At 37.9% G+C, this 111,370-nt stretch overlaps 11 protein-coding genes across 18 annotated transcripts; 5 read left to right on the plus strand and 6 right to left on the minus strand.

The window, feature by feature from the left end:
• The first annotated feature begins 19,319 nt into the window (after nucleotides 1-19,319).
• Nucleotides 19,320-23,370, plus strand: rcvrn2 (recoverin 2). The gene is made up of 3 exons (XM_059567556.1): nucleotides 19,320-19,994; nucleotides 22,314-22,425; nucleotides 22,697-23,370. The coding sequence occupies exons 1-3, from the start codon at nucleotides 19,614-19,616 to the stop codon at nucleotides 22,780-22,782; spliced, it is 579 nt and encodes a 192-aa protein (XP_059423539.1). The 5' UTR covers nucleotides 19,320-19,613; the 3' UTR covers nucleotides 22,783-23,370.
• Nucleotides 23,371-24,752: 1,382 nt separating this feature from the next.
• si:ch211-149k23.9 (germ cell-specific gene 1-like protein) lies at nucleotides 24,753-30,583 on the minus strand. Of its 2 annotated transcripts, XM_059567025.1 has the most exons (6): nucleotides 28,376-30,583; nucleotides 27,196-27,384; nucleotides 26,176-26,223; nucleotides 25,860-26,012; nucleotides 25,653-25,764; nucleotides 24,753-25,503 (listed from the first exon to the last, which is right to left on the minus strand). In XM_059567025.1, the coding sequence occupies exons 1-6, from the start codon at nucleotides 28,569-28,571 to the stop codon at nucleotides 25,131-25,133; spliced, it is 1,071 nt and encodes a 356-aa protein (XP_059423008.1). In that variant the 5' UTR covers nucleotides 28,572-30,583; the 3' UTR covers nucleotides 24,753-25,130. The 2 variants fall into 2 exon arrangements, with proteins under 2 accessions (XP_059423008.1, XP_059423009.1); XM_059567026.1 differs by lacking the exon at nucleotides 25,860-26,012.
• Nucleotides 30,584-31,403: 820 nt separating this feature from the next.
• Nucleotides 31,404-34,209, minus strand: atg12 (ATG12 autophagy related 12 homolog (S. cerevisiae)). Its single transcript, XM_059567027.1, has 4 exons — nucleotides 34,058-34,209; nucleotides 33,092-33,228; nucleotides 31,992-32,054; nucleotides 31,404-31,626 (listed from the first exon to the last, which is right to left on the minus strand). Exons 1-4 carry the CDS (start codon nucleotides 34,158-34,160, stop codon nucleotides 31,567-31,569), a joined length of 363 nt encoding a protein of 120 aa, XP_059423010.1. The 5' UTR covers nucleotides 34,161-34,209; the 3' UTR covers nucleotides 31,404-31,566.
• A 2,845-nt stretch (nucleotides 34,210-37,054) lies between these two features.
• LOC132158231 (uncharacterized) lies at nucleotides 37,055-40,532 on the plus strand. 2 transcript variants are annotated; one of them, XM_059567558.1, is made up of 3 exons: nucleotides 37,055-37,212; nucleotides 37,363-37,429; nucleotides 38,484-40,532. In XM_059567558.1, the coding sequence occupies exon 3, from the start codon at nucleotides 38,493-38,495 to the stop codon at nucleotides 39,399-39,401; it is 909 nt and encodes a 302-aa protein (XP_059423541.1). In that variant the 5' UTR covers nucleotides 37,055-37,212; nucleotides 37,363-37,429; nucleotides 38,484-38,492; the 3' UTR covers nucleotides 39,402-40,532. The 2 variants fall into 2 exon arrangements, with proteins under 2 accessions (XP_059423541.1, XP_059423540.1); XM_059567557.1 differs by having other exon boundaries at nucleotides 37,056-37,212; nucleotides 38,471-40,532.
• A 668-nt stretch (nucleotides 40,533-41,200) lies between these two features.
• LOC132158257 (glutamate-rich WD repeat-containing protein 1-like) lies at nucleotides 41,201-46,704 on the minus strand. 2 transcript variants are annotated; one of them, XM_059567595.1, is made up of 8 exons: nucleotides 46,428-46,704; nucleotides 45,266-45,383; nucleotides 44,992-45,151; nucleotides 44,652-44,862; nucleotides 44,135-44,277; nucleotides 43,864-44,055; nucleotides 41,782-42,134; nucleotides 41,201-41,709 (listed from the first exon to the last, which is right to left on the minus strand). In XM_059567595.1, the coding sequence occupies exons 1-7, from the start codon at nucleotides 46,687-46,689 to the stop codon at nucleotides 41,826-41,828; spliced, it is 1,395 nt and encodes a 464-aa protein (XP_059423578.1). In that variant the 5' UTR covers nucleotides 46,690-46,704; the 3' UTR covers nucleotides 41,201-41,709; nucleotides 41,782-41,825. The 2 variants fall into 2 exon arrangements, with proteins under 2 accessions (XP_059423578.1, XP_059423577.1); XM_059567594.1 differs by having other exon boundaries at nucleotides 41,778-42,134.
• An 819-nt stretch (nucleotides 46,705-47,523) lies between these two features.
• Nucleotides 47,524-52,620, minus strand: LOC132158232 (uncharacterized). Its single transcript, XM_059567559.1, has 5 exons — nucleotides 52,003-52,620; nucleotides 51,725-51,837; nucleotides 51,466-51,534; nucleotides 48,898-49,029; nucleotides 47,524-48,583 (listed from the first exon to the last, which is right to left on the minus strand). Exons 1-5 carry the CDS (start codon nucleotides 52,013-52,015, stop codon nucleotides 48,224-48,226), a joined length of 687 nt encoding a protein of 228 aa, XP_059423542.1. The 5' UTR covers nucleotides 52,016-52,620; the 3' UTR covers nucleotides 47,524-48,223.
• A 1,145-nt stretch (nucleotides 52,621-53,765) lies between these two features.
• flcn (folliculin) lies at nucleotides 53,766-60,310 on the minus strand. Of its 2 annotated transcripts, XM_059567561.1 has the most exons (12): nucleotides 59,905-60,216; nucleotides 58,980-59,189; nucleotides 58,724-58,870; nucleotides 58,418-58,639; nucleotides 58,137-58,303; nucleotides 57,721-57,812; nucleotides 57,105-57,268; nucleotides 56,906-57,019; nucleotides 56,134-56,257; nucleotides 55,479-55,604; nucleotides 55,237-55,339; nucleotides 53,766-54,481 (listed from the first exon to the last, which is right to left on the minus strand). In XM_059567561.1, exons 2-12 carry the CDS (start codon nucleotides 59,187-59,189, stop codon nucleotides 54,274-54,276), a joined length of 1,677 nt encoding a protein of 558 aa, XP_059423544.1. In that variant the 5' UTR covers nucleotides 59,905-60,216; the 3' UTR covers nucleotides 53,766-54,273. The 2 variants fall into 2 exon arrangements, with proteins under 2 accessions (XP_059423544.1, XP_059423543.1); XM_059567560.1 differs by having other exon boundaries at nucleotides 58,418-58,870; nucleotides 59,905-60,310.
• Nucleotides 60,311-60,543: 233 nt separating this feature from the next.
• Nucleotides 60,544-70,998, plus strand: leng9 (leukocyte receptor cluster (LRC) member 9). Of its 2 annotated transcripts, none has more exons than XM_059567562.1 (7): nucleotides 60,544-60,728; nucleotides 61,141-61,227; nucleotides 67,786-67,876; nucleotides 68,074-68,204; nucleotides 68,292-68,449; nucleotides 68,528-68,696; nucleotides 69,230-70,998. In XM_059567562.1, exons 2-7 carry the CDS (start codon nucleotides 61,161-61,163, stop codon nucleotides 70,198-70,200), a joined length of 1,587 nt encoding a protein of 528 aa, XP_059423545.1. In that variant the 5' UTR covers nucleotides 60,544-60,728; nucleotides 61,141-61,160; the 3' UTR covers nucleotides 70,201-70,998. The 2 variants fall into 2 exon arrangements, with proteins under 2 accessions (XP_059423545.1, XP_059423546.1); XM_059567563.1 differs by lacking the exon at nucleotides 60,544-60,728 and adding an exon at nucleotides 60,735-60,995.
• Nucleotides 70,999-71,763: 765 nt separating this feature from the next.
• LOC132158254 (protein tweety homolog 1-like) lies at nucleotides 71,764-95,693 on the plus strand. Of its 3 annotated transcripts, none has more exons than XM_059567586.1 (15): nucleotides 71,764-72,468; nucleotides 75,333-75,502; nucleotides 80,298-80,527; nucleotides 82,036-82,147; nucleotides 82,631-82,971; nucleotides 84,407-84,502; nucleotides 84,742-84,814; nucleotides 86,646-86,721; nucleotides 87,523-87,578; nucleotides 88,617-88,709; nucleotides 88,840-88,932; nucleotides 89,530-89,669; nucleotides 91,342-91,509; nucleotides 93,186-93,264; nucleotides 94,733-95,693. In XM_059567586.1, exons 2-15 carry the CDS (start codon nucleotides 75,368-75,370, stop codon nucleotides 94,814-94,816), a joined length of 1,776 nt encoding a protein of 591 aa, XP_059423569.1. In that variant the 5' UTR covers nucleotides 71,764-72,468; nucleotides 75,333-75,367; the 3' UTR covers nucleotides 94,817-95,693. The 3 variants fall into 3 exon arrangements, with proteins under 3 accessions (XP_059423569.1, XP_059423571.1, XP_059423570.1); XM_059567588.1 differs by having other exon boundaries at nucleotides 91,342-91,402; XM_059567587.1 differs by lacking the exon at nucleotides 93,186-93,264.
• An 833-nt stretch (nucleotides 95,694-96,526) lies between these two features.
• LOC132158236 (josephin-2-like) lies at nucleotides 96,527-99,678 on the minus strand. The gene is made up of 5 exons (XM_059567564.1): nucleotides 99,453-99,678; nucleotides 99,182-99,310; nucleotides 98,933-99,058; nucleotides 98,645-98,839; nucleotides 96,527-97,525 (listed from the first exon to the last, which is right to left on the minus strand). The coding sequence occupies exons 2-5, from the start codon at nucleotides 99,301-99,303 to the stop codon at nucleotides 97,414-97,416; spliced, it is 555 nt and encodes a 184-aa protein (XP_059423547.1). The 5' UTR covers nucleotides 99,304-99,310; nucleotides 99,453-99,678; the 3' UTR covers nucleotides 96,527-97,413.
• A 4,449-nt stretch (nucleotides 99,679-104,127) lies between these two features.
• On the plus strand, nucleotides 104,128-110,852 carry LOC132158237 (ubiquitin-conjugating enzyme E2 S). The gene is made up of 5 exons (XM_059567565.1): nucleotides 104,128-104,342; nucleotides 104,425-104,551; nucleotides 105,056-105,203; nucleotides 105,283-105,473; nucleotides 110,459-110,852. The coding sequence occupies exons 2-5, from the start codon at nucleotides 104,549-104,551 to the stop codon at nucleotides 110,792-110,794; spliced, it is 678 nt and encodes a 225-aa protein (XP_059423548.1). The 5' UTR covers nucleotides 104,128-104,342; nucleotides 104,425-104,548; the 3' UTR covers nucleotides 110,795-110,852.
• The last annotated feature ends 518 nt before the right edge of the window (nucleotides 110,853-111,370 follow it).

A 111,370-nucleotide genomic window follows, 5' to 3' on the forward strand; every position in this document is an offset into this window, starting at 1 on the left:
GACAACTCTCCGCTCTTGCTCCGTCGTGGATATGCGGATGCCACCCAGCTGCATGGCCTCGGGTTCTGAGGAGGAGAGTGGAAGGGGATCGGCGGGTGGTGAAGCCAGTAGAGCAGACTCCAGACTTCAAGCGCGTCGGCGGAGGTCGAAACGCTTCTCGATGCGTAATGCAAGATCAATTAGTGAGTCCAGACGAGTAGGGACCTCCCTGGACAATATCTCATCCCTTACTTCACCGTTGAGCCCCTCCAAAAAGCGAGCGAGCAGCGCCAGCTCATTCCAGCCACAGGAGGTTGCCAATGTGCGGAACTCGATAGAAAAGTCTGTAACAGCGCTTACTCTGACGAAGAGAAGACAAGAGGCGGGAGGCCTCCTCCCCGTAGACAGACCAATCGAAGACACGGATCATCTCCTCCTTGAAGAGAGAAAAGCGCTCTGTGCACACCGCCTTGGCCTCCCAGACTGCCGTCCCCCACTGGCGAGCTCGTCCGGAGAGAAGAGAGATAATATAGGCGATCCTTGCCAGGTCTCCTGAATAGGTTGACGGCTGGAGGGAAAACACAACCTCGCATTGGGTTAAAAAGGAACGGCACTGGGTGGGCTCACAGGAATAACACGGCGGGTTATTAATTCAAGGCTCCTTGGAGTGAATAAATCCGGACAAGGCTGGCGGATTGAGACAACACTGGTGGAGCTGCTTGGCGAGATCCGTCACCTGTGCGGCCAGGGTCTCCACGTGCTTGCCCAGCATAGCCCCTTGGATCTCGACGGCCGTCTGGATCGGATTCTCTCTTGCTGGGTCCATAGTTGGCCAGATTATTCTGTTGTGAAGAATGAGGACCAGAGAGAGCAATTCGCGGAGCAGATACAGTCTTTAATAACAAAACACAGGAGCTTGACAGAGTTCTAGTAGAAACGAAAAAAAAACCTCCCAAAGGGAAAAAACTGGAACCAAAAACTTTCACTAGTTCAAAAATAGAAAAGCAAAAAACCACCGAACACCCAGGCGGTATCAGTACGGTGGATAGCTCCGCAGCAATACCGTAGAGAGAAACAGGCAGATCCCTTGACAAGCAGTGGCAATACTTCTAGACTCTCACTCCTCTCTTGACCACGCCGTAGGGACACGGGCACAGACAGCTCCCGAGAGGTAAGTGCACTGGACACAGGCAGACACAATGGTAAATGCAGGACAGACAACCAGCGATGCAGCAATCCCCAACCAGACAGGACTAGGACTAAGACACGACAGGGAAGAAGACATTCAACGTTAGCGAGAATAGAGGAATAATCTGGCAAGGCAGGTAGGGAGGAGAGGGAAAGAAGTAGGAGTGCTAATCAAGGGAGAAGGGGGAACAGGTGCGAGAAGCCAAACACAAAGAGTAAGAAGAGTGGTCATTGAGGAGCAGCTGAAGGAGATTAACAGAGCAGAGGAAAGACAGTGTGAAATAGGAGAGGAAGAGGGAATGAATCTGAGTGAAAAGGGAGGAAGGAAGAAAAAGCCAGGATCATGACAGCTTCATGCTAGGGCTGTCAAAATTGCTCAAAAATGACGTTCGAATATTCCCTCTAAAATAAACACGAATATTCGAACATCTGGTTGCGCATGTTGTCAATGACGCGCATTACGTCAATAACAGGACAAAATAATACAAAGAGACATAACTACTTGTATAGGTAGTATATTTAAGTTTAAACATATTTGACAATGTATTACCTACACAAAAACAAGGAAATCAACTAATGTCCAAGACTGCAGACTTCACACTCTCTCACCCTCACGTTCTCTGCGCATAACGGTTTAAATGAACAAACACATTTTGAGTGCTGATCAAGAGTTTTGTGCAAGCAATTTAAGGTCGCGACTGGTGTCCCAAATATAGCAGGCTTTATTCAGTGATTGAAACAAATATTATTAATATTAATTGAAGTTTTACAGCATATAGAACTGACATTGAATGCTCCGAGTGAGCTGTGCTGTGGTAAACATGGAACTTTTCCTTGACATGAAACGATAAATAATCAAACCTCGGTTCCATTGCTTGACAGAACTCCCCGAAGCCTGCTCCATCCGCGATACTGATTGGTCTCATGTCCTTACAAATGAACGAAATTTATTTATCCATTATGGACTCTTGTCGTGTTGCAGACAAAGAGCTTGTGGCGGGCTATGCAAAGTAAAGTTAAGTGTCAAGACGTGACTGTTTAGCTGGAGTTCCACACATTATGCCATGCTCATTTGGGTGCACATTTTTGAGATGTGACCTCATGTTGCTAGTGGTCGAATGGTATGCTAACTGTATCTTAAATAGCTTGCATACAACTTTATCTCGCGGGTCAACAATTTTACCTCACTTTCTCTGCTGCGGTCGAGTTGGGCTCTGCACTTGCTGCCATCTTCCATGAAGACGCGTCAACTTCCAGCATTGATGCTGTGCCAGACAGTGCGACTCCTGTGACCTGTCCCTGAGCCCTCAGGCGCGCTAGCACGCCCACGCGCAAAGCAGACAGCCACGCCTCTACTACCGCGGACATTTTTTTTCACTTTTTTTTTTTATTCGAATATTATTTTCACCTTCGAAATTCGTTTTTTAAAAACTATTCGAATATATATTCGAATTTACCTTGACAGCCCTACTTCATGCCCAGAAAGAGCACAACAGATGCAATTTTTGCTCTGAGAATTTTGATGGAGAAGTATAGGAATGGTCAGAAGGAGTTGCACTGTGTGTTTGTAGTCTTGGAGAAAGCATATGACAGGGTGCCAAGAGAAGAGCTGTGGTACTGTATGAGGAAGTCAGGAGTAGCAGAGAAGTTTGTCAGAGTGGTGCAGGACATGTATGAGAGGAGCAGGACAGTAGTGAAATGTGCTGTAGGTCAGACAGAGGAGTTCAAAGTGGAGGTGGGACTGCATCAGGGATCGGCTCTGAGCCCCTTCCTGTTTGCTATAGTGATGGACCAGTTGTCAGTGGAGGTCAGACAGGAGTCTCCTTGGACAATGATTTTTGCAGATGACATTGTGATCTGTAGTGAGAGCAGGGAGCAGGTGGAGGAAAACCTGGAGAGGTGGAGGTTTGCGCTGGAGAGAAGAAGAATGAAAGTCAGTCGTAGTAAGACTGAGTACATGTGTGTGAATGAAAGGGAGGGAAGTGAAACAGTAAGGTTACAGGGTGAAGAGGTGAAGAAGGTACAGGAATTAAAGTACTTGGGATCAACAGTCCAGAGTAGTGTTGTCAAAAGACCCGGTACTTCGGTACCAAGTCGGTACTAAAAAAACTTAAATGTGACGGTACCAGGTTTCTTTAAGTACCGGTAGTACCGAGGTCCAGTTCAAACCCGGTTCAGTGCTATGATTTCCCCGAAGCAGAAAATGAGGATGGAATCTCAAAATCCAGTCATGAAAATGAAACTTACATTTTAATATGGACAGTCATGGAATTTGTCAAAGTTAGCATAAATTAATCAAATCAAATCTCCATATGGACCAGTATCTGTAAATGTTAAGCCGCAAGAGTTGTTTGAAATATGAATCCGTGTTCTGCGCGTCTCGGTGTGAATTAATGAATGGCAGAGACGTGTGGGTTTGTTTACTACATAGACTGAAGCGCATGACGCTTGCATTAATTTCAGCATCTGAGCTTCAGAGTTCTCTCTCCATCAAGCGATCTGAACTTTTCAGTTCATCTCAATGGACGCACAGCGCACCTGTATTTGATGCTCTGTAAACTCTTTGTGAAGGCGCACGACTCACCGTCGCTTTACTGATAGTGCTGTTTCTCACACATGCAAAGAGAGAGAGAGCGAGAGTCTTACCGCGCTGAATCGACACGCTATATGTAAACTATTCTTTGTTGTCTTCTCCTGTCAAAATAATGGAGTTCATTTAGAATTATTCATATTAATTTTAGAACAAGAAGAAGACATACCGGTTTCTCCGGTAGTGGGCGGAGCTAATGCGCAAATGGCAATTTCATTGGCTGGCGCTGATCTAGTACCGTCCCTGTTTTGATTTCAGCAAATCAGTTTGACCGAACGCAGACAACGTGATTAATATTCATGAACCCAGCAGCTCATCAATTCATAGTACATTGTATATACAGTCATGGCCAAAAGTTAGAGAATTACATAAATATTGGAAATTGGAAAAGTCGCTGCTTAAGTTTTTATAATAGCAATTTGCATATACTCCAGAATGTTATGAAGAGTGATCAGATGAATTGCATAGTCCTTCTTTGCCATGAAAATAAACTTAATCCCAAAAAAACCAAAAACCAAAAAAAACATTCGTTAAATTATAGCCTTGAACCACACTGAGACCAAAGCGCACACGAGACATAGGCCTATAAATTAATATAAATATGTAAAAATCTATAATATATATAAATATTATTTATATTATATATTTTTACATATTTATATTAACTCAGCCTATATCTCGTGTGCGCTTTGGTCTCAGTGTGGTTCAAGGCTATAATTTAACGAATGCTATTTAATTTAACAAAGTGTCGCTGCTCACAATACCGTCATTGTTTTTTTAACTTATAAACATTATTTATATTTATCTTATTTATAAATATTATTTATATTTATCTTATTTATAAGTAAAAAACAACCACAATATTGTGAGCAGCGACACTTTGTTAAATTAAATAGCATTCGTTAAATTATAGCCTTGAACCACACTGAGACCAAAGCACACACGAGATATAGGCTAAATAAATATAAATATGTAAAAATATATAATATAAATAATATTTATATATATTATAGATTTTTAAATATTTATATTAATTTAGCCTATATGTCTACATATTTATATTACTCTATATGCCTTCGTTAAATAGCCTTCATTAACCACTGAGACAAAAAGCTCACACGTAATATCTATATAAATATTAATATAGCTAAACATGTACAAATATGTAATATAAAATATAAATCATATTAAATATAATTCATATATTATATAATATAAGTAATATAAAAATATGTAAATTTAAATAATGTTAAAGCAAAGTCTATCCTAAATGTGTTTTAATTTGTTCACAGGATTGCCCCACCAGGTGGGGAACAAAGCAAAAAATGATTGCGCGCATTCTTGAACAAGGCCCTGCCATTTGGAGGGTTTTGGATGACCGGCGCACACAACACCTAATTCCAACGTGGCAGGACATGGAAGTCATGGAATCGGTGAATGCAGCCCTGAAAAATGTTGCTGATTTCACGGATGCACGGTCTTCTGAGCAAGCAGTGACTGCATCCTCTTTGAAACCGGTGCTGCAGCTAGTCACCGAGGATCTGCTGGTCCCCGCTGAGGAGGACACCCAATTGACGCGCAACCTGAAAGAAAAAATGTCTGCTGTTTTGATGGAAAAATACAGTGCACCCTCAACTCAACAGCTATTGGCAAAGACCGCGTTTGTCGACCCTAGGTATAAGGACATTGACATTTCTGACAAGGTGAAGGATGAGCTCATGGAGGAGTTGATGAATGTCCCTGAAGAGCAGCGTGATGACGGTGATGGAAAGGGAGCAAGTGCACCCAACCCTCCCAAAAAAACGAATCTGGCTGACTTACTTGGGAAAAAAAAGAAAAAACATCTACTCCGACCCCCAAGAGAATTCGTGTAGACACAGAGATCAGAAGGTATTTGCAGGAGGAAGCCCTGGATTCCCACGCAGACCCTCTTGTCTGGTGGCGGGACAATAGTGTCCGATTCCCTCTGCTTTCCAAAGTAGTCCGAAAATATATGACCATTTGCACTACAAGCATTCCCTCAGAACGTGTGTTCAGTGCTGCAGGTAACGTCGTTACGTCTTTCAGGGCCTCCCTTAAACCTGACAAAGTGAACATGCTAGTTTTTGTAGCAAAAAATTTGAAGGCTGGGATGTAAACCATAGCGTATGTTTCGTTTTGCCAGCACTTTTTTTTCAGACATAATTTTTGTTCTAAATGTTCTTATTCTAAATGTGAAATAATAAATGTTAAATAAACGTGTTCCTTATGCTCAATTGCCTTAGCCTCTGTGTGCGCAAAAGTCGTTATAGTTTAAGTGATTGTTGAACATGGTAATGTTTGCCCCTCTCTGTCCTGGCACATCAACTGTGGCCCTTTCCCAATTACATTTCGTCCACGTCGATGCCTTTTTGCCAGATTGAATCCTGCCTCATCTATGTATATGAATTCATGAGGGGCCTGGTTGGCCTCCAATTCCATAACTCTCTGAAACAAAGTTTATATAAATCATGTCATTACTATATACCATATTGTACTGTAACCTATTACTGTAAAGGTTACCTACTTGCAAAGTGCAAAGCTTATAGAACTGGACATTGAATTGAATATACACTATACCTGGACATATTGTTGTCGTATCTCCTTGACTCTCTCACTGTTCCTCTCAAAGGGAACAGTGTAGAGCTGCTTCATCCGCATTCTGTGTTTGGACAATGTCCGCGTAATCGTTGTGAGGCTGATGCTATCGATATTGTCAAATATCTCATGGTCCTCTACAATTCTAGTTTGAATTTCATGCAGTTTTATTGCATTATTTGCAACAACCATTTCTACAATGACAAGCTCTTGATCATTATTTAGGAGCTTTCCTCTTCCCCTAGAGGGTGGAAGACGTTGCATTCTTGGGGGACGAAAAAATTCGACATATGCATTACTGTACAGAACAGAAACAATCCATGTAAAATGCAATACTTACCTCTTGGTTTGTTGAAAGATGCGTATAATGGAGGCAACCATTGACCGCCTCAAATTGGGCTGCACTCTTTCAACAGCCTCTCTTAGTGAAAGACCATGGTTGATTACATGGTTAATGATAGTGGCACGAATTTCATCACTGACTAATGTTCTTGCAGCCCTTGGAATGCCACCACCACGCATTCTTACACCTCTACCTTGCCCTCTCCTTGGCCCTGCTCCTCTCACTGCTCCTGCACCTCTCACTGCTCCTGCACCTGCACCTTTCACTGCTCCTGCACCTCTCACTGCTCCTGCACCTCTCCCTGCACCTCACCCTGCACCTCTCCCTGCACCTGTCACTGCTCCTGCACCTGCACCTTTCACTGCTCCTGCACCTCTCACTGCTCCTGCACCTCTCCCTGCACCTGTCACTGCTCCTGCACCTGCACCTCTCACTGCTCTTGCACCTGCACCTCTCACTGCTCCTGCACCTCTCCCTACACCTCTCACTGCTCCTGCACCTCTCCCTGCACCTCACCCTGCACCTCTCCCTGCACCTGTCACTGCTCCTGCACCTGCACCTTTCACTGCTCCTGCACCTCTCACTGCTCCTGCACCTCTCCCTGCACCTGTCACTGCTCCTGCACCTGCACCTCTCACTGCTCTTGCACCTGCACCTCTCACTGCTCCTGCACCTCTCCCTGCACCTCTCACTGCTCCTGCACCTCTCACTGGGCCTGCTCTTCTCCCTGCACCTCTCACTGCTCCTGCACCTGCACCTCTCCCTGCACCTCTCACAGCTCCTGCACCTGCACCTCTCACTGCTCCTGCACCTCTCCCTGCACCTCTCACTGCTCCTGCACCTCTCACTGCACCTGTCACTGCTCCTGCACCTCTCCCTGCACCTCTCACTGCTCCTGCACCTCTCACTGCACCTCTCACTGGGCCTGCTCTTCTCCCTGCACCTCTCACTGCTCCTGCACCTGCACCTCTCCCTGCACCTCTCACTGCTCCTGCACCTCTCCCTGCACCTCTCACTGCTCCTGCACCTCTCACTGCACCTGTCACTGCTCCTGCACCTCTCACTGCACCTCTCACTGGGCCTGCTCTTCTCCCTGCACTTCTCACTGCTCCTGCACCTGCACCTCTTACTGCTCCTGCACCTCTCCCTGCACCTCTCACTGGGCCTGCTCTTCTCCCTGCACCTCTCACTGCTCCTGCACCTGCACCTCTCCCTGCACCTCTCCCTGCACCTCTCACTGCTCCTGCACCTCTCCCTGCACCTCTCACTGCTCCTGCACCTCTCACACCATCTCTCACTGGGCCTGCTCTTCTCCCTGGGCACCTTGTTCTTACTCTTCCTCGTCCAGACATTACAGTGTTTGTCTTTTTCTGTTTCTGTTTCCAAAAACATCACTCCTCAAAGTCCTCCTTTTATTGTATAAGTGTCCATATAATAGAAAAGAAAATAACCCCTGCCACTGAGTCTAAGCCAGACTGGAATCAGCTGTGGTTGGCCCAATTTACACAACATAAATCAGCTGTGTGTCAATTAATCAATTGTTTGTTTATTATCAGCTAAGATATATTGTTTTTGAACTGATATCATTGCAGAAGCAGAGGTTTTTATACTGTATCTAAGGTTTGGAATATTGTTTTTGCTATTGTGGGATGTTGTGTGTTAACATTCGTAAATACTACAAAAACAATCCATAATTTTGTTGGGAGGTATAGTTTGTCTGTTAAGAAAATGTAAGCATTGTGGAAATGTGTTCAATGACTCCATATTGTGTGAAAACGACATGAAATGTGTGAATGGTATGGCCACAATAGACCGATGTTGTGCTAATTGTGTTTAGAGTTTTGAAAATGTGACAACTGCTTGGACAAATGCTTGTTAGTGACTGAAAAAAACTGTAATATGTGACATGAATGTAAACATGCCAGAATTGACAAATTTTCAACAATGCTAACTGGATTTTAGCAAAAATGTGTTGAGATGTTTTGTTGAGTCAATCACAATTACTAATTACTTTTATTTTATTCAGGATCTTCACAAAACTCACAGAGAAAGTGGTCTACAGAGGAGATTGAGGCTGTGGAGAAGACTCTGATGGACTGCATCAGGTCAGGAAAGGTTCCTGGGAAAGCTCAGTGCATGGAGTGCATTGAAAGCTCCCCAGCAGCACTTCAAGGGAGAATTTGGGAGGGGGTGAAATTTTATGTTAAGAATCGTATTGGTTCCTTAAAGCAAAAAATGTAAAAGCAGAGGTGGAAGGGCATTTACCTCAATGTTTTTTCCTGTTTGTTAAAGGCAACATGTTCAAAATGTGTTTGCTTACAAAACTAATTTCAGTACGTTAATAGATCTTTCAAATTAACACTGACAAGTTAAATAAGTATTTAATTGAATTAAGAAGTCAGTTTTGTGTTGAGTTTTTGGATTCACAAAGATGTGAAATCCTTAATGTGTTAATGTGAAAAATTGCTGAAGCTGAAATTGTACATTTTTATTTATATGCAGCCTGTTGCATATTTTGCAAGTAATATTGAATATTGAATAAAAAAAAGTGATGCATTTGATCTATTTCTCTACTCCAGAGTTTTGTGTAGTGTAACAAACTTAATATTTATAGAAATATATAGCAGTATGAATGTCAGGCATGTGGTGTTTTAATTCAGAGTGGATTCCAGTATACACAGATCATTATTATTTAGACCATGATACCCATGGTGTCAAAGCTCCCAGAACATCTCTTGCTTGTCATACAACGTAACTTGTCTTGGTTATTATTTGGACCTTTTCAGATTCTCAAAACTGAAGAAAATTAGATGTGTTAAACAGGAAGTGAGGTAAGGCTCGTTTTCACTGTTTACATCCCCAGAAATGGTCTATTCAAATACAGTTGAAGGGAACTAGTGGAAGGCAAGATAAAATAAAAATTCAGTAAAAATATAAATACAGACAGAATTTATCCCTTTTCAACAACTCTTTAATGATTGTCCAAACTTAAACTTTGTTGTTAATAATGGCTTATAATTCTTATGAAATAGATCAGATAATTCATAGTAGTGACACCCGATGGTGGTTTGTGGTAAGACACAATAGCGACGTTAATAAAAAGTAAATATGGGGAAATGTGGTATTATTTGTAGTTTGGTCATTTGTAGTTTGTCCATTAAGTGCTGCACATTACATGAGTAGGTGACAGACTGTTTTTAAATGTGCTTTTGTAATGTTGATGTAACTGTAAGTTGGGCTTTGTCTGCAGCAACCATAATTAAGCTGACAATCTTTGTCTAGTTTTTAAAAGCGTGTAATTTCTGACTTTAACCTAAATACGCACAAGTGGCTGATTTGAACGTGAACATGACAATGAGTGCTAGAAAAAGTCAATAAAAAAGCAGTGTGCAAGATTATGCATGAGCACAAAAAAAAAGAATAACAGATTTAACATATTTAATCATTATGTAATTATTATATTCAGAATATAATTATTAGTATTAGTAAAACAATAATTTCGTGATTTCTTTTCAAGTAAATGTTATTTTCATGACAGGCAGAGTAACGTTTTACCAAGTCACTTACGTAGAGTAATTAATGTGACCAGCAGATGGAGACAGATATTACCATTTTTACACAGAACCATTAATAATAATAAAAAAATCAGTAGGTGATGTTTTAGCATTCAATGTAAGTTTAACCAGTGTTACAGTTAAATAATTTTAAATAGCACACTGTACAGTCGTGGCCAAAAGTTTTGAGAATTACATAAATATTAGTTTTCAAAAAGTTTGCTGCTAAACTGCTTTTAGATCTTTGTTTCAGTTGTTTCTGTGATGTACTGAAATATAATTACAAGCACTAAATACGTTTCAAAGGCTTTTATCGTAGGCTTTTACATGACATTTATGCAAAGAGTCAGTATTTGCAGTGTTGGCCCTTCTTTTTCAGGACCTCTGCAATTCGACTGGGCATGCTCTCAATCAACTTGTGGGCCAAATCCTGACTGATAGCAACCCATTCTTTCATAATCACTTCTTGGAGTTTGTCAGAATTAGTGGGTTTTTGTTTGTCCACCCGCCTCTTGAGGATTGACCACAAGTTCTCAATGGGATTAAGATCTGGGGAGTTTCCAGGCCATGGACCCAAAATTTCAACATTCTGGTCCCTGAGCCACTTGGTTATCACTTTTGCCTTATGGCACGGTGCTCCATCATGCTGGAAAATGCATTGTTCTTCACCAAACTGTTGTTGGATTGTTGGAAGAAGTTGCTGTTGGAGGATGTTTTGGTACCATTCTTTATTCATGGCTGTGTTTTTGGGCAGAATTGTGAGTGAGCCCACTCCCTTGGATGAGAAGCAACCCCACACATGGATGGTGTCAGGATGCTTTACTGTTGGCATGACACAGGACTGATGGTAGCGCCCACCTTTTCTTCTCCGGACAAGCCTTTTTCCAGATGCCCCAAACAATCGGAAAGGGGCTTCATCGGAGAATATGACTTTGCCCCAGTCCTCAGCAGTCCATTCACTATACTTTCTGCAGAAGATCGATCTGTCCCTGATGTTTTTTTTTTTTGGAGAGAAGTGGCTTCTTTGCTGCCCTTCTTGACACCAGGCCATCTTCCAAAAGTCTTGGCCTCACTGTGCGTGCAGATGCGCTCACACCTGCCTACTGCCATTCCTGAGCAAGCTCTGCACTGGTGGCACTCCGATCCCGCAGCTGAATCCTCTTTAGGAGACGATCCTGGCGCTTGCTGGACTTTCTTGGACGCCCTGAAGCCTTCTTTACAAGAATTGAACCTCTTTCCTTGAAGTTCTTGATGATCCTATAAATTGTTGATTTAGGTGCAATCGTAGTAGCCACAATATCCTTGCCCGTGAAGCCATTTTTATGCAACGCAATGATGGCTGCACGCGTTTCTTTGCAGGTCACCATGGTTAACAATGGAAGAACAATGATTTCAAGCATCACCCTCCTTTTAACATGTCAAGTCTGCCATTCTAACCCAATCAGCCTGACATATTGATCTCCAGCCTTGTGCTCGTCAACATTCTCACCTGAGTTAACAAGACGATTACTAAAATGATCTCAGTGGGTCCTTTAATGACAGCAATGAAATGCAGTGGAAAGGTTTTTTTGGGATTAAGTTTATTTTCATGGCAAAGAAGGACTATGCAACTCATCTGATCACTCTTCATAACATTCTGGAGTATATGCAAATTGCCATTATAAAAACTTAAGCAGCAACTTTTCCAATTTCTAATATTTATGTAATTCTCAAAACTTTTGGCCACGACTGTACTATACATGTAAAATGTATTTGTACATTGGGTTTGGATCATCATTTAGGAAACCCACCTTGGGTGAACTGTGTGCAGAGGTATGCAGATACAGTTGACAGGCATGTAGGAAAGCTATTTAAAATGCTCGGACCCAGTGTTTATTTTGGATGTACATTTCTTGGTCCTTTGCCTTTTATGCCTATGCCTTTTATATGCACCTTTAATAATGTCCTTAGTTTTACGATCAGTTCAAGCCCAAAAGGGGAACAGACTCGTGTAACAGACAGTGATGAAGCTTGTATGTGTTTGCAGCACACAAGCCACAGTTAAAACAGCTGATTCCACTGTGTGACCGTCTCTCTCTCTCACACACACACACACACAATGTGCAAAACTAGCATTTGAACAATCAATAGCAAATACTTAAACTAATAACAAAACATACTTACACAGTAGCTGATTCAGAAGCACCAGATTGTCGTAGCAAAGTCAGAATTACCTCCTCTCCTAGGTTCACGAAACGCTCATCCATAAAATGCATTGCTGTTCTGTTTTAACTTGTAAGTAATCTTAAACAATCCTAAATGCATCTACTTTCAGAAGGCCAATAAAGTGCTTTTGCTTTCGACTAGATACACACAGCTCCCTAACATGGCTGCTTCAACACTGTGTCAGAGTCTTAACTCTTTTTTACACAGAATATCTCTTTGGATTTGAGACTTAAGTCTTTGCAACTTTACAGATCTTCTTTATGCACAAAGAGCTTGTCACACTACGAAGAGAAACTGAAATTGCATCATATGACCCCTTTCCTTTAAAAGAGGTTTGAAAACTTTTGAAAGGCAGACAGTTTGTTTTTTCTTTTGAAAGAAATGTCATCTTTGGTCTCCCCTGCCCTAAAGTTTAATTTCTTGATCAGTGAAATCTGTTCTTGTTCAGGAATTCCCAAAAATCTTCTCATTCAAAGCACAAGTTGATCTGTTCAACCCTGAATGGCATAAGATATCCAGCACACATTTGAAAACATCATGGCGTCAGTAAACACTTGCATAAGAGGGTGTTTCCTTCCAAATCTTGTGACATGCTTGTTGTGTCAAATGTCACGAATCAACCTGTTTGATGTTATCCATCTTTATAAAAAGGAATAAAGTAGTCTTGACAAATTGTGTATTAAGTTGTCACTTGCAATTTTTCCAGATTTACTCCACTGACATAAAACCACCACCACAACAACTAGGTTAAATCTCTACGCTAGTCCCAGCAATCCTTGTACACCACATGTCACAATTTGCTCTCAGTGTGGGCACATTGTAATTAGCTCTGACAGGTAATCCATTAGATGTGCTCTTGGAATTCCTTGAATAGCACAGAGAAAATCCCTGTGCTAAAAGAGGGAAGGGTGAGGTATGTCTGGTGTTTCCAAGGGAGTTAAATAAATCCAGGGCGATTAAAGGTAGGGCAGACCTGTATCTAGTGAATGTTTTGGAAAGTTTCAAATGCAGCTTAGAATCTAAATGTGTGACCTGATAAGAAGAAATTGATAGGGAAAGGGAAAAGTCCAGACAAAATGTGAAAGGTTGTCTATTTTTATTTTTCTACTAAATAGATGATAAGTTCTGTCAGCATTTTAATTTAAATAATGTAAATGTTAAAAACTAGTTCCATATATTAAACTTGAATTTTGACTGTTGTGTGGTTAATTTTCTAACTTATGTTAATTTTATTAACATAAATTCAAAGGATAGGCTAAATGTTTTGGCACTCTTGAATGTACTGACAGCACAGAGTAGGCCTAGTTAATAAATACAAATACACATTACAAGATATTTTAAAAGGTGCATAGCAACTTTACTGAACAACATAATGTTATTTCTCATAAATTGAGAAATGGCAGATGGCAACAAATCATTGTGCGGTGCAGGTGGTTACGTTTTTTTTTTTTTTTTGTACACAATATCTGTAATTTGGCCATTCAGAAACAAAGCTTGCATCTGTCCGACTATCATTGTGTGTATGTATAATAAATATGTATAACTGCATAGGCAGTGTACTGAAAAAAGTAACACTTTATTATGATAGGCCTATATAACTTTGCAGGTCCATGTGAACTAGCATTATAACAGACTATCTGCTTAATATCTCCTAACACTTTATTTTGACGTCCCCCATCAGACATCAACTGCACTGACTATAATGAACTATCGACTTATTTTTAAAAAGTACATATTAACTTATATTACTAATCCTAACCCAACTCTACTCTTATGAGAATTAGTTGACATGTAGCTGCAAATTAATGAGAGTTATGATGTTGCAAACAGTGATTAAAGTAGACTATCAAAATAAAGTGTAAGCAACAAAGATTAAACAGACTTTAAACACTTTAAAATCTTTAAAATCTCGTAGGAGAAAGAGTGGAAAATTCCCGCTCTGCTCTACACTTGAATGCCAGTGTAAATCCACTGTAACAGTGGAAAAAGCAATCTGGCAGGTAATGTTAATTGGTACATGGTTTTCATGGAAATAGAGAAGGAGACCTAAGTACACTGTATATGGAATAACTATAATACAATGATATTTACAAATGAACCTAAGCACAGTTGCTACTCGTAACTGCCATTCGTCACCTAATGAATTTATTAGTACCCACAACAGTTTATGTGTAAGCAACAAACTGAGACTTAAAACCTGGTTATTATGCCAACCCATTATGGGCAACGTCCAAAATCAGTGAAGAGGATAAAGTCATGTTGCTTAAGTTTAATGCTGTACTGAAAAAGATATAATACAATATATTAGTAAACATGCACCAGAGAGAGGGCAATAGACCTAATAATTGACAGGTGGCATGAAAAGTTGTAGAGAGGTAAGAAGTACAAGAATAAGATTAAAAAAGGGAAGCTTCCTGGAAAAGAGGGTACGGCAGATGTCAGGTCCAGGCTTACCATCCCCTGACTACCACGTGCAATTAAAATAAAATCAAACAAAAAACAATGGTGTCTTGAATGAACCTCAATGAACTTGATACAGACATCATCAAGAGCTGCTGTCACTTAATTCACACTACTCAGTGAAAGTGATGACAGTTTGTGAGATGAATTCAACAGAAGATAAAACAAATAAAGCCATTCATACAACCTAACTGATGTTTCTATTTATACACCTTAGTATGAAACAACATGTCAAGATGAGGAAAAATAGTTCTCTACAACAAGGCCAATATCTGTGCCAAAATGATCTGATGTCTCAATAAGAGGACTAAGACTGTCAGTTGAGTACATGACTATATGATAAGGACTTATTGTTATTGACTTTAGTGCACTTTTCATACATTTAAGCCTGTTAATAATCCCTTATAATAACTGCTGAAATCAGTCAGCTGTGTGATCCAAGTAAAAAATTTGGGAAAGCTGTTCTCTCAAACAGAGGATCTCTGGCGTTCAGCTAAAAGGTCATTCATTCATTCATTCATTCATTCAATCATTGGGAAAACCACTATCACATGTTTATATGATAAATAAATTGATCCTTTATTAAAATGCTACTTGTAACAATTACTTTACTACTATGTAACTTCATGCAATATATAAATTCATAAACACACTTTTTGCTGGAAAAAACAATGGTTTGAGGTGCAAAACCATACTGATTTGTGCAATGCTTTCTTGATCATCTCAAGTCCATTTGGCATTTCAACAAAACCTCAAATATTAAATAAATGATACTTAGCTAGATACAGTAATTGTCACAGTGTCTGGGTTGTGTCCCTGGGTTTCCACTAGATGTCCCCCTTTCTCACGGTGTCTGTCACCTTATCACTTCCTGTTCCCTTATTTGGTCACCTTCCTCCTTGTTAGTAATTGATTGTTCCCCACCTGTCTCCTGTTCCCTCATTATCCTTCTGTGTATTTATACCCGGTCTGTCTGAGTCTGTGTTACGGAGTCCTTGTTTAATGTCCTATAGTTATTCATGTCCGTCGCTTCTTGCCTTGCTTTGCCTTGTCTTCGTGTCTTGTTTATGTTCGATATTCTGGTTTTGACCCTGCCTGGACTGTTTACCCCTTTGGTTTACCCTTTAATAAATGACTTACCTGCAATTGGTTCTATCTCCGTGCCTCATTGGATCCCTGCCGTGACAGAAGGACTCCGTCACACTAGGAACCAGCGGTATGTCATTTTTCCGTTCCCCAGCCAAGATGGCGGAGCGGCGAACCAAGTACCTTCGGTTGATCGCCCTCCGCCAAGAGGGCAATGAAGTGGGTGCCCTGGCTCAGGTGTTCTGGTCCCTGGCCGAGGGCATGGGCTACAACGATGCGGCCCTCAAGGACTATTTCAATGGCGGGCTGGATGATCCAGTGTCTCATGAGGAGATGGCGCAGTTAGAGACACTGGAATTCTGGGAATTCGTGCGCTACCTGCAGCATCGGCTTCGGTGGGATGCCCCAGCCACTTCGGTCTCTTCCGGCGGGGTGGTCGTCAGCCCAGCACCACTGCCCAGGATGGCAACCAGCCAAGCGCCACAACCCAAGATGGCCACCAGTCCAGCACCACTGCCCATGATGGCTAACAGCCAAGCCCCACAGCACAAGATGGCCGCTAAACCATCGCCAATGCCCAAATTGGCCACTTTTCCAGCGCCACAGCCCAAGATGGCCGCCAGCCCAGCGCCAATGCCCAAATTGGCCACCGGTTCAGCGCCACAGCCCAAATTGTCCACCGGTCCAGCACCACAGCACAAGGTGGCCGCTAACCCAGCGCCAATGCCCAAATTGGCCACCGTTCCAGCACCACAGCCCAAGATGGCCGCCAGCCCAGCGCCAATGCCCAAATTGGCCACCGGTTCAGCTCCACAACCCAAGATGGCCGTCAGCCTAGCGCCACAGCACAAGATGGCCGTCAGCCAAGCGCCATGGCACAAGATGGCCGCTAACCCAGCGCCAATGCCCAGATTGGCCACCGGTCCAGCGCCACAGTACAGGATGGCCGCCAGCCCAGCGCCAATGCCCAAATTGGCCACCGGTTCAGCGCCACAGTACAAGATGGCCGCCAGCCCAGCACCACAGTACAAGAGTGCCGCCTGTCCAGAGTCATGGCCCAAGATGGCTGCTTGCCCAGCGCCGTTGCACAGGATGAGAGTCTCAGTTGACCCTCCGGAGTCTAGTCAGGTTCCAGTTGACCCTCCGGAGTCGAGTCAGGTACCAGTTGTCCCTCCGGAGTCGAGTCAGGTGCCAGTTGACCCTCCGGAATCGAGTCAGGTGCCAGTGAACTCTCCAGAGTCGAGTCAGGTGCCAGTGAACTCTCCAGAGTCGAGTCAGGTGCCAGTGAACTCTCCAGAGTCGAGTCAGGTGCCAGTGAACTCTCCAGAGTCGAGTCAGGTGCCAGTGAACTCTCCAGAGTCAGGGCTAGTCACCGCTGATCCTCCAGAGTCAGGGCTAGTCACCGCTGATCCTCCAGAGTCAGGGCTAGTCACCGCTGATCCTCCAGAGTCAGGGCTAGTCACCGCTGATCCTCCAGAGTCAGGGCTAGTCACCGCTGATCCTCCAGAGTCAGGGCTAGTCACCGCTGATCCTCCAGAGTCAGGGCTAGTCACCGCTGATCCTCCAGAGTCAGGGCTAGTCACCGCTGATCCTCCAGAGTCGGGGCTAGTCACCGCTGATCCTCCAGAGTCGGGGCTAGTCACCGCTGATCCTCCAGAGTCGGGGCTAGTCACCGCGGATCCTCCAGAGACTAGGCTGGTCACCGTTGACCTCTCAGAGTCAAGTCAAGTCACCGGTGGTCTTCAAGGACTGAGTCAAGTCACCGGTGGTCTTCAAGGACTGAGTCAAGTCACCGGTGGTCTTCAAGGACTGAGTCAAGTCACCGGTGGTCTTCAAGGACTGAGTCAAGTCACCAGTGGTCTTCAAGGACTGAGTCAAGTCACCTCTGATCTTCATGAGCAGTGTCAGGCCAGCACCAATCTTCTGGAGTCCAGTAAGGACACCAGGGGATTACCAGAGTTTTGTTGTCCCATTGATCCAGCCGCACGGAGGTCTGCTCCGCCTTGGGGGGCTCTGGTCCTGACCACATGGCTGTGGTGGTCTTCTGCTCCGCCCTGGGGGCCTTCCGCCCTGACCACACGGTTGTGGGGGTCTTCCGCTCCGCCCTGGAGGACTCTGGCTTCGTCCACAAGGATGTGGTGGTCTTCTGCTCCACCCTGGGGGGCTTCCGTCCTGACCACACGGTTGAGGTGGTCTTCTGCTCCGCCCTGGGAGGCTTCCGCCCTGACCACACGGTTGTGGTGGTCCTCTGCTCCGCCCTGGGGGACTCCAGTCTCCACCACATGGACGGTGTGGTCTTCTGCCCCGCCCTGGAGGGGCTTCATGTTGTTTTTTGTTTTTGTGTTCACTCCTGTCCCTGTTCCTCTCTGTGAGCCTGGCCCTCCGTCCCTCCCCCTGAACCTCCTCCGGTCCTCCTCCCTCCTGGTCTCTCTGTTTTGTGTCTACACTTCTGGTATCTGTTCCCCATGATTTTTTTTTTCTGGCCCTCCGTCCCTCCCCCTGAGCCTCCACCTGTCCGCCTCCCTCCTGGTCTCTGTTTTGTGTCTGTCGTGGAGCGTCTGGGAGCCGCTCCGTAGAGGGGGGGTACTGTCACAGTGTCTGGGTTGTGTCCCTGGGTTTCCACTAGATGTCCCCCTTTCTCACGGTGTCTGTCACCTTATCACTTCCTGTTCCCTTATTTGGTCACCTTCCTCCTTGTTAGTAATTGATTGTTCCCCACCTGTCTCCTGTTCCCTCATTATCCTTCTGTGTATTTATACCCGGTCTGTCTGAGTCTGTGTTACGGAGTCCTTGTTTAATGTCCTATAGTTATTCATGTCCGTCGCTTCTTGCCTTGCTTTGCCTTGTCTTCGTGTCTTGTTTATGTTCGATATTCTGGTTTTGACCCTGCCTGGACTGTTTACCCCTTTGGTTTACCCTTTAATAAATGACTTACCTGCAATTGGTTCTATCTCCGTGCCTCATTGGATCCCTGCCGTGACAGTAATGTTGTAATTATAACATATTTAAGCTAGCAAAACTCTAAATAATTCTTGATACGTCACCCAAACTAAATGTTTCAGGTCATTAAACATAACATATGATCAACAAGCTTAAGATATAGTGACAACTGGGTATTTGCCTAGTAATCATTATTAATGTAATCATTTATGAAAGGGGACAGTCCCAAGCTGTTGTTTTGGGGCTCAGAGGCTCAGCCATGTCAAATCCCTCTTTAACGACTTAAACCTGCATTCAGAGGTAACATCCTAAATTCACCTGCCCCACCCACCCTCACTCACTAACCCACCAATCAACAGCCAACGTCATCGATCAGCACTCATTCTTCCCTTTACATTTGAGAGCTTCATTACCACAGGCGCTGTTCTTCCTCTGTTAACACTTGGGTGTGACATCTATCAATCTATCCAATCCATCATTTCTCACAAGGAGCACCAAGGTTTAATCTGACATTAATTACAGCACCCAAGAAAAGAGAGATTCCCTGGGAACATCTCAGCAAGAGCAGCTACATAATATAGTGTATCTCTGGTCAGAAAGGACAAACAACGCTTCCTGAACCCCTGCCTGTGCTCTCCATCAGCAGCCAAAAATGGGGAATGCCAAAAGCAGCGCTATGTCCAAGGAGATCCTGGAGGATCTCAAACTCAACACCAAATTCTCAGAGAACGAACTGTCACAGTGGTACGAGAACTTCCAGAAACAGTGTCCGTCTGGCCGTATCACACCAGAAGAGTTTAAAAAGATCTACGAGCGCTTTTTCCCAGACAGTGATGCTGCAGCATACGCCCAGCACGTCTTCCGCTCCTTTGACACGAATGATGATGGAACGCTGGATTTCAAGGAATACATTATTGCTCTACACATGACATCAACTGGAAAGACGGAACGAAAGCTGGAGTGGGCCTTTTCACTTTTTGATGTCGATAAGAACGGCTACATCACCAAGTCAGAAGTGGCTGAAATCTGTCAGGTAGGTCAAATGTTGGTGAACATCTTCATAATTCTTCATTTGTGTAACTGTTGTGTGGCTTCCTTTCGAAACTATACCATAAATGAGTGAGTTTGCTATTTATGTCACGAGACTGGCATACTAGTTGACAGTTTTGCAGAAAAAAAAGACTAAAAAAGGGCCACATGCCCCTATATGCAGGATATGCAGTCAAATTATAACCTGTCATTGATTGAACAGCCAATAACGATGAAATGTAACTAAAACAAATGACAAATAAATGACAAAAAAAAATTCAAGTGTGCTACATATAATTAGTATATTTCTATTAAACTTAAAATACATTAGGTAAGTTTACTTTCAGTCTTTTTATGTACTTTGTTGTTTTATGTTCTTTTGTTAAAGTCTACTGTTAAATCTAGGACTAGGTGTGTGAAAGAAAACACAGGGTCTGGGAAATGTTAAAAGTATTCCTAAAAGTATACTTTATAAACTAAAAAGTGGGCCAATTTAGTCCCAAGTACATTTACATTTTGTCATTTAGCAGACGCTTTTATCCAAAGTGACTTACAAATGAGGACAGTGGAAGCAATCAAAAGAGAGCAATAATATACAAGTGCTTCAACAAGTCTCAGTTAGCTTAACGCAGTATTGAAATACTGAAATAGAACTTATATACTTCAAATTTACACAAATATACTTCTAGTACATCCATATTAGTCTAATATTTCTCTTGATGATGCATCACATATATAATCACAGAATGTATAATACAATTTTCTCTCTATTCTCTCTGTGGGTTTTGTTCAGTCAGCAATACTGAACAAACGCAAGGCTTCAGTAAAAAGAAAAAAGCCAAATGTCTTATGAGCTTTGACTTAACAAGCCGTTGCCTCGGAGCATGGCTAATGCAGTCGGTCAAATCCCAGAATAATTTATCCGATAAATGGTTTAGCTTGAACAATAAACGTAGACAGAAGCTTTTTCAAACGCAGACAGCCATTAGCACAGAGACAGGTGGGTGGGACGATTACGATGTAAGATGCTTTCTTTAGAAAGATGCTTGATAAGTGGGTTGTAGAAGTCACAGTAAACAGTGGGAACATGCGGCTTAAATTACACAGTATATATCCAGCTAGACAAAAAAAAAAAGTTTCTTCTATGTTTTTATTTATTTCTTTATTAAACAGGAAAAAATTCATACATTCATACAGCAGAACTGTATAGAATCAAGGAATACAGTTGTGTTTTCAGTGCATTGTTTACTATAAGCATTTATGGATGTATCGAATGTTATCCTAACACAGCTACACACCATGAGGTCAGATCAGCATTTGACCTCATACTCAGGCTTTGTGATCACTAGTTTGGTGATTTATAAGTATAAATGTCACTGTCATCGTGCCAGGGACTGAATGCAAAAGAGCATTAAAGACTGAGCTGTGCTGAGGCACTGCCTCTAATCTGTATTATTCTTATGTGTCTGAGATAAACATCTCCTCGGATCCAGGTCAGCAGTGGTCAGGAAAAACTAAAGTCTATGTAGATGACCCTTGGCATTAGTGGTCCTAATCTATGATGATTACCTCCAGACAAGCATCATCAGAAGAGCAGATGGTCATTGACTTGACACTTCAGTAAACTAATGGATGTGTCTGTCACAGGGATTTCCACTGTCAACTACATTTTGTCTGAAAATTAATAATGTTTGGGTAAATACAGGAATTAGGTCTGTATTGAGATGTTTAGTTTTGGTGTGTTTTGGGGTTAAATGCTGTAAGAATTGGAAATGGAGGCTAGACTATATTATTAATATAAAATAATCACACAGACACACACTGGTTTTCATGTTTTATGGGGACATTCCATAGACATAATGGCTTTTATATTATACAAACAGTTTTCTTTTCCCTTACTCTAACCCTACCCCTCACATAAAACGTTCTGCTATTTTAGATTTTCAAAAAACATCATTGATTTATAATCTGTTTTTCTCATGGGGAACAAAAACTTCAAAAATGACTGGTATTACTATTCTTGCAGGGACATTTGGTCCCCATAGTACAGGAAAATAATTTACAGCATTTAATTTAATATTATAAAACTATATTATAATATATGATATATTACATTTAAGTAGAATATTTTATTATATTATAACATCATTAATTTAATTAAAGTTGTCATTATGAAATGCTTCATTTTGGCTGGAGTTTCAAGCCTAGAATGTAAAAGATAGAGAACGAGGTTTTAGAAATTATTGAACATTTTTGTTACAATTAGTCTGTTATTTCTTTCTTCCCTCCTCACCTCCTTTTCTTCCATCTTGTCGATCCTCAGGCTATCTTTAAGCTGATCCCTAAAGAAGAGCAGGAAAATCTTCCAGCAGATGAGAACACTCCTGAGAAGAGAGCGGACAAACTGTGGTCGTTCTTCGATAAAAAAGATAATGGTAATGTTGTGTTTTTATGTTAATGTGTTTTGACATAAAGTTTTCATATAACCCTTTACTGTTCATATATTTCATATATTTTCTAATATCTGTTATCCATGGACACATGATAAAAGATTCAAGAGTACTATTTGAATTTTTGTTTCCATTTCCTGCATTTATTACACAGTAAAATGGTGCCATAGTAAAGTAATGTCAAAATGCTGCTGTTAAAATACTGAAGTTTGTCCAGTGACAATGAGTGTTTTTTTCTTTTTCTTGTTCTTTTCAGAGCGATTGGCCGAGGGTGAGTTTATTCAAGGCATTCTTGACAATGAAGGCGCGATCCACCTTATTCAGTATGAGCCCCACAAATAATAATAAAACCAGAACAATAACTGTATTTTTCCTGTCATATAATTTCCTTTGGTCAAGTGTTTCCCCCCCTGATTTCTTTTTTCCCCATGTTGTTTGTTTTTAACTTTTAATCTGGGCATGTCTGTCCTGTTTCTTGTATTAGTGCAACATGAGTCATTCTGTAAATATTTCAAAGCCCATTAACCTCAATATGTTTTGAGTGAGTCCTGATAGACAGAATGATGCTAGACTGAAGTAATAGGAAACTGTCAAATCTGGGAACAAATGTTGAAATGTGTGAAATTCTGTATGAAGACTTAAGAAGAGTTTCTGGCAGATGAAATGATGATACTGAAAGCAAATATTATTTTTCTTTATGAATCAAAGTGAGAACAGGCTCATTCATGTTTTTCTTGTAAAATGTAGTAAAATACAGATATATCAATGAAGCCAATAAAGCCACTAGACTGTGTGGAAAAATAACAAAACATAATTTGATCCAGACTTATCGTCCAGCATGTTAATACATCAACCTTTGCCATTAACAGTATGCAAATCAGTTTTTTTGATGTCAACTGCTGTGGAATAAACCTGAAACTGTAAGAGCTACTATAAGATTATCTCTGTTCTGTGTCTGTATGTGTGAATTTGTGTGTAAATAATTAGGTGAGGTGAAGAGTTCAAGTGATCTGCTGGAATGGGCATGAACAATAATCAGTCTGCTAGCAGAGGTTTAAAATGCCATGACAATATTCACTTGTTATCCTGGATTATCTTTGTGTGTTGTCAATGCATGGCAAAGTTTGACCAGATATATACTTTGGCACACAGGTAAATGTGAGTCTGTATATGAGAGGGTTTGCAATATTTTGTTGGAGAGAAAAGCTCTTAATGACACCGTCAATTCCCTCACTGTCTTAGTCTAAGTTAGGATAACTGACATAATCGCCTGTCCAACATTCCAAAAAAGACTTTAAAATCTCCAACTTCCTAGTGCAGCCTCTCTCTCTCCATTTCTCATTTTGGATTTCTTTAATATATCATCTTTTTCTCTGTTTTGCCATATTAAATATTTGTCATAATTAACTTAAATTTAAGACAACTGATGCAAATACAAGGGGCACTAGGAATAAGTAAGTATACAGTGGTTAAATGGTGTATGTTAAAAACGTGCAAAATACTTACATTATCATATAGTTCTGCTCTCAGAAGTGTGAAAAAACATAACTCAAATAATCTCACCATTTGATGGCTGCAACAATTCAACACTTAGTAGATATTTCAAGCAACGCTTTAGAATTTTTACATTAACATTTACATCATTTTATTTATTTGTTATGTATTTATTTATTTTGTATTATTTGTCATGGCTTGGGTGTCAATTCTAAAACCAAATAAAAGAAACAATACAATAGTGTATTAAAGAAAATTACAGTCATTGTACTATAAAAACATCCAAGTTTCAGAACTCAGAACTTTATAGTTAGTCTAAAAACAGCTTATATTGAAGCCAGTCTGCCAAAAATGACAGCTTGTGGAATGTGCCACTCTATGATGTAATAGTGTGACTAAACTCCACCTCCGCAGAAGAAGACTGTTTAGCCCCGCCCATCGATTCCTGCATGTTATGAGAGAGGTGAACACATAGATCTTGGTTGGTTTAGGAGTAGCTGTGAGGGAGGGTTTAGGATTAGGGGAGGAGTTAGGATTAGGCAATCAGGTAGCGACTTCAACGAGGGGGTGCATAATCTGGCAGGGGTGCAGAATTCGGCACAACACCGGCTATGCTGGATCCGACAGTAATGTCACAACACAAGTGTGTGTTTTCATTATGTGGTCACTATTGTTTTGTCTGTTAAACAGATCGTGTGATATGAGTATTTATGCATTTTAAACCTAAATCACTGCAGTGTATATCTGTGAAGGACGTAGACTGTCAGACATACACAACTGTTAGCCAATCATAGTAGCAGGTGTTTACTTCGGAGTCTACAATCCGCCAGAGCAATTCAAATAGAGCGTTCTGATGAGGAGGGTTAAAACAGGACAGAAAATAGCCTATCACTTCTAAATTATGATGTTTTTTAATGTGAAAATCTTGATTACATTATAAGGTGACCTCAGAGAACAGTACAAAATAATAAAAAGGCAGTTCATCACCCTTTAAAAAAAAAAAAAAAATCTATCAACTGGGCATCAGTGGTATATAAAAAAAATGTTTTAAATCTGTTTGATTACTACCATTCTTCAAGTTATTTTCTTCTGTGTTCCACAGACAAAAGAAGGCCATATATGTTTGAAATGACATGATGGGGACTAAATAATAACACATTTGAGTGAACTAGCTCCTCAACTCACATCATCAACAATTAACAAGGAGAATATATTCCATTGATGGCCTCCTTCATCTCATCCATCTCTCTCTCACAGTCCTCACACGAATCTTGTCCGCATCCTCCAACCAGTACCAGGGTGGGCACATCCCTCTCTTGCACCAGTCCCATGCTCCCATTGGATGCCCACATAGAGTCTATCACCCCATTTGGGCACTGCAATAGGCCGCTGACGGAGTACAGCCCTCCACCTGGGACCACCTCATTGTAGGACGGAGCATGGCTTGTAGCACGGGTCTCCTCTAATCGAAGCCTCTGGCGGTGACGTAGCTCAATGACTGTTTTTGTGTAAGAATTAAGGGTCATGACTGCAGCCCCCATGCAGCAGCTGAAAGACACCCATGCAAGCCTTGGAGTCGAGAAGTGAGTGAGAGGACCATGCAAAAGAAAGAGGAAAATTTGTAAACATCTATTAAGTTGTTCACTTCAATCAAATCACAATCAAGCCGAACTTCACTATACATTAACTGGGTGAAAATATTTTGCAGGTGTACTCACGCAAATGACCAGCCATAGTCCCATGTCTGAGGTCTCCAGTCTTTGGGACCCACGATCACAGTTAGCTGAAATACAGTGGTGTACATCATATGAGCCACCATCCCTAACAGTCCTGAAAAAAAGTAGGGGGAAATCAAAATAATATACATTAACAATAATACAATACTAAAATTGACCACAAGAGGGAACCAAGGACCACTATATTACCTGAGAGCACTGTACATATGGCTGCGAAAGCGTTGATTTTGAGTGCATGCATTTCTTTACGAGCACACAACACTTCTACCCACAAGAGCAGAAAGCCCATGCCCAACAAACTGATGTACATGAACTCAGCAATCATTGACAGCCACAGAACACCTGCAGCAGGCAGAGAGAAGCACATGCACTTATATGAACAAATACTGTACAAATAGGTTACAGAAAGCCTTGCAGGCACAGTTACACCTACATACATTATTGGTTATATCATGCAGAGATCATTTCATACACACACACTCACTCAAACACACTGCTATCTTACCATGAGTCTCTCCAGGAGTAAGATCCAAGAACCGGCGGCACCGTTCTCCTGTAATGTAGCAAAATGAACAAGAATACCAATGAAATACAAAGTCTGACACACTCATGTTTTTGATAAATCAATGGTATATAATTCATCTTAAATAGATGTGTAATTTTGATTTTTTAAATTACCTCTTTATTTTTACAATTACTTAAGATATGAATATATCAAGATATGATTGTACAATGCTTTGTTTTTTGACATGCAAAAAAAATAAAGTAAATTGTGTGCACAATTTACTAATTTACTAATTAGAACGAAATAGTTAATTGTGCACACGATTTAGACTACCATTTTTTTTCCTGTGTGCCATGTGTGGTGCCCCATAGGACAGTATGTGTTACAAGTAATGATTTTTATTTATTTATTTTTAATTACATATATTTTCTCAAATTGGAGCCAAATGATTGTAAAAACTGTAATTTAATGAAAATGACAGGAACAGTTTTCTCTGATATGAAATATGTTATTTACCATCATGGTTCAAACTCTTCTGACTTTCTTTTGTTCCATGAAATACAAAAGGAGAAATTTGACAGAACTTATATGCAGCTCTTTTCCATGAATTAACAGTGAACAGTGAGTAGAGAGTGTCAATTAAAATGACAAAAGCACCATAAATGTGATTCATACTATTGTGCTCTATATACCAACTCCTCTGAAGGCTACATTTGATAAATTTGTGAAGGGAAAAGACTAATCAAAGTCTTCGGGGTAACTAGAAAGATACAGGCAGGTGAGTTTGATCAAGGTTAAAGTTAAACTTTGCAGGAAACTGGACTTGGACAACTTTCAGTTTCATTATATGAGGAAGAACAGCATAAAAAAAATCCAGCCTAACATCTCCTTTTGTGGTCCATGGATAAAAAGAACATGATAGGTCAGAAACAACATGAGGTGAGTAGATACCTCAGGATGACACTTTTCATTTTTGGGTGAACTATAACTTTGTTGTCTTTTGATGAGCGGTTTTCCTACCATCAGCATGTTTTTCACAGGACTCCCAAAATCCTGTGTGGAAATATCTGAAGGTATACTTGTCTTCTCCTGTCTCCCAAATGTAGTGCACTGCATTGGCCAATTGTCTTTGTCGAATCTTGGCTAGTTCCTCCCTTCGCTTTGGTGATAATGTTGGTAGTGGGTTCCGTGGATCTGGGGTGGGGCTTTCTGAGGAGAAAAGAGGGCAACCAATGACCCCTGACAGTAACCTGAATGAGTGGATGTTACAGTCAGTGTTTGCATCAGTAACATTAGTAGTGGGGATTTTTCTTTGAATCTTTTCGCAGGCTCCTTTATTACACCAGTAGATGGCAACCATCTTTATGAATGAACCAATATGGTCAAAACATGGATTGGACAAGAAACAACACCATTGCTGTTTAGATATGTGCAATTGTTAACTGTGCTTTCCTTTAGAAAGCATTATAAAATATAAGATACTCACCCAAAAAATTAAGATTTGCTCAAAACCCACTCAGCCTTATTTAGCCTTACATCACTTGCTCACCAATGGATCCTGTGCAGTGAATGGGTGCCGTCAGAATGAGAGTCCAAACAGCTGATGAAAACATTACAATAATCCACAAGTAATCCACATGACTCCAGTCCATCAATTAATTTATTATGAAGTAAAAATATGCACGTAAGAAACAAAACCATTATTAAGATGTTTTAACTTTAAACTGTTTTTTCTAGCAAAAAAAAAAAAAAAAAGAAGTCCATAAACTGATAACATTTCCTCCAACATGCAGTATTTCTTTAGGACTGTTTTTACTTGTAATCAGTGCTTGATCTTGTGCACATTTCTCTCATGTTTTTATCATTGGAGAAATATTTAAAAAAGAAAGGTACATTTGTTTATTACAATCACAGCTTTTTGCTGAGTTGTGTGGATTACTTGTGATGTTTTTATCAGCTGTTTGGACTCTCATTCTGATGGCACCCATTCACATCAGAGGATCCATTGGGGAGCAAGTAATCCAATGCTTAATTTCTCCAAATCTTTTCTAATGAAGAACCAAACTCATCTACATCTTGGATGGCAACAAGGGTGAGTAAATTTTCAGCTAATTGTAATTATTGGGTGAACTATCCCTTTAATGCCATACTTAAATTGTGATGTTGGTCTGAATATCAGCATGAATGTGATTTGTCACACCTGTAGTGTAAGGTTCACTGTTGTTCTGGCCACAGTTCTTCATCTTGACAGGTGACAAGCAGAGAGGTTTGACCACCTTGTGCGTTCCTTCACACCAGTAAGATGTACAGAAAGCCAGCACAGATAACGCGAGGGCAAGGGAGGTCAGGAAAAGAGAGAGCAGGGAGCGAGAACGCCTGGACATGTGCTCCAACATGCTACCCAAAGTGAAGGCAGAGTTGGTTTATAAAGGGCAAACAAGGATCAGTAACCAAGAACAAGAAATCTTTTGAGATGACAATGAATTTGAGAAAATTATATAAAGCAGAAATTAGTAAGAGAGCCCTGTGACAGATGGTGGGATAAATGAAGATGTGGATTTATTAAAGGAGAGGGTCAGATCAGGGAAGAACCTTAGTAAGAGAGGAAAGAACAACATATGTCACAGGCTTATATGTTACACTAAGTTCTGGACAGATGTCTTTTATCCAAAGACACAAAGAAAATCAAAATGTCCTTGAAGAGTTTTAAAAAGACATATTACAGGTACATCCCAGCACTGGACTTTTTGTGTTAATACTTTCTGGCACTTGTATATCATTACACCGATTATTATTTAATTTTAATGTTTTTTATTTATTTTTTTGTTTTATATATTTTTAATTGATGTCACTTACTTATGCTGTAACAGAAATCATTACTTAATCACATTAAACTGCTTTATTAGATATTATCTGAGTAGCCCTTTATAGGCCCTAATTGTGATTTGTTATGTAGCTTTGCAAACTATAGGCAAATCAGAGGTTAATAAATTGCCCAAACTTCCTTTAATTTCAATCTGATTAAAGGAGCCTTATGATTATTACCATTGCTTCTTCTAATATCAATCATATTCAGTTCCACTCACTAGTACACATGCCCTTGCTGAATATTCAAGATTTTAAGAATTTTAACCAAAAAAAAGAGGGATCATTATATCTTAATAATATGTGCTGTTACCTGGATCATCAATGATTGTTTGTTATGTTATGAGAAAGTTGTTAATGAGTCCCTTGTTTGTCTGAAGCGGTTCAACTGCCTGCAGAACATCAGAAAAATCCTTCAGGCCCTGCACATTCTTTGCATAATATTCTAGCATCTTCTGCATATTATAACCATTTCCAACAATGACTGTACGATTTTGAGATCCATCTTTTTACAATGTATATATTTTTAACTGTTCTCATTGTAAAAGGATGGATCTCAAAATCATAGTCATTACAACTACTTCAAAAGGTGAAAACAATCACAGATGCTCTAGAAGGAAATACAATGCATCAAGAGCTGGGGATATGCAATTGTTTCTTGTTTTGTTTTAAAGATCTTATTTTTAGCACTATATTCAGTATTCAGTGCATATTTGGTACTGTCCTTTAAAGGCTACTTAAGATTTGTATGTTTCCCAGAATACAAAATATGTTCATCCCCAATCATCCAATTCAAAAAGATTACCACATTTATATATCCAAAAATGTTTACATCTAAAAATCACACAGTCGCTGTTGGAATGAGTTCAGTTATGCAGAAAAACCATAGAATGTGCAGGACCTGCAGAATTTTTCTCAACCCAGGACAAACATTTGTTATGTTAAACTGCTTATTTGGGATAGTACTAAAATACAAAAATATACATGCAATTTTTATGATCCCTTATTTTATTAAAATGATTAATATCTTGCATATTCTGCAAGGGGTATGTAAATTTATGAGCAAAACTGTATAATCCAGAGATAAAACATGTTTAAGTAATGCTCAATAAATGATGTGAAACTATTATTTATTTTCAGTGCAGCTCTGAATGGGATTAAAAATGAGAAAAGGGAAAAAGAGGGAATTCGAAAGGATTACGTTTGAAGTTACGCGATGAAATTATTAGTTAAGCTCTTGCATTAAGTCTAACTTTACTTGTAATCCTCTAATAATCTGTTTTAATCTGTTCAGGTTTTGAAGGTGTGCATGTTTCTTTTTTTACTCTTTTAAGGATACCTATATTTTTTTTTTTACATAATATATGGAGTTTATAAACATTTGATTTTAAAATACATTACTGTGGGTTACATTAACCAGATTCAATTTCAAGGGTTAGATCAACTGGAAATAGCTTTTTAAGGCAACAACTGAACATTTCCACATTTTACAGTTTATTACAGGAATGTAGAGCCTACATTTAAAATCATTTGAATGTGTTTGTTAGTGATATGAAAGACAAAATGTCTGCTAAACACAAATGTTTGATCAAATATTTATTTAAGAGTACAACCGAATGGTTTTCCTTTAAACTGCATCATGATCTGAAAGCAATAACTTTTATGCATTACATTACTACATATGCAGAATTCAGAATTAAATAGAGTGGTTTTACAAGAAAATCAACAATTATTCTGCATTATAAAAGCAGATTTTTACCTGTGCACATTAATCTTCTTACATCACGTCCATCGTAATAATAACTCCCTATTTCGATCCATTAATTTGTATTTTATTCCACCTTCTGTGCATCTGTTAAACACAGAAGGTCCTCGTCTCTTTGGTTCAGCATGCAGTTTCCCTCCTTATCCTTTTGCGATTATTTCTGCTTTTCCCCCTTTTGGTACAATCCTGCCCAAATCTCCTCCTTTTCCTGCCTTTCCTTGAAAATTGGTGTCACTCTCTACCAAGAGCATCCATAATCCCTCTTCAGTCCATCTGTTAGCACCGTCTCCATCTTTCAAGCCTGTCTTCTTTTACATTGCTCCACCGTGCCTTTTTAAACATCCCTCTGTCCCACCTATTCTTCACACCCCTGTACATCTCTACCACCCCTTACATGTGACCTGTTCTGTCCTGGGACATTACCCACCCCTCCTGTGAAAAGTAATCACTCTGTACTACTGAGAATCACATATTTCCCTTGTCCTTTTAAATCACTTCAACATGAGCTTAAACATGAAAAACATGCATCAGAATTTGTTGCTAAAAGTATTTGGTGTTCTTATGATTTCCAACTTAAAAAGTCCCATGAGACATTGCATTGTTTGACTATGTTATTTACATTTTATTATTTACAAAAAATAACACATGGAAAATCAATAAGTTTTAAAAACAGTCATGATGTGTGAGTGATGTTTTTGATGCTGTATGTGTGCAGGTGTATAAATGAAATGGAGAAACAGGGAGAAAAATAAGTCGCACAATCATCCCCAGGCCTGTGACTTGCAGTAATGGAGAACTAGTTTACCATCACTTCCAAAACACTGTAAAACAGAGCAAAACAACAAGGTTTACCAAGTCTATTAGCAAAACACACTGTCTCTTCATAGAAATTAAGGAAACTAAAATTGCATTATTATGGCATACCTATTTTTATCATTAATAAATTATAAGTTAAAACAGAAACTTGTGCAGACGTATTGTTGGATTATTATTATTTTTGTGGAGCTTTGATTTTACTTAAATAGTCAGAAAATAAGCAGGTCTTTAAACATTTTTTTAGATGAATACTTGATGTTCAGCATTTGTCAGCAGTGGCTGCACTACTGTGAAAATGGCAATGTGAAAATTTCAGTCTACATACTATTTTCTTACTAAGCCAGATGTGCAACAAAAAATAAAATCATACCTCGAAAAGCACACCCACTTCTTGGTCTGGTGATGGAGCAAATGACTGATTGACATAAATGAACTGGTAGAGGAGCAGAAAGATAAGAAAATAAGAAAAAAAATTCCTGTTTGATTTCATGAGCGATTTGACATTGATTGGATTCATCCACATATTTATGAAAACATGACATACATTTTATATATATATATATATATATTTACATTACATTTACATTTATTCATTTAGCTGACGCTTTTATCCAAAGCGACTAACAATTGCTATATATGTCAGAGGTCACATGCCTCTGGAGCAACTAGGGGTTAAGTGTCTTGCTCAGGGACACATTGGTGTCTCACAGTGGATTCGAACCCAGGTCTCTCACACCAAAGGCATGTGTCTTATCCACTGCGCCAACCCCACCCCATATATATATATATATATATATATATGAATATATTAAATTTATGTTATAATTATTTTATGTAACAATTATTTAAAATGTATGGGTCAGAAGACAAAAAGGTGATTTTTTCCCCCCCATACATTATTAGAATATTTCCTGTTAAATTTTATCATACATTACTATTACATACATACATACCATTTTTACCATAATTTATAGGAATCTTCGTTAGAATCTTGTTAGGCATATTTAGATCAAGATATTGGGTGACATGAAAAGACTCTCTTTTAATGAAAGGGCGTCTCTTAAAATCTAATTGTAGTTTTAAATATTTAGCTATCTTTGCCACTATCCTTTAAACCACTACATTTTACCACTCATTTGTCAGCAATTCAAATTATATAATGAAATGTAGAATGATTAACTTTTCTTTATATATTTTAATAAGTACAGGTCAGATTAAGTATGTTGTTTCATTTTTAAATCAGTATGTGTTGCAATGAATGACAAAAGTTATTTGACACAAATATAAACTTTACTTGCATTTAACACATGTACATGTTCTATGTACATAAAATCACTTTTTTTATTTAATTTGATGCAGACACCAAAACAGATTTCAAATCTTTTAACCCTATAAAGTATATATATATATATGTGTATGTGTGTGTGTGTGTGTGTAATGAGGTGTTCGTGGTGGGGGTGAATCACATACCAGTTGTTCACTAGCCTCCAGTTTGAGAAAGCGTGAGATAAACTGAGCCAGTGACTGTACTGTCCTCCCTCTTTCCACGGACCATTTTTTGGTCTTCATGATAGGCGCATCACCTACTGCTTTCAACAGCACATCAACTGAAATATAAAATGAGAATAACATCATATACAACATAATTAGACAATGTGTGGGACATATTTATTAAAGGGATAGTTCATCCAAATGTAAAAATGATGTTGTTATTTACTCATCCTCATTCCAAACCTGTAAGAGTTTCTTTCTTCCATACTATACAAGTCACTGGCTACCGTCAACTGTTCAGACACCCACATTATCTAAAGTATCTTCTTTTGTGTTCAGCAGAAGAAAAGAAACTCCCAAAGGTTTGAATCGTTTATTTAATTAATATCATAGTATCTCTATGTTTAAAAGTACACTACAAATGCACATTCAGAACAATTAAGTAAACTTTTCACAAGGGTCTGCTAAAAATGTACAGGAATATGACTCTGTACATCAACAGAAGTGATAAAGGCTTTTCAATAAAAGCACTACATTAATTAATATGGTTCAAAGTCGCCCTGAGTTCCACGAAGGGGTTCATACCAACGCAATTTAATGTGAAATATTACTCGGTAATGTCTATTGTTGCATATCTGATAAAATATCACCTAAACGAATGGTCCCACTATAAGAATGGTTTAGGCCATAAAGTGAATTAACGTTTAGCATTAACTTTCTTTAAAACCTTAAAAAAACACCACTCTTGCAATCCCTGTCAAAGTAAAAAAGCACGTGCCTGCTTGGCCAGACATTGGCTGCCTGTAAACAAACGGCAACCTCATTGGCTGGCAGAGCAGTCAATCTCCGCGAAATCACGGAAGTAGCATAATAAACACAGCAGCAGCGTTTAGAAATTAATGTATAACCGTTTCTCTGGTCGTGAATATAACACCAAAAACATACTCTTTTTCTTCTCATCCGACGCTCCAGTTTGTTCAGTGGCAGCATGCTGTATCGAAGGATCATCTTTTTGAGTTTCTGTAGGAGATTCTGCGTTATCAGACATCCTCCAACACACAACAGACAGCAACACTAGACGGAAGAGACGTGCTGACGCTTTTCAAATTAAAAGTCGCTGTTGCGGTTTTTTTTAACAGGTTACCATAAAAAGACAAAAAAGAGATAAATTTATTTTATATTAATTTATAGTTTTGTTTACATTTTATGTATAGCCTATATTAGTTTTATTAAAAATTTTATTATCTTGATTTTTTCAACTGGAAATAAATAAAACTATATATATATATATATATATATAATTTTAACTCAGTTTATTGAATTAAATTAAGGACCTAAAGATTTTAAGCATACACCACTGGGTGGCAACATTTTCATCAGAATGGTTACTTAAGATAAAAACAACTAACAACAACTTCGAAAGCTTGTGGTATGATTGTCTGACGTGTTAAACAGATATTTATGTTTTCTGGTACTAATCATAGACTGTATAGTATTAATGAGATCTACTGTATTGCTTTTATTGCACCTCAAATGTAAGTAGCCTACACTGTTTACTTCAGGGGCATTCCCTCCAAGGGGGCAAGGGAGGCAATGTCTTTGGAAATTGGATGACAAAATTAGTAATGTCGATATTACTAACATAAATCGCAAATATTACTAAATATGGCATTAAAGGTATAAAAGTCACTCCGATTTTATAAGTAACACTGTCAAACAGCAACACCCGCAGGTAAAGTTACAGTGGAGGCTTGCCTCCCTTCAGCCCATAGACTTTCAGCAGAGACCCTTAGCACGCCATGACTGTTCTGTGGGAGAGTCGCGTGAGAGGAGGTTCTGGTTGAATGTGATTGGTTCGTGCGATAAATCCCGCGTCTTGTTTTCGTCCAAGCTCTAGGCTTGAATGAAGAAAATAATGGCATTATTGACTAATAATAAAGTAAGTAAACAGTTCTCCCGCTTAGATACCACTAGTTTGTCACATCAAAATAAAAATTGAAATGGTCTGAAAACGTGATGACTGCGTCAGTTTTATTAAGCATTCAGCTTGATGACGTGAAATATAAATCTTCCTGTCTGTGACTGTTTACAGAGCTTTTATGACGATGAGCCGGAAATAAGTTGACTATTAAAAAGAACAGCTTAATATCAGTTCGCAAATAAAAAATATAAATATTGTTAACATTTTACAATAAGGTGTCTTTTAATGTGTTAACTAAAATGAACAAACAATGAACATTTATTACAGTAGAGCTATTTATTCAGCTTTGTTTACATTAGTCTGTACAGTTGTTCAGTGTTAGTTCAAAGTGCATAAACTAATGTTAACAATCAACTTTTTATTTTAATAGTGCATTCGTAAATGTTAAATTTATCATTAACTAAGTTTAATAAATGCTGTAGAAGTAGGCTATTGTTCATTCTTAGTTCATGTTAACTAAAGTAGTTAACTAATGTTAACTTCTGAAGTCTTATTGTAAATTGTTCCCAATATATTGTTCTAATTGTTACTGCCTTTAGTTATTATTTTGGGAATAAATATAAAAATGCATAAAAACAATGAGATTTATAATTAGTGTTAAAAATATTAAATAAAACAAAACATAATATTAATAAATTATAAAATAGCATTATATTTGTTCTATTTTTTATGTAATATTTATTTAACCAGGAAGATGTGACAACATTAAGTGTAGGGGCATTCTAAAGAATTTGCAGGAGATCAAAAACAAATCCATGTTTATTTTATTATTTTAGCATTGTAAAAGTAAAAGATTGATTTTGTGTTCATTTATGTAAAAGGATTCTCTAATCCAGTAAACCACTCAGTAATGCTGGGCATTATGTGTGATCTCGCACACCGGCAATACTTCCAGGCATTCATCATTGTATTAGTAACCCCATAGATAGTGTATTTTAGTGTGACGTAAGCTGTGCTAAGAAAGAGGAAGTGATGTGATGTGATTCATGGTTCAGCTGCAGCATCCTTGAATTCTCTTCCCAGGCAGGAAATCTTGGCCACCAAAGGAGAAAGACTCTCAATTGTAGCCTTTAGTTTATAATTAATTTTAACTCTATAAAGACTGCTTTGTGTTTGATACATTCATTTTTAAGGTCGATAAATATATTTATGTATACATTCATTTTTAAGGTTGATGTATATATATATATATATTATTTTTTCACTGAAAAATCTGTTATGCACGGTCTTCGCTTACTCTGATTGATAGTTTACATTTGAGTATATTTAAGTATAGCAGTGTGTGTGTGTGTGTGTATGATTAGACACATCATGTTAAATGTATTAGCCTATATTTAAATATACAATAAAAAATATAGAGCTTTTATTATAAGACAATAAGATTAATCAGTGATATAAAGATAAACTGATATAAGATTTAAAAAAAAAATCTATTACTATTCTATTAGTTTTCTTTCTTTCTTTCTTTCTTTTTTCCCCTTACTATTCTTTTGCATGTTGTGCTTTACAGGGTCAACTTTGAACTTAAAAAAGTCTTTAGCTTTATCATCCTGGCCTTTGCACTTCTAATATTGATAGTGAAAGTCATTTACATGGAGATACAAAAACAAAATACAAACAGAGCTTTAGAACAGGTTGATTCGATAAGCTCTGCTTGAAATGTTGACAGACGGGATTCCACAACGTGTTTCATTGTGTTTCATCCATGGCAATAAACTAAACACAATCTACAAATAGTCCTATATAAAACCCTATATGCTTTGTTCATCTTAAACCCTGCTACTCCTGAATTACTCCTGATTCTACACTTGAGTGAGGTTGGACCACATCCACACATTATTAAGACGAAAATCCGTGTGAAATAATTTTATTCTGACAGGGAAAATACACAGGCTGCGTCAGTCAGTCCTTTCATTCAGTAACACAGCTGTAGCCAGCTCCCATACAAAACTCACGTCACTTCCTCGCCCATCCCTAAAGGGAAAAAAAGAAATATCGGAGAGAAGAGCGACGCCAGTAAAGTCAGTAAAATAGGGAAAGCGAAAGATATTTAAAGAAACATTTGGTTATAAGAAGAACAAATTCGCGCAACCTCACTGATAAGCACGCGGTGATCAAAGTAAGTTTCATTCCGTCGTTTTAAAGGAATCTGATTCGATAACTCAGTTGGGCGCGTAACTTTTGCACTTTTGGAGACTTTGCACTTTAGGAGACCTTCATTGAATTAAGCTGGAATATTTAATAACACATTGATTTTTGCTTTATACAGCTTCATTGGACAGGAGGAAGCATTCCTAGACAAGGCAGGTCTTCTGCTTAAGATTATAAGACCACTGGTAAGAGTTAACTTACTTGGCTCCAATTAAACTGTTTCGTTATTATAATGTGTATTAAATGTGCATAAAAGTTGTTTTATAGTATTCATCAGCTGAACTAGCCTCAGAATAATGTGATTGTATGCATGTAATCAATAGACCTGTTAAAGGCGTCAAACTGATTCGCTTTCCAGCTGTTGCAGTTGTTTATGAATAGTTCAGGACACACAAATGGCGATTTTACGCATTTCTTCGTATAAAAACGATTGTCAAATGATCCCAAAATGGATTTTTAACAACAATAAACAACAAACGCGCTAATTATAAAACTAATTATAAAATGTTTTGTCGAAGCAATTAAATATAGTTTTATTATAATAAACTATCCCTGAGAAAGGAAAAGAGTTTCCTTCAGAGCTTCAGAAAACAGTCTCTTCATAAATCTAAATAGTAGATATCTAATCAAATAACGTGTTAAAAAGATGAAACCTTGGGCACGTTCATAATGTTTCTCTTAGTGTCTCGACCTCGCCTCGCGAGAAAGCTCGAGTGAAGAATGCACTTAAGCACGCGCTGCACATACAAGTCCGAGCTTGGCTTCAGCGTCTGTCAGCTCCTCTTTTTCACAGCCTTTACGCAATCATACCGCTTTTTTTTTTTTTTTTTTTTTTTTTGCGACCTATTGATTTCATATCTGACTGTGAATAAAATATGGAATTTATCGGGTATTATAACCACGTGTCTAACATCTCCCTTAAAAATCAGAGTACCACTGAATAAAAACTTGGATAAGGAAAGATATTTTAAAATGTGAGTAGCATAAAATAACCATTAAATATAATAAAATGTGAATATTTATATTATTTTAATTTTGAATATAGGAGATTTAGGAATGTCACTAAAAATCTACATTTAAATTGAATAATACATTCAAAACAAATGTATACATACAAGGACCAATATTATATATATATATATTAAATAAAATCTAATGGTTAATTATAAAGAATTGTATTGCACTTTAAATGTTTATTCCACCTTTTCCTTCATCTGACTTTGCAGTTTCATTCCTCAGTTTGCTACCATGCCTCTCCACAAATCATCTTCTCGAACCCCGCGGCTGGACCCCACCATGATCTCCGCTCCACTGGGTGATTTCCGTCACACCATGCACATTGGTCGAGGTGGAGATGCTTTTGGTGACACCTCCTTCCTGTCCAGCCATGGCCCCTCTAGTCCTAATCCCACGTCTGTGCAACAACCAGCCATGGGAGCCACTGTAGAGACCACAGACAATCAGATGAACCATAACAATGAAATTGAATATGCAGAAGATAGTGGTCCAAATGAGCTCCGGCACTCCGATTCAGTTTCTTCCTTTGACCTCGACTTGGATTTAGGGCCTTCGATTTTAGGAGATGTCCTGGGAGTGATGGACGGAATGACGATGAGTTCTCACAAAGACAATGAAGACGTGTTTAGTCCCAGCAGGAGCTCGAGGGATGTGATGATGTCACCAGGGAATGCTGCCAATGAGTTGAATGAGAGGATAAGGATGGAAAGTATGACCACAGAGGGGAGCCATCCAGATGAGCAGTTGAATGAGGCGAACGGTGTGAAATCAAAAGGGCTCAGGCCCAAAGTGCGATTCAGCAACAAACAAGATGAGATCATCGGTCGACAGGAAGTAATCGAGGGGCTAGATGTGGAAGTAGAAGAAGAAATGGGCTTGAGACCAAATAAGGGGATGCAAGAGATTAGTGGGAGAACGGCTCATGACAAAGACCCAAGACAAGCAGTGGTGGTTAATCAGAAAGAGGACAACTCTCCAAGCCTCTCTTCCTCAGTGAGCTCAGAGTATGAGGGAGTTTCACTGCTGGACCGGAGGAGAGAAGACCAGCATCTTTCAGAAACAGATTCAGAGGAGGAAGGTGCCAACGGACAACAAGGATACACTTTTGAGGATGAATTTGATGATGAGATTGGCCTATAAAAGGACATAGTGAGCGATTTGAGGACCAAAAATAAGTCATTGGCATTTGGATCATGACATACGAACAGAATTATTCTTAAAAAAAAAAAAAAATCCATAGAGAGAGAGTTAATGAAAATATCTTCTCGAGGTAAAAACTGGACAATCTGGAACTTTCCTTTCCAGGTTTACAATGGTGTTTGCTCATTTTGGAACTATTTCATGAAAGTAAGACAATGTTGCGGTTTTGTTTTATTGGATTTACTACAAATTTTGAAAGTCTCCCATGGACAGTGTGATGTCTTACAAAGAATTGCCTATGAACAAATCTATTCATACATTTCCCATGGTCTCAGCTATATAAAATTGAGCAGTAGATGTTCAGTTTTTCCAGTTCGTAACTCCGTTATAGGGCACTTTACCTTCTTCAGGTAACTGAACACAGCTTTAATCTCAATGGAGAGTGAATACCTGCAGTTCAACCTGAATGGAACAAAAAGGTGATGCTTTGAATGACAGCTGACTTTTTAAAGCCAAACACAACATACTAAGTTAACTAAATTATTGTTTATATTATGGTTATCTATAGTGCCTTACACGACAATGTTTTTCAACTTTGACTTGCTTAGTTTCACTGAAAAGTCAACAATGAAACGTTTCTTTTTGTGGGAAGATGCAAGGTTGCTGGATGCATTCACAAATGCTGGAATTTTCTCCTGGGAGTTTTCATCATTACATATGCATTCATATCTTAAAATGCAATAAGCAATCACATTGTGTATTGTTTTTGGAGATGTACTCGTTTAAGAAGTGTAAAAATGAAATGCACATAATAGTTACACACTACAAAGTAGTCTTAAAGCTGAACAGCTGCAAAATGCATATAGCTTTTAAACTGTGAATGAAAACATTCTGGTTGATTATTTGACTAGTTCTCGACTAGATCCATAAAAATAAGCATGAAAAGCTTTAATAGGTTGAGTTTCATTTTTAAAAGCAGTTGCTTTTGTCTTGCTTTCACAGTTGTTTGATTTGAATGCTGAAGAATATATAACAGACAATCAGTGATTATTTTACACTCCAAACCACTCTGCCAATTGAAAAAATGTTGGGCTAGACCAAAGTGTGTAATTAAAGTTTTATTCAACTTTTTGTGGCATTTTGCATTCTTTGAATGTGTTGAAGGGAGGCAAATGCATTTCTGTAAGCATGCTATTTTTATTGATTTTTTATTTTTATTTTAAAGGCAAGTAAATAAATGAATACTATCTTTAACTCCCTCCTATTTTATTTTAATTTCATCAGCGTGGGATCATCTAGCCTTAAGATAGCTTCAGGAAGGTTGGATGGATTGACAGATCTGTGGATGGAATGATAAATAAATAGAAATAAGATAGTTTAGTTCAAGACCTCAAAATAATTATAAATGTTATACATTATGGAATTGCTGTATATGGTGTTGATGATTTACAAATGCCACATACATGACCACAAGTTCAGAGTTCAAAGTTTATAAGGTAACAATTGCTGGAAGTGGAGTTAAGCATTTACAAAAAGGTCTACAAAAATGTAAAGCAGTCCTTTCTTCGTACTTACACTGGAGGGTATCCTTCAATATTTAAACCATTTCAAAACCTCTTTCTAGCAAGGGTCGATCAACTTATCTCAGTCTTGAAAGAAAATGCAGAGCACTCATTGTGTGTATAATTTTTTTGTTTTTGAATATAACATGATTTTGTCCATCTTTTGCATATTATCTAGGATTAGCACATTTCCTTTAGTTCAAGATGTTAACTGAAAAAAAGACAAAATGCAAAATGAACTGTTTAGTTGGCATTTATTTTTCATGAAGAAATAACAAAAAGAATTCTGTTTATTATAATATGTGTGAAGGCTACTATGGTTAGAACCATAAAACCAGCAGTCTGCCTGAATAATTAAAATCCACAGTCTGCCTTTAGCAGCTTTAGACTGAAAGACTAAAATATCTTTCTCTGTTTTGTCCATTATGAGAAAAGAAGTCTTTTTTTAAACTGAATGGATACCCAAGGAAAAGTAAATATTCGGTAAATATACTGGTGTTATAACTAATGAATAAAGTTAATACACAAACAACAAACTGGTAGATGATTCAGAACGGAGTTTTAATGAGTACTTAATGAGTAATAAGTATTTCTGCCTCAAGAAGTTGACAAATTGGTTCCAGAAGGTGTAGAAAAATGAAAGAAATGCAAACCTAGATGTACCATTCATCCGCTTATGTACATTTCAAATGATACACGTGTATATTCTTTCTGCCTGGAACTGTACACTCTCTCTCTCTGTCTGTCTCTCTTCTCACTCACTCACTCACTCACTCACACACACACACACACACACACACACACACACACACACACACACACACACACACACACACACACACACACACACACACACACACAGTTAAACAGAAATAGTTCTGAAGATGTTGAATCCCGACAGCGCAGTGGAAATGAGAACTCCAGGAATCTGTGGGTGCCAGTGGAGCTCCTTCACTTCTTTCTGGCCCTGGTGAAGGAACAGTAGCTGAGGTGGTAGCTGTTTTAAGCCCTCTGCCTGTTCTCCAATGTCACATGACTCCACGGATAGATCCCATTGGCTGACAACATCATCAGCTCCAGAAGCGGCAAACACACTGGAGTCAACAGGGTTCCACTCCACTGACGTCACGGGAGCACTGTGCTGCTTAAAACTGGCCACTGGACATTCAGACTGAAAGAAAGAAACACCAATGTGATCTCACTAAACAATATACAAAAAATAAATAAAAGATTTATTATTTTAAAAGTTTTGTTTATTTATACTTTTATTCAGACAGAAACAACAAATTTATCATCAAAAAAAGTGACAGTAAAAACATTTAGAATGTTATAAAAGATCAGTTTAAAAAATGCTGCTCTTTTTAACTTTCTTTTCAAATAATCACAATAATATATAAAAATATATAGTAAGCAGCACATTAATAATAAGAAAACAATGTTTCTTAAGCACCAAAACAGCATTATCAGAATGATTTCTGAAAGACTGGAGTAATGCCTGATGAAAATTCAGCGTGGCCATCAGAGGAAAATGTACATTTTAAAGTTCCCATGACATGGATTATTTCCTTTTCTTTAAATGCTTTTTAATGTTTCCTTAGGTGTACTTATATTGTTAGTATGATTTTTACATTTAAAATTTAGAAATAAAAAGCATTTTTATATCCTGATATTAGCCCTCTGGCTTGAATGCTCTGTTTGAAGGGGCGTGTCTGCTGTGAGACTCAGAGTAAACGACAACTGTTGTGATTGGCTGACATCTTTGCATTCGAAATGCGTATTACATGTGGAACCCCTCTCAAATTTACATTTTTATATATATATATATATTTACTATTACAGCTGTCGAGATTAACGAATCCTGGAAGTGTTGATTATATAATTATTTTTCGAATCTTGTCCCATCACATGAAAGGCTGCAGTGATGAGCAGCATTGAATAGACAGAGTCTGTTTATCGCGTGAATGCAGTGATCTCGTCATTATTGCAACACGTTTTCTCTCACAAAATGCTTTCACCACAACTAACAGCAAACACATGAATACAGTAAAAGCTCTGTTGTGCAGCATAACAGCGTCATTCATTGTAACGGCAGTTTAGGCAAGTGTGCAGATATACTCACGATGTGTGACAGCTCCGAAAAAAAAGGGAGCGTTCTTTGTTCGCTCTCTGTAGTTAAATCACAATTTAAATAACAGATTTGTTTCATGCTACTAAGAGAAACAACGTGAAGTTGATCGTTTCGTCACTGGCTTGATTCACTGATGCATAAACAGTATTAAACGATTTAGAAAAAGTCTGTGTGAACTTGAATAATTAGCTACACATCAGTAATCACTGATCACAGATCAGGCATTAATGAACACTGTTACTCACTGTTTGTGCCGGTGCTGTCGAATCCATATCATAAAAGTCTGTTTGTAACGCCTGTGCTGACATTGCGACTGAATTATATGTAAATATTTGGGCGGGCAAAGCAGAGAAAGGGGATGTAACATTTCTCCTTATAACGTCACCAGGAGATTCAAGATCAGCCCGTTTGAGCTTCCATCTTCTCAAAGGCAGAGAAAGATAGCAAAATCTCTATTTACACCGATTAGAATTTCTAGAAACTTGGGGACTATATACAGGTATATACAAATATAATTAATTTGACTATATACAAATTAATTTATTAATAAAACTACATCCTCATTTTAAAGCACAATTTCACAGTAGTGGTTTGCAAGTACGTTTTTGGAAACACCCTAGAATGGTACACCCTATTACGATACACCTAACAAACAGGCATGAAATGCTTCTTCAGGAGATTCCAGATAGACTTGTTTCTTTAAATGATTTAATTGGTATCGCTTTAGCTGAAAAATAAACATAAATATAAGTTTCCTCTTGTTCATGCTCACCTGGAACTGCCTTAAATCCCAGACTTTGAGGAGGCCGTCGTCTCCTCCAGACAAAATAAAAGGTTCAGTCCGGTTCCAGCTGATAACATTGATGTCTGAAGAATGAGCCTCATTGGCAGAGAGCATGGAATTAGGTGGTGCCCTTATGTCCCAAATGCGAATGGACTGATCCACTGAACAGGACGCAAAAACCTGGAGGTGCGGGAGAAGCAATAATTAACCATTACATCCACTTTCATTATACAATATTTGAATATAATCATTCTCATACTGTGGCTTCAGTAGGTGACCACTGCAGGTCCTCAACAGACTTGCTGTGTGAGCTGAAAGGCCGTTGGTCAACTTTCCAAGTCCCGCCCTCCTGTGGCTCCCAGACATGAATGTTCTTCTTGCAGTCGCCACTTACCAGGCGTCCTGAGGCAAGGAAACATGACATGACTTGAGTCTTAGCCAGTAGTCCCATTAATCTAGACATCTGTTTGTAAGGAGGACGTAAGACCCTGTTTTCTCTGTTACATCCACCTTTTGATGTGGCAATTTGTAACTTAAATGTGCAAGGCTTTCTGTGTCATCTGCTTCTAGCATGAATGTTGCTTGATACTGCACACTGGTATTTGTTATCATATTTTAATGTCATAATCAAACATATTTATTGGTTTCTAACAAAACTACTTTTTACTGTCTACTGTTGTGGCAAATCATTAACAACTTTCACACATTTCCAGAAAATAGCTTACGTTCGCTTTGAAAAATAAGTTTGATATAATATTACAATCCAAATTACACACCTGGTACTTTGGGCGACCAATCGATGGCAAATCCTTCTGACATGTGACCAGAAAAACTGAAAAGAGGCGTGGCTTCCTTCTGCTGCTTGATGAAGGCCGACATCGCTGCCGAACTGTGCACCGCCTCAAGCTGAGGTCGGAGGTCAAAAATCTCCACCTGTCCTTTCTCTGACCAGAGCGCAGCAAATGTCTGTTCGCCTCGCTGGGTCACCTATTAAAGTAAAAAAAGATCATAACTTTAGATGATGAGTGAGAAAATTAAACTGGTTGGACTGGAAAAAGCTGCAAGACTTTAATTCTCCAGAGTTATAAAAACATTAATGAGAGTAACTAGACTTACTCGGACTCTGTTGATCCCACCATAATGTGGCATCATGGCCAGTTCCAACTGTGGTTTCTTCTCCTCGTCCTCATCTTCATCACTTTCTTCGTCACTGCTTTCATTTTCATCTTTATCTTTGTCAGTTTCATAAAGACTGTGCATGCGCATCACAATAAGCCTGGAAAGAGATGAAAATGTCATCATCTTTGGAAGCCAAACATAACCAAAGTATTAGATGATTCTTGCAGAACAATAAAAGTAGCAAGCTCTGACAGCAGTCATGTCAGTGTACCTGTTGCTTAAGGCAGTGTCCGCCTGTGTACCAGCACACAGAATCATAGAGAGAGGAAACTGCTCACGCCCTTCTCCTTCATCATCACGCACCACATCAAAACTCAGACATGGGGCACCTGCAGGGCAAAGACAAGTCTGCTTGTTAGAAATTAAATTTCAGAAGACAGAAGGTATTGGAACAAAAACATCTGGTTATTGATAACATTGTCCGGTTATGATTCCCACCGATAACCACCCCCATCTCTCTCCCACTTCTGATCTGTCCTGTCATAATAAAATACCAAATATAAAAAAAATAAAAAAAGTCCTGGTCATATTTCACTAATTTAAAAAAAATAAAATAAAAACTGAATAAAAAAATAAAAAATAAAATTGTGCACAAAAAAATATGATGTTGGGTGAAGAACTTCTTAATCTTAGTTTTGGACATTTTATTTTATTTGTTTTAGTATGTATGTATGGATGCATGCATGTATGTATTTATTGTTCTATTTTCATTGAGCACAACAATTCATGCTCATTAATTTGTGGAAAAAACTGTGTGTGACAATACTGTTTGTTTTACTGCCTTTTATGTTCACCGTTTATCAGTACTGTTATTTTACTTTGCAACATTTGAATTGTACTACATTTACATTTAGTCATTTAGTAGACTCTTTTATCCAAAGTAACTACTGTATTACAGCAATGAGAATCATCATTAAAATAACAGAAAAAGTAAAAATGTTTAAATTACTGTAAAGAGAACTGGTAAACTGCCCTTAAAAATGGCACAACATGTAATAATAATACTAATAATAATTTCGTATTATTGTAATTTACTAATATTATTATTGCAATGCAAATATGTAGCCTACATTGAAGATCTATAGGATTTTGTGTCAATTATTTTCCTAACACTTAAATAAATAACTATTTCTAAATACTGTAACCTATCCTGACATTTTAATTTTAGATAATGGCACATTTTTATATGTTGCCTGCTCATATATATAGTAATTCAAACACTATGATTACATTGTTACACTGCACATAAAAAAAAAAGAAAAAGAAAACATGTTATAGTATGGTACTTTATTTTGTCGGTAGACCCATGTTAACCGCAGCTAACCATATCTCGCTCGTGCATGTTTCTGTTTAGTGATGTTGAGCACACTGACCGGTCTGGCACTCGTGATACATGCGGTAAGCGGAGCGGTCCATCTCCAGCTCTTCTCCCGGCTGAAGCGGCTGCAGACCAGGGACATAGACCTTCCCCTCTCCGTCCCCCTTCTGTCCTTCTCCCTCCATATCATCCTCGTCGCTTCCACTCGCCTCCATGTCCTCAAACTCATCGTCCTCCTGAGGCAACGTGTCTTCACCGGCCGCCGACATTTTGAGAGCGGAGGACTTCCGCTTCAGGTCACGTGGTTTAAAGCGCATCCTGAACCCTGTACAGAGTTGGACAGCACGCGGGAACTGTTGTCTCAGAGAGATCTTTTACAGAAATCCTTCTCACCTTTTGTCTTTTTTATGGACCAGACTGTAAAAATCTGTACATGAGATTTGACTGAGATATAATTACCAGTCTTGACACTTTACAATGGATCCATAGTTAACTAGATTAGTTAACATGAACTAGCAATACGTCTAAGGCATATATTAATCTTAGTTCATGTTAAGTTGCTGAATTTACTAATATTAAAATCAAAGCAGTATATGTAAGTATTTAATGGACCTGAGCTAAAAAACTAACAATGAACAGTTGGCATTATGAACAAACTTGAATAAAGATTAATAAATATTGTAACAGAAGCTCATTTGCTCGTTGTTGGTTAATGCAACATTGCCTAGCAGGACCTTACTGTAAATGATGGACCAGCAAATCAGTTTAGGCTTGTTTAAGCTGATTTTTCTCAACAGAGTGGGCCTGTGCTAGTCTGCATGTGGTTTGGCTCAGTTGTGCTGATCCAATCAAACCCATTTCTGACATTTAACAGGGTCAAATCCTGCATCATTATGAACACTATCCATAAGCAATATATAGCTACAATGTTATTTATTGCGTGTTGACTGTGTGATTGTGTTTTATGTGTGTTTTTGAGATGTGCCAGCCACCAGCTGTAGGCTAAATTGTGGTAGAGCAGCAACATTGTGTGAACAAAAGGTCTCTGTGGTGGCCTGTTGTTTGTGCCATCATCTGCAAGTCTCTCCATCCAGCTGATACAAGAGAAAGACCTCATACACACACTCTGACAAACAAAAGAGTATAGTTGATTCATGCAAACTCTGGCTTTTTCTCAAGATTTTATTTATATATAAAAATCTACACTTAAAAACAGACAACACTTATACCAAAACAGACAGATTGTTAAATTCCTTTGAGTAAAACATTGCTTGTAGTAACCTTCTCTAAGGCAAGACAACAATACTTGTAAACATGACTTATGTAACCCTTTTGCAAATGTCTTTTCAGAAAGTAGCTTGCTTAAGCTGGTTGCTATGCTACAGTATTATTTAATATGGCTTGGATTTACTGTAGTACATGAGTGTAGATTTTTTCCTCTTGAACACCGAGGGATAAGCGGAGACTTTTGGCTTCATGTATTCTTTACTTTTTTACTACAATCAATGTTAAAACATTCAGTCGGCAGGTTTAACCTGAATTATCATGGAGGACACATAATTCACTGTATATGACAGGAAACTGGATAAGTGATAGAAACAATCAGTGCAAAGACATGATGCAGAAAAAAAACATCGTACACGTACATGAAAGAGAACGTCATATTGGCCATGTGTCTGTTTCCAAAACATCCCTTTTCTCCAACATGCATCTAGAAATCATGAGCCGTATTCAGAGAGCAACTTCTCTGAAATCTCAACAACAACAAAAAAAAAACAGCAGCTGCCTATTCAAAGTGAAGCCTCCTTTTGGCCAAGTTTTGTGACATATTTAAAACAGATTTCTCACCTTTTACCAAATCAGACTTATTGTTATCCATAGAAAAGAAAAAGTCCAGTAAGAGAAACCTGGGAAAAGTGACTCACTATAGCTGTTAGTTGGACCCTGGTGGAACTGCCTTTTACCAGTCTCTCCTTCTATCACAGGCTGCTGCTCATCCACATGTCCATGGTTCTCCACATTCTCTTCCTCATCTGATCGTGAATTTTCTTGATCCTCTTCACTTGGGGTAGGGAAGATGCAGTGATGCTCTTTAAAAGCACAATCCAGATTGAGCCATCGTGTGAAGAGGGATGAGGTGATGGAGAGAAGACCTTCAGGCGATGACTGAACAGATGGGAAAGCAGAGATATCTGGACGATCTGGAATTTTCTGTTTACGAAAAGATAGAAAAAACACTAACCACAAGAGATCTACAATCAGTCAGACATACAATCAAGAAAGAAAGACGTGTTGATACAACATCTGGAAAAATAGTACAGTGGCAAGAAGTATGGTATGAACAAAGTGTGGATATACACTTTTAGAAAAAAGATACAAAAGCTGTCACTGGGATAGTATTTTTTTTTTAAGGAACAAATATGTACCATTTAGGTACTGATATGTAGATTTGAGTGTAACTTTTGACAGGCTCCCACCCCAGTGACAGCTTTTGTACCTTTTTCTCTGAGTATATGACAATATACCTCTTTTGCTATGTTGTCCAATGTGAGAACCAGCTCGCTGATGAATCTGTATTTGAGATGAACTCTACTGAGATGCTGGAGGAGCTGAATCCAGGAATTAGACAGGAACGCAGCAGCACTGAACACACAGCACTAAACACACACACACAGAGAGAGAGAAAGAGAGAGAGAGAGAGACAGGTGTTGTTCTAAGTTTAGCTACTAGGAGCAAAATTAGCAGCTACACCTTTTATATTTGGTTCAATAACAAATAAGTATGGATGATAAAAGCAGAAGAAAATCTAGGTTTATTACATGTTCAGTTATAATAACAAGCTCTTAGTAATGTAATCTACTTATTCTTGTTGCTTTCATCTTGGAATAAATGTTTATAGCATATTCAACATACCGTGACTCAAAATGGTTAAAAATGTCATTTGGTGTAACCATCAGTTCCAACCATAGAATAGTTAAATACTTTGCACCATGAATTCAAAAGAGTGTACATAATTAAATCACTATTGTCAAACATCAGAGTTACAATTAAAGGTGATTTATAAAAAAAAATAATAATAATAATCAAGGGGTCCAAAATCTGTACGTTTGGTTACAGGCTGACTTTTATTCCGCAGACAATATTACAAACAATTTAAAACAATATAACTTGCAGTTGTTGTTTTTTTCAAGAAAATATAATTTCATGCTACTTATGTCAACATTACTTTTTTTCAAAAATGTAATTTATTTACTGACTCATCCATTCATTCATTTACAATCACGCAATATTACAACCCGAATTCCGGAAAAGTTGGGACGTTTTTTAAATTTTTATAAAATGAAAACTAAAGGAATTTCAAATCACATGAGCCAATATTTTATTCACAATAGAACATAGATAACGTAGCAAATGTTTAAACTGAGAAATTTTACACTTTTATCCACTTAATAAGCTCATTTAAAATTTAATGCCTGCTACAGGTCTCAAAAAAGTTGGCACGGGGGCAACAAATGGCTAAAAAAGCAAGCAGTTTTGAAAAGATTCAGCTGGGAGAACATCTAGTGATTAATTAAGTTAATTGATATCAGGTCTGTAACATGATTAGCTATAAAAGCTTTGTCTTAGAGAAGCAGAGTCTCTCAGAAGTAAAGATGGGCAGAGGCTCTCCAATCTGTGAAAGACTGCGTAAAAAAATTGTGGAAAACTTTAAAAACAATGTTCCTCAACGTCAAATTGCAAAGGCTTTGCAAATCTCATCATCTACAGTGCTTAACATCATCAAAAGATACAGAGACACTGGAGAAATCTCTGTGCGTAAGGGACAAGGCCGGAGACCTTTATTGGATGCCCGTGGTCTTCGGGCTCTCAGACGACACTGGATCACTCATCGGCATGATTGTGTCAATGACATTACTAAATGGGCCCAGGAATACTTTCAGAAACCACTGTCGGTAAACACAATCCGCCGTGCCATCAGCAGATGCCAACTAAAGCTCTATCATGCAAAAAGGAAGCCATATGTGAACATGGTCCAGAAGCGCCGTCGTGTCCTGTGGGCCAAGGCTCATTTAAAATGGACTATTTCAAAGTGGAATAGTGTTTTATGGTCAGACGAGTCCAAATTTGACATTCTTGTTGGAAATCACGGACGCCGTGTCCTCCGGGCTAAAGAGGAGGGAGACCTTCCAGCATGTTATCAGCGTTCAGTTCAAAAGCCAGCATCTCTGATGGTATGGGGGTGCATAAGTGCATACGGTATGGGCAGCTTGCATGTTTTGGAAGGCTCTGTGAATGCTGAAAGGTATATAAAGGTTTTAGAGCAACATATGCTTCCCTCCAAACAACGTCTATTTCAGGGAAGGCCTTGTTTATTTCAGCAGGACAATGCAAAACCACATACTGCAGCTATAACAACAGCATGGCTTCGTCGTAGAAGAGTCCGGGTGCTAACCTGGCCTGCCTGCAGTCCAGATCTTTCACCTATAGAGAACATTTGGCGCATCATTAAACGAAAAATACGTCAAAGACGACCACGAACTCTTCAGCAGCTGGAAATCTATATAAGGCAAGAATGGGACCAAATTCCAACAGCAAAACTCCAGAAACTCATAGCCTCAATGCCCAGATGTCTTCAAACTGTTTTGAAAAGAAAAGGAGATGCTTCACCATGGTAAACATGCCCCGTCCCAACTATTTTGAGACCTGTAGTAGAAATCAAAATTGAAATGAGCTCATTTTGTGCATAAAATTGTAAACTTTCTCAGTTTAAACATTTGCTATGTTATCTATGTTCTATTGTGAATAAAATATTGGCTCATGTGATTTGAAAGTCTTTTAGTTTTCATTTTATTAAAATTTAAAAAACGTCCCAACTTTTCCGGAATTCGGGTTGTACACCATCTGGACTTTTCTGATAGTAGGCCCCATAAAACATCAAAATCCTATTTAATATAGAAACCCAAAACACGTTCATTAAGTTTATTATATTTACCGTTTGTGACCGCGCTGCACGTATACTGTATTTTTGAATTACTTGAATTGAATCATAAAAAGAGCATCACACCCCTGACCCTTTGAACTGTCAGTCTTACCGGCTCATTGCACAGCGCGCTGTCGTTGAAATAGTGAGACACGACGTAGTTCTTTGGAAACACTTGTGGCTGCAATAGATATATATTACAAGGTCAGTTTTTAAAGCCTTTAATAAAGACGAACTATTGATTTAAGATTGCACGGGTTTCTCAGATGTCACCAAAACCACAAATCAACAATAATAAGGTCAGTACAAAAACCACACGGGACAGATTGCGAATTGTCTAGTGAAAAGAGTTCTTGAACATCGAAACTCACGAATCCGGACGTTTCTTCAATGTGTATAGAGTCTTGAAGATTTCTGATCGTCGTCTTCATAAAATCATCGCACCCACTTCCTTGAACAGTCAATATTGATAGAAGTAACAGCACTGAAAGGCAAAGGTAATCAGAGCATTAAATGTCTTAACATTTTCTAAACACCAACTCGTTTTCTTCTCTTAATGTCGCAAACACCAACGCACTTTCTGCCACAACCATTTAATCCGCGCAGCAACGGATTGATCTTTGTCAGTGCTGCACGCGTTTCACATTACCTGTTGGTGACATGCTTCTACCGGCCAATGTGGGCCATATTCCCCATGTTCTTCTTAACCAAGTAGTTTTGCACGACAGATTGCTGCAGAAAGGTTATGGAAGAATCTCGGTCTCAGTGGCTTTCCTCCTCTTTCTCTCACTGCTGCTCTTTCTCTTGGATCCCACAGCCGCTCTCCATTCTGACCATCTGGCTCAATCCCAGTCAAGCACTTGGAAATTCCCAGTCTTCTGATGGAAAAATCCTGACGGACAAGAAGATATTCCTCTCTTTCCTGTGAGATTTTAGTTTCCTGTTTTTTTCTCTCTCTCTCTTTTCTTCTGATTTGATTTTCCTTCTTCCTTTTCAGTCAGTTTGTTTTGGAGCTTTAATTTCCAGCTGGCATGCAAGTGAGCAGGACACTTGATCTGTTGTAGGGCACTTCTGAAGGAACAAACAGCGTGGAGGCAGTTTGCTCACTGAAAGTGAAAGTCCTGGTGGTTCAATCTCTCTCCCCGCTCTCTTTAAAGATCCCCACCCCTTTAGCTCACTAGACAGCATGCACTCCCCCTCTTCTCCTCTCTTCATCAGTACTCAATGCCTTTCCCGGGCTTAGTTTTAGTCATACACTCTGGCAATCTGTTTTTAATTTCCCTCCTCCCCACTCAAGTGTCCATGTCCGTTGCTCCCTCAATCCCATAGTTTATCATCTGAATGATGACTAAGCATGTGAGCTTTCATGACTGTAATGAAAGGAAGTTATATTTCATCATGTTTAATGTAATTCACACTATTCCAGATTAGTCATTGTCAAGCATGTGATGCCTATAAACTGAAGAGGATTCAACCATGCTGTCATTCAGATAGACAAAGCAGTTAGTTTGTGGTAGTTGGTTTATATAGTCACATGAGAGACTGCATCATTGTGTTTGTTTTTTTTAATTTCATTGGAAAAGTGTACTACACAAATTTGGAGTAGCAATATGATGAATTAAAAAATGGTAAAGTGGGATAAGCAATCAAACCTTCATACAAATATAAAACTTTTATTCCAACATAAAGCTTTATTTGCCATCAGGAATAAATAAATATGTAAAAGTTAGGGTAAAAGCTATTCTGGCAATTGCCATCAATCAATCAATCAATCTGTGTAGACAGAAATTAATATCTTGCAGTCCTCTGGGTAATTTAGATTTTTCTGCACACGCTCACACCCACTCACCACATTTCACAATTTCTTTTTTTTTAAATTTAACACGCACTGACAACTTGTTACTAAATTAGATTAAATTAAATTTATGCATTTATCAGATTCTTTTATCCAAAGTGACTTACAGTGCATTGAGGCTAACATTGTTTACCTAACATGTTACACATTTTGAATGCAGAAAAGAGTTGATATGCATGAAATAGTCAAGAAAAAAAAGAGGTCTCATGATAGCTACATTTATTTAGGAGGAATTACCCTAGTATAACCTGATCCTTTCAGTAGAACCCATACCACCTTGAAACACAATAACTTCCTTATAGTGCTGCTTAGGGTGGACTTGCATGTTTGCACAGTGTTTATTGCATAACTAAGTCTTGTAGTACACAAGCTATAAAAACTATAATGGGTTTAAGGGGATTTCTACATATACAGAAACTCTCTCATGGCAGCAATTTCAGGCATAGCACTCAAAAACAATTTCTTCCCTACCATATGATTCTTATAGAGGTCAGTATCTAGTATAACCACATTGCTGTAATAAATGATAGAACTTAATAAAAAAATAAAAAAGACACTTTGGTTTACAAGCAGCACGTAGTCTTTATTTAGCATGTGTGAGATTAAAGTAAAAGCTGTTTATTTATGTTATCAAATAAGGATAAATATAATTGCTCATAAAATACATATTCTCTCTCATACAAGTCAGATGGAAAACAATTTGATGATGAATTGAAACAGGCAAGCCTCAAACAGTATCATGTCAACTGATACTCTGCCTAGTTCCCATGAAGTCAGTGGACCATGTGCTCTATTAGACACATAGTGAAAAAGATAGAAAATGGACATGTCTATGCATGACGGTAAAACAGCATTCCATGTAAATGCACATGTGTAAGGAAAAGTTTTTGAGGCTTCAATCACAATGATAGCTTTTATTTTCTCTCTGTACCATGCAGAAAAACACATTCTCCGGTCTGACCCCCTTTTCCCGTAATTGACACACAGACACACACTCACACACACATTCCTTTCATCTAACTCTAGCAATGAGTCCATTGTCCCCTTTCTTTCTCTCTTTCTCTCTCACTGGCTCAGAGTTCTCTCTCCAACTCTGACTGCTGTCATTAAATGGCTCTTGTAAAGCTTGCTGAGTCCTGTCATCCAAAACTTAAGAAGACGCACATTGTCCTCTTCCCCGGGCCCCGTGGCCCCCAGCAGAGCTAAAACCTTTTGAGTGTCCTCTTTACCTCTGCCGTCCACCTTGGAGAACTTAAACAACACTTTTACTTTGCTGTAACAGAAAGAACAAGAAGACCACGTGGTGAGAGGAAGCACAGAAACAATAGACAGACAAGAGGAAAACAGGTCTAAGAGGGAATTGGGGAGAAACGAGTAAGGGATAAAGAAAGAGGAAAAAGAAGAATTACAGGAAACAGGCAAAATATTTAACTTTATGTCTGCTACATGACTTATAAACTGTCTGAAATAAATATAATGGCACATTCCAGAAATTCAGTATATTTTGGAGTCTACGTTACTAGATTTTGGACTGTGTGTCCTCGGGTATCTTAAAAGCTAATAAAATTACATCATTTTCACACAATCGTTTACATTTATATTCTATTCGTTGTTTTTCAAACTATATTTAAACTATTTTTTTTTAACTATCAAAAAATGTCATATTTATCAGTGTTCCGAGTGTCTCACATTTGTAACAGTGTTGGGAAAATGGACAACCTCATGTTCAAGAAATAAAAATTGAAAATGAAAGAGTTATAATTTTGTTTAATCTGAAGGTTTTTACATCTGATTAAAAGTTTTAGGTCCTATTTTGCTCCCATTTGTGGAAAGTGCTCTATAGAAACAATATTATTCATAGTTATTAAGCATAGTTTTCATTTAATTACCATTCAAAAAAAAAATATATATATATAAATAAATTAACACTTGCGTTAAATTGATGAAACTTTACAGTAAAGACATTCACAATGTTTCAAAAGAGTTCTATTTAAGATTTTCTAGTCTAAAGACAAAATGCAAATTTACTTCATCCACTCTTCTTTCAGACAGAGTAAGCAGAGAGAGACCACCTCCACAGACAAATTCTCATTAGAAAGAGCCACTTCCATCTTATTCAACAGAGTTGGACCTGAGAGAAAGACAAACCATGAGAAAGGCACATTAAAGAGGAATTCACTATGTACGAATGCAAAATTCAAGTGTGTGTGTTTGAAAAGTTGTATAAATCTTTAAAGTCTATACTACAGAAGCTTGCTTCCATGCGTTACCTTTATCTGTTGCTTGTGTGTTTGCACTGCTAATGTTGAACTGATATAGTGAGTGAATGTCATCATCCGAAACGGGATTTACACAACCACGCTCAACATTAAGTACATCCACCAGCACGGAAAACTCTTGAAGACAGATTGAGAAAGAGAGAAAAATAGGGAGAGGAGTTAGACTATGTATGTACACGATAAGTGTTGAACTTTGAGATGAACCAGACACTGACTTATGAAACAATTTCACTGTTTAGAAAGAAAACAGTCACACAGAAGTTGTGAAAGAAGTTGTAAGTCACATTCTGTCAAAGGACACCCCAAAACACTCTTAAATCTATGTGTGTTTCATCATGTTATAAAAACAATATGGTCACTTGAATTGCAGAATAATGATTACGAGAGCACTGCTGTCATTTTTAAACATGACTGATTGAGTGTTAATGTTTGTATATGTTTGAACCGAAGCAATCTCAGCTACAGCAGTGCCGCGAGGATGGGATCAGGATACAATAGGTTAATTGGTTCAAATCCCTCAGGGCTTGGATCTTATAAATTCCTTTTTAATGTGGTGTAGACATATGTTTTCTGAAAGGTCTGAAAATTAACTAGCTCTGTGAAGCCAAAATTCACAAAAGAGTATTTGCAGTGAAATAAAAGATACCTGAAGAGCTAACATGGGCAGGGATTGGTACATCTGGGCTAAGGCCAAGGAAGTTGCATCGATACGCTTCCTCATAGTGTGGACTGTATGGAATCGCTCGGACACATCCAACTGGAAGCAAAGCCTGTGAAACAGACAGAAATGATGGTCAGAACTGAAACAGCAAGACTTTCAGCATCTACTTAAAACAAACACTACCAGCCGTAAGATTAAACACATATACTAATTCTTTATTACTACGGTACTATTTTTCCTATTTTGGAATAATGGCATCATCAAAAATAAATTGAAATAACCTATTTTTTTTTCTAAATTCTTCTAAAATGCAGCTCTGCACTCAGGATTGATCCTGGTCCAGCTTATCCATTAAAAAATTTATTATAACAAAAAGTACATGTGTATAACATTTTGTTTAACGTATACAAAAATACTTTTTAATACGAAGAGATTTTTGAAATATATTTTCAAACTTTTAATTTAAGTATATAAATAAAAATACACAACTTTTTTATAAATACTTTAGATTCGTATTGTTTAAACGGAAACAACATGTACATTTGTCCATAAAACAATTTTCTGCCCAAGCATTTAAATACAGGCTTAATAATATTCTTCTGAAGATCAGGAGAAACAAATTCAGTCAAGCTTGTCTAAACTTTCGAGTTTTCAGTTTATAACATCTAATATAGATGTTCTTTTATGGTGCAGACCTGCATCACTTGATAAGTATGAAGCAAATATTATAGGCAATTGGCACAGATGTTTAGCTGACCTTCAGCACATTGAAAGCTGACTGGATAAGACCAGGGTCTGCACCTCTCCACATGACTTGATTTCCCATGAGAACGTGCCATGCCAGCTGTCGGAAATCACTTGCACCCAGGACCTGTCATCATTCAGATATAGCATAGTGCATTTTATATATTTTTAGACAAAATCTGATGTTTGTAACAGAGTTAACAGTTATTTACCTGTCTTAAATGTCTAAGTGATTTGAACTTTGGCCCAAGAAGGTCCTCTTGTCTTGCGTCATCAAATTGAAAATCTTTAGCCTGCACACTCGCTGATTGGCTGGACTGTGGGTTAGACCCGCCCCCTTCAGCACCTTCCCAGCCACGCATCTCTTCCTCTTGCTCTGTGAGAGAATTATTCATAATGTTGCTGTGAACATTTTTAATGCTGAAATCTACAGTATAACCTCTAATTATTGCTAATCATTTTTATAATTCTGATTATACAAGATGAAAAAAGTTGAAAAATCACTGGAGAGTTGTTTGTATGTCAATGTCAAAAGCAGATCGTTGGGAAAGGAAAATGTAGGTCAGATACCCAGTTTAACATTTGAAAAATCCATTTGTTAGCAGACACACTAATTAAAATATTGCTGCGGAATCAATAGTATCTCATGACACACACACACACAAATCAGTTTTATCTTGTTGCAGAAAAAAATGCAGAATATCTATTTTCTGCTATATCTGGCTGTGTGCAAAAATAACATCACATTTTTTTACACAATGAAATTTAAATGTTTAATGTTAAAATGTTTTTATACCGTAAGTATTTTACTCAATGCATTCATTTTACCAGTTTGTCTTTCTATGAGAACGAGTGTGTCTTCTGTGGGCGCCCCTTCTAACAGCTTCTCTGTCAGCCGACTGCCACAAGCTTTCAGCAACCTAAAATAAAGAAGTATTTACGAAGTAATAAAGTAATAGGAAGTGTAATGATTTTAAAAACGTATGTGTGTTTGTGCTAGTGTTTGCCAAGAAAAGTCTCACTATTACTTTTGCAATTGTGAAATAAAGTCACAGTATAAATGATAAAATCACAAGTCACAATGATGAGAAATAAAGTCACAATTATGACAAATAAGGTCACAAGTGTGAGATAATTCGCAGTTATTTGAAATAAAGTCACACTGTGAGATATAAATTCACCATATGGGTTATAAAGTCATAAATGACCAGAATGCCTCTTTATTTTTACTGTGTTAAACATACCAGCTGAATGAGGAGTGCAGACTACCCCACAGGTTGGGGTGTTGGGTTAGGGATGTGAGAGAGCGGGCTGCATTGCCGCTACGCTGGTGAGGGAACACTGCCGGAGAGAAGGCGCTGTTCATACGCACAGCCCTCTGAGGACACACACACTGCTCACTGTCAAACACCTGCAAGGCAACAGACAGGGCAAACGTTGTATTTTCAACACTACAAGGAACTCATCACCTTGAGAGGTACTCTGCCAATCTCAGTCCTAAAGTGGTGCTGCAGTCCAGCAGTACCTTGAGTGCTGTGTTCTGTAGACTCTGAATGGTTAGCCGCAGGTGGCGCAGCAGAAATGGCCAGGAGTTGATGAGGTAGATCCTGTCCATGGCTACCACCACAATGCTGTACCAGCGCTGGAAGCCCCGTGCCAGGCTGTCTTTGATGAAAAACGTATGAGAAAAAACAAATCCATGTTGTTCATCTCCAAAGAAGATGGGACCCTCTCGTCCAGGACAAACCTGCAAGAGCAGATAATATAAAAGTATCACACCGATGCATATTATTTTAATGAAGTTTAGGTTAATTAATTGATGCAAACATACCTCGCAGCTCAGGCTGCGCACACATGCTTGTCGCACGACACTGAAGAGCTGTTGCTGGCGTGGGTGCTGGTGGCTCAGATAGCGGATTCCCGTTTCACCGTCCACACTCACAAAGCCTGGGTGAGACGCAGGCAGGGAGCGACAGCCCTGGAGAGAGAAAGCCAGGTATTAGACAAGACATTATAGAAAATAACTTTTTCGAATTTTGGATTTAAAAATAAGTTTGGGATATGACAAGATTAACTTTTTCTCTTACTTCACACATGTCAGCTCTCTGTGTGGCCGAGCTGTTGGCTCTCATGGTGAGCCCTTCGCCCTCTCTGTCCGCCTCTCGGTCCCTGTCCCCAGGAATGGCTGAACCAGGCTGCGGAGGAGACGGGGACGGAGGGTGGACGGCCTCTGTACAGAATAGTGTCCGCGGGCCATGGAGTTCACAGAAGTGGCAAAGGGCAACTAAAGCGTTCATCTGGAGGGAATTAAAAGGTCATATGAGGATATGCGATATTATCACACATTTTTTACATTTCAAAAGAATAAGAGTGAGTTTAAGAAATAGATTATAAACGAGAACAGGCACTCATTGTTAAACAAACTCAAGGGAGATCAGAGTTGACTCAGGCAGTAATTAATACTCGTATACACTGTTAACTAGTCTTTTTTTCATACTAGAGGAAAGAAAACCTCCAAAATACACACTAAGTGTTTATTATATATTACACATTTTTATTACACTTTAATTATATACGTAGATTTCAATTACAATACATTTATACACCATCTTCTGCAAGTGAGTTTGTTAACTACTTCAGAAGCAGTTACATAAACCAAAGTTTTTTTATTTGACTGATTTATATGAAATTGTATTCCTAATAATACAGTTAGTTTTTTTTCCCTTAATGTTTACAGTATTTTTTTTTAAACTGGCTTTATCGTATGTTCAGATTTCTCTTCTAGAAATGTACACAAATATGCTCATTTTAATTACATAATACACCTGCACATTTCAACATAACGTTTAAAGTAGCTAATACAAAATGTAGACACAATGTATAAATAATGTACTGCGATTATTTAACCAGGGAAGTATGGTGATATAAATTATTACTCTGTTTACAAGTGCTTTCTTGATTAAAATATAAATACAAAAGGAAATTAGATAAAGGAAAACACAATATCCTTACCTTTATTAGCTGGGTACAGCTATAGCGCCGACTGGTACCAGTAAACTAACAAGAACGAGTCATTGCAATGGAGTATTGACAATATCAACTGTCTACAGGTTCTGTAAGGTTGTCAATGTTCCTAACGACGTAATTGATTTCTAGTCAGCATAAATGGTACACTATCCTAACCGATGTGGTTTACTAAATCGTCGCTGAAATCCGATATTAATTATTATTTTTATTTTGTTTGCGTTGTTAAGTCCATCCTTTTCAGTCTTTCTCATGTGTCATGTGATGGGGAAGTCACGCGCTTAGATCACAACAACGTGTGCGTGACTCATACAGCTGCTCTTGTCTCTCACACAGAATAGCCAACGGTACAATCCAAACAATCAATTAATATGTTTTCTGTTGTAGTTACATGGTGGCACCACCACCACGTATATGTTTGCTTTTTCGAGTGATTTAATTGTTTTTATCTCTTCCGTAATCAACCGAATGCTTCACAGCGCCCCATGTTCCATGAATGAATCTTTTGTAGAATTGAATCTTTTTGATGATTCAAATGAACCGCTCACTCCAATAAAAAAATCTTTCTACGGCGAAATATTTTACGTCTTCACCGGAAAATGGAGCGTGTAATAATGCTTGGACCGTATACAGTCTATGGCTTGGACATAAAGGACCATGAGAAAGATATTGAACCAAACTTTAAAAGAACCGATTCGCGTCAACGAGTCAGAGTTTAATAATTCTTTTGCCGAAAACTACAATACCCAGTAGAACTCCAAGACTTGAAACAGGAAGTGGCCTTTGAGAACATTGCCCTACCAGCACAGCAAGTATGTTTGACAATAATAAACACCTATATTATAAAATGTAAAGTAAATGTTATATCCAATATAAACTGTATTTTCAGAAGGTTACTATGATGACTTGACGTGTGTGTGTGTGTGTGTGTGTGTATAATGTATTTGTTTTTCAATCATTCGCGCAGTTTGTAGGCTAACTATGAGTCATTTGAGCCAGATGATGTAATCTTGTATATGTTAACATTATCACTAACCGGTCAACTTCGAAGCTAGTTTTCTGATTCATTGTGACTTGAGGTAGGCTGGTTCATGCTCTCCCCTATTATACCAAAATGGTTATAACATAGTATTTCCTTTTTGTCTTACCGACTAAAGTACAGAATTATTATGCTTAGGATGCCTTCTAAATTACATTAAATGTAACTTGTCTGTTTCAATGAAGCTCTGTTGAAGCTGTCAAATATGGCATCCGAGGAAATGAGAACTGAGGAAAACCTGACAGAGGATTCTGACGGACAAATCCACATAGGTAAGACATATATGACATTTATTTGCTCTTAAATGTGCTACATTTTCATCCATAAATTAAGTATGTTAAATACAAAAAGCAGTATTTTATTTCTAAAGGTTTTTCTACACAGCTTATGAGTTGCAGTGCTAGTAAATCGTTTGTCTTTTACGTCATTTAGTCATTTTAACTAGTTTCCGATACATTACTTAAAATGAGCTGAAATGTACAAAGTTCTCAATCTGATTTGATAAAACTATTTGGTCGCCGCCTTTAACAAATACTGTAGAGGTGGAGGCTATAATGCAAATGACCTGACGGTGGCAGTGAAAAGCCTTTTCATATAATTATCCATAATTTCAAGCCAAGTATAGGTTCGGTTTGTACAAAATTGCTGTAGGCTTACTGTAAGTGCAGGGTAGAGAATATAAAATTCACAAAGAGAGGTCTGCTTCCACACCACTAGTCCTAGTAAGGGCACTTACAAGCCATTATTGTGCTATTTTCAGTGAAAACCTCCTGGTCCAAAAGCTTTCTAAAGAGACCTTTGTGCTGTGTTGAAGCCCCCAAATTGTCATTTGTTATTACATGGGGAGATTTAGGATAAAGTATGTACCTACCTTCCAAGGAAAGGATCCCTTTGTGCAGATTAAATGTAGGCCTACACTTCCATTTCAAAGTTTGGGGGTTTGTATGATATTTCTAATGTTTGAAGGAAGTCTCTTATGCTCACTAATGTTGCAATTTATTTGATCAAAAGTATACTGCAAAACATATAATTATGAAATATGATTACAATTTAAAATAGCCGTTTTCTGTTTTAATGTATTTTAAAATGTAATTTATGTTACGGATGCTGGGAGAAAAAAGGGACTCAAGAGCAGATTCGCAGTTTGCCAAATTTATTGAACAAAAACAGGCAATAGTCCAAAACAAACGCTGGCAATCATCAACCAGGTAAGGAATCCAAAACTGAATTGTGTACGGGAACTGGGTACACCAAAAAGACAAAAAAAAACAAGATTAAATAAACAAACAGGGCATGAAAACTAGGCACAACTAGAGCAAGATAGTTTTAAGGGCAGTAGTGAAACGGATGGTAGCCAAGACACACTGACAGAGAAGCACAGAAAGAGAGAAGCATAAGTATAGAAGACAATCAATGTGAAATTGAGAGACAGGTGTGTGTGAGCTGGAACACTAATTAGGATAAGGTGCAGCTGTGAAGGCGGAGTGAGTGGAATTAACCACTTAAGACATAACACAACAGAAGGCCAGATGATCAAACCAGTGTCCTGACAGGACCCCCCGCCCCAGGAATGCCACAAGGCTTTCCAGGGTGAGGGGCAGATCGATGGTAATCCTCAATAAGAGAGCGGTCCAGAATGTCCCGAGTCGGGACCAAACATCTCTCCTCTGGACCGTACCCCTCCCAATCAACCAGGTACTGGTATCCCCTGCCCCGCCGCCTGGAATCAAGAATCCTCCTAACGGTAAAAGCGGGAGCACCCTCAACCATCAAGGGGGGAGGGGTTTAGGGGAAGATAATGAAGAGAGAGAACGAATAAAAGGCTTGACAAGACACGTGAAACACTGGATGCACTCGACGAAGAGGATGCGGAAGCCGAAGCGCCACCGGACTGAGCACCTTAACAATGGGGTATGGCCCAATGAACCGCGGTGCCAACTTCTTGGACACCTTAAGAGGCAGGTTCTTGGTGGAGAGCCATACCTTTTGCCCACAGATGTATCTGGGTGCCTCAGCCCGACGACGATCCGCCAATCTCTTGGTGCGTTCCCTAGTTCTCAGAAGCGCTTCCCTGGCCCTCCTCCAGGTTCGCCGGCATCGACTGATAAATGCCTGAACTGAGGGGACCGCAGCTTCGGAACTCTGTGAAGGAAACAGAGGGGGTTGATATCCGAGACAGCAAAAGAAAGGAGATAATCCAGTAGACGACACCGGCAATGTATTGTGCGCATACTCAACCCACGTAAGCTGCTGGCACCAGGATGAGGGATTATGTGAAGCCAGGCAACGAAGAGTCCTCCCAAGGTCCTGGTTCGCACGCTCGGTCTGGCCATTGGTCTGTGGGTGGAATCCTGTCGACAGAACTCCCTCCAGAAGTGGGAGACGAACTGGGGTCCCCGGTCAAAAACCACGTCCTCCGGAAGACCATGGATCCTAAAGACGTGGTCCACGACCGCCCGAGCAGTCTCCCTGGCAGAAGGAAGTTTAGGGAGAGGGATAAAGTGAACCGCCTTAGAAAAGCGGTCCACTACAGTGAGGACAACCGTATTGCCACTGGACTCTGGTAAACCAGACACAAAGTCCAGAGCAATATGAGACCAGGGGCGAGATGGGACAGGAAGAGGTTGGAGCAAACCAACGGGTACAGAACTAGAGGACTTGTTTTGGGCACAGACCGAGCAGGCGACCACAAAATCACGAACCCCCCCCCCCCCATACCTGGCCACCAAAAACGCTCTCCTACGTTCTCCTCACTCCTGGGTGACAGACCAGTTTGGAGGCGTGACCCCACTCCAGAACCTCTGGCCGAACCAACTCCGGAACAAACAGCCGACCCACCGGGCCCCCCTCCGGTACCCCTGCCTCCGACTGAGCCAGCCTGACACGCTCCTCGATACCCCAGGTGACGGACCCCACCACACAACCAGGTGAAATAATGGTGTCTGGTGGAGTTGCGTCCTCCGGGGCCGTGAATTGACGGGAGAGCGCATCAGGCTTAATGTTTTTGGAGCCTGGTCGGTAAGACAGGGTAAAATTAAAGCGACCAAAGAAGAGTGCCCAGCGAGCCTGGCTGGAATTTAGTCGTTTGGCTGTTTGGATATATTCCAAGTTCCGGTGGTCGGTCCAGACCCTCCAACCAGTGGCGCCACTCCCCCAAAGCCAGCCGTACAGCCAGCAACTCCCGGTTGCCGATGTCGTAGTTCCGTTCTGTGGGGGACAATCGGTGTGAAAAATAAGCGCAAGGATGTATTTTATTGTCAAGAGGGGATCGTTGAGATAAAACCGCTCCAACACCTACCTCTGACGCATCAACCTCCACAATAAACTGCCGGGAAGGGTCTGGAGTTATTAAAATAGGTGCAGATGAAAACCGCCTCTTAAGTTCATCAAAGGCTGCCTGAGCAGCTAAGGACCAGCAAAACGGTTTCTTTGTGGAGGTTAATGCTGTCAGAGGAGCCGCCACCTGGCCGAAATTACGGATAAACCGCCTGTAGAAATTAGCAAATCCAATAAAACTTTGCAGAGATCTACGGTTGTCAGGTGTGGGCCAGTCAGAGACGGCCTTTACCTTCGTAGGGTCCATGCAGATCCCCTCCACCGAGATGATGTGGCCCAAGAACGGAACTGACTGGTTGTGGAAGGAACACTTCTCCACCTTAGCAAACAATTGGTTCTCTAGCAACCGCTGCAGCACTCGTCTGACGTGCTGAATGTGTACCTGGAGTGAACGAGAAAAAATCAGGATGTCATCCAGATACACAAAGACAAATTTGTTGATCATGTCTCTCAGCACGTCATTGACGAGCGCCTGGAAGACGGCTGGGGCATTAGTCAAACCGAAGGGAAGGACCCTGTACTCAAAATGCCCCGTGGGCGTATTAAAAGCCGTCTTCCATTCATCCCCCTCCCTGATCCGAACCAGATGATAGGCATTGCGAAGGTCCAACTTCGTGAAGTACCTTGCCCCCTGCAGGATCTCGAAGGCTGATGACATCAAAGGTAGGGGATACCTATTCTTAATGGTGATGTCATTCAGCCCTCGGTAATCAATGCAAGGAACCATCCTTCTTCACGAAGAAGAACCCCGCCCCCGCCGGAGAAGAGGAGGGACGAATAACACCGGCCGCCAGAGACTCAGACAGATACCTCTCCATGGCCGCCCTTTCAGGACCGGACAAGGAGAACAATCGCCCCCTAGGAGGAGAAGTGCCAGGGAGAAGAGGGAGAGATGCGGCCCGGGAATGACTGAAAACCGCCCGCAAATCATGGTAGACCTCAGGAACACTGGAGAGATCAATCGGCTCCTCCTGCAACACAGGAAAAGAAGAGACAGAAGACAAGGCAGACACAAGACAATGGGCATGACAATAGGGACTCCATGATAGGATTGTGCTTTCAGACCAATTAATGTGTGGATTGTGAGTGGTTAACCAGGAATGACCTAAGACCACCGGAGTGAGGGGTGAGCGAGTGACAAGGAATACTATTTCCTCTCTATGATTACCAGACGTGATTAATTGTAATGGAACTGTGGCCTGAGAAATGGTGGTAAGTTCGCGGCCATCTAAAGCATGAGCAGTAAGGACAGGAGAGAGAGATTGAAAAGAAATGCCCTTCTTCAAAGCCCAAGAAAAATCTATAGAATTCCCCTCAGCTCCTGAATCGATGAGAGCAGAGAGTTGATGAACTGCACCTTCATAAGTGACTGAGACTGGAATCATAGAGCGCGAACCAGTAGACGGGGTGGTGGAAGTAGCGCTCGCCAGTACCCCCTTGCTTACTAGCGAGCGTTGGCTTTTGCTGGACAGGAAGAAGCAAAATGTCCATGACGGCCGCAGTAGAGGCATAATCCTTTTGAAAGACGTTTCTGTTTCTCCTCTGCAGATAACCGGTACCTGCCCAACTGCATAGGTTCCGGAGCAGATGAGGGAACGGGAGTATCGGACCCCGAAAAGGCAGACACAGGGTTTACAAAAGGCAAGAATGTAGAAGCCCGAGCTCTCCGATGAAGATCCCGTCGATTATCCAAACGGATAGCCAGGTCAACAAGTTCATCTAGACGTTCAGGTAGATCGTGAGCATACATCTCATCCCTTATCTCATCTTCCAGGCCTTCCGTGAACCTGGCTGCCAGTGCTGCATCATTCCACTTACTAGACGCAGCAAGAGTGCGAAACTCGATAGCGAAGTCCGCCACCGAACGCCTCCCCTGATGAAGTGCTGCCAACAGCCGCGATGCCTCTTTACCGAGTGCTGAGCGGTCGAATATCTTGACAAACTCCACTTTAAAGCTGGCGAACTCCATACAACACGCTGCCTTAGCAGCCCATACAGCAGTGGCCCATTCCCGAGCCCGACCGGTAAGAAGGGAGATGACAAACGCCACCTTGGCTGAATCTGAGGCATAAGTGAGGGGTTGCAGAGAGAAAATCACCTCACATTGGATAATAAATGATCGACATTCTATAGGCTCACCGGAGTTATTGGGAGGATTGTTGATGCGTGGTTCAGGGGTGACTGAAGAACGTCCAGTGGCTGTTGACAGTAGGTTACGTTCAGTCTCCATCCGGCGAACGGTTTCAGTTAGCTCAGAGACTTGACTGGCTAATGTGTCCATGGCATGATGAGCCGCCGCCAGCTTCCCCTGATGCTGTCCGAGCAGCACACCCTGCGCTTCCAAAGCTGAGCGAAACTGCGATTGATCTGCTGGATCCATCCTGGTCAGTGTGTACTGTTACGGATGCTGGGAGAAAAAAGGGACCCAAGAGCAGATTCGCAGTTTGCCAAATTTATTAAACAAAAACAGGCAATAGTCCAAAACAAAGGCAATAGTCCAAAACAAACGCTGGCAATCATCAACCAGGTAAGGAATCCAAAACTGAATTGTGTACGGGAACTGGGTACACCAAAAAGACAAAAAAAAACAAGATTAAATAAACAAACAGGGCATGAAAACTAGGCACAACTAGAGCAAGATAGTTTTAAGGGCAGTAGTGAAACGGATGGTAGCCAAGACACACTGACAGAGAAGCACAGAAAGAGAGAAGCATAAGTATAGAAGACAATCAATGTGAAATTGAGAGACAGGTGTGTGTGAGCTGGAACACTAATTAGGATAAGGTGCAGCTGTGAAGGCGGAGTGAGTGGAATTAACCACTTAAGACATAACACAACAGAAGGCCAGATGATCAAACCAGTGTCCTGACAATTTATTCCTTTGATGGCAAAGACTAATTTTCAGCATCATTACTCTAGTCTTCAGTGTCACATGGTCCTTCAGAAATCATTCTAACATGCCGATTTTCTGCTCAAGAAACGTTTCTTATTTTCAGTTTAGTGCTGTTTAATATATTTGTGGCAAGCGTGATTAAATTTTTTTCAGGATTCTTTGATGAATAGAAGGTTCAAAAGATCAGCATTTATCCAGTTTAGGAATCCTTTGTAACACTATAAAAGTGTGTTAAAGTTCAAATGTGTTCTTGCTTTATAAAAGTATTAATTTATTTTTATTTAATCCTATCTATCCCAAAATTCTGAATGTTAGTATAGGATTGTTTATTATCCCACAAGAGGTGCGTAAATGTGTGGTCATGGAGCACTGAAACAAAAATTTGCCCCAGACTTTTATTTTGTCATTTATAAACGTACCTGTTTTGAATACCACCATTTACACCTTCACACTACACTACATCACGTCTAACCTTAACTATTCTGGGAGTGCTTCACTTTTATTGTCTAAGTAGTTACAGATTAACTTTGTCTTGTGTTATCAGTCAGTGCATGAATGAATGTATTTATTTTATTTCTTCCTCCCTTTCCCTTCGTACCAGATGAGATGAAACAAGAAACTAGCCAAAACATTTGTCAGCACTTCATCTTGGGCAAATGTCATTTTGGAGACAGATGTCGACTGTCTCACAGGTCTGTCAATCACTCTGGATGGTAGAGACTCAACTAACGAAGTAACCTCATGCTAGACTTCTCTGGATATTTTATTTCAACAGCAGTTGGCACAGTGTCTTGTAGTTGCCGTAAAAGATGTGAAATGTGTTAGATCTTGGGAATGTTCATTGAAGCTTAGTGGATAAATAATGCATTGCTCTTTCCTGACTTTACAGTGTACTTGACGTCCCTCAAACCACACACTCAGAGGAAGATGATTCAGCCATCACAGAAAAGCAGAGCAAGACCAGAAAAAACAGAAAACAGATAAATGCAGAAAAGCAGCATATAAGGAATGAGAAGGAAGGTGTGGTCATAGAAATAATGAAGTGCAGAATTACTTTATTTTTCAAATTCATACTTCAGTTTACAAATAGATGCCTTTCGGTTTCAGGGTGTAAGAAGAAGCCACGCATGCGTACAGCCGACGATGTCATCTCCAGAATTATATGGGACTCCTCAGTGGACCCAGCTGATTTTATAGTCGGTCACTTGGACCGTTTCCTTGGGGTGCTGGAACGCCCATTTTCTGACTTCTCTTGGGACACTCAGGTCTGTTAAATCAGCACTGATATGGTTCATTACCATATATATTGTATGGTCATAAGCCTTAATATTGTTCCTCATTAGGTATGTGACTGTGACTTCTCTGAGGAGCTGTCTATACCTCGTCATAGGATCCAGTACTTCAGCTATAAAGGTCAGCGGTTGTGGGATAGGGACAGTCGCACTGACAGGGTGTTCGGTTCAACAGGGCAGACTATTTTGCCACCTTTTGGTGGTGCGAATCCGCAACAAGGTGAGTAATCGTATTATTTTGACTGGGAAACAGGTTATTTATTTGAAATTGGTTAATGCGTAAATGCCATAAAAAATAGTTCACAATAAAGAAAAGGACAAATATCTAAACATCTACTTTAAACCACGTTATGAGTAATTCTATGTTTAATAATTTCTGTTTTTGTTTTGTTTTTGTTGGTTGAACAGTGCAGATTTTTTTGCTCTCACCATATGACTAATAAAAATAAAATAGTAAAATAATAAAAGATTATATTGAAGTACTTAATAGGATTTTCTTTTCAAGAATTTCATTATTTAAATAAAGCCTTTTCTTTGATATTATTTTAAGACTTTATGTCCCAAAACATATACATTATGAATTTGGATTTAGTTAAAACATACTCATGATAGAAAAGATGTTTATGAGTTGATGAATTGTATATTTAATTTGATATTTATATATTATAGTATTTATTCAATAATAAACAGCATTATTTTATATAACAATTTTATAGTATTAATCGTAATAAATTGGAATTATTAAATTCTCAGACAATTTAGCTGACACTGAACAACACGAAGAGACCTCCAACACAGCAGATGACCAAGAGCAAGCGACTGAATTTTCTCAAGAACAGGATGATAGTGCCGCTACAATTAAAACAAGCAAACGAGAACTGGGAGATGCTGTAGATCACTCATTTACAGAAAATGCTGAAGATGATACTTTACTTATGCAAAATGAACCTGCACAAGAAGACCAAAACATGTCGGCTACCGAAGATTTGAATCAGTTGGCGGAGTTATCCGTCGCTCCGAAAGAGGAAAAGACTGAAATAGTGGAAGAATTGAAGGACAGCTGGGATGGAGAGAGGGGTACAGAAGCAGAGCCAGTATCATCCTTACCAAAAGAGCCTCGGTCCAACCGTCCTCCTCCACGCAAAGCCACCCACTTCATCTGTTTCCGCGTGGACTCTCCCGCTGCTCTCCAGGCCTTTCAGCGCATTCAGAAAAAGGTTCTCTCCCAGCTTCCTCAGTCAGAGCCGCTATGGGTGGACCCTGCAACTTTGCACGTCACTCTTTCCTTACTTGTCCTGAAGGGCCCAGAGGAAGTCAGCGCTGCTGCTGAGCTCCTGCGTACCATAATCGGAAACTCCCACAAACCCCCTATTTCTGTCTCTTTCACCCCAAAACTAAAGCACTTCAATGGGACTGTTCTCCATGTGGCCCCACAACCCCTGTTCGATGTCCAGAGCCTGAATTCCCCGCTTCAAGAAGCCTTCAAGGAGAAGGGCTGGCTACATCGCCATTCCCGATGCCCAACATACCACCTCACCCTGGCCAAATCGAAGGAGTCCATGAGAGAGAAGATGTTTGAAGGGATAGGGACTGTTAAACTAGCCAAAGATATCAACTTCGGGAAGCTAGAAGTAAACAAACTCTATCTTTGTGTGAATGGTCATTCAAACACAGAGAACGGTTTCTATCAGGTCGTGTGTGTTGTGCAGCTGCCCAATGTGTAAAAGTTACCTGGTTTATGTATCATCTGAACTTAGGGTTGATAGTTACTTAATACTATAAATAATTTATATATTGTAATAAAAAGTTGTAATCATGTACTCCTAAAATCATTCTTTTCCAATCCAATTCCAATTTTAAAAATAATTTCTACATCATCTCTGTTGCAGTGAGAAACACTATTCGGTTTTATATCTTTATAATCTCTCTTCAAAAACTAAAATTTTGGATAACACAAGCATTTGCGACATTGGACATTCTTTATGTATATGTACAGTAGTCATATTTAAGTGTGTAAGCGATATTCAATTGAATGGCCAAAGAACTGAGCAGATTCGATATTTGAATTTTACATAATTTTATTATTTAAATTTTATTTTGTTATATATTTTTAGGTCAGTTTAAATTTAATTAGTACATTTTTGTACAAATATAATTAAACCTCTTAGTTGAGGTTTGTGTGTGCTTCTGCTTACCCCTCTCTTAGGTAAAGAAGCACAGGATTCACCTTAACATGTATCTGGTAATTTCTTCACTTTCTGTTCAGACATTTATTGTAAGATGTTGCTAAGTGACTCAGTGCAAGGCAGTATTTTTGGATCACTTATCGAACTGGATGTGAGGGGGAGTGTGTAATTTTTTTATTGAAAGTGGACTGGATATAAATAAGTAATTCACCATGTATTTCAGCTATGTTTTTATAGCACACGCTCTCAATTATTCAAGATCAAACAAACAACTCTGAACAGCTGTACATCTAGCCTCTGGAATGTCTTTTATTAAATCAATTCAATCAAACTAAATGACATGTTTTATGAATATTTTTTTCTTGCGCTCGTGTGTTAAAGTAGCAGCTCTGTTTGAGATGTGAGCAAGGAAGTCTTGCATACATAACACCATTTTCTCTTTCCTCATGCACACTACACATATATGAATGCTTATGCAGTCTCTTTCTCTCCATCCCTCTCTCCTGTGCTTCCCCATCCCCCATCCTCACTTGCTTTCTCTTTCAGTGACACAAAAAAACCAACTCCCTCCCTCTCTCATGCATTCATATGCCCCTACTCCCTTGGCACACAAATACCCATCTCTCCATCCCTCACTCATAATGTTGTTTTCATTGTATTTCTTTTATTAATCCCCATATCTCGGTTAAATCTCCCAGAACACAGCGAGCCTAGCATCCCTTCAGCCCTTCCTCTCACCACCCATCGCCTACTTCATTTGTGGTTAAAGAGTGCATTAAATAATCACAATACGCATTTCTGGGAATTCCCTGAGAATTTAAGCCAAACTGCTTGGATTACATTTGGAAAACCTTGTGGCATGTCGTTATTGTCTTTTCTAATCTTTAATCTGACAAAAGAGCCTCTTGTATGTGGTTTTCTCACAATTAATCATTATGTCATTATGTGTTGTCATGCACTCTGTCTAAATACAGTACATGTGTAAATCCCTCTATCCCTTTTTGTCTCTTGCTCACAATCACCCACAGAGAGAGAGAGAGAGAGAGAGAGAGAGAGAGAGAGACATCGAGAGAGGGAGGGAGGGAGGGAGAGAGAGAGAGCCAAGTTCAGTCCTGATCATTGGGACCCTCAGGACCACACCAATTTAAATCTTCCATTCACTTACTTAAATTAGACTCAAATGTGTTTGAATATGGTACAATTAAAATACATATACCCACAATATGAATAGCTTTTTTATTATCCATAGTTGTTAGTATTTTAAACAAACACGCTGCACTGTAAGGATTTCATTTGCCCATGGATGTTATGGATTTGCTATTTTTGCAGACTGAACATTTACTTTGTGTGGGAACGGCATCGACGACGTAGTTGTGGATTGTTTTTGTACACGAATTCTTACTGAGAACAATTCATTTCGGAAGTTTTTATTATTATTATTTTTATTTCAATGTCTGTGGGCGTCCTTCCGCGCGACTGTGGACGATGATTCAAGTTCTCCGCGGATTTCAAATCAAGAGTGAAACTGACGGATAGGCGTCGCGAGTCGTTCCTCTCTTCATAAAACCTCCCTCAGGGATCTCGCCTCTCTCCGAAGACCTGTTTCCCATCATCCATCAGCGACCGGGCGCAGACTGGATCTGAAAATACTGTAGTTTTCTCCTGAAGCCCTATACAACAGATCTCTCCACTCAGGATGCAAACCGTTTCAACGGTCAGCAGTCTCAGTAAACGCATCTAATCGCAACAAATTCACACGAGCGTGACTGACGTGGAAGCACCCACATTAGGCTGCTGCAAATTAAGGTGGGCAACCGTGTTAAAATGTGTCATATACAATTTTATAGCCTATTTTGAGGTTCATTTACCGTGTAAATTGGTCTGCGTGCTAAACGTATGACAGTTAATTTATTACGCGAGACCATTCAAACAAAAGATTCTCACAGTGTGTGTCCAAAAGACAAAGATGTGACTCGATATGATTGACATAAACAAGTATGTAACGTTAAGTCAGCCAAAGAGAAAGAGACCGATTGGTCTCTCGCCGGGTCAACTCACACATGTGCAGTCAGCTGTCAATTCTGTCCTATTTTGTTTCTAGTCATTCTGAAGGTTTCAACGATATCTATAAGATTAGCATCAGTCCTGCTACAGTATGTGGATGATTGTATATTTGTAGCTCTTTTAGTCACTGACACTACACACAACTAAATCCAAATACAAAGAAATGGCCCCCAGTGACCTTTATGACTTGTCTGGACCCTCATTTGGCCATCTGTCTGTTCTGAACAACAGCAGCAGCAGAAACTGCCTTCACTCAAGCACACATGTATATATAATGGCTCGCTCTGTCGATAGTGTGATTTTAATATTGACATTTTGGTGTATATCTACACATTGTATCAGAAAACACAAGAGCAGGTTTAGTTGTTTGAGAGCAGTCAGTTTATTTCAACAGAGTATTATAATTTATAATATTCCTTTCATTTGTTAATGCTGTATGACTAACTGTATCATACTGTCAACACTGGTCTTCTATTGGACAGTGATTTCAGTTTTATTACTTTCCAGGGGCATTTCAAGCTTTGAATATTCATGAAGGTTATTAGGCATTATAATTTGAGATTTTGTATCTATTTATTTCAATAATTTACAGGATACACATAATAATATATCATTATCATACTCATGTCACTTTGTGAAAATGTCATTTGTTATAGTTTATTGCTCATGAAATGAGCTAAGCCACAGATGAGTGTTTCCTCGTAGTATAATAAAGTGGCAATTCCATAAAATCTAACGAGTTTTCAGTGAGCTTAAAAATGGCTTATTTTGGATGACAACCCCTCTTGATGACATCATTAGTTATCCTGGAAGCAATTTTATTATTTTTTTTGCATACTTATGTTGTGGATAACAGAAGTTAAGGTTTTGGATAGATGATGCTAAGCATTATTCAGTCCAGAACCGAAAAGAAAGAATTGTTCTATTGTTCTGCACAACATTTTTCTTCCTTGCTCCATTTCCGAACTCGAATTATTGCCTTTCCCTTATGCAATGCGAGCCATCCTTATAACAAGCTGACAGAATGCATCATGTTCAGAGGTGCTGTATGTTCCAGTCTGAGTCACGGTCTGCAAAACACCATTTAACATTAACTTGGCTTTTATTCCTATTTGCTTATGAAAAGAGGACACTTTAAAATTAACTTTCTTGTTAATTTAGCGATGTGAGATGTTAACTGTTTTGGGATAATGAAGTGGATGACAGATGACGTATCCAGAGCTTAGGACTGAAACTTGAGCCAGTGCTCACACTGTTAATCAAATGATCAACCAACTTCTGGCAATAATGGAATTTTGAGGCAGGCCAGGGTTACCTGTTTGTCCAAACAGTGCAAGAAGTGTGATTTGGGTAGACCTAATTTGGAACAAAAGCTATTTTTACTTTTTTTTTCTTCTGTTTTATGCAGATAGTGGTGCAGAAATTACACAAAGAGTAATTCTTAGTTAAATTAATAATAATAAAAAAAATAATAATAATAATAATTAATACATTTCAATAGGCCTATATTTATTTCATAGCGATGTTGAAATCCATAAATCCTAATCAGGTCATAGTAACATTGGAATGTGCAGTATATAAGTTTACAGAAGTTTAATAGTGTTATTATGTACTCAGTGATGAGTTATTAGTGATATACATGATATAGGATCATGAGCTCATGATTAAAATAGAATGTATAGCCTGGTGATGTCATAATGAGTCCCATCATGAGGACATGATGATTTCACAATGTATATGCCCAGATGAGGTAATCAGTTTTTGTGAAGTATGTCTCATGAAGAAATAATGATATTAGAAGGTGAATGCCACCATTTGTATAATTTTAGAGTGCATATAGTCCCTCAAAACCCCATAATGTTTTTTTTTTTTTATGTATTGATTTCTCCTGACGTCTAATGGTTGCTCAGTGTCTGGCTATCTTCGAAACCTCTTGATCTAATCACTTAATCCATGTTGTGTTCCCAGTGGACCTCAGTCCTGGTAATGAAAATGTTTGTGTGTTTGTGTGTGTGTGTATGTTTCTACTTAACCTACTTTTCTTTGTTTCTATATTCTGCTCTTTCTTGCTCTTGTTTGTTTGGAGTCTTTGTGGGTGACATTCATTTTTTACATTTTGATGTTGATGTGTGATAAAAATCAAATAGAATCAAATCATTTTATTGTCATTCAACCTTATATAAATGTAATAAGTGAAAAAGTGTAGCCCACATGGTACATTTATACAAATAACATATATATTCTACAGAATAAACAATATGCACACAACACAAATATCAAAAAATGTATTTTCAAATTATATAATATAATTAATTTCAATCTGTTTCAGACAAAAATATTGTAATGGTTTATTTCAGTCTTTATTTATGTTATTGCAGTTTTTTTATAATAATATATATTTTATAATGGATTTGTATAGTTTTTGAAGTAGATATACTTCGTAGTCTTAGGACACAAGTAAAAACTAATAAATAAATGTTATCTATACAGTTTTAACAATAATAATGAAAAAAGATCTTTATAAGTGATGTATAGGATATTATATAGCCGACTCAGTCCAATCTTAGTGTGTTCTCTGTATAATTACATTTCTCAATCATTTTCAGACACTTGTGAAAGTCAGAGGTGATTTACAGCAGGCATGGCAGCCATAGCACCTGTCCCTAACTACAGCCCATCGATATGGGTCCGGTTATGCCATGCCATTCCTCGCCTGGACTTGACCCTGCAGACCCGAGACAGCGTGTTCACTCCAGACAGCTGGGAGTATCAGCAGGTAAGCCTCTCTCTCATTCCTGCTCACTTCTCCCCTGCCCTCTCCTTGTTTCTCACTCTCAGAAACAATTTTCACACCTGACAGCTTGTGGTGGGTGCGCTCATCATTTGGAGCAACACATTTATTTCTGTCTCACTCTCTATTTTCTCTCTTTTCGGTGCACCCTCTCATCTTGTCTAAATTATATCACATATATGCAATATAATGTATGAACAGTCAGAAATGTCTTTTTTCGTGCTCTCAGGAGTATTTTTACCTCGTCTTGCAGAATATACTCTCACTCACAGCTTTCACTCACTCTTAGAGAGACTAAACTGAAGCGTTATAGTCAAAACCATTAAAGGCACTTTTCTGTCTGCAGTTTAAAGATGTACTGGCTCAAAATTGAGTTTGTATCTCACATTCTCTGATGTTTAGTGACTAAAGAACCATAGACTTGCAATATCAGAGACTAAAAGCATGATGGACTGATGTAAAAATGATAACTCCATTATGATAGAGACACATTTATATACATGAGTGTTTGTTTCCACATCAGTGAGATATTGATAAAAGATATGAGTATAAATGTCCAGCACATTAGGACAGGAACTGTGATGCATTTCAGAAAGCATTAAATGCTTGTTTGTGATTGCACGTTCCATAAAGGCTCTCAGTCTAAGGAGGAGATATTTCAGTGAAAGGTTATGTATAGTAACATTATAATGCCAGTTAGGTGGTGACAAATGATTCATGAGTCAATCACTGATTTATTTATTCAACCGATTTAACCATATACCGATTAAATCAGGAACAAACCAAGCAATTTTCAAGTCATTGAATTGTTCATTTAATGGATTTGTTTAAAACACTGAATTATTCTGCATTCAGGAATGAAACACAAGTTCTGTGTGTAGCACTGTGACTTTGTTTGCAATTATTTTCATCACAGAGAAAAAACAGACAATGTAACTGGCAATATAGGGTCTAAAATACTAAATATTAGTATAAAAAATACTAAAATATAACTTGTTCATTGAACTTCTATATAAAAGCTATCTCCTTCTCAGAAACAGTCCAAGCCATCATTGCTAGTTCTAACGTGACAGATGAACATAACTAATAAGAACGTTTTAGACACATATTCGCTAGCATATATAAATATATTTTAATTCAGTGTAAAATGTTCAAATAGAAATAGTAATAACATGCCCCTTGATGCAAGTAGAGACAATGATAAGTACGTCTCACCTAAATGGCAGGTTGATTTTCCATAAAAAAAGGTGCAAAGTATCCATATGTGGTATCAAAACATCACAACCAGCCCTACAGTGCAACATCAACTATTATAATGCATATGTTTGCTATATGTTTGTTTGACAAATGAGGGACAAACAATATAGAGTGCTTCTTCATTGGCCTTGGTTCAAGAAGTATTTTCCCCATTCTTGTGCCCATAGGAAGATTTTTAAAAGTCTGTTAAAGGGATAATTCACCAAAAATGAAAGTTATGTCATTAATGACTCACCCTCATGTCGTTCCAAACCAGTAAAACCTCCGTTTATCTTCGGGACACAGTTTAAGATATTTTAGATTTAGTCCGAGAGCTCTCAGTCCCTCCATTGAAACTGTGTGTACGGTCTACTGTCCATGTCCAGAAAGGTAAGAAAAACATCATCAAAGTAGTCCATATGACATCTGAGGGTCAGTTAGAATTTGTTGAAGCATTGAAAATAAAGTTTGGTCCAAAAATAGCAAAAACGACGACTTTATTCAGCATTGTCTTCTCTTCCGGGTCTGTTGTGAGACCGTTCAAAACACTGCAGTGTATGATATCCGGTTCGCGAACGAATCATTCGATGTAACCGGATCTTTTTGAACCAGTTCACCAAATCGAACTGAATCGTTTGAAACGGTTCTCGTCTCCAATTAGCATTAATCCACAAATGACTTAATCTGTTAACTTGTTTAATGTGGCTGACACTCCCTCTGAGTTAAAACAAACCAATATCCCGGAGTAATTCATTTACTCAAACAGTACACTGACTAAACTGCTGTGAAGAGAGAGATGAAGATGAACACCGAGCCGAGCAAGATAATGAACAAAAGATGGACTCGTTCTCGAGTCAAGAACCGTTTCTGTCAGACGCGTCCGATTCGAGAACCGAGGAGCTGATGATACTGTGCATGTGTGATTCAGCGTGAAGCAGACTGACACACAGAGCGTCTGAACCGAACTGATTCTTTTGGTGATTGATTCTGAACTGATTCTGTGCGAATGTTATGAGCGTGGGCAAACCGAAGGCTTGAATCAAGGGCAATCATCGCCAATGACGCCATTACGTCGAGCCCAAAAGAACCGGTGAACCATTTTCTTCAACCGGTTTATTGAATCGAACTGTTCGAAAGAACCGGTTTGCGGAAGCGACCCGAACTTCCCAGCACTACTGGTGATCCGAAAACCGATGCAACCGGTTCTTGACTCGAGAACGAGTCAATCTTTTGTTCCTTATCTGGCTCGGCTCGGTGTTCATCTTCAGTTCTCTCTTCACAGCAGTTCAGTCAGTGTACTGTTTGAGTAAATGAATTACTCCGGGATATTGGTTTGTTTTAACTCAGAGGGAGTGTCAGCCACATTAAAAAAGTTAACAGATTAAGTCATTTGTGGATTAATGCTAATTGGAGACACGAACCGTTTAAAACGATTCTGTTCGATTTGGTGAACTGGTTCAAAAAGATCCGGTTACACCGAATGATTCGTTCGCGAACCAGATATCACTAAACCGCAGTGTTTTGAACGGTCTCACAACAGACACGGAAGAGAAGACAATGCTGAATAAAGTCGTAGTTTTTGTTATTTTTGGACCAAAATGTATTTTCGATGCTTCAAAAAATTCTAACTGACCCTCTGATGTAACATGGACTACTTTGAAGATATTTTTATTAACTTTCTGGACATGGACAGTATACCGTACACACAGTTTCAATGGAGGGACAGAAAGTTCTCGGACTAAATCTAAAATATCTTAAACTGTGTTCTGAAGATAAACGGAGGTCTTATGGGTTTGGAACGTCATGAGTCATTAATGACATAATTTTCATTTTTGGGTGAACTATCCCTTTAAAGAGTTATAAGCCATTCAAATAAAAGTTTGATATTCACCTCGGAGATTCGTGAAGCCTTTAAAGCAAAAAAAAGGAAAAAGACTGTGTACTTAACTTTTCTCTATTTTGTTAAATTCCATTTCATAATGCTAGTAAAGCAGAAATTAAACAGCCGTTATGATGTTACTCTTAGAAAAAGAAATAGCTTCACCACAAATGAAAAAAATTGGAAGAGGCAAAGCCAGATTATGCTGGATTCCTGAATAGGTTTATAGGATAAGACACAGATGATAAGAGAAAGGTGTGTTGGGAAATAACAGAGTGTGAGAGAGCAAGAGAGATGGAAGTGAAGAGAAATGAGAGAGCGAAATACTTGTGGATATTAGTGGGAATTGGGAAGAGAGGGAAAATCAACGAAGAGGAGAGGGAGCGAGAGATGAAAAACAAGAGAGAGAATCGGAGGGAAAAGCAGTGAATGTATTTAAGTAGGTCACAGATTATTAATAGAGATCCAGTGGCGTGGATAAAAAGAAAGAAAGGGGGAGAACAGTGAGGGATGAGTGAGCGGAAGAGAAAGTAGAGAGGGAAACCACGGGGAAAAAAAGAGTGATAGAGAGAGAAAAACCGAGGAAGATGGATTGGGAACAGACTAAAGATGAATAGTATATGAATACACAATATGCGTTTGAATCCAGCGGAAAGCTTTAATTACACCTCATTTTCTCTCTCTTTGAGTGGAGCATCCATGCTGTATTAGCCAAAAAGATTAAAGAGACATCCTCCATTTTATGTCACACTGCTTTCTATACAATACATGCATGTGCTTGAAAGCTATGCAGCTGTGCAGTATGTGTATTCTGTGCTCAGTTTTATAATGAAAATCATTTGTTGCGGGATTTTCTTATTTTCACTCAGACATTCCCATATGAAACTGTATTATATGAACATGTATTACATTTCAATATATAAAATATATTGTCACACATATAAAATCTATTAGAAATTGGAGCATTTTCATATAGTATCATATATAACTAACCCATACAATGCATGTTTATACATGTGAAAACACAACAATACATTTTGATATTATTTAGTATGTATTATAAAAAATACAAAACCATATATAAACATGCAGAATGTGTATATATATATATATATATATATATATATATATATATATAATGCGTGAGTGTGTGTGTGTGTGTATTATTATTATTATTATTACCATACATATATACACATTTTAGTATGGGAATGTGTTTTATCTCCATCTACCCAGAGACTGTATGAATGAGAAAACTAAATATTCCCGTATAGGTAATATGTGTATCAATATCATATATTGTATTGTTATATATTACATTTATTTTGGGTTGCTGTTAAATTTCACAAATAAACAAGTAACACATTGAATTGAAATTCTGAAGCAGACAGACTGAAATAGTGTTTTCTTGTAAAACATACTCCAGTAATCTTTGTGTTATTTACAACTTTGAACAATAATCATTGAAAGTGAACCCTAAAATTGAAGTTTAAAATCTTGAGTTTAATGATGATCAGATTCAGTACTTGATTTCAAATCCTTTGCTTTTTGTTTTTTAGACCAATGACAACATCTACAAACTGATATTGTGATAGACCAGCTAATACTGTAATAATGCTTGGTTGTCTTTTTTTATTTTTCATTTTCCATCCTCTCTTTCCACAGACTCTTCTGGTCCTCTCCAGCTTCTCCGCCATTGCGCTCGTCCTCTCGTTACTTGTAGTTCTCTCTTTCCTCATCCACTACTGCTGCTGCCGTCGTGGTGAGGGCGGCCGGGATGCAGAGGATGAGGAGGAAGACGATGATGCCAGCGGTGGCCATGGATACAGCGGCAGAAAGGGGCGGGGCATCTGCTGTGTCACATGGGTATCGGTTGCAGCAGTCACATTGTGTTGGTAATGCCTGTTAATGACAGTCGTTTTAAGATGCCAGTGACTACTCTCTGTTGAACAGACATTTTTAATTCAAAATATAATAGAAGCAGTTCTGCAAAACACAGATTTGTGATGCTTTTATGGCACGATTTTCATACGATGCAAATATTATATTTTATATTTTTCAAGTAAAGGTTCAGTCACAATAGACAATTTGTGCTCGATTCAATTCAATTTAAACACATGTGAATTACAGAGCAGAAAATGTTCCCTACTGTATTTAACTCACACCGTAAGTTTCCTTCAATTATGTTCACTCAGTGCACATAAACTGGCAGAACACCAACCCATTTAATATATTCAGTGCTATGAATATGAAACCCAATGCTTTTTCATGCCTCATTGATCTGAACCATCAGCATGATGTATTAATGTTCTTGAAGTCACACATAAATTGTGCAAATTAGCATTGTTTCTCTGAGAACTGGTTTGGTTTGCTCTGTGCATGATGCAAACGTTCTAATGCAGCACGTGTTCCGCCCCCATGACATCACCCCCTTCTCATCCATGTTGACCTCTTTTCTGAAGGATTTAAAAGCTAGACACTGTTTTACAGATGACAGCATATATACACACCTTTACTGCTTACATTGCGGTTATAATTTCAAAATACACATTTCTGCTTTCTTTGGCTTAATCTGGGTCAAACTGTTAGCGAAAGGCTGAGATTTGGTATTTTTAGCAGGTTGGAAAGGATTGGACAAGCATCTGGCCCAGGCATTAATCTGAATATCTGAATGTGAAATAGATATGTAAATGAGTGGATTTTCAGTGATGTTGATTTGCATTCCAATGCTCTTTAGTGTGTTTGCGTTGAAACCATTTAATATGAATACTACCATTTAATATTTTGGTAACAGATTTTCTTTTTAAAATATTTATACTTTTATTCAGCAAGGATGCATTACATTTATCATATGTGACAGTAAAGATATTTAAATATTGTCAAAAAGATTTATATTTTGAGTAAATGCTTCTGTTTAGAAATTTCTATCTAACAAAAAATCCTAGAAAGAAAAAGTTTCAGACAAATATTGAGCAGCGCAATTTTTTCACAATTTTTAATAATAAGAAATGTTTCTTGAGCACCAAATCAGCATATTAGAACAATTTCTGAAGGATCATGTGACACTGAAGACTGAAGAATTAATTGCAGAAAAATTTAGCTTTGGGAATAAATTATTTTTTTTTTTTAAGTTTTTTTTTTTAGGTGTAATTAGATTTCTCAGTATTACAGTTTTTACTGTATTTTTGATCAAATAAATGCAGCCTTGTTGAGCATAAGAGACTTCTTTCAATAACATAAAAAAATTACAGACCCCAAACTTTAATGTGTAAATGTACATAATTTATCTTAAATATATCTCATTTTGCTTTCCTCTCTCGCTTTTTGATTCCCTGTTCATGTTCTCTTTCTTCCCTCTCACTTTCTCTTTCTTTGTCTTCTCTCATATTTCTGCTTTTTGCAGTGTTGCCATAGGCATCGGTTTCTACGGTAACAGTGAGGCGAACGATGGGATGTATCAGTTGACCTCATCCTTGCTCACTGCCAATTACACACTGGCTTCCATCGATCTTCTGGTGAGAACACACACACACGCACATACATACACAAAAGCTTATTCCATCAATCTCCTTAAGCACCAGGGGATCAAAAGAAATGCAGGACATTCAGAAAACACACTAAATGGTTTTATTACTCTGTGATTGCAAGTAAGCGATCGGGGGAATTCAGCATGAGAGTGTTTGAACGTGTTTGTGTGTGAATGAGTGAGATACAATCCTCTGGATATTGATTTAGCTGGTTGCTCATATGGTCAATCAATGAATGCATGTCAATCTGATTAATGACCTACTTTACTTCTACTGTACTCTTATAAGACCCTCTCCCTCCATTCCAACCTTTTCAATTCAATTCCATTGTCCTTTATCTTCCACTTATATTTTCCACTACTCTTTCTTTTGTATTCCAAGCTAGTCTGTTCATATGTCAGATCTGGATACAAATGCATTGGGTTAATGCCATAATTCAAAGCAAAGGATCTTCTCCTCTTGCATACCCAGGTTTCGGACACTGTAGTTGGGCTTCAGCAGTCTGTCTCAGGGCCCTTGACCTCTATGGAGGAAGTGTTTGGTGGGCATAAGCCGGCACTCGTGCCCACACGCTCCTGCAGGCGTCTGTCAGAGCGAGTCGTATCTCTCCTCTCCAACCTGACACTGGGAAGAGGTCTGATCCCCATTGCAGATGGATTTTACAGGGCAAATGGAAGTGAAAGCATAGTGGGAGCGCTTACCCCAGCACCTCCTTCTGTAGCCCCCACTCTTAGTCCATCTACCAACAGCATTCCTGCACCCTTCTCTCCTGGCTGGGCAGCAAACACACTCATGGTGAATGAAGACTACAGGTGAGGAGACATCAAAGGCATCAGTGCTAATGGAAAAAGAAAAAGTTTGTGAGTTCAAATGCTGATATTTAAATTTATTGTGAAATAAAAATATATCACAATATGATATCCAATGCCTGTATATGATTTTTTTATTCAAGATTTTCAAAGCTTAGTTTTTATGTTTAAATATATGTTTAGATGGTCATAAATTCTGCCTCAACCTCATGCTGTTCAAAACCCATATGACCTTCATTCATTTTCAGAACACAAATTAAGGTATTTTTGATGAAATCCAAGATCTTTCTGACCCTCCATAGACAGCAAGGCCCACAAAGGTAGTAAGGACATTGTTAAAATAGTCCATGTGACGTCTGTGATTCAACCGTAATCTTATGAAGCTTCCAAAATGTTTTGAATACTTTTTGTGTACAAAGAAGACAAAAACAAAGTCTTTATTAATAAACAATTTCTTCTCTTCCGTGTCAATCTTCAACGCGCATTCATGTCAGTACTACAGTGTATGAGTATGCATTCTTCTGCTTGCAAACAAGATGCAGGGCATCCAGGTTTTCTTTGCGTACAAAAGGTATGCTAGTAACTTCAGAAAACGGTTGAACAACTGATGACACATGGACTGTTTTAACGATGTCCTTCCTTACTACGTTTCTGGGCCTTGAACGTGTCAGTTGCATTATTGTAAATGCAAAGTCAGAAAGCTCTTGGATTTCATCAAAAATATCTTGATTTGTGTTCCAAAGATGAATGAAGGTCTTACATGTTAGGAACCACATGAGGGTGAGTAATTACTGACAAAATTTTCATTTTTGGGTGAACTATCCCTTTATTTTAAAATGTAATTTATTCCTATGATGGCAAAGCTGAATTTTCAGCAGCCAGACTGAAACAAGCAACATTTCCTCTTATTATCAATGCCTAATATTTGTGAAAACTCTCTTCAGTATGTATTATCCACTCTCAGGAAAAGAAATGTGCAAAACATTTAACTTGAGGGTTACTACAGCTTGACACTGGGGCAGTTCCCTCAAATTGACTTCTTTGTACCTGCTTTACTCATAAATTTGTCATTAATATCTTGGAATATTAATATGTATTTTAAGGTAATAATATGTCCTATTATGAACCCTTTCGGGTTAAAGGTACAAACGTGTCTCTTTGAGGGTACTGCCCCAGTAACAAAGTACAGTTTTTGCACTTTTTTTCCCCTGAGATTGTAAAAATGTGGCAGCACATTCCTTGCATTATGCAAATGAAAAGAGGAATAAATTATGAATGTAAGGGAAAAATAAGAAAATAATGCAAAATTAATTGGATTTCTGCACTAGTACATTTTCTCAATCTATCTGCCTTATGGAGATGTGTAAAATATATTTTGGACTCTGGGTGTAGGTTCTGAGATTTCACCGTGTTGAAGATGTCTGTGTTTGTTGTTTAGGTGGCTGTCGTACGTGCTGCTGCTTTTACTGGATCTTGTGGTGTGTTTCTTTATTCTTCTGGGTTTAGCCAAACAGGCCCGCTGGCTACTTATTCTGTGAGTAACAATCACTGCTGACCTGATTTAAGTGTTTAGTAGTTTTGACATGCACACAGCATTCTTGCATAATGTAAATCAAACATAAGCGTTCACAGTAGTGTGTTTATTATGTATATTATGTATCTGAAATCCCCAAGATGCTTGCAGAAAATAGGTTTTATCTTTGCTAACTGACACCCACTCTGGCACAGAGAGACAGATGGTAAAAATGTGTGTGTTTGTGAACTCCTTTGCAGGATGACAGTTCTGGCCTGGTTGGCTCTGTTTCTGAGTTGGGGTTCTCTCGGCCTGGAGACAGCCACAGTGGTGGTGAGTATTCAGACAACGTCTATCCCGACATAAAAACAACAGCTCTCTGCAAGCGGACATCCAGCAGTGAATACCGCCATCTGTGTGTGAATGAGTGTGTGTGAGAGTTTGTTAGCGTGCTTTGCAAAGACATTTGTATTCACTGAAAAATCCAGCCAAAACTCTGTGAATGTGACTTTTTAAGTTTTAAAGGTCAGATGCAGTCACTTATTGTGTGCTTATGAAAGAGGGAGAGAAGAATAGAGAAAAAGGTTTGCCACTCTTGGGAACTCAGCAGTCATGGCACAATCCCAAGAAAGGCAGGAAAATAGGGCAGAGATTAAAGATTCTATGTGTGCATGAGTGTGTGTGTGTTTCTTCGTAAAAAAAGGGGGGGGGATGCTGAAGATGAGCATAAGAGGTCTTAAAATCAACATGAAAAGAAAAAAAGATAGTGAGAGAGTGATGCTGAGTGTTTCAGAGAGGAATACAGCAGTAATGGACTTAAACAGGAAAGGAAAATATATGTGTAAAATAACAAATGCAAATAGGATTTTGTAAAATAAATTAATTTATTTTATTCAGCAGAGATGCATTAAAATAATCAAAAGTGACAGGAAAGACATTTATATTTCTATTTACGCAGAAATATTAAGCCTTGGTTATAAGAAATGTTTCTTGTGTACCAAATAAGCATATTTTTGATTTCTAAAGAATTATTTCTGAAGGCTGGATTAATGGCAGTAATAAATGAATAAATTACATTTCAAAATATATTAATATAGAAATGAGTTATTTTATTTGTAATAATATTTTCTAAATATTACTGTGTTTTTGATCAAATAAATGCTGCCTTTGTTGTGCATAAAAAAATTAATTAAAAAAATCAAGTCCATACTTATGAATGTGTTTATGAAGGATAAATGAAAGCGTCACCAATATACAGTAAACCTAACCCAAAATCTTAACACCAAAGAAAGAAAGAAAGTGACAGGAAGTGATAGCAGTTGCTGGCCTTCAAAACAAGTGTTTCATTGTCCAAATCCAGCCAGCAGTAAAAATTGCCTAGTGCTCTCTCTTTATAAAACATACGCACACACATACATTTTCTGTCCTCTTTTGTCACTCTCTCTCTCTCTTTCTCCTGACCATCTTTAGTCCTCCTGTGAAGCTCTTAGTAATATTGAGTCCTATTTACTTTGATTAAACGCCGACATTCCAAAGGAAAGCAAGTGTGGGGGAAGTCGTGGTCTGGGGAAGTCGTGGTCTAATGGTTAGAGAGTCGGACTCCCAATCGAAAGGTTGTGAGTTCGAGTCCCGGGCCGGCAGGAATTGTAGGTGGGGGGAGTGCATGTACAGTTCTCTCTCCACCCTCAATATCACGACTTAGGTGCCCTTGAGCAAGGCATCGAACCCCCAACTGCTCCCCGGGCGCCGCAGCATAAATGGCTGCCCACTGCTCCGGGTGTGTGCTCACAGTGTGTGTGTGTGTGTGTTCACTGCTCTGTGTGTGTGCATTTCGAATGGGTTAAATGCAGAGCACAAATTCTGAGTATGGGTCACCATACTTGGCTGAATGTCACTTCACTTTTTTTTAAAGAGACAGACAGTGCAGAGTGGACAAGAGGAAAGGTGGAAAACTGGTTGAGTGATGAGATGAAGAAAAAAATTAGATTATAGGGGCAGTTTGCATGTGTGTCAGTGAATACTGTAGATCAATAGCAGTCAGAGCCATGGGACAGAGACTGAGGGAAGTATGTCACTTGGTCACTGTGTCACACTGTTAACATCTTTTTTCTGTATTTGCTTTTGCTCAATTCCTTTCTTGCTTTTTTTCCTCTCTCTTTCTCAGGCCCTGAGTGATTTTTGCTTTGACCCAAACACTTTTGTACTTAACTCCACTCACTTCAACTCTAGGACAAGTACAGGTGCAGTAAAGCTCTTTCATACACAATTGCCCTTTTTCAAAACCTATTTTGCCTGTGTAGGCAGCATTGTAGGGCATCAGTTACACTCCCAATGTGAAGGCTGTACAAAAAGGCAGGTTAATTAAGTGCGGTACCTGATTTTTTTTGTGCATATACATGTTCTTATTTATAGTATAGCAATGTTAGCTTAGTAACGATGCTAAAGTCACATTGGCAAATTGAGTCTCCTGTGTAAAACTTAATTTGTGTTTCTCATATGCAGTGGTCCAAATCAGTCACTTAGGGTACGTTTACATGACAACAATGTAATGAAAACAGGAAGGTTTCTTCTTTGCGTTTTTGAAAAGTTTCGCAACAATTCCCATTTACACGGATCCACTTTGAAATCCCTTTTCAAAAATGATCTTTTTCAGGCCCAAAAATGCCATAGTCGTTTTAATGAATGCCAAAACGCACATAACGTTTTTTTTGTAGAAAATGGTTACATTTAAATACCTTATTAGGTTCAGTGACAGTAGAATACTGTCCTAGGGGCCGTTCACACAGAGCGCATTTTTGCAAGCGCAACACACAGGGAAATGGAATGTAAAAAAAGAAATAAATAAATACAAAAACACTTTTATACACAAACCATGATTTACCTAGAAAAAAAAAAGGTCTATGTAGGCAGTAGGCGGTGATACAGCTCACTAAAGTTTAGAACAAATTGTCCATCTGCCTTCATCTCTGACGCTATAAGCAGTCTTACCCACGTCCTCAATCTTATTTTTCTCACTCTCTCTCTCTCTTCTCTGTAAATAGAAATCCTGGATTATTACCTAACCTGCAGCAGGAAAATGAGCAGCCCTTTTCAACAGGTGTGCAATCTTGATACATAGCGCTGCAGACTGCGATGTCATAGAGTTTACTAAAGGAGTAGAAAATAGAATGTTAATGATGTCACAAGGCAGAATTCCCCAGATATAAGAATTTATAATGATGTCACAAAATACAGATTAAGATTAAAAAGCAATGCCATTTGTGTCACTGTGGGGATGAACAGAATAAAGAGGATTATGACATTATAATCAAGATTTTGTAATCAAGACATAGACTGACAGTGTTTTTGGGAAGCTGATGAATGAAGAATGGAATTTAATGTCGTAAAAGGAAATTATAAGGACAGTGAAATAAGAAAGGCCAGTTTCGCACTGACAGCATTTCTGATGCATTATATAACTGCTGCTTTATAGAAAAAAGAAAGCATAGTGAATATTTCCTTTAATAATGCCCACAAATAATACTTTCATGAAGCCATTGAGAGTTATTATGTTGCTTCATAAAAACAATCACAAATTCATTCTATTTTCTTCTAAAAAAAAAAAAAAAGTTCAGTGCTTAAATGCATGTGGTGTGAAACAATATTTTAGTATCATTTATATACTGTGGTTAATATTTTGAATTAGATTTGAATATATTATTATATTTATATATATATTATAATTATTATTATTTTTAATATAATAAGTTTTAGTAATTTTTGTTCTGTTTTTGTAATTTTTTCCCCCTTTGAGTCTATGTAATATAATGTATTTTTTATCATTTTCCCATTTATTAGCTATTTTAGTACATAAAGTGAAACTAAATGACAATGGGAAATTTTGCCTTGCCAGTTTTGAGTATTGAGTTATATATTAACATTTGGTTATCCACATTTAGTAGTAAAGTTAACATTTATTGTATTTCAAGTAATCAAGTAATGAAAGTACTGTTAGTAATGGTTTGTTATGGTTTTAGTGAACTATAATACCCTTGGTGTGAAACAGGCCTTGTGGGGAATTAAACATGCAGTTACAGTTTTTAGCCTGTGAAATTCAGTTAAATCAGCACAATTCTGTTTGTTGAACTGGCATAAGATACTGACCCAGTCCCAGAGAGCGCTTTCCAGCATCCACTCTCACCTGTCCAGTCTGGAGAGAGACGCCCTCCCACGCTTTCCAAAGGCAGAGGTATGTTAACACTGCTTCTACTGCCATCAACACCACACTATGTCCTTCACTGACAGCAAAGATCAATAATAGTCGTACAGTAACGTGGATGCAACATGCTGCTAAGCTTCTGTGTTATTTTCCCTTTTAGAAGTCACTCAGGGAGGCGCAGCAGATCCTCAACACCACTGAGGGCAACTTCCACCAGCTTGTCGCACTTCTCAACTGTCGAGGGCTGAACAAGGTAACCATAGCCAGCTGTCTTCCAGCTCAGCCTGACTGCAAGTGTTAGTAAGGCCCTGTGTCCACCAAAGCGTTTTTATCTAGCTGAAAACGCCCAGCTGCGAGCGCTTGAGAGCACTTTTTGTGATGCAGCGTTTTTTTTTCAGTTGAGACGCTTTGGTTGCTGTGATACGGAATATCCGCTAAACTGTTACTTGTATCTGATTTGGTTGATAATTTGTTTCTTACTAAATGTTGACACAATGTAGAGTACTTGCTCTGGTGCTTGCTTTGACAAAATTACAGTTGATCAGTGTGGAGTTTGCCCCGCCCCTCCTTCACCCTGATTGGTTAGCTGACTAGAAAGTGACAGTGATGAGCGCAGCGTTTTATCCAAAGTTGAACCTTCTTCAACTCTCGGACCGAAAAATAAAAAACACCTGAACGCTCAGCGCTCGGCTCGCTACTGGCGTTTTATAAAAAACACAGCACTCTCATTGAGAACAACTGAAAAAATACGCTAGCCGCGGGGAAAAACGCTTTGGTGGACACTCAGCCTGATACTCTGCAGTTGAGCTTGATGAGCAAATCTACTACTGTTTTCACCTCACTCTCTCAGGATTATGTGGACTCTCTGAAAGGCCTGTGCTATGATGGGATGGAGGGGTTGCTCTATCTTTCGCTGTACTCGTTTCTCTCGGCTTTGGCGTTCACAGCTATTCTATGCTCCCTCCCTGGAGCCTGGAGGAGTTTCCACAGGTGAGGTGAACTTCACCCCTCCACCCCGTCCAACATCCCATCTGCTGTTGTTTTCATGGCATAATATTCATGGGGTTAGTTAGTCTGATTTGTTAAGACGAAAGAGGTGCATAAAAAGTAGTGTTGCTTTTGATTGAAATATTATTATATCATATTATAACATTTATATACCGTGTGGTAATTATGTATTTATTAATTATAAAAATATATAGAGAAATATAAAATATATAAACAAATTATATTTATGTCATTGACAATTCTGTAAACATTCTTTTTCAGTATTTGGTATTTTCAACTTTTTTTTTATGCAGGGATGAGATTTTTAATTCATTCTGTACAAACATTTGCATGTTCATGGTTCTCTGATGTCAGTTATTGTTCACATGACATGCAGGTAAATAAAATATATATATTTTTTGTAATAAATGTAGAATATATTATAGTTTTATTATAAATATAGAATTAATTTGTTTTCGTTTATTATAGTTTTTAGTGTTTTGTTTATTTTTTTAATTATTTATTTTAACTTAACATTTTTATTATTTGAAAAATAATAATTATTATAGTTTTTATTTTCTTTTATAAAAATTTTTTACTAAGTGTTTTTATTTTGTTTATATTTAAATTCTTTATTGGTTTATTTTAATTGAGCATTTTTAGGATTTAAATAATAATTTCCTTTATCAGCTCATGAACCCCTTGCAGTTCCCTCACAAACTATTTTGGATTATTACATTTGTTTGTCATATATTTCTTTGTCAAATATTATTTTTTCGTAATATCCTAATTTTTTTGATTGATTGTTTGTTTTTGAAGAGCAAATTTGTAATGTGGTCTCAGACTTTTGCGCTCCACTGTATTTCTGAATGCAGAATGTGCATATGGCTTCAAATGCTTATTTTTTTATACACAGGGAAATACCAAAGACAAGGGAACGTCTGCTTAATATATGTCAAATTGCTACCTAGGATGCATCTCTAACATGAATAATAAGATGCTCACTGGGAATCTAAATATTTCAGATTTTTAATGCAAAAGAAGTTACCTAATTTCATCCTCAACAACAAAAGCAGCCAGATGTTAAAGGAGGTGGGCTGCTCGGTCTGGGTCGACTCAACTCCACTATAGTTATAGTGGGGCTGTGGTAACAGAATAAATACTGACAACTGCACTCATCAGCAATGCACAGATGAGAGAAATATGATCTCAACTTAATGGCGTTAGTGCTTAAAAGCACTTCACTCCTTTTATCTGGATATGATAATAATGTCACTATAAGCATTAGTTCAGAAAGCTCAGTCACATACTGTTGTTTCAGCCTGACTTGGTTCACTCCCTCCAAGTGCCTGATGCTGGCAAATCCAATTGTTTTAAGTATCGGAGGTGGCTGCAGTGTTTAATTGCAGCACAAGTGTTCAGAGCACAAACTCCATTTAGATGGCAGATGCATAGATTACTGAAATGGCAAAGAGGAGCGAGACAGATTAAAGGATTACTTCTAGACTGGGATTATTTGATTTCATGACAATATCTACATATAGTTAAGAGAGGTTTTTCAATAATGTCTTTAAAGCCTTTGTTTTGCACATAACATTTGGCATATAAAACGTATATTTATTTCATGACCTGTTTTTCACTTTCTTTGTTGCGTAATTCTCATTGGATGGCATAGCGATTCAGAGGAATATGAGGACTCCGACAGCGAAAGCGAGGACCCCTTCACTTCTCATCAGGCACGTAGACAGACGGCCACGGGCTCCCAGCGAGGGGCCTTGCCCCCCTTCTATAGTTACCAGGGGGCCGGCTGGACTCCTCCCTTTTCTAGCGCGCCTCCGTTACCGTGAGTAACACATACACAGACACACAGACAGACAGACAGACAGAATGACGGTACCCATACACCACCATGAGCTTGTGTAGATCACCCACACAGAGATGAACAGCACACATCCATTTTTTTTCCTTTTGAATTATTTATTAATTGTCTGAAGTACTAGGTGTGCCACTTAAAAATAAAATGAAGGAATAATATATCAGTTTATTAACTGAAAACTGAAATGTTTTTTTTAAAAAAACTGACAAATAAATGCACATTCGTAACCGTTTATTTAATTTAATTAAATAATTTAATTAATAATACAGTAAGAAAAAAAGCAAAGACATTTATAATGTTACAAAAGATTTCTATGTCAAATAAATGCTTTTATTTAGTTTTGTACTATTCATTAAAGAGGCCTGGGGGAAAAAATGCATCATGGTTTCCACAAAAATATGAAGCAGCACAACTGTTCAACATTGATAATAATATGAAATGTTTCTTGAGCAGCATATCAGCATATTAGAATGATTTCTGGAGAATCATGTGACACTGAAGACTGGAGTAATGATGCTGAATATTCTGCCTTGTAATTAACGTTTTAATATATATTTTTAAATAGAAAAAGAGTAATGATTCAGGATATTGCTGTTTTTACTGTATAAATAAATAAATAAATGTCAAATAAATGCAGCATTCATTGTTGAGACTTCTTTCAAAAACTTTTTTGAATGGTAGTGTACATTTTTAAACATAAAAATAAACAATATAAAATATGTATGTTATTTGTCAGTTTTGTACATTTTTTAATTCATATATTGATGTAATTCATAAGATTCTTGTTCTGTTCTTGAGCAGCTGTGCATCAAGGTTGCACTATGAATGACCTTTGCACTATAAAACACATTTATAGGCTCATATACATAAAAATGCAGAAAGAAGTGTCATGCATACGCAGGCAAACACATAAATCTCCAGTCACACACAGACAGCTAGACAGGCAGGAGTTAGATGGAGCGCACAGACAGACAGTCGGACACAAACACATGCACACACAGACAGACACACAGACAGGTCTACATGTCAAGCACAGTCTAGCCTAGAGCTCTGTCTGTCTGTGTGTCTGTCTATCGGTCTGTCCGTCATTGCAAGACAGACATAGATCCTCCAATCAGAGACGATGCACAATATAGGTAAAGTCCCGCCCCCTCCGATATTTCTGTCCACTGTCAAAAAATCATGCTGTTCAAACTACATCCCTCTTTCAGATCTATTGCAGTCTGCCTTGCTGTTTCTTTCTCCCTGCTTTTTAACATCCCGTTTCTCTCTCTTTCAATTATTCTGTTTTGAAAGACCATATTTGCTGTTTTCATCAAATTAGATCTGACATCAACACTTCTTCTCACTTCCTTCAAATTTCCATGTTCTCTAAAATGAACGTCTTACAAGAAATACAAATTCTGTATTCTTAATTTAGATACATTACAAATTCCCTGAATTCATTCCTCAATTTAAATATCTTTTTGTGTCTTTTTAAAAAAAATATATCTTAAGATTCAGAAAGTGAAAATGTCACATCTCTCTAACTCTCTTCCACCTTTTCTCTTCCTGGCTCTCATCCTTCCCTGTGGCCCTTTGGTGTGGCATGTCATTCTCTCCTTTCTCCTGGTTCCTCTGCGCCTCTCTCTTTCTCTATACAGGACTCCAAACGTTTCCTCCAATGGCAACCCTGGTTATGAGAACCTGCCTTTGAGTGACAGGCAGTCCCCACCCCCCTCTGTGAGTTCCCTTGTCTTTGTCACATCTCTGCGATCTGTGGCATTCTCATGATTCATTGTGTTAAGATTCACACAGACTGACACACGGGTCAGACTAAATGACCATACGCTAAGCCCTGCATTAAAATGTTACTGACCAATTGGAATCCACCATGTTATCAGACAAACTTTTGCTATTTTGTAATATAATCTACGGAGCCCCTCTCAAGACACGCAGGAAAAAATATAAGGCTAAATCTTGTGCACGATTTACTAATTCGTTCCCTCAGTGTACTAAAACGTGCACACGATTACTATAGCGTTGCCTCGATTTACTATTGCGTTCACTCGATTTAAAAATTGTGTGCACGATTTACTAATTCGTTCCCTCGATTTGCTAAATCGTGCTCACGATTTAGCAAATCGAGCGAACGCAATAGTAAATCGAGGGAACGCAATAGTAATCGTCTGCACGTTTTAGTAAATTGAGGGAACGAATTAGTAAATCGTGCACACAATTTATTTATTTTTTCTTGCATGTCATGTGCGGGGCTCCATAATAATCCTATAGAAGTCCTATTTAGATGATCACTACTGTGCAAAAGTTTTGGGTTGGTACAGGTTACCAAGGCTGCATTTATTTGATACAAAAATACAGTTAAACTGTAATATGTTGAAATATTATTACAATTATCAATTTTTATATAAAATATAATTTATTCCTGTGATGCAAAAATGTTCAGCATCATTACTTAACAAGTATTCTTCACAAATCATTCTAATATGCTGATTTGGTGCTCAAGAAATATTAAAAACAGATGTGCTACTTAACATTTTAGTCAAAACCATAATTTTTTCATGATTCTTTGATTAATAAAAAGTTTAAGAGAACTTTTTAAATAGAAATATTTAATAACAATTTTTTTCATATGTCTACTGTCATTTTCAGTCAATTTAATGCATCCTTCCTATAAAAGTATTGGTTTAAAAGAACAAAAAGAAAATGTATTGACCCTATACTTTCCAACAGTAGTATATGTTAGGACACAATATATATATATATATATATATATATATATATATATATATATATATATATATATATATAAAATTCTAAAAAATAATTTACAAAAATAAATTTGCATTGTCAAATTTTAATGTAGAAACAATATCCATTTAATTTTAATCACTTTAACACATTTTACAAAAAAATAATAATAATTAAAAAAAAGACTCCATTTCATTCCAATGGGACATTCTGAAAAGCTTGGCTCGGTGAGTGACAGTAACTAAAAGGGGGCGGAGCTTAGTAAAGGGTTTAAATATATATTGTGAGAAAACAATGGTAGGATACATATACGATTTTAAAATGTTTATATGTATGCACTTGTGATTTATTTTTAAATGAATATATACTTTTTTTCTTTCCTTTATTCTCTCCTCCACTCGTGGATCTGGCTCCTCTTCGGTGCGGTTTTCTGAAAGTACAGTACTCTCCCAGCATGCTGACTGGCTACGGCGGCGGTCAATCACACTCCAACCCGTCCCATTCAAGAAACCTGTACTCGCACTAATTATTTTTCTGTATAGTAGAAAAGAAAGATATAGAGCAAGGTTTAGTTTTCATATGGATGGACACTTTATGAGACGAGAGACTAATTTAAAACTCTAGATGTTAAATATCTGTGTGTAACGTCAGTACCATTGAGTCATTTGGGTGTAACAGACAGAAAAAGCCGCGTGCTTCATTTAGTGGTCCGCTCCCTCTAGTGTCATGCTGTACATAGCTGGTGGAAACAAGATGGTATTGACGTTACAGTAGTGGTCTATTTTTAAATGTATAACCACTTTATTTTGAGTTTTTATATTGTTACATGTAGTCAGATACATAGCACAATTTCTTTGTATGATTATGCAGTTTTTTCTTCACCTTTCTTTTCATATTTGACAGGACCCTATTTTATAAGTGGCAGTTCTGTATTACCTTGTGTACCCTCTGATACTATATGATTATTTATTTATATAATATAAATATATGAATATATATATTCACTGTATAAACGTTTGATTGTTAATGCATTTTGATGATCAAAGAAAAAAAAATCTGTAAAACATTTTTGAGGGCTAGTGTCTGTTTCCTCTGCTGGCTCTGAGCAATACAACTGCGTTTTGCCATTTGCAACGCAATGGCCACAATGTAAGCAGCAATAATCATCAGGACATCTTGCAAACACCATCTGTGTCTGTGTGTTTGTGTCAAAGACAAGTTCAGTATATACGTATATAAATATATACACATTTGAAATTGCATCGGTCCCTTCTCTTGGCTATCAACCTGTTGTTAATCCTTAAAAAATGAGTTTCAATGTTTTAATGCTCCTTTTGAATGGCATCCTTTTTCACTACAGAGTCTAATATAAATGAAATAAAAATACAGTTACAAAAGTGGAACGTCTGAGTATGTTTTTATGTCTTTTCAGCTGATGATGCAAAACGCTACACGCATCCTGCTAAATAAACCTATACCTGGTTATTACCTGCAGTAGGTGAGAAAGATTTTCCACTATAAAATGGTTTTATTAGTTATTATATTAAATGCTATTATTTAAATTATACATTAAATATTATTTAAACTATTTGACCTAACTATATGAAGCACGGCATGTTATTCTATCTATGCCCAGTACTGAATCAATTCATATAAATAAATATTTTACAATTACAGCTATTACCTATAAAATTCAGTCAAGATTTATGCAGAAACTATTATTAATTGACATAGATCTGACAAAAAAAAGAAAAAATAGATAATTATGAAATGTTGACTTGGTAACTGAAATAAAGAAAAACATTGTAGTTAGTACTTAAGTACTTAAATTATTAAAACTAAAAGATTAAAAACAAAAAATAAAGCTAAATATTTAATATTATTAAAATAATTACTAAAACCTGACTATAAAAAAAATCTGAAATCTGACTATAAAAATAAAACAAGCTCAAAAATGTGTAAATACTATGAAAATAAATAATAAAATAGAATGGTTATCCAGTGCCTTTTTTTAGATTGTATATCACATTCATGTATGTTCTATATATATATATATATACATATATATATATATATAAATTTAAAAAAAATATATATATATTTTTTTGGCACAAATTTAACCACAATAGATATCTGACAACTATAGTGCAGTGTGTAGAGTCCACTGGGGCACTTGGCTCATAATTAGGCCTAGGAAGTAATATATATATATATATATATTTAAAAAAAAAATTTAATTAAATCCCACATTTATTTTTATTTAATTAACTTTGCACACTTTTTGTGGCATACTCACCCAAAGTCATCAGACCCTGCTCTGCATTTAACATGATCCTTTTCACAAATTCAATTGACTGATACCGTGACTTGATTTAATATCCTTTATGAGATATTAAAATCCAGCTCTGACAACAGCACATTAACTCAACAAACATTAGTAATCAGACAAAAACACAACACCATTTGTAGTCATAAAGAAAATTTCAAACAGCTCTTCCACGAGCACCACGTGAGCAAAAATAGTCCAAGTAGAAATTCATATAAATAACAACTCAAATTTATTCAGTTTCCCTCCATTTGGTGGTTTTCACCGAGTCGATGTAAATGAGGCAGTTTGCAAGAGAGCTTGAAAGAGTAAAGGACGTGAGCATGAGATAGAGCTACAATCTCTGATCTCCTTTGTTTATGCATAGTAAGATGTACACTGACGTCTAAAAGGCAATGAGCCATACATACTTGAACTCTAAAGTACCATTTCTGTGCATAGTTGTAACAAAGACACATCAAATCTTTGATCTACTTCAGCAGTGGAGTGCATAGATAGAGATAAAGTGAGAGATGGTAGTTCCTGAGAGGAGAGAAAGACAGAAAAGAGGAGAGTGACGCGGCTGGCACAGCTATAGTAGTGTCTCCCACAAGCACAGCCAGTGTGACTTCAGATAAACAGCTCCTTCATACGAGGCAACACTAGATCATTCTCTCGGACTTCTCTTCGTGTGGATGAATGCGAGCATCTTCCTGTAGTGCTGCTCTCCATAAAGCTTCTCGGCGCTCCAGTGTTTCTCTCTTTCTCCGCCATCACTCCACACTGAGAGAGAAGGAGAGAGAGAATGTTCGGTTTCATCACTTCCTGGTGTCGTCTGCTTTCAGCCACGTCCCTTCGTCGTCTACTTCCTTTTGGACGACAAGGAGCATTTCTGCAACATCCTGAGAAAGCTGCTCAGTGAGAAATGACCTGGGAGGAGGAAGGATGAAGAATCGATAAAAACAAAGATCATGATTCATTGGGTTTCATTCACTAATAATGACACACAAGTGTCTGGCTTTATTGGATTCCTCATGTTAAAATCAGTTTAGCTTATGTTAGTAAAGCAAGTTTAATCTGTATTTATCAGGGTCTAGAAAAAAGTAAGGTTATGTTAAAACATGGTTTTATTAGCAATTATGAACAAATCACTTTTTAAGTGGACCTTACATTTTTTTTTGTAAAACTAGTATAGTCTGATTCATGAATAAATGATTCGTATGAGCTGGCTCTTTCTTTTAGTGACTCAGAATCATACAGCGAAAAAAAGACTCTTATGAGACACTTTTTATGAATTGTAATGAATTATGTAAAAAGGCAAACTCATAAGTAATCATTTAATCAATCTGATAAATCTTTCACTGAATAAACACTCTTACAATAATATTATTTTGTAATTATTATATAGTGGTATAGTTTTCATTAATGTTTTGACTTTGCTTTTATTTTTATATTTTCAGTTTTCTTTTGAATTTTAAGTCATTTGATGTGCTTTTGTCATTCATATGCTTTTTTTTTTTTTTAATTATTTTCATTCAGTTTAGGTTTTTTTCAATCTAATATTTATATTTTATTAGAGCTATTTCAGTTCAGTTTTAGTTAAGAATAACAACAATACAAGGTCACTTTGAAGCTTACTACTTTTAGTGAGTTTTACTGAAGGTTAAAAAGATTCTCAGTGTATCATTTCTTTCAGTCTGTACTGATTTGGGAGAAGTGTGTTGTCTGTCTTATATGATAACGCCACAATACATACAAATGCAAAAGGGGTCCAGAAGATCAGCTGATCCATCTTGTCTGTATGTCTGTTGTTTCCTGTGATATTACCAACCATCTGCCATTTTAGTCCTGCTCTTGTTCGGATTTAATTACCTGTTCTGCGTCATTATAATTGTGTCTGGGTAACATTGTGCTGATTATCAATGACTTCTGGATATATGTGGGTCATTTCATTGTGTATACACCTGGAAAGTGTAATTTTTATGCACTAATGTTTTCTTGCAATAATTAGTTTGTACTGTTTAATAAGTAATTAATAGTAGGCTTTACCTGAGTTCTGTTTCTCCGCCAATACAGGCAGGCTCTTTTAATTTGGAGTCTAGGTTATAAAACTGTCCGTTGACGTCCCGTACCGCCAGCCAGTGTCTGCGTCTCAGCGGGAGAGACACAAATCCCAGTGACACCCTTGATGGGACATTCAAAATGAAGCCCTGAATTTTGTCCAGGCACAAATTCTGTATGGACCTACAGCGTACGAGAGATATGAAGGAAAATGAACTCACCTGTTATGATCATCACATGATTTATAAAGTGACTCTGAGCTGCTCTCACACTCACCGGCGTTTGTCCCACCAAACCGCAGCGAGCCCCCGACTCTGCAACGCTGCCATGATGACATTGACATCATAGTTCCCCGTGCCCAACACTGAGCGGTGTGGATTCATCACACACTGTGGGGCCAGTCTGCAAAGAAACACATCAGACATCGTTGGATTTGAGAATATACAACAATACAAAGGGGACTCAAATGATGACCTGTACATACATATACACGTATGTACGTGTGTGTGTGTGTGAGTGACGCACCTCTTGCAGATGTCATCCGCCGTCTCTTTGGTGAAGACTCTCTCTTGAAGCACGTTGTTCAAGGCATGGATGGCGCACAGCTCCAGTCTCTGTTTCTCATGAAACACCTCGCCCTCGCTCATACTCACCCTGCCATCACAAGTAACGTTACATTCAGCCCGTCGATTAACATTTAAGTAACGTTAACGTTACGCCCAAGAGCACATCATGTAACCGCGTTCACGCGAGCTAACAGCCCATGACTGATACATCATCGAAATCATCATCCTACCTTCTGGAAGACAGAATCCGCGTCGCGCTGATTTCTCCACAGTCAGAAACAAACGCTGCTTAGACGTACCGTGACACGAATCTTTAGTGTTTCCTCACACTGTTTATAACTAAACCTACACGGATCTGTGAGAAGAACGCTGTGTGTTTCTCGTCTGTGAGTATCGGCCGGAAGTTGTGTTGTTGTTTCGTTGAGGAGACGCCTCTTGCGGTCCTCTAGCAGTACACATGTGAGCTCCACAGGGGGCGCTAGTGATCAAAACACACTGGTGTAAAAGTGGATTCATTCAGTAGCCTTTCAGAAGGGACCAGGGGGGTATTCCAGAAAGCAGGGTTAACTTACCCTGAACTCTCGGTTGATTAACCCCAAACCTTGCTTACTCGAGGTATGTGGTTCCAAAAACGCGTCCAGGAGTAAGTTCATTCAACTCAGGGCATGTTCCTGGTTAAGACATTCTCAACAGAGCGACGAATCGACGATTCACTATAGAAACGGACGCTAAGAAAAAGCGTGACAAGCTGTTTCTTTCTTCTTCTTTTGTTCATTAGTTGTTTACTTGCTTAGTGCATATCTCCACCTCATTGGTGGCTGTGCAATCATTTTTTCCCCATTTAATCTTTAATCCTTGAGAATGTGAATTATATTGTTTGTTTTATGCTAATTATACATTAAGTCATATCAGATATATATTTTGGTTTAGAATTTAGACATTATGGAAAATGCCACTCCATGTGTGAGATATAACATGTAATAAATGAAATATATAAATATATATAAGTTAAACATTACCTTGTCATAGTGTTTTATAATTTATACATACCTCTTAATACATAATTTATAGATAACTCTTATATATGCCAATAAAAGAAATAATCATATTAAACTAATATATTACCTTATTTATTACTTAAATTAGCGCTTCCTCATTAACACATCATGTATATATATATATATATATATATATATATATATATATATATATATATATAGGCTATATTACATATTGTAATATTATATAATGTTGTGTGCTATCTGACACGCCCACTGAAGGCTCGCTGAATTGAACTAACCCTGGAACATAACCTTCTCCAGAGCAGGTTAAGTTCAGAGAGTGAGTTGCTATGACTACTAACATACCCTGAAAGTTACCTCCGTTTTTGGAACCGAAATTTGAGGTTATCCGCTTACTTATACCCGGGTATGTCCCATAACCTGGGGCCCGTTTCACTTAGGAGGTTCAACCAACTCTGAGTTTAAACTTGAACTCTGAGTTGACTTAACCTGAGATGGGAAACTCTGAGTTTTCGGTTACAGAACAGCTGAAATGAGTTGGTTTAATCAACTCTAAATTGACTGACTCTGAGTTAAGCGCGTGCACCACTACTATAAAAAGCCAGTATCAATGGAGCACTGATATTACGATTCACCATGGCAACAGCTCCCGCCAAAAATCCATCTGCATACTTCAGACTCGATACAAATGTAATTCTTATCAGTGTTATAATATCACTGGTGAAAACTGGCAGAACATTAGATTAATTAATTAATAGCTAATCATTTTATGTATCTCATGGGCAAATATATAATTAAATATAATATAAGATAATCATATTAATAATAATATTTTAAGTGTATTTTTCTAATTTTACAAATGATCTGCCAATAGAGTAAGAAAAATACGGCAGTGGCTATTTACACTAAGTGGAATTAACATACTTTCTTAGCGATAGATCCTATTTACAGTAGGCTAAGTGCAAGTAGCTCTAGATGCTATTTACAGAAAAAAATGTACAGTGAAAATCGTGATATATTCTATTTACCATGTAAAAGTAGCAGTTCTTTGCAACAGGCTAAGTGTAAATAATAATTAGATGCTAGTTATACTTTATACTGGCAGATACATTTGCACCTCAGTATTGTTATACATTAACAGTATTCAATAATAACAGATTGTAAATGATTATATTTATTACAATTATAAATAGTTATATCATTATTAAACACTCGTTAGGCATTTATTTTTTTATTGAAAATAAATTCTAATGTGACGTGTGATGGGAAAAGTGAGAAGAATGAGCTCGGCAAAAGCCGGACTCTAACCCAATCAATCACGTTACAAGCTAGTTTCCGTGCCAAAAACATTACTGCCTAGTGCCTACACCACTGAAGCCGTTATTCACATGTCATATTTAACCTTATGTGTCGATGGAGGGCGGAGCTACAGTAGATTTGCACTTAGTAATAGACACTCAGAATAAGGTTTACCATTTGCATTAAGATTATTTTTATTACCACACTGTTTTATTATCACACTGTTTTTTATTACCCCCCCCCCCAGGAAACAAGACAAAATTTCTTATATAATTTTCTTATATAGAAAATCAATCTTTATTTTGTAATTCTTTTTTATATTTGTACTTGGGCAAAAAAAGATGAAAAAAAAACACTTAGTAAGAAGATAATTTTTCCAGCGTGCATTAATGAAGTGTTTAAAAAGAGGGAGGAGACCGAAATAAACTCTGGGTTTATCGAAGAAAACCTGACAGAAAACCTAGAGTTTCCCTCATTTCAGGGTAAACATACTCAGAGTTTTCACTTAACCTCCTTTGTGAAACGGGCCCCTGCTTTCTGGAATACCCCCCAGGAAATTCAGATATTATTCAAAATGTTATCATTTTAGAAAGTTCTATAGAGACCAAAATTTGATTCTTGGCGGTACACTGTACTGTAATAATATTTTGTATAAATGCAAAAAATTATTTAAAGTGTTTTATTATTATCATTATTGTTGTTGTTAAAAAATTTCTTTTATTATACACTTGCCTTACTTTACATGTTTTTTTTTTTTGTTGTTGTTTTTTTTTTGTTTCATACAATTTAACCAGTTTACTTTCAAATGCTGATTATGCGATATTCTGAACACAAACTGCAAGCTTTTTACTACAAAACTAAACTAAAATGTGACCTGGACCACAAAACTACTCAGAAGTGTCAATTTCTCGAAATTGAGACTTATACACCATCTGAAAGTTGAAGAAATAAGTTTTTCATTGATGTATGGTTTGTTAGGATAGAACAATATTTGTCTGAGATACATCTATCTAAAAATCTGAAATCTGAGGGAGCAAAAAAAATTTAAATACTGAGAAAATCACCTTTAAAGTTGTCCAGATGAAGTTCTTAGCAATGCATATTACTAATCAACACTTAAGTTTTTATATATTTACGGCAGGAAATTTCCAAAATATCTTCATGGAACTCGGTCTTTACTTAATATCCATAATGAATTTTGGCATAAAAGAAAAATCGATACTTTTGACAGGTGTTTTTTTTTTCAAGGGCAATTGCTAAAAAATATATCCCAGCGACTTGAGACTGGTTTTGTGCTCTAGGGTCACAAATATATACTGCAAAAATGAGTACAAAACGAAGGGTTGGAGTGCCCTCAATCGGTCGTTAAGCGGTACAACAAACACTTTTATTATCAGATTGATTTCAGTCAATGTCAGAAAACAATGTATTTTCATTGACTCAGCGGGCTTGCCTCAATAAAATCAGCTGTAATGACGACCTAAATGACGGATTATAAGGGATAAAACAACTAGTTTTAACTCATATATAGTGAGTTTGGGGGAGGGGGTGGATCCGAAAGCTTACAACTAACTGATAACGTAAACGATCAATATCAAGAATGTATGACTTTTTATATTTTATTTTATAAGATTGCTATTTTCTTTACAATGTGTTTTATAAAATAATAATTTAATTATTGTTATCATCATTAATAATAATAAATATTGTAACGAATACGATAAATACAAAAAGTCAGTAAAACATTTTTTTATGTTGCTTTGCACTATTTTCATGTTTTCTACACAGCAAGACCGCAAATGTTTTGCCAATATAAATGTAAACAAAAACAAGTCATAACACGGAAATTGAAACAACAGTAGCAGCAGCAGCAGCAACAACAACAACATCAAAAACAATAATAATAATGATTACTATAATAAACAGGGGTCTTCAGAAGGTCTCAAAACTCTTTTGGCCCTGGGGTGACGTTATAGATTTTACTGGCATAGAGGTCTTTACAAAAAAGAGCAACAAAACAACCTATGAGGCTAATGCTCGGGGCGAGCCTATCACAGATTTTAAGTCACAGGAAATGGTTGCTGTGAATTTATGACCATGTGATTCACAACTCAAGTTATTTTAAACATAGAAGCTGGCTCATCGTAACAGGCTACAAATGATTTAGGTTGAACAAAAACACCTTATTAATTTGTATAAAGAACACAGCAAAGGGACACTAAATGATTCAACAAAAGATTAAACCCCATGTTGGTGTGATTTCTAAGTCTTTCATTGGATCATGAATTGAAACAACAATTGTCCTGCCTTTGGGAGGGCATGAGTTATTCAAACGCACCTATTACCAAAGAGCATTTTTCGCATTCTCCACTTTCTCTGGTCCGTGAGGTTTCCAAGGTATACTACGTCAGCGTAACCCAAGCTTCTGATTGGCCAGAGGGATTTAATTGTTGAGCACGTGTAATGCTTCTCAGACTCTGATTGGTTACTCCTCTTTCGAACCGCTTCTTAGACGAATTGTATTTTTGTTCCTGTGTCCTTGTTGTATATTCTCTGAGCTTGCTGGTAACAGTCTACAGTCTGTGGCAATTAGCTATCGAACAAACCAACTTTATCAGACGAAACAGACAACACGTTGGACTTTAAAACTTTTATACGGCACGTTTCATCTGAGAACAACCTCGGATAGTAGTTTCCCAAAGGAAAGCTCTGGAGAGTAGTTAGATATTTTCATTTCTCGGCAAGCCCGTCGTTAGCTTAGCCTGGTTTGGTAGCCACAGCAAACCCACCGACATTACAGTGAGAAAGTTGTTTTGATAACTTGTAAATTCTTTAAACCTCTTGGTATATTTTGCAGTCTTGATTGATTTGCAAATTTTAGATCCGTTTCCAGTGGTTTCCGTCGGTGTCGTTGTGGATCACCGGGTCGGTTGGGTAACGTTAGCAGTTAGCCAAGTTTTCTGATTTAAGACAAGTGGCTATTATAAAACCCCACACAGCTGGAAATGGTACGTTTAATCTGAAAACCGATGAATGGTGCTTCAAACGTTAGATTAATATAAAAAATGTTTTGTTTTTTTCTCATTACTTTTTAGCAGTTTAGGTTTTATATCATTAGAAGGTACAAGCTGTAACTTAATTTACGACTAAAACTTTATTGTTCACATATAACGTTAGTTGATTACATTTTTTCGTTCTGTTTTAACTCTGATTTGTACCTTTTTTCTGTCTTGACTTAATAGAACAGATTGTACTTCTGATGTTTGAACTAGCAGTCATGTGCCATTCGTTGAAGTACTTGGTATTAAATAACTTTGTTGCTGAAAATAAGTGTATTTTCAGGATTATTGCTTTCCTAAACCTGCCATGAAACAAGACAGATATATTGATTTTTAGTAAAGTGGGTTTTTTTTTGTGTCATGAACATGCGCAGATTCACCAGCAAATGTCACTTTGTAGCTATTAATGCTGTTTGTGGTTGACCTTTTTTTTTATTTTTATTTTTTTTGTAGAATTCAAACGTGGAGAACTTGCCGCCTCAAGTGTTGAGACTTGTGTATAAAGAGGTTTCCGCCTTGGCAGCAGACCCTCCAGAGGGGATCAAGATCTACCCCAGTGAAGAGGACATCACAGAGCTGCACACTGCTATTGAGGGCCCAGGTAAACAATGCATATTAGTTCTCATTTTAAAGGACCTTAGCGAGGTTAACAATTAACCTTTTCCCCTGTTTCTCAACAGAAGGAACTCCGTATGCGGGAGGGGTATTCCGGATGCGTTTGGTCCTTGGGAAGGATTTTCCTGCTGCACCTCCCAGAGGTTACTTCCTCACAAAGATTTTCCATCCTAATGTTGGGCACAAGGGTGAGATCTGTGTCAATGTGCTGAAAAGAGACTGGAAGGCAGAGCTGGGCCTGAGACATGTATTGCTTGTAAGTAGTATTTTTACTTGTATTTAGTTTTTTTTTTTTTTTACCTTCCTGGTAAACCTAGAGTTAAATGCAGGTAAAAACGCCCTAAATATATATACATTTGTACACTTTTTTTTTTTCTTCATTACTGTAAAACACTAAATGACCTATTTTGTTTAAAACAGTTTTTAGTTGAGTAATTGAATAACCATTACCAAGCAGAATCCCTGTAAAAGATAATCAACTCAAAGGCAAACATTCTATTATGTATGCTAATATGCCTGTCCTATCATATTTAATTGACCATATTTCAGTTTTTTAGTTTTCATAGTAACGCTGATTTTAATTGTTAGTCTATAGGTTTTAAACGGAGAAAAAATGTAAATGTGCATTTCATTGATGAAACTACTGTAACACCATGAGTTACAGTAAGGATTTAAATGATACTAGTAACAATTTGCTACAAGACAACAAAAATAAAAATTGGCCAATTCTAATGAAGCATCTTACTCCAAGGGTTTACTTGATTTTTTTTTTTTAACCTAATGTATGTATGTATGTGTGTATGTATGTGTGTATATGTATGTGTATATATATACCGTATGTATGTGTGTATATGTATATGTATATGTGTGTATATGTGTGTGTGTGTGTGTGTGTATACGTGTATGTATATACGTGTATGTATATGTGTGTGTATATATGTGTGTGTGTGTGTATGTATGCAGGGATGGGTAGTATTTCAAGTATTTGAAACACAAAATACTATTTTGTATTTAAATACCTTTGAAAAAAAATCGAATGTATTTTTCATTTAAACATTTAATCTGAGTTTTTTTTAATTCAAAATACATAAGGTATCAATCTCCTTATTAGACTGCTGATTTCCTGCAGGGATGGGCAGTATTTGAAATACTATTTTGTATCTAAATACATTTAATCTTAGTATTTCTGGATTTAGTATTTTTGTATACATGTTAATGCAGGAAATCGGCAGTCTAATAAAGAAGTTGAATGGCAAAAAGTATTATGTATTTTGAAACCACAAAAATACTATATATATATATATATATATATATATATATACTGATGAAAATACACAACATAGTAAGTTGATCCAAATATGACAGCCTCTGAACTTGGTCAATACTAATCTTGTATACAGGGACTGGACTAAAAATACATCCATCAGTCATCGCTTCCAAAATGAATTCAACAGGTCATCTTAATAATGCTATTAATTAATTACAGCAGTAAAATAAAATTTCGTCATGAACAATTATATCACATTAGATGACAGAAATTCCAAAATAACATTTCCCTTACATATAACTTGTGTATATGTACATTCATTTAGTTAATTAAGTGCTATGTGCTGTATTACCAAAAACATAAATGGCATCAATAAAAACACTAACAAATGACAAGCTACACAATATCACGTTCATAATCGAAAGTGATTAATCTAATGAATGCGATTATAGTGCAGTTTGTCAGTGATCTACTGCTCTGTGTATTAAATGAATAACTTCTGAATAATTTACCGGTGCTATTGATCACAGAAGCAGCTTTACTGACGAGATGTGCATGGGAAACTATAATGCCTGGTGTATTCAGAGCGCCGCCATTACTGTCTACTGTGCGTGGAATGGTGTGCTGTGATTGGTTTAGCAGATAGATCGCATTTTGCAAAAAAGGGAGACTGGTGTTTGTCATGGTTTGGAAAAAAAGGGAGAAAACGACCTAATAAATCTGCAAATATCGCATTTTGCATAAAATAAAAAATTACTTTTCAATACCGACCAGATATAATACTGATTTTGGCAACAAAAAAAGGAGTTTATCGCATTTTGGTACCAAACTATTCATACATGTGTGTGTAACTGTGTATATATGCATATGTACAGTTGTGGCCAAAAGTTTTGAGAATTACATAAATATTGGAAAAGTTGCTGCTTAAGTTTTTATTATAGCAATTTGCATATACTCCAGAATGTTATGAAGAGTGATCAGAGGAATTGCATAGTCCTTCTTTGCATGAAAATTAACTTAATCCCAAAAAAACCTTTTCACTGCATTTCATTGCTGTCAATAAAGGTCCTGCTGAGATCATTTCAGTAATCGTCTTGTTAACTCGGGTGAGAATGTTGACGAGCACAAGGCTGGAGATTGTCAGGCTATCAGTCCTGTGTCATGCCAACAGTAAAGCATCCTGACACCATTCATGTGTGGGGTTGCTTCTCATCCAAGGGAGTGGGCTCACTCACAATTCTGCCCAAAAACACAGCCATGAATAAAGAATGGTACCAAAACACCCTCCAACAGCAACTTCTTCCAACAATCCAACAACAGTTTGGTGAAGAACAATGCATTTTCCAGAACGATGGAGCACCGTGCCATAAGGCAAAAGTGATAACTAAGTGGCTCGGGGACCAGAATGTTGAAATTTTGGGTCCATGGCCTGGAAACTCCCCAGATCTTAATCCCATTGAGAACTTGTGGTCAATCCTCAAGAGGCGGGTGGACAAACAAAAACCCACTAATTCTGACAAACTCCAAGACGTGATTATGAAAGAATGGGTTGCTATCAGTCAGGATTTGGCCCAGAAGTTGATTGAGGTCCTGAAAAAGAAGGGCCAACACTGCAAATACTGACTCTTTGCATAAATGTCATGTAATTGTCGATAAAAGCCTTTGAAACGTATGAAGTGCTTGTAATTATATTTCAGTACATCACAGAAACAACTGAAACCAAGATCTAAAAGCAGTTTAGCAGCAAACGTTTTGAAAACTAATATTTATGTAATTCTCAAAACTTTTGGCCACGACTGTATATATGTGTCTGTGTGTTTGTATGTGTGTGTGTGTGAGTATAAAACAATATATTGTCATGGATCACTATGCCCTACTCCCCCCTTATACTTTTTTTTTTTTTTTTTTTCCTTCGGGCTGCACGATAAAGCGCATGCGCTATTTAATGGGCATCTTGTCAGTAAATGCGCATTGAATATCGCATGCGCTTTATCGTGGAGTAAATGTGGTTGCAACTAGGCATGGGCCGATTACCGGTTTCAAGGTATAACGCGATTTTGAAAATGTTTCAAAACCATTAATTTTCCATTATACCATTCCTGGGGTATGCGCTGTTTTCCATTTCTCCTCAAAGACTGAAAGAGTAGGAATCCCTCAGGCTGAGTGCAGTTTAGAGAGTAACACTGACCCCTCCTCCTCCTCCTGTTGGTGCGAGCGAGCGGTCAGTCACGTGTGTGTCGGATGGCTGAACTACAGGCCCAGGTACACTTCACATTCAGCGTTCCTTTTCGTCTCGTGCACAGCCGTATCCGTGATGAGCTCACATGCGTAATACACTGGGGTGGCACGAGCCCTCTTGATGACGAAAATAACATAATTGCCAACGGTGTGCAGATGGCCGAAAAATACTCTGGCCTTTTAAGCGATCAGCAACCGGCCATTTTTTGCCGTATTGCAACTCTCTGTTCTGGACTTGCACAATGTAATTTTTGTGATATGAAGTCTATTAACACCCGTTAACAGGCCAGAGACGCTAAATACGGACGCACAGAAAAATACTGTAGCAGGCAGATCACTCGCTGTTCATGATGCACAAACTATTGGAAGCAAATCCTCAATATTGATTTGGGGGGTTTATAAATTATAAACGTATTTCTGAGGGAAGCTGACGGTCTTTTGAAAAGTTCACATGGTATAGTTTCACAAAGCTTGTCGGAACATTGTTTTTTTTCTTTATATTGGTTATTACTCAGATTATGTGTGATTTTATTATTATATAACTAAATGATATAAATATGTATATGAATTATATAACTAAAATTAAATAACTGTAATTACAGATTTAGGTTAAATAAAGATGTCCGTCTTTATTTAAAAATTAAAAAAAAAAAATTATTTTTAGGATAAACAAAGAAAAAAAACTAATTCTACTGTTTCTAATGTTCTGTATGTTGCTCAAAAACAAAATATATTGTGTCCTGTCGGAAATAATATATATATATATATATATATATATATATATATATATATAATTTTTACTCATTTAAAAATGAAAACACATTTCAGAGCTGTAACAACAATACCATGAAACAGTGATATTTTGCTTAAGGTTATCATAACCGTCAAAATCTCACACCGGCCCATGCCTAGTTGCAACAGAACTTGTACCTCATGACTGGTGTATGTATTTTTAAAAAAGTATCTTTCAAGTGTACCTGTATTGTACAACTATGACCAGGGGTGCACATAAGTGGTCCGCATGCGCGACCAAAATAAAAAATGCGTAATGTAAATGTTCTTATGGCGCATTTGCGTACCGACATGGTTGACAGCTGTTAATGCACAATTACCATTTTAGATCACAAACTGTACTATATAAGTTTTATTTTCAACCTGAAAGCATAAGTCTAAGCAAGGTTTTTTTTTTTTTTTTTTTTTCAAAGCGACTTAAAATTTTGGAATGCATAAAGTGATTCTTCTTAAAGAGGCAAACCAACAAAGTACCGGTAGTAGTAAATATTAGCATTTTATTTTTAAGTTTATTTACTATAAAATAAATGCATTTGTATTTAATACTAGGACTGCTTTTTATTTTTAATAATATTATATTTAATATATATTAATATATTAAAAATTAATATATTTAATAAAAAAAACTAGATAAAGTGTAATAATATTATAACTATTAATTAATTTCTTTATAGTTGCATTTAATGGGTCACGCTATATGCAGTGTGAGGACCAAACCAAATCTCCAGATTCTCTTCTGAGAACCAGGCTGAAAAAATTATGTGCACCCCTGCCTATGACCAAACTTTAGATGTGGCCATGGAAATAAGAGTTCCATCCATCAGATTTTATTTATTTTTTTAAATAATAATAATTCTTGAGTTGCAAAATGGTACCTTTTTTTCTGTACTGTATTATGTATTTCACATTTATAATCCCAATCCTTCTAAAACTTTATTTCACAGACTATCAAGTGCCTTCTGATCCATCCTAACCCAGAGTCAGCCTTGAACGAAGAGGCTGGGAAGTTACTTTTGGAGGACTATAAGGAGTATGCATCCCGTGCTCACCTTCTAACAGAGATCCATGCTATGGGAGGCAAATCAGGGGCCCCTCAAGAGCCTGCTGATGGACCCCAACCCAAAAAGCATGCAGGAGACCCAAACAAACGTGTAGTCGGTGCTGCTTTGGTAACAAATGGGGTTGCCACCAACAATTTAAGTAACAGCAGCTCCAGTGGCAATACTAATATAGTTGCAAAGAAGAAAACTGATAAAAAACGAGCTCTGAGGCGGCTATAAAAAAGAATGAGTCTGTGCTTTTTGTGTACATAATATAAATATTGAAGTGTGCAGACCACCTTTTCTCCTTAATCTGTCTTACCATTTTTAGGATAACATTCATTTTGTCATGCTCCTACCAGATCACTCATCTCCTTTTTGTTCCCTTGTCTCTTTCAACTTGTTCTCAGGACTTGAACTGTCTTTGTGACAATTCTCTTGGTTTCATTCACGAAAGGGGTTTTCATCAGTGTTTCAGAAGTTTTACAATTGGTTGGAGTATGAAAACGGTAGTAAGATTTTTTTTTTTTTTTACAGTTCATTTGTGGCCTCTAGAGTTATGACCATAAGCAGGATTTTGGTGTTTAATGTCAGAACAGAATTTATAATATATTTAGATTACAGGTGTGATGGGACAGTTACTGTAATGCTGTCCTGTTGTAGTTGGACTGACCCCAGTAAGTTTTTTTTCAGGGGTTTAATGAAGAATAGTACATTGCACAGAATATGATCGGTGTGTGTTTGTGGTGAAACCGATGCAGGATCAGGAATAACAGAGGGGGAGTTAAAAATGTGGTCTAAACATTAGACATGATT

The sequence above is a fragment of the Carassius carassius genome, chromosome 15, assembly GCF_963082965.1.
Source record: "Carassius carassius chromosome 15, fCarCar2.1, whole genome shotgun sequence".
Lineage (NCBI taxonomy): Eukaryota > Metazoa > Chordata > Actinopteri > Cypriniformes > Cyprinidae > Carassius > Carassius carassius.

What these genes read in the sequence shown, in the direction of transcription:
- LOC132158232 (XM_059567559.1), bottom strand. An exon ending in TTGAAGAAACGTCCGGATTC is followed by an intron (nt 51,535 to 51,724) that starts GTGAGTTTCGAT and finishes TATCTATTGCAG; the next exon opens with CCACAAGTGTTTCCAAAGAA. An exon ending in TGGACAACATAGCAAAAGAG is followed by an intron (nt 48,584 to 48,897) that starts GTATATTGTCAT and finishes TTTCGTAAACAG; the next exon opens with AAAATTCCAGATCGTCCAGA.
- LOC132158257 (XM_059567595.1), bottom strand. Translation starts at nt 46,689, where the DNA reads ATGCGCTTTAAACCACGTGACCTGAAGCGGAAGTCCTCCGCTCTCAAA. An exon ending in TTGGTCGCCCAAAGTACCAG is followed by an intron (nt 44,278 to 44,651) that starts GTGTGTAATTTG and finishes TCCTTGCCTCAG; the next exon opens with GACGCCTGGTAAGTGGCGAC. An exon ending in GGTCACCTACTGAAGCCACA is followed by an intron (nt 44,056 to 44,134) that starts GTATGAGAATGA and finishes CCGCACCTCCAG; the next exon opens with GTTTTTGCGTCCTGTTCAGT.
- rcvrn2 (XM_059567556.1), top strand. Translation starts at nt 19,614, where the DNA reads ATGGGGAATGCCAAAAGCAGCGCTATGTCCAAGGAGATCCTGGAGGAT. An exon ending in AAGTGGCTGAAATCTGTCAG is followed by an intron (nt 19,995 to 22,313) that starts GTAGGTCAAATG and finishes GTCGATCCTCAG; the next exon opens with GCTATCTTTAAGCTGATCCC. An exon ending in CTTCGATAAAAAAGATAATG is followed by an intron (nt 22,426 to 22,696) that starts GTAATGTTGTGT and finishes TGTTCTTTTCAG; the next exon opens with AGCGATTGGCCGAGGGTGAG.
- LOC132158237 (XM_059567565.1), top strand. An exon ending in CACTGCTATTGAGGGCCCAG is followed by an intron (nt 105,204 to 105,282) that starts GTAAACAATGCA and finishes GTTTCTCAACAG; the next exon opens with AAGGAACTCCGTATGCGGGA. An exon ending in GCCTGAGACATGTATTGCTT is followed by an intron (nt 105,474 to 110,458) that starts GTAAGTAGTATT and finishes TTTATTTCACAG; the next exon opens with ACTATCAAGTGCCTTCTGAT.
- LOC132158236 (XM_059567564.1), bottom strand. Translation starts at nt 99,303, where the DNA reads ATGAGCGAGGGCGAGGTGTTTCATGAGAAACAGAGACTGGAGCTGTGC. An exon ending in GCGGATGACATCTGCAAGAG is followed by an intron (nt 99,059 to 99,181) that starts GTGCGTCACTCA and finishes GTTTCTTTGCAG; the next exon opens with ACTGGCCCCACAGTGTGTGA. An exon ending in GTTTGGTGGGACAAACGCCG is followed by an intron (nt 98,840 to 98,932) that starts GTGAGTGTGAGA and finishes CGTACGCTGTAG; the next exon opens with GTCCATACAGAATTTGTGCC.
- atg12 (XM_059567027.1), bottom strand. Translation starts at nt 34,160, where the DNA reads ATGTCTGATAACGCAGAATCTCCTACAGAAACTCAAAAAGATGATCCT. An exon ending in GTCGGATGAGAAGAAAAAGA is followed by an intron (nt 33,229 to 34,057) that starts GTATGTTTTTGG and finishes TTTATATTTCAG; the next exon opens with TTGATGTGCTGTTGAAAGCA. An exon ending in AAGTGGGTGTGCTTTTCGAG is followed by an intron (nt 31,627 to 31,991) that starts GTATGATTTTAT and finishes TCTGTTTTACAG; the next exon opens with TGTTTTGGAAGTGATGGTAA.
- LOC132158231 (XM_059567558.1), top strand. Translation starts at nt 38,493, where the DNA reads ATGCCTCTCCACAAATCATCTTCTCGAACCCCGCGGCTGGACCCCACC.
- LOC132158254 (XM_059567586.1), top strand. Translation starts at nt 75,368, where the DNA reads ATGGCAGCCATAGCACCTGTCCCTAACTACAGCCCATCGATATGGGTC. An exon ending in ACAGCTGGGAGTATCAGCAG is followed by an intron (nt 75,503 to 80,297) that starts GTAAGCCTCTCT and finishes CTCTTTCCACAG; the next exon opens with ACTCTTCTGGTCCTCTCCAG. An exon ending in CAACTCTAGGACAAGTACAG is followed by an intron (nt 86,722 to 87,522) that starts GTGCAGTAAAGC and finishes CTCTGTAAATAG; the next exon opens with AAATCCTGGATTATTACCTA.
- leng9 (XM_059567562.1), top strand. Translation starts at nt 61,161, where the DNA reads ATGGCATCCGAGGAAATGAGAACTGAGGAAAACCTGACAGAGGATTCT. An exon ending in AGATGTCGACTGTCTCACAG is followed by an intron (nt 67,877 to 68,073) that starts GTCTGTCAATCA and finishes CTGACTTTACAG; the next exon opens with TGTACTTGACGTCCCTCAAA. An exon ending in ACTTCTCTTGGGACACTCAG is followed by an intron (nt 68,450 to 68,527) that starts GTCTGTTAAATC and finishes GTTCCTCATTAG; the next exon opens with GTATGTGACTGTGACTTCTC.
- flcn (XM_059567560.1), bottom strand. Translation starts at nt 59,189, where the DNA reads ATGAACGCTTTAGTTGCCCTTTGCCACTTCTGTGAACTCCATGGCCCG. An exon ending in TGCCCATGTTAGCTCTTCAG is followed by an intron (nt 55,605 to 56,133) that starts GTATCTTTTATT and finishes TCTGTCTTCAAG; the next exon opens with AGTTTTCCGTGCTGGTGGAT. An exon ending in CACACAAGCAACAGATAAAG is followed by an intron (nt 55,340 to 55,478) that starts GTAACGCATGGA and finishes TCTTTCTCTCAG; the next exon opens with GTCCAACTCTGTTGAATAAG.
- si:ch211-149k23.9 (XM_059567025.1), bottom strand. Translation starts at nt 28,571, where the DNA reads ATGTTGGAGCACATGTCCAGGCGTTCTCGCTCCCTGCTCTCTCTTTTC. An exon ending in TACTCCTGGAGAGACTCATG is followed by an intron (nt 26,013 to 26,175) that starts GTAAGATAGCAG and finishes TGCCTGCTGCAG; the next exon opens with GTGTTCTGTGGCTGTCAATG. An exon ending in GACTATGGCTGGTCATTTGC is followed by an intron (nt 25,504 to 25,652) that starts GTGAGTACACCT and finishes CTCGACTCCAAG; the next exon opens with GCTTGCATGGGTGTCTTTCA.